This window comes from Saccostrea cucullata, unplaced genomic scaffold, assembly GCF_032062105.1.
Source record: "Saccostrea cucullata isolate Sc308-1 unplaced genomic scaffold, CSIRO_AGI_Scuc_v1 ctg57, whole genome shotgun sequence".
Classification (NCBI taxonomy): Eukaryota; Metazoa; Mollusca; class Bivalvia; order Ostreida; family Ostreidae; genus Saccostrea; species Saccostrea cuccullata.
This window is the reverse complement of record NW_026938498.1, coordinates 40,308-146,277: the sequence shown is the minus strand read 5'-3', so window position 1 is coordinate 146,277 and position 105,970 is coordinate 40,308. Positions and strand designations below refer to the sequence as shown.

The window sequence follows — 105,970 nt, the reverse complement described above, 5'->3', positions numbered from 1 at the left end:
AGTACTATGTCTGTTTTTTAGTACTTTCAGTTCATCGAAATTAGAACAATTTCATAAAAATTAGGTTGAACCTTTCTATAACATGTTTGTGAGAAATAACATTATTCTCTTTTAAAATCTTTTTATGCACTTTCAAGAAAATTTAAAGATTCACAGAAAAATGAAAAATTGACAGTTCAGAGTCAATAATTAAAAAAAAAATAATAATTTTTGTGAAACAAACATCATGAAGTAACGACCGGTAGATAATGGGTTTTTTTTATTTTAGGATACTTTCATTTTTTCTAAGTTTGGGTTATTTTTAGAAACAGGGTAAAGATCTTACTTACATTTTCTTTACTTTGGGGACATTCTCTCTCTCTCTCTCTCTCTCTCTCTCTCTCTCTCTCATACCGGTAGTTACTTTTTATACCCCCGCTTGAAAAGTGGGAGGGTAAATATAGTGATCGGGATGTACGTCTAACTGTTCGTCCGTATGTTACTCTTTGAGGTATACCAATCTCGCAACTCCTCTTACACGACTGAATTCATTTTAACCTAACTTTTCACAGATTCTTTATTACATAGTACCTTTGTGTCCTTCTATTTTAATTTTTGATCGGAGACATATTTTGGTTTCTCATTAGTCACAGCAAAACATGGACACTGCCATTCTTTCTATAATATTGAAGGGTACCCATCTCTTATCCGCAACTCCTCCTTTTTTCCACTGAATAAAATGTAATGATGCTTTCACATATTCTATTTTCCATAATGCATTATGCATCTTTAATTGTGATCATGTGATAATTGTGATAATTTTATTTTTGATCTGACACTTATTTTGGGTCTACCAGTCCAAAACATGAACCGTCCCAATCATATGGGAGGCGGAGAATAACATTTAGTGAGCTCAGTGCTCACAGTACCTCAAGTTTCGTACATGTACATGTACATGTGTATAGGTAATTACTTTATCTGGGTTTTTCTAATTTAACCAAAAAAAAAATCTTTTCCCGTTGTATTTCTCCTAATCCACGTACGACAATAATCATGTTGCAAATGCATGTATATAAATTACCATGTTGTAAGTTTTACATTTACTTCCCCTTTGTAAATTTACAACATGATACATGCATCACTATATTTGGTACCTTTCCTCAAATATAAACCTGATCACGTCTTGGAAGAAATTAACATTCAGTTTAAATAGACCAAGTTGACCTCTTTTAAAGGTTTAAACTGATTTTTTTAAAATTCAAAACCAACTTATGTAATACTGATGAAAGAATTCAAGGTTATACAAGTAAAATAATTATACAACTGTAACTGATTTCTCTATTTACGGACATAGCAACCGCTGACCTTTAACGTATATATGTATCTTTAACACGTATTATGGCTTTGTTTGTTTTTGTTTTCAAATTATTTGGGGTTTTTTTTCATTGACTTTCAGTTATGTGCTAGTGGATTTCAGAATTGAATACAATGAATATAGAATAGAAAACTTTGACACCTTAATGGATAATATTCATGACAAATTTAAGTTTTCAGCAAGATTTGAATGAAGCATCTGACAATCCGTGCTCCATTACTATCCTACTTCCACCACAATACATGAACTGTTCACACCCACTGCCATACGAAACTCTCAATACGTATTAAAAACGTTTTTGGAAGAAAGAAAAGTGCTATGAATTTATCGCAAATTCAACCTAGTTTACTCTCAAATATTTCTCACTTTATAACATTAAAAATCCTTAAGATGTGAGGCAACCCCTCGTAGCATCCCGACCCTCTGCGCATGCCTGCCTGCATGGCTTTTCAGATGGATTTAATCACAGTGGTGATTCGAAAAGGAAATGATTCTAACAAATATCATTCTGTTTTAAAAGTATATCATAGCAGATTGATATTGTACAGTGCATTAATTGTTAAAGTACTATTTAAAAAAATATTTTGCCAAGGCCATCTTTAAAAAAATGTTTGGTTGCCTTCTCCCGACCGACTGACTAAAAATGGCCCAACTCAAAACTTTTTTTTACATTCCAGGATACGATATTTTTTTCTTCTCATTCCTCTTATCCCGTCAACAAATATGCATGTTGAAATTTTCTGGAAAAAAAGATTTTCCCACCTTTTTAAACCGATCCAGTTGTTTTACCGCGTGTCGGGAGAGGGCACGCAAACATTATTTTAAAGATCGCCCAATATGATATACATTGTACAACAGTGAAATGAAAGATAAGTATTTTTTTTCCAACATACAAATAATTGCTGCATAAAGGGGATCCTGGCATATTGTTGTTCTTTTTTTAGGCTGTAGACGTAGGCGAAGATTCGTTTCTTTGAAAATCAACTTTTCGGGTGGCGTATATTTTAATTTTGAGTTAAAGAACTAGTTCGATATAAAAATAGCGAATGTTAATTTCGGGGGGGGGGGGGGGTAAAAATCTATGTCAAAATGGGGACGACTCTATTTTAACACTTATTTGTATTGCTCGAAAGAATTGACAATAGGTTTAACAAATATTTGTAGCCATACTAATTGGCAATTGTCCTAAAACTAGTGTTCTCTTTTCGTCTAGAGACCGTTATATTTAAGGAACGTCATTCCAAATAAGAAAACACAAAAGACAATTATTTGAATAAGATAAGAATTATAATTTTTTGGCCCTTTAACTTTTGGAGCGTCACCGGGTTAAGCCTTTAGCTTGTGGTTATCCTATTAAGGATTCATAATTCACATTTTTACCATATACCTGTCCAAAATAAAAAGTGTCTATCATGCCCCCGATTTACATGAAGGTTTATATTTTAACGATCAAAGGATTTCAACATTATGGTGCAATAATCTAAAGAAATAAGTTCTATGTAAGTGAGAATGCTAACTTAAAACGCAGTTGTTATGTTGATTATTTCTCCGGAAATTGAAATCACCAGCGTTGAAAATAAAAAAAAATATTTCATACATTCATTCTAATTTGATTCCTGTTTTATGGCAATTCATGTTTTTAAAATAGAATGGGAACAGATGTTAAAGATATTGTATCAATTTTTAGTATATGTATTTAAAATTTTAGTCCTCATTTAAAATTTTAGACCTTTGAATTTATTTTCTATCCGAAATAACCTGCTAAATCTCAAGGATTGATAACAAACATTTTTTCCAAAATTCAACTATATTATTTGCTTATGTAGGTGCTCTCTCTCTAAAGAAGTGGTATAGGTACAAAAATATTTAAAAGAAAGCTTTTTTTATATTCTTATGGTTCAGGGTTTTATTTTCATTCAAAACAAGACTAAAAAGATTTAGGTTATTGTTTTGTTTTTTTATTTTGTATTAAAGTTCTATCCGAAAGACAACTCTTTAATTTATAATTTAATTCAAGGATTGATAACAAATATTTTTTTCCAAAATTTCAAATATACCATTGTGTTTCAAGCTTATGTAGGGTGCTCTCTCTTTTAAAATTACATACATCAAGAAATTGATATGTTTATTTTAATCTAACCATAAATACCAATGTTTATTAACATGATATGAAATTAGAAGTGATTTATAGCTTTGCCAAACTTTGATTTGAATTGTAAAAGTAAGAAAGCTCATTATATATATTTTACTAATTGTGGAATTTCTTTTAAAAGCCTGGGTGTTTTTTTTTTTTTTCATTCAAAAGGAAAATGCATAAAAGATTTTACCCAAAAATATATTTGACCTGTTTTCTCTATATAATAATTCCAATGGTTTGATAATTATTTTATTTTGGTCAACAAAATAAATAATTTAAAAGTTAAATTCATTTTAGTGGACGAGAAGAGATGACCATAATGAACAGTGATCAATCTAGAAAAAAAAATTACGACGGTTGTCCCAGAAAAAAAAATGTTACATATAGATATGTTTTACTGAAATTTCTTTAACATAGATTATTTAAAGATGGTCTTTTTCATGCATGTCAAGTTTTAACCTTGTAATATTAGTGAAACAAAAAAAAATGAAAAAGTTCACGTTTTCTGGGACAACCCTAGCATAAAAATAGAAACTTGTGAAGAGAGCATAAAATACGGAAACTTTGAAAATACAGAGGAAGAATCAGGTGCCTAGGAGGAGTAAGCATTCCCCATTGTCTGCTCACACCCGCCGAGAGCCCTATGTATGGATCAGATAGACAGAACAATTTGTAGTCAAATTCAGTAATGAAACCAGAGACCTAACAAGACAACAAAACTACCATCCAATGATAGGCTTTATTTGTTAACAAGGTCATTATTAACGATAATAGAATTTACAAAATACCCGCTTTAAACGAGGTTGTAGAATTCCATGTTACATCGCTTTTTTGACACTAGCCTTGCTTGTTATCTAATTATCAGTTTAAAATTTGATCCCTGTTACATCACTGTCTTGTTTGACCGTAGCCTGCATCGGTTTAAAAATTGATTGTACCTAATAAGTTAAATAGGATGTGCCAATTTCTTCCAATAACTGACAGACGAGAATTCAACAAAAATGATTGCCCTCCATTTAAAAAAGAGCGGTGAATGCATTGACCTTGAATTCCATTTTTTTTTTAGAATATCTGAGGTAAATGATAACCAAGAGTGAAAGAAAGCTGCAAAAGTTTATTTTAAAAATTAACAAAATCAACGTAACATATCAAGGAGATACACAGTTCGAGATCTTGTGTCCTGTGTGCAAATTAAACTGTTACATTATGACATAAACATACGAAGTATTAGATAAAAAAACATTCTACTATTGCATAACGACATACATTGTAACGGTTTCATTATAAATTAAAACATTCCTAATTGTTACATTAAGACAAAGCAATCGCGTAACATTACATTGCGATATCCGAATCGTGTTTCATTATGACATCACAAGTCTAACTGTTATATTTTTATATAAAAATCCTGTCGCCTTATGGCATATATGTTTAGCACATGATAAAATATGTTCAAAGTATATCAAATACTCAAGAAATCAAATACCTCTTTTGATTGGTTGGCTAAAATTCAACAGTTTGATATCATTTCTGTGTAATAAATGATACTTGCTAAACAAATATGACACCGATTTCGAGTGGAATTTGATGATTTCATTAAGAATTCGTAAATCCATATCCCTTCCCCGGCCCGCCTTGTCAAGAAAATCCGAAAAAACAAGACGTGCTGAGCTCAAAATCAGACGTCATAAATGTATCACAATTTAGCCATTATAAAAAGTATTCAGGATTTTTAACAACAGTTTTTGCCTTTCCGTTGGAAATATTGTTTTCATGTTAACGCAGCACAAGTACAGCAGCGAGCGTCAGTAGTAGAACCCACCATGATATTTTCACATGATCTGTAATTAAATTCAAAAAGATACTGGCTTTAAAACCAATCTTCCATGGTTAAAGAATAATATGATTATTAAAATTAAATCTTTGATCGGCTACAACTAGATCGCTACACAAAGTGTAGCGACCTAGTTAGAGCAGATCAAAGATCTGATTTTAATTAGATTGATAAAAGAAACGATAACATTTTGTAATCAATTTTATCCGGTAAAAATCGCATCTTAACTCAGTTACATAAAAGAAGAAAAACCAGAATTACCCGTTCCACTTTGACAGCCCTGCATTTGTGAGATGGTACATGACGCATACGCTATTTCCTCATCGCTGCCGTCGTCGCAGTCGTTAGAACAGTCGCACTTAAAGGATTCGTCGATACAAGTGATGCCTCCACTCTTGCACGTGAACCAGCCCCGGGGACATTTCTATGAAAAAAAGCAAGTACAACTGAATATGTGCGCATTTCGTCATAGAACAGTGGTGACTACTTGAATTCGTCGTCTGAAACTGTTTATATATTTCTGTTATTATTTTATGAATTATTTCTTTACACTTACTTGCACATATTGACCCGATGAAGGCAAAGGACAAAGAATGGTATTGCAGTCGTCTAGCTGTGTAGAGTCCCCTGAGCAGTCGCTGCCACCGTGAGCGGGGGCGGGGTCGTCACACTTCCTCTCACGGTGTTGTTTCCCGCCACCACAGGTCTTAGAACACGGTGCCCAGGGTCCCCATACTCCCCATGTCCCGTCCACTGTGAAAATTCACAAATAATAAGTATAAACAATCCATTCTTTTTCACCTCTATTACTCAATCTTGTGTTTTTCAATTCCATGCTTTATTACATGTGTAACTTTCATTATGACTACCACAGGTTGAAGCTGTGCTTTTTCAATCAGTTGAATGGTCACTAAAAGGTCTGGTAATGTGACGTAATGACTGACTAATGCCATTCAGTCACCTTTCAGTAATCTCTCAGTCACCTTTCAGTAATCTCTCAGTCACCTTTCAGTAATCTTTCAGTCACCTTTCAGTAATCGCTCAGTCACCTTTCAGTAATCATTCAGTCACCGTTCAGTTAATTGAATGCCAGACTTTCACACTATGCACTTTCCTGGTATTAGTTTTGAGTTTCAAACTGAGCACTTCCCTGGTTTTAGCTTTATATTTACCTGCACATGGTTGTGTGCTACAAGTTTTGGATTCCGCATAACCTCCTGTGCAGTTTTTCCCGCCATTTTCTGGGACAGGTTGGGTACATGTTCTTGACCTCTCGGCAATTCCCGTTCCACAGGTTTTGGAACAGGATGTCCAACTTGACCAATCGGTGAACCCTCCGTCTACTGCAGGCTTTGTAGTGCCTTTAATAACAATACATTATAATGATATGATGACTAATAAATTAAAGAAATTTACACCTTATTTGACTTGTCAATTACTCTTTTATTAAATGATAAGAAAAATAATGCAAAGACAGATGCTTAACCGAAATACATGTTAATTAATAGTTTGATTACATCCTTGTTTTTCTCAAAATGAATTCAAAATATCCCTTGTTTTTTTTTTAAATTCTGTTTATGCATGTGTTGACCTTTTGTGATTTTGCTAAGAACATAATGTATCATGAATATTATTTTTGAGTAGAATTAACCATGGAAAAGTAACCTTAAAAATCACAATTGTAATATTTTATTACTTGTGCACATTGTTCCTGTGCATGGTTCTTTTTCTATGCCGTCTCCGGAACACTCTGTCGTAGCACAGTCACGTGTTCGCTGTCTGATATATACGTTGTTTTCTAGGACCACCTTCCAAGATGTCCAGAGCTGCCAGACGCCATAAACTGTAAGGAAAGTCAGACATATATTGCAAATCTGCCTGAGTACTCCAGCATTATTACAGATATACGTAAGTAATCAAAATCCGTACTAAGGTACTTAATTTAAGTTGAGGTCAAGTCGAAGTAAGTCAATTCAATGACAAAGACGTGACCGATTTCAAAAACACTTAAAAATATGGACAAAGCAATGTGTGTTCTATGTACATATCAGTGATAAATCTTGCTATCTTAGTAAGCTAAGTTTATCTTAAATCTACGTAAGTAATCTAAATGAAAAATAAATAGTCCATTCTCATTATTTCATTGTTAAACAATACAAATTCTGAAGAAATCTTTCAAGAAATCCACATTACAGTAAATGTCAAATCAAATATAAAGTAATGCAAACTAAAAATTTATCAAAGTCATAAGAATTAGGAAAATTTTGAATGTAAATGATATACTGTGTAGAACTCTAAAAAGTACTATATATAATAGCATAATAATTTTGTCCCCTTGCCAAGTATATGATACTAACCGTCATTACAGTAAGCGCCTTTACAACAGAAGGTGCACGATACGGCGTCACACCATGGAGTACATGCACCTTTAGCTTTACAGCCCTTGGACATGCGCTTTGTTGCTCGCTCAACCGTAGTTCCGCAGGTCTACAATATTAAAAAAGACATCTTAGATATGCATGTACAATAATTTGGACCATGTTTGATTGAAAATATATTCTCATTTGTAAATACTTGACCAGATATGATTATATGTCCTTTGATTTCATGAAAAAAAATGATTATTTAATATGGAAAATGGACAAAAGAGAGCTTACATCTTGATCTTGGGAACAGGTCTGGAAGCCTTGTTTATTGCATTCATCGTTTGAGTTGGCATTGTTGCAGGCTTGACATCTAAATTCTGTTAAAACAACACAAAACATAAGCCTCCAATAAGTAATATTTAACAAGTAACACCACAATGGTACTCTTTGTGCTTTACATGATGCTCATTGTTGAATATGCCATTTAAAAATTGTATGTTTGCTCTTTTCATCCGTCGACTGACTTGAATAATCCTTTCTCCAGGGAACGATTTTCTCATTCCGTTAGAAACTAGTTTTCTTAATCATCCTTAAATTTCATCATATTTTTAAAAATTAAGCATTGATGATGAATTTTTCAATCAACTGTACCTTACTTATCTAGCTATCCTTGTTTTTTTTAATATCGGATAGTGAGAGGGCAAGTACAGGTACTTATTTTTTCATTGATGGCTGATAATAGTATTTTCTTTGTGAATAAATCTCAAAGCTTGCATTAAGTATCAAATTTGTTATGTCAGTAAAAGTTATTGTAACTTACGTGAACAAATGGGTCCCTGGCATTTGACTGTCTCCTCGGTTTCTCCAGAACATTCTATAGATGTACAGGTGCGTTTTCGGGTCATCAGGCTTCCTTTGGGTCCAGTAACAGACCACGAACCCCACATTCCCCAGGATCCAAAGTCTGAGAAAGTAATTAAAGAAGTTGGTCACTTACATAATCAGGTCCTCATATCAACATTTCTTGCTAGCAGGATTTGAATTTTAGCCATATTGAAAAGAACTACGTACTTTCATTACACTGGGATCCGGAACAACAGAATGTACAGGTCTGACTTCCAGCTGTGCAGGAAGGCGTACAGGAGGACGGAGCTGCGCATCCCTTTGTTATCAGTCCAGATCCACGAACAACTTTGGTTTGGCATGTCTGAAAACACATGCATACATTTCATCGTGTTCACCTTTTTGCTCTCCGTCTATTTCAGCATTTACTTAACATTTGTTTAGATCCTGCATGAAGAGTTACATTTTAGGTAGCCACATTTTCTTTTTATGAACAACAATTTGAAATTATCTCTCACTTGCTCTACATTGTTCATTTAAAATATATTCGACAGAATCAAAACTTACTTGTTGATCAGCAGGGCACGTGACAAAGCTTCCGAAGTTACATTCTGCGTCGGATCTTGCGTTTGTACAACTTCTACACTGGAATTTTTGTACGCCTACAAAGACACAGCCATTTCAATCTTTATGATCGACGTGTGTTGATGTATATTTAATACATAAACGAAATTTCCTATATATAATAAAAGAAAAAAAAGACAGCCGACTTTGTGGACCTATCCATAGGTTACCACATATAAGTATCGTTCACAATGGGAGGAGTAAGGGTAAACATATATATTTGTGCATAAAATATACGTAAAACATAACTTTACATAAAATTTCATATTTTCCTTCATAGCATTAAATGGCTAAAGCAAATATGAGATATCCATTTTTGATATTGAGAGATCATTTTTTTTATTAAATAAAAGTATATTAATCGATATAAAGATGTAAAATCTAATGGTTATTGATGAATTAATTGAGCAAAGCCTTCTGGTATACCTGAGCATGCTGTACCAGTGCATGTTTGCTCCTCTGTACCGTCCCCTGAACACTCAATAGTGTTACAAGATCGAATTCTAGTTTTCTTTCCATTCTTTAGTGCCCAAGCACTCCAAGGTGCCCATTCACCATAAACTGTAAAGGTTTACAAATGTTATTTGCATCTTTATGTTTCTTGTAAATGCTTAATTATTACTTACCTTAACAATTTTTCATTTATTTCTTAAAAATGTCGCTTCTGGCGTCAACATTATTTTAAGAAATAAAAATGTTGGTTGAACTTATTGCATGACAACAATGTGTAGTCGCGTTGTCTAGAGCTTTAATGAAGACTGTGACCCAATTAATTAAAAATACAATATGTGAAAGTAAAAAAAAATTACGAGCATGTGATTTGAATTTTTAATGAAGTTATTAATGAGATTTTTTTTTTTTTACAAATACATAATTAATTTTTGAAAGTAAAAAATGGCGGACCTTCATTACAGTTGTCTCCTTGACAACAGAACGTGCAGACGGCTGAGTTGCCATGACAGAGGGTTCTACAAGAGGACGTCGGCGTACATTTCTTCGTCAAAGCTTTGGTACGACGATCAATCTTTGTCTCACAGGACTGAAAAATTCAAATGCAATATTGTATGAAAAAACAAGACTATGACTTGAATTCTTTCTATAATTCATCTCTCCTCAAAGGACATATTTTAGCTATTTGTGCTTAAAGTGCTTTCCTAAAATTCTCCTTTACGTCAATTACTGGAAGAATTTAACTGATCAATGCGCTTTAATACATGATGTTATTTTACACTGATAATGCCCTAAGGTAATAAATGGAAATTTAAAATACCCGGTACTATGTACTATAGATATCTTCTTTTTTCTATTTTTTTTTTATCATATTTCAATGTTAAATTTTCGAAAGATAACTTCAATTTCAAATACAGTTGTAAACGAAAACTAAAATAGACGTACCTGATATGCTGAACAAATTTCTTTGTTTTGTTTGTTACACTCAGCATTATTTTTCGCACCTGTACATTTCTGACATTCTGATGCTGGTGAAAAAAGCAAATTCCAGTTAATGACATCCAAACTTTGTAGCCCCATCCACACAGAAAACAGCCACATCAAAAAAGTGTCTATCTTGTCTATTTTATTTTTTTTTTATTCCTTTTTATTATTTTTTTTTTTTTTGGATAAAAATTTCAGTGATTTTTTTGTTTTGAAGGGGATTGGAGGGGGTGTCTTACATTGCACACAAGATGCAGTGTTGCAGTCCTGTTCCTCTGTAGATGGTCCTTCACAAGGCAGTTTTGTGGAGGAACACTTCCTGGTCCTGCTTCGTTTGCCACCACCACATCGCTTACTGCAGGCTGTCCAGACGCTCCAGAGACTGTATTTTCCATATGCTAAACGAAATGTGAACTGATACTTATGATGCCCCTTCACTACCATTATTTGAAAAACTTGGATGGCTGACTGTACTACTGTACAAAACACTTCACGGTATGGCACCTACTTATTTAAGAGACTCTTTTGAATTTATTTCTTCTAATAATTATGTTCTACGATCTGAAACAAACTATGACCTTCAACTTTCGAAACATCGAACAAATCAATTTAAAAATTCTTTTCATTATCCCGGTGTTCATTTATGGAACAAATTACCTTTGTATATACGTTTTTCAAAGAATTTACACACATTTCGGTTGAAACAATTATTATAACGAAATCATGTATTTTTATGTCATATATTATTTATGTATTATTGTAAAATGTTTTTAATATTATTATTGTGAACATTCACTTTTTAAATTAATTTTATTATTATTATTTATTTATTTATTTTCAAAATCATGGCTATAAGGAAGTAATATTCATTCACTTTTTAAATTAATTTAATTAATTTATTTATTTATTTTCAAAAAGAAAGAATATTTTTAGGAACAAAAATACAAGTTCCTAAAACATCATTATCTGATGATATTTACTTAGACTATCTATCCTTCTTTTAGATATTGCTGTTAAGGTATTTAAGAGCTGTACCCATACCTTCGTCCTTATTACACAGCGATCCCTTGCAGCAGGTAACACAATAACTATCTTTAGGATCACATTTTGGTTTGCAGTCCTTTTCCTTTCGACACCGTTTTGTTATTTCGGCCTTGTTCTTTTCTACACGAGTTTCGCAAGTCTGAAAGCAAAGGCATGCATACTTATATTTCTTTTTTGTTTTTTTATCTCTTAAAAATATAGACTTCTGTATAACAAAGGAAACATACATGATGTGTTATCTTTAGAAAATGCCCTAATTATTCTGACATTCTTTGAATCAACATTACTTTACTCAACTCAACCGCCTACATGTATGTTTTCTTGTGTTGTTTACGAGTATTGAACATTTAAGTAATAAACAGTCACATGTTTTCAAACTGATAGGGTAATTAATTTTGAATTCCATAGTAAAAGATAAGTAAATAAAGGTAAAAATACAATGATCTAGCGGATATATTTGCTTATACGCGTATATTTTGTGTAGGACTTGCGCAATAATAAAATCTTACATCTTCGTCCTTTTTGCACGTCTCTATTTTCGTACATTCGCTGTTTTTCTTTGCTTTGTTACAGACGTTGCATTGCTGTGTGTAGCCTTTTAGAAATAAAAGAATGCTTTCTTAAATATAATAATTATACTTATTATTACTATAGTATTTCATTCTAAAAATGTGTACATTTTCTTTGGAAAAGTACCTGGTATTTTCGACAAAATGAAACATATTTTTTACAAAAAGTTTAAATACTTTTATTGCCATACATTCAATTTGTTTCAAACAGACAAGACAGAACAAGCTATTGAAAAATACTTACTTAACCTTACATTTTCTGCTTTAAAGCTAGATACATGTAATCACAGAAAAGAATAAAATGCCCATAAGAACATTCCAAAACCCTACCAGAACACAAAGCCGGTGTGCAGGGTTTTGTCTCAACAGTGACACCAGAACATTCTGTCGTTGTACAGTCTCGTTTTCGCTCTAATACTTTGCCACCTTTGGTTTTCTTTTCTTTCCACGACGACCACTGTCCATATTTGCCAAATTCTATATAACAAACAATTTTGACAAACTTCATTCATAAAGAGGCAACAAATCGAATATTCGGTATTATTTGAAATGTATCTTTGGAAATCATGAACCATATGAATAACCAATAGCCAATCCAATATTTTTCTTACATCTTGAATGTTCTTTTATTACAACCAGTATATGACCTCGTACGTTTGATAATGATCTGATTTTAGACAAAAGATGTATATCGAAAGTAGATTATAAGTTGTACACCTAAATTACAACATTACAAATTACAACAAGTTCATAAACATCGAAAAAAAGGAATTATAAGTTGCACACTTGGGTTACAACCAGTTCATGAACATCGAAAACTGTTGACAACAGAGGTCGTTGATCATTATTACATGCCTTTATTACAGCCAGTAGATGAACAACAGAACGTGCATGCATTCTTGTTACAGCCTGGTTTGCAAACAGCCGTACATGCTTTCATTACATTCTTTGTCTTTCTGTCAACTCTTGTACCACAAATCTACAAGAGGAAGGATGGGTATTTTCATTTAGTAGTTGAAGAACGCATATGATCTACTAGTTTGAATTTTCACATTTGTTAAGGACATGGATTCTTCGGTCTTTTCATATCATGGACACGTCAAAAATCAAACTTTAAATAAGTACCGGGTATGCATTTTCAGTTTTAAAAAAAAATTGTATTGTCTTCTCACCTCTTTTCCCTTCGGGCATGCCTGAATTCCCTTCGCATTACATGCATCGCTTGATTTTTCGTGACTGCATATGTAACAGCCAGATTCTGTAAAACATACATTTTGTAAATGTTTTTGCTTGAAATAATTAATAAAAACCATCTAAATTTTTCTTTATTAACCCTTTTCTTCGTAAAATTTGGAGATTTAAAACTAAAGTACAACACCTACTCAACGAATTTGGAGGAATGGTTGCAGGCTGAATCACATTAGAACACCGTTGTGTGTTACATTTCTTGGAGTCTTCCTGGTCACCGGAACACGGCATGGAGGTAGTAGAGCACGCCCTCTTCCTCCTCTGAACTCCACCCCCGCACTGCTTATTGCAGGAGGTCCATGGTCCCCAAGTGCTCCATTTGGCATAACCTTTGTGTGCAGAAAAAAGATAAGGAATGCTTATTTTGATAACAGTAATATATGCTGGAAGATTTAATAAAAGTTTTGAAGATGTAAATCCACTGAAAAAAAAAACAAGATTAAATTTTCATCTTCTGACCAAATTGCCTTTTTATGTATTGAGTGATAATTAGTTATTCGTCTAAATCACAAAGCAAGTGAGTCATGTGCCATAATGTTCACTTGAGTCACAAGTAAGAATCCATGGTTAAAAAAAAATAACATTATTAAAGCTATATTGTAACCATTACAAATTATCTCAATTTACTTTGCTTAATAGGAATTTTTAAAAATCCAACTAAAGCTTTGATCCCCTATATTAACCCCAGAACTCTTTTGTAAAAAAAAAATAATAGATTTTTAAAAAGACAGAAATATAAATAATTTTATGTTAAACTTAAATCCGCTATTGCGGCTCCATCCTTGATCACACAAAAAATTTTTAGTACACTGTACAGTGTACAGGTATGTCTTTTCTCTATCTCTGAATTATATCTTGCCCTCTTGAAACATGATTCTAGTTGTGGTCCTTAATGTATTTTTAAAATTTACAAATTACTATTACAAAGTAAACAACATGTAGTAGAAAAGGTTTTAAAAACACCCAAATTCTTATCACCCAAGGATACACTGTGTTGTGTTTAACCGAAATCAGCCTGGTGCGAACTTTCATGTGCATCTATGTTGGTTATCATCAGATCACATGAATACTCCTAAAATACATGTTTTTGTTTTCTTTTGACACGTGATTTTGAAATCCTGTGAAGGAAAAGGTTCGTGCACTTGTTGTGACGTCACTACAGAGTTCAACCTTGACCTACCACTGTCCTTGTTGCACAATGACCCTGTACAACAAGTCACACAGGAATCGTCCTTGGGGTCACACTTTGAATTACAATCCTTTGTTTTCTTGCATTTCTTAGATATTTCAGTTTTGCTCCTATATACTTTGGTTTCGCATGACTGCAACATTTTATCAAAGAATTAATTAGTTAGATAATTAAATTTTGCTCGGTAAGAATATTAAAGCTTGAATTGGTTTCTTTAAGAAATTTATACATTTTTGAGAAAGATATATTTTGTTCAAGAATACCATGTAGGTAATTTTCTCGCTTTTTAAAAATTTTAATAAAGAAGTTTTTTCCTACCTCCTCATCCTTATTGCACTTTTCAACTTTTAGACATTCCACGTTACTTTTTGCCTTGTTGCACACATGACATCTATGGGCTGGGCCTAACAAAATTACATTGAATTTCATTTTTGTATGCTTTTTAACATATTAAACTATCATTTATTCATTTCATAATTAAATTCTTAAAAAGGATTGATTTTTTTAAAACTTTTACTTTCATGTATCCGTAACATATAAATACATATTTTCAATACCCCCTTACACTTGGATAAATGTTACACTTACTTGTACATAGTGTCGGTGAACAGGGCTTTGTTTCCTCTTTCTTCCCAGAACACATCTCACTTGAGCATTTCCGCCTCCGAACCAATACATCAACGTTCTTTATGGTTTCCTGTTTCCATGGTGACCATTGTCCATAAGTCCCATATTCTGTGTTAAGTATTTATGTGATATTTAAGTTCGAAATATTTCATGATAACATGAATTTATAAGAAGCCAATTCGTCAATGATTGATTATATTTAAATGTTAAAAATCAGAAAATATCAAAATATCAAGCCACGCAAAAAGGGAGGTCCCATGTCTTAGTAGGTACTAGCACGAAAAAGAATTAACCCTCACTACTCCATGGCCGTAAGTGCTGAGTATAGGACGAAATGTGTAGATCTCCACTGGCAAGTGGTGGTTTCTCCATATGAGTGAAAACTTCTCGAGAGGGACGTTATAAACAACATATAATCAATCAAGCCAGGCAAGAATCATGAAAAGCGTAGAACATATAATATAGAAACGAAAAGTGAAGAAAACGCATTCTGAACAAAACGAAACATGTACAGGGCAAATCAGAAGTTAGTATTATATATTATGATTAACATTGTTCTAATAAGACACGTACCACTGTTACAGCCAGGGGTATTGCAGCAGTAGGTACAGGCCCTGCCATCACAGACTGGTTTACATACATTTGTACAGGCCTTTATTATCTTTTTCGTCCTTTTGTCTATTCTTGTGAAGCATGTCTGTAATATATGGAAAACAAAATCAAATATCATGTACGAGAAAATGAATTCTGTTCAAGTTAGACCTTTTTCATTTTAAATAATGAAGATATCCTATCTAACAGTACGCAGATTTTAATCGATGAAACACTGCAGTAATTCGTTTTTTATCTGATAGTCCCGGATATTTATTACCAGTGATTTTTTTAGGCAAAAGGAAACAAAAATTTCTTGACCCCCAGAAATATCAATTTACATAAACGAAAGGGAGATTTACGAGACGTTTTATTAAAGATTAATTTATTTCTATCTCTCTGATCGGCTGAGATTAACATTACAGAAAAAAACTATGTTTTAAATGATTTATTTGTACCCGACTTCCACTAAAGTGCACATACTAGTAATATTCAGGTACATAGATGATTTTGGGACGGGGGTGGTGCTTGCAGAACACTGTTCATTTTCTACTATTAATTTTGCATTAAAATGTCCATTGAAAGGCTATTTAATTTCCCTAACGTACACCTAAACTAAAATGTGGAGTTAGAGTCTTCTCTTTCGGGGAAGGGAGGGGGGCTCAAAAATTGTCATTTTTTATGATAATGTTCCTTTACTTTAAATCGATCTCACAAACATGCCTGATATTAATTTATTTTAAAGTTGCACCTGATATACATGTAGATTTACAAATTCCAATTCTACACTGTTGGTTATGTTTCATTTCACTACCCAGTTCACCCCATGACGTTTGGCTGGGTTATTGATCACCATTTAAACGCAAAAATGATAATATGGATGTTTAAATGAGAGCTTCATTTATTCATTTTAACATACTACTTATTATGAAACTTATTTTACTTATATGTAACTTACATTTTGTCCAGAGTGACATTTCCTCTTTCCTCCTTTTTTATTACACTCCTCATTAGAATTTGCATTACTGCATGTGAAACATTCAGATCCTGAAATAAAGTAAGCAATTCCTTTTTTAGAAAATACTTTTTGATAAATAGTTAAATCAGTAAAAGTTTTTTTTTCCTGAGAATTTTTTGCAGATAGCCTATACCTTGGGCTATAAATACAAAGATGCATTCAGAAACATTGATAGGTTTCCGAATGCCATTTTACTTGTGTCGTCTGTTTTTAACGTTAAATTAAATTATCTTGCAATAAAATTCAAGAAGTTAATTTTATGAAAAAATAGCATAGATAATTACAGTATCACCAGAACATGGACGGTTGCCGGTATTGGAACATTCTCTGCGTCTGCTGCGCTTGCCTCCTCTGCTTCTGCTGCGCTTGCCTCCTCCACATTGTTTACTACATGAAGACCATTGTCCCCAAGTTTTGAACTCGGCATATCCTAATAAAAATAGTATATATATATTTGTATCTATATTTTTTATCTTTTGAACATTGTATACTTTCCACAATTTGTGCTGTAGACACAAACTATTTTTCAAAACTTCCCCCATTTTAGTTATATTTACCTTGACCTTTGTTACACAGATCACCGGTGCAACACATGGTACATTCCTTCTCATGTGCAACACACTTAGGTTTGCAGTCTTTGGTCTTTCTACATGTCATCTTAATTTCGGCTTTATCTCGTTTTACTTTTGTTTCACAGGACTGCAAAAGTAATATTTCAACAGCTTATTAATAAGGCCAAAAAAATAGTTAATAGTTTCTTAGGTTCAAAAAATTCAAAATTCAATGCGACAGGCAGTCTTTTTTAAGCAGGTTTTACACCTTTTTCAAGCCATTTATTCAATAAAATAATATCTGCTACATGTAAATCTTAATTTTTGTTCTCTGAAATTAGGTATAATGTGTATTCAACTTTAAATTATGTTATTCGAAATTTTTATTTAAATATTAATTAATAAAATATTGTAAATTTAGAACAAAAATATTGTTTTTCTAATAAAAACGTCTATCTTATCATTTATGAAAAGGAGAATAACTCAATTTTCTTTTTCAAAAAATAGAAAATTGAGTTTTTTCCCTTTTGAAGATGTCAATAACATTGATCAATGCAGCCGTTTCTGAATTGATGCGGCGGTGCCTGAGAAACTATTGATTAATTTTTTTGGCCTAAAATACATCGGCTCATCTACTAACTTTCTTCTATACTAAATATTTTATCACACTTATGTTTGCAAAACTTGGTTTTTAACACATGTTTTTCGAATGTCACTCTTATCTCTGTGTAATTATTGTTTCACAACTCAGCAAGATCAAAGCAACAAAATATCATGACTAAATATTACTTTTTTAATTTAAAATTTCAGTAGGGCAAGACCTCTTCCACTTCAAGCATGTTATTCTTAGAACTGGTAATAAAATATTCAACAGAAATAAAATCGAAAAAAGCTTTCTGTTGAATTTTGAAATAAATCATTTGAGCAACTTGAATACATCTTTCCACTTCCTAAGTAATTTTCTTGTTTTACCTCCTCATCCTGCTTGCACGTTTCTATCTTTGTACAGTCACTATTTTTCTTTCCATATGAGCATGTGTAACATCTCTGTACTGAAAAGAACAAAAGATGATAGTCAAGTTAATGTACATTTTCTTAATATTGATTGCTATTTTTATTATAGTAAAATATAAATCAAATTATTTTCGCTTCATGTCAGTTTACATAAAACTAAATTAAAATTGCAGGAAGAATACCATTTTAAAGGCAGTTATAGAAATTCTTTAAATGCACACTTAATTTTGTTTGCATGTTTAAATCTTAATTTGATACATGAAGTAGGAAAAATTCTACCATACATCATCCCTTAAACAAAATATTCATGATTTTCATTTTCGATATTTTTTTTTCAATACTAAAGACAGAATTATTTGAAATTAATCCTCTATGTAAAAGTTTATTGATAAATATTTTGAAAACTAACCTTTTGGTGCACAGGCTTGCTTGTTGCAATCTTGCTCCTCTTTGGTATCACCAGAACATGGAAGATTGCCGGTATTGGAACATTCTCTGCTTCTGCTGCGCTTGCCTCCTCCACATTGTTTACTACATGAAGACCATTGTCCCCAAGTTTTGAACTCGGCATATCCTAATATACAAAATCAAACGTCTTTTAACACATTTTTCTTCAAGATTTGTCACAATTTGTCTTTCGTTAACACACAGTTTAAAAACCTTTGAGATATTCTACGTTAAAATTGTATCTACCTTGATCTTTGTTACACAGATCTCCTTTGCAACACATGGTGCATTCCTTGTCTTTTGCATCGCATTTGGGCTTGCAATCCTTGGCCTTTTCGCACTTCTTACGAATTTCAGCCTTATCTCTGTGTATCTTCGTTTCACAAGTCTACAAAATCAAGCAATTCAAACCCTATTACAAAAACTTGCTCGTAAATGAACTTCTTCCATTTTTTAGCGGCACTGAATGTTCTTTTTATTCGGAATTTTAAAAGGATTCGACCTCAATCAATTACATGAGTGATTTCTTAAAACAATATGAACAACATCACCAAAATCCAAAGCCTAACATTTGAATGAATCTTGAAATAAATAATTGGTTACAACACGAATACATGTATGTCCATCTTAAGGACATCTCTCTTTTGTCAAAGTGATTTTTCTCTTACATCCTCGTCCTGCTTGCAAGTTTCTATCTTTGTACAGTCACTATTTTTCTTTCCATATGAGCATGTGTAACATCTCATTAAAGCTGCAAAATACAACAGAACCTCATCAATTTTCATTTCACACTAATAAAACTGCACAAAGGGTACAATTGTAATTCTTATTCCCCTTAAAGAACACATTTCATACTCCTGCTAAATAATAACTGGCAGAAACTGCAGTCTTTTAGGATGCGTAACACCACCACCTTCCCGTCCCAAAAGGAAATATTCAAAGAACTTGGTGTGCATTTAAACCACTGATGTTTTAATACGAAGCCAGACATTACATTCATACCTGGTTGAGAATTACAAGTAGTTGATTTCCATTCACATCGTTTAACTTTGTCATCCCAGACAGTAGATCCTGGGCATTTGAAATTATACAGTCTGTGGTTAGAACATTTGATGAAACCGTTACATGTGCTACAGGATTGGTAGTCTCCATTCTTCACACCTTTACAATCCTTGACACAAACTAAAATAAGGAGTTTCAGAAACATGAGCACTTTAGTAATAAGTTTGATTTCTGACTTACCTAAAATTTTATTTAGTCAGTCCAAATTGGGTCCTCTTGGTAAGGATATAAAAACAGTCACATATTTATGGAACCCTCTCTTTGTATGTTATTGTCACAATACCCATTTTAGCAAAAATATCAGATCAAAATCAATTCTTTGCCAAAGTCTTTTTATAGAACTAAAAGAAACAGAAAGTAAATTTTATGAACAATACCGTTTGTTTGACATGCATTCTTGTTGCAATCTTGCTCCTCTTTGGTATCACCAGAACATGGACGGTTGCCGGTATTGGAACATTCTCTGCTTCTGCTGCGCTTGCCTCCTCCACATTGTTTACTACATGAAGACCATTGTCCCCAAGTTTTGAACTCGGCATATCCTAATAGAAATATTACATATTTTTATCTATACTTTTTATCTTTTGAACATTGTATACTTTCCACAATATCTGCTGTAGACACAAACTATTTTTCAAAACTTCCCCTTTTAAGTTTTATTTACCTTGACCTTTGTTACACAGATCACCGGTGCAACACATGGTACATTCATTGTCATTTCCAACACACTTAGGTTTGCAGTCTTTGGTCTTTCTACATGTCATCTTAATTTCGGCTTTATCTCGTTTTACTTTTGTTTCACAGGACTGCAAAAGTAATATTTCAACAGCTTATTAATAAGGCCAAAAAAATAGTTAATAGTTTCTTAGGTCAAAAAATTCAAAATTCAATGCGACAGGCAGTCTTTTTTAAGCAGGTTTTACACCTTTTTCAAGCCATTTGTTCAATAAAATAATATCTGCTACATGTAATTCTTCATTTTTGTTCTCTGAAATTAGGTATAATGTGTATTCAACTTTAAATTATGTTATTCGAAATTTTTATTTAAATATTAATAAATAAAATATTGTAAATTTAGAACAAAAATATTGTTTTTCTAATAAAAACGTCTATCTTATTATTTATGAAAAGGAGAATAACTCAATTTTCTTTTTCAAAAAATAGAAAATTGAGTTTTTTCCCTTTTGAAAATGTCAATAACATTGATCAATGCAGCCGTTTCTGAATTGATGCGGCGGTGCCTGAGAAACTATTGATTAATTTTTTTGGCCTAAAATACATCGGCTCATCTACTAACTTTCTTCTATACTAAATATTTTATCACACTTATGTTTGTAATCCTTGGTTTTTAACACATCTTTTTCGAATGTCACTCTTATCTCTGTGTAATTATTGTTTCACAACTCAGCAAGATCAAAGCAACAAAATATCATGACTAAATTTTACTTTTTTAATTTGAAATTTCAGTAGGGCAAAACCTCTTCCACTTCAAGCATGTTATTCTTAGAACTGGTAATAAAATATTCATCAGAAATAAAATAAAAAAACTTTCTTTTAAATTTTGAAAAGAACCATTTGAGCAACTTAAATACATCTTTCCACTTTCTAAGTATTCTTCTCGTTTTACCTCCTCATCCTGCTTGCAAGTTTCTATCTTTGTACAGTCACTATTTTTCTTTCCATATGAGCATGTGTAACATCTCTGTACTGAAAAAAGCAAAAAATGATTGTTGTTAATGTATATTGTTTTTAGTATTTATTGTTATTTTTATTGTAGAAACATAAAAGCTGGAAATACGAATATCTTTACAACGTTTAAGCTTGTTTTACTATAATAAATATATTGAGTTAATTTGGTTTTATGTCAACCGCAATATAATTGCAAGAATGATGTAATATTTCAAAACCCCTTTAAAACTTCATAAAACGTAATTTTTGTTTTAATTAATATTTCACGTACGAAAAAAATGTTTCACACATCAAAACATCCGTTGTACTTGAGTGTACATGTAATAAAAACACTAACAATTAATATGAGGTCAATTTCATTTATACCTGGCTGAGCATTACAGGTAGTTGATTCCCCTGCCCCACCCCCTTTTCAGACTCAACGTTTTAGCTCCCCAGAGCCGAATGCTCAAACGAGCTTTTCTGATCGAAATTTGTCCGATGTCTGTCGTCGTCGTTATCGTTTTCCTTACTGATTTTACACAATTTTATCTTCTCTAGAATTACTGGGCTAATTGAACCTTACTTCGGACAGAGTATCCTTGGGTGAAAGGGATTCAAGTTTGTTCAAATGAAGGATAATGCCCTCATCCAAGGGAAAATAATTACGAAATAGCAAAAACTAATGGCATCATTGAAAACTCTTCTCAAGAACCAATATACCCATAGTCACAGAGCATGTGACCCCCAGGATCCCTACTTTTCATCCAATAGAATTTATTATTAATATATCAATTACTTTATGAAAAAATTGTTTTCTGTGTATCTTTTTAAAATGTTAATTCCAAGTCATCAAGAAAAAAATATGCTTTGAAATTATATCTTTTCACGAGACGGAGTTCGAAAACATGGTCTGTTTGATTATAATGGACTTATACCTTTGCATGGATTGGTTGCCGAGCAAGAGGAAGTTTGGGTCCCTGAACCAGCACACTGTTTTCCATCATATGCAGGGGCTGGATTGGAACAAGTTCGGGTTCGAGTTTTAGTTCCAGTTGCCGTGCGAGATGTTGGCTTACATGTCACCGAGCATGCGCCGTAGGAAGTCCAACTAGCCCAGTTACCATCAACTAAAATAGATACATATTATCAGTGAAGAAGTTGCTTTAGAGAACCAAATTAGGAATGCCTTGTTTGTTTACAATTTCAACGTCAGACTCACTTGGTAGAGGTTTAGCGCAGTCTTCATTAACCTTTCCATCGCCGTCATCATCTGTCAGCAAAAACAAATGACGTAGCTAATTAGATAAAAACATAAATGAAGTAGCAGTTATGATGGACATATCTAAATGACTAAATGCAGATCGATGATTTCTTGTTTTCACTCCCCGCCACCTACTCCTACCCCAGCCCACCCCCACACACTAACACACACACACAAGTAAAAACATGCATCAACTGCTCCACAAATCTATCCATTTTCGAAATTTTAAATGAACAATCGGAGACTTGAAAACTTGAATATATCTTGTCTACAATGTGTTATTCTGACCTTTATTTTTGTTTTCCGGAGTACACAGTTCCTCATCAATCTTGCCGTCACAATCGTTGTCAATACCGTCACCCGTCACAGTCGGCGTTGGAACACAAATCTTAAAGAGATAACATCCATGTGCCATAAATTAATAATGATAATAATTAACAATAATAATATAGTTCAATTGATGCAAAGCATCAAACCGGCCGCAAAAATAAGTTATTTTAAATTGCATTTTACAGAGTTTTCATCCTACAGAAATCCAAAGAAAAAAAATTGCATTGCGCGCGATAAAGGATAGCAATATCATAAAATGATCTAATTTAATGACAAATGCAAAATATAATCTCAAGTTAATAATTATGAAACTATGGGTTTTTGTCGCTTGATCTTAATGATAATGCCGATGCTGAATCAAAATACATCAGTGAAGTGGGAAAAATCTTTTATCATTTTCAACTGTAGCTGAACAAAATTCAATACTTTTATTAAAATTTAACATGTTACAATTTATTAGTCTAGATATTTTTGGCACAGTTCTTCATATCCGGAATCTTAATACCTTTCGTTTCAATAGCTTACACACGCCCATCTTTGAAAGCAGTTCTTGCAACACTTTTTAGAAAGGGGGTAGGAATTGAATGATTGGTAATTGAACATCCCCGACAGGTAGTTCGGACTTGCACATTAAAGCGTTTTATACAACAACACTAACTTATTTACAGCCAATTGCCCATCAAGTTTCGCAAAGGTTTTTGATGGCATGTCATAGGCAGCTTCTAAAATACAGTGTACTGTCTGTTTCTGTAACCTCTGAATCCTCTCAAGGCTAGAGGCTGATGCATTACCCTTTATTGTTAAACAGTATTCAATTGATGGCATTATATAACCATAATAGAAAATTTTGCTTGTATATAATGGAAGATATCTCTTAATTCTACGTAATACAAATATCTTTCTAGATACTAATTTACAAACTAATTTACAAACAGTGTTAGTCGCCCGGTTAGAGCGTCTGCTCTAGACTCGCGAAGTAAAGAGTAAATCCTTACGTCGCGGGTTCCAATCCCACTGTCAATGGGACGTTTGCAGACTGGCAAATGGTGGCATCTCGGTTCTTTAAAATGACAATCACAATCGTATAAACCGAGTACTTTTTTTCTTCTGTGCCTAAGAACATGCATTTTGTTTTTACCGGTGTACAAAATCCTCTGATTCTGATAACGCAAAGTTTCTGTATTGTTAAGTCAGAGGGTTATATATTTTTAATGGAAGAAACATAACTGGCAGAAACGTGTAGAGCAGCATCATTTGCAAATATTATTGTTTGCAGTTTACTGTAAAGTTTTACGTTATGTCACGATCTATTTGACAGCTGCGCTAAGGTAGATAGTACACGCCTCCTAACCGCAAGCTTCACGACTAGAACTTTCTTCTTATCCCTGATTGGTTGCTCGTGCAACAGACTTTTCCGTGTAAATGTTGATAATAAGTTGACCAATGACCAATCACGTGAATTGTTTACTCTGGATGCATCTGACGAAAAAGGTCGTGTCGTAACGTAAAACTTTACAGTTAACTGCAAACAATAATAAGTCAATGCTTGAATTTTCTAGGAAACGCATTAATAAAATACGTTGATACAATAGCATAGTTTAAGTTTAATTCAGGATTTTATCTCTCGCACATTATATTTCATTTTTAAAAGTTTTGGAAACATAAATTCACTTTTCAAAACTTTGAAACAAATAAAAAAAATTAAAGAAACATTTTTCTGTTTCATCTGATAAAGAAAAATAAAAACAAAACTTACAGCATTTACTTTGGCCATTCTCATACCAGTGGTAAACCCATACGTTTCATAACTAGCCCTTCCGTATAAAAACCCTCCAAAGATAGCAATAGGAGACGTGTGACGAACTGTGTGAGTCCCTTCAGGTATAGAGATGTATCCTCCTACAAGAGTGGTTCCCGAGATTGGATTAAATTTGGTATTGCTGGAGAACGCCTTGCCGTTAATTCTCAGACCGGACTTTTCCTTTTCCTCGACAATGAACATAAAGTAATTTTCATAGGACCCTTTGGAATATTTTGGCGTAGTAAACGTATAATCTGCAGCATACTGTTCACATGGAGGAATGATCATCATGGCCGGGTCAGATTCTTCGGAGGAGCTCTGCTGGGATTGGACAAATTGGACAAGCATGATGGGCTTGTCTGCAACTACCCTACAGTAGGCTTTGGAGGAGATAAGCTTCTGTACCACGCCTCCCGCCTTAGATATAGTAAATGATGACGAATAACCACCTGATATTTTTACTTTGGTGTTAGCCTCGCTGGCAATGAATTTAAAGTAATCCCCAACGGTTCTCTTCGGAATTGGGACAGTTGCAAAAGTTTTACCCCAAGTGTTGACAGGAGTCATGTGCTCTACCAAATGATCCCGAGAAGTGCCTTTGCCTATATTTGTTCTCTTGTTTCCAGAGAAAATGGATATCCTTTTATTAGACGTGACTTTACTTCCACTCATGTCGCCAGTACTGACGAGCTGCCACGTGTCGTATTTGTTCAGATTCTCTGATATAGAATTGCCTTTTTTATAATTCTTTTTATTATAAGTGACATATTTACTTCCCATGTACTGACCCAGAGTGACGGTGACTTTCGTTGAATCTTCCACCCCAACAACCATTAACTGACATTGCATGGACGGAGGGTACCACGAAACGACATAATATTCATCAGACAAAACATCAGTGGGAAGACCCACGAAACCATCATTGGAATAAGGTTCTTTGTTAATGCCATAAACCACGATTTCGTCGGAGGCGGTGACCAAGATACCTTTTAAATGAATAACATGTATAGTATGAAATTAATATCACATGTATAATTTAGCTTTTGACTTGAGGTAAAGATTCTAAAGTCGTTATCAAACTTGTATACATAATTTGAAATTCGGAAAGAAAGACAGAAAAAAGACAGAAAATAAAAATGGAGATATTTTAGTTACCTTTGTTGCCTTTCGCTGATCCGTACATTCTTATTTTGCTATGTAAGAAGAGTTGTTTAACTTGACCAGCTGTTATGGAGAAGGAAGCTGAGATTTTAGGGTTGGAACACTTTGGGGAGTCTACTTTTACACTAACTTTTGTCGTGCTGGCGGTGGTGATGAAGAGCTCACACTGGTAGCTAGATCGATAGATCTCGTTTTCCATAAAACCAATGACAAACTCCTTACCACGATTATCGGGCGCCCCTAAAGAGGACAGGAAAGATAAATACAGAGACCTAGAAAATTAGCTATTGTTAACAATAACAGTCATTTTCACACACATTTCGCCATTTACACGTACATGTACCTATCCGCCATATTTTTTGCTAAAGTCCCCCTTCAACTTCCCGTCTCAAAACCAATGGAAAGAGAGCATGAAGTTTTCGTTATAGTTGCCTAGAAATCGACAATTGAATACTGAATACAAGGAAACATTTTCGCGTCCGTTTTAATTTCACCCTCGTCGCAAGTGGTCGAATTTCAAGCAGGGCGAATTCAAATAAGACAGTATTATGGATCTGTAACACAGCTGTGTCTGAGCGAATTAAAGGAGTATGATCGGGTGAAAATAACACGGAGCGAAAATAGCCCAGTATACAGTAATTTTCCTGAAATGGTGTTCTTACCTAAAACTGCAGTGGTGCTAGCCAGAAAGGCAATCGCCAACAGAATCAGACCACCTGTAAATAAATAGACGTCCATAAAAATTAATTCTTTTTACATTAATTTTCCACTACACCTATATAGAGAGGTTCGCGCGTGGGGGACTGGAAAGAAAAAAGATTGCAATGTTGATTTTTGATTTAATAAGGAACTGATTGTTTCGGGGGTACAAGGTCTATGTTTGGAGTGAATAAATTTCCTAATTGAAAATATTTGGTGTAGATAAAGCTAAAATACTATAATTTACCAAAGATATATTGATCAAGTGGGTTCTACACTATATTAGTATTATCTGGTTTTTTGGTAAATTATCAAACGAACCTTCATCATTTAATAAATATTTTTTTTTCATATTTATGAGAATAGAAAATGGACTTCAATTCATCCAAATTCCATTATAATTCTTTTTCCCTATACAGATAATTATTCCAATTATTTTATGTTTACTGGCATTAAAAAGGGTAGAAATTATTATATAATATTTATTAACATATTTATACATTTATTAGATAACTTAACAGATCAAAGGGTTAGCAATAAATGACATTTTAACAAGCGGTTTTTAACTAAGTTAACTTAGAAAAGCCTCATTGTTCAATATCAATTTAAAATATTAAAAATTATGAGCTTTACGATAAACACAATGATTAGAAAACTAAACCACTGCACCGTTCTCTTAGGTCTGCAGTTACATTTAGCGCACTGCCAAGATACCTGCTATACGGTAAAATACAGGAGGGATGAGACTTCATGATATTGTAATCTTTTAATCATGAAGATTATAACGATCAATTTTCAGTAATTAAACCAGAAGAGGATAAGTGCACACCAGTTCTTTCACACTTGTTCTTTCAAAGTTGCAATATGTATTGCTCAAGGCTTTTATTCATATTTAAGATAAGTAGAGGCCTACTTCTGATAGATAAAAATTATTCATGTAGATCTACGAATACATGATGTGAAAACATACTCTGTGTTTCATCTATAAACTATATAATATTGGAATCTTTAACGAGATAATCAAAACAATTGCTACATGTAACCGGATGGGTCGAATTTGTTGCAAATGACAAACGAAATGGCTCAGAGAAGACGACGACCGGAAGCAGTATTCACGTTGCAATGTTTTAAAGATAGAAACAAAAGTTTCTGTTTATGCACCTTCTAAAAAAATTGATTTTTTACATAAAATATTTATGTTTTATTTATATACCCTAGTCGAGTCGTAAGGAAACTGATGTAATTCCAGGCGCTTACTTGTTCTGGACGCTTTCGTGCTTGGAGTAAATGTATTGGTACTCTATACCTTAATATAAATATTTCGTCTGCTCTGAACAAGGCGGAAAGTAGAAAAGACAGCGCATGCTCATCACTTGTGTATTATTAACAATAGAATCGTCATGATAAGACCACATAATTCCGGAAAATGGGCTGCACTTTGTAATGATTTGTGTGTAGAAAGTAATTTATAACCATCATCCTTAACAACTGAATTTATCTTCTAGGGATAAATCTGATTATTTCAGCAACTTACCGGATATGGACGATTTCGATTTCGAGCATTTCGTGACGAACACGGCGCCCACTAGTAGGAGGAGCAGCTCTAGGCCACCTGAGAAGCAACCTGAAATTGATATGATTGATTGATGGAAAAAATACATGTTTTTTTCAAGTATTTGTCATTTGAAATTGTAGACAAAGAAGAATAACATTATGCAAATTCAATGCAAATGGCGCTTGTTTCTCCCCATTATTATTATAATTATTAATAGACGTTGCTTTCGTAATTTTCAGGAAAAGTTATAAAAATTCTGTAATAATGCAGTTTATTTTTTCCGGTTACGAAAGTAGCGGGAAATGCTATTATCAAAATAGGAATTTAAATGTATGTATTGTACTTTCATTGACCTTTTTAAGAAAATCAGGCTAGGTATTTAAAGTTCATGGGTACTCGTTTTGGTAATAAGGTCAAAAAATGTGTGAATGAACATTAATTCAACTCTTGTATGATTTTATTTTCGCAATGAATGCTACACGTTAAAAGAAATGTTAAAATCTGAATTGTAATAAATATCTACCATCGATATCTTATTGAAGTGATAAGAAGATAAACGCGAAAATAATCTAGATAATATACTTAACATTTAGTTATAATTCCTGATTGCAATCAGTCGTGTATTAATTTAACGTAGAATAAAATTGCAGGAAAAATTCAAAAAAAAAAAAAAAAAATTAGAAATATTTCCAAAAGAAGTAAAAATACATTTTATAATTTTACAAAACAGGATAGCCAAGATAAAAAAAATTATTGAAAAAATGTTCATAAAAAATCTCATAAAGTGTGTTATTTAAACAAACAATTAAGGTACATTACCCATTTCGCAGCAGCACTGGGGCCCCCTGTAATTCTCTTCGGATGACAAGCCGCAAATGACCAGGGTGTGAAACCCATGTACGTCATAGATTTCTTAACCTCTCTGGCACAATTTCATGGAAAAGGTTAATTACTTAATGCGTTTTACTGCATGTTAAGTTCAGTTGTGTACGTTTACGGCAGGTTGAATGCGCAATAAAGAAAGTTTTGCAATTTATGACTGTATTTCCTTAAACTGTTGCAATTTCAAAACGAAAATCAAGTTTACTTTCATTTGTTTTAACTTTTTTATTCTTTTTCTCAAAACCAATATTACAAGCAAGTTTAGACTATTCACACTAATGACTGAGTCAAAACTAAAATTTAATAAATCCAATGAAGATCAAATGAAAATGCACAATTTCTCTTATTCTGAAACCGAGTGGTTTAGACAATTTCTAAAAGATGCATCTTTAAAATAGAATCATGTTTACGTTATTTCCCCTAAGTATAAAGATCTACTGCCCACGGATTTGAAAGGAGACGCAAAAAATACAAAACATTCCGCGTGTCCTCTCATTTTTTTTAATCACTGGCAATTAAAATTGATAATCAGTGAGAGACAGCAGTCTATTTTTAATCATCGCATTTCTTTAGATATTGTCAGTGGATACTAAATCGATCGACAAGTCAAGATGCACTTTTTCAAATAAAAAAAAATTACATGTTAATGTTTTATTTGTTTGTCTTGTATAATTACTTATTTATCATATAACCAATCCAGATAAACTTGCTAAATATTTGCAAGATTGTATTTTTTAAGTCCAAAAACAGACAGATGATCAAAGGATTTCGCCGGTATGGGTAAAATGATTCACCCTTTGAAAAATTATCATATCAAAATCTGCATTCAAGACAAAGAACCACAGTTAGACCATACTTAAGACAGTAAAATGTAACATTTACAATTTCAAAATGTTTTATGACATAAATTGAACACAGTATACATGTGAACCTAATTACAGACGAGTTCATTTAAGGGGATTTATATTTTAACCCTAGTTATAATAAGGTTGCATAAAGTAATGCTCCACATAAAATTTAAATTGATCTTTGAATTTTATAAATCTTCCAAGGGAAAGAGAATATATTAATATGGCGTTTTTACTCATATAAATTTCCATGGCTGGGGAATTTTCGGGAGGGGATTAATGGTTCCCGTTTATACATAATTTACCTAACATTTAGGGAATAATGGTCGAAGGCACCGGGGGTGGGTGCCCCCCCCCCCATAAAAAATTATTTTGCCAATATATAGAGTACTACTCAACAAAAGCGTCTTATGACCCCTTTTTTTGCTTGTCAAGAAATTTTTGGTATGCATGGCTGCGCCCCTCCCCCAAAAAAACTGAAATTACTTCCTAAGGGCCTGAGAATAGTGGATAGTCTTGTTCTTAATGTTCATCCACATTAAACTACTGCATTCAGCGGCAATTTTATAGATGACATAGCTTTTCAATTCCTGTATGGATCCGTGTTTGCTATTGTATCATTAAATTATTCATCAATATTTACACAATTTTTAAATTTCTTTGTCCGAGGTAAAACTTCATATTCGTGTAGTAAAAATGCTTGATTTCTGCATAAACCTTCTGTTCATGTATATGTATATGCCAATGACTTGTGTGATAATTCAATGCAAAAACACCTTCGGCAAATTATCATGCAATCTATTTGCTTGATCACATCACGACCAATAAAAAATTAAGACATGTATTCCTTAAATCAAATAACGATAGAATCACGTATTTATCGCGTGTGATAAAAACCTATTTGTATGCATTCGAAGACTTTTAAAAACAAAAAGAATAATTAAAAGTGCATCAAAGATCTTGGGCATTATTAGGCTAAATTAATGCATCCAAAAGATTACATTTAGTTTCATTCAATTAGCCAGAAAAAAAAACATAATCCCCTTTCACACTTTGCACACCCAGTAATCCATTTTCTAATCCTAGTATAAATTTGGACAGCGACAAAGAAATGAACCCATAAGCATTTATTTTTTTTAAACATCTGCGTCCAGAATTGAGTATATGATCGAGTAAATTATCCAATTTTTTTTTTCGTAAGCTTTTTGTATAACTGCATTACACAAACGATTAATATTTTTTTTTAAAAAATCATCCAATGTCTCTTACATACCGATCTGCAATTTATTTATAAAAAATGCAACCTTGAGGAGCATAACTTGTTTACCTTTGGGTAAGTCGAAGGGGCAGGGACCTGTATGACTTGAATGTAGGCGGAGTTGTTCTAATAATTTTGAGTGAACGACAACATTCATCAACTATCATACTCAAATATTTTTTAAGATTTTTTCCAGAGAGATAACAGGACTAATTTACCCCTTCATCCGGGTCCTGTAAAATGACCCTGTCGGAAAGAACTGAATTTTGAGAAATGCGAATTGTGGGTTCACCTTCAATCTAATTCTTTATTAAGCAGGCAAACTTTTTTATATCCTTTGTATAAATTCACGAAGTCGCAGAATAGAAAACGGTAAGGTTTGACAGTTACAAACTAAAGGGAAAGGTTTTTATTTGTTGTTCAAAAACAGACTACTTGTTTTGTGCTTTCTTATATCCAGTGCACTCACTTTCTTTGATTAACCCTATAAAGCTAAGTGACACCTTTTAACAACTTTTCAGCATAACAGTTACTTATATCTGTTGACGTTTTGTAAAAACGGCTTATAGAGAAATTTTTGCTCCCATTTATTTTCACCCCTTTCGCCCTACCCTCGGTTGGGCGAATTTAAAACGGAGCGAATTCAAAGAATACAGTATGATTTCTTCAAGGAACTGTGATTTTGGCGAATTTATGACGGGGCAAAATTGTTTGAAAGTGTGAGGGCAAAAATAAATCGGGCAAAAATAACCCGCTATACAGTACTTGCAATGTGAGAAAAATTTTTTTTTTCGAAATTAAAGAAAAAACTAAACTTTTGGGGTTTTCCAAGAACTGGGACCATTTCAAAATGTAAAATCGGAACACATTATTATTGGATACAGTGAACTGTTTAACTCAACAGTTATCAACAGTCCAGCGCGTCTATTTGAACATGGTATTTTTGCTTGGCGAATTTGCAGTCTTTCTCTCACACAGCGCTAGCTCCAGTAATGCAACGCATTGTTTCCAGCGTAAAAGCCAACATTAAACAAAAAAGAATATAGAAACTCTGATTCTTTCAAATTAATGATAATTTATTGTTTATTTACGCTTTGATTTCTACCTTTTAAACTTAAAATGATTATTATTATATCTAAGTGGATTTTGCGTTTTTTTGATTTTCAGCATATAGAGCCTCGGATCACTCTTAATTCATATAACTATAAATTATTGCACATTTTATTCACACCAAATGCAAGAGAGTATGGCTGAAAATGTTTGATTGATTTCGGGAACAAATCAAAAACACTTCATTCGCAGACCGGATGAATTAACATCGAAAGTCGGTAAGCATTATAAATTAAACATCATGTTGGCCATTTCAGAATGATCAATATACAGTTGTTGGTAGTATTTAGACCGAAAGCCTATATTATTTTTAAGGCCAGTTTAGACAAAAGTTGTGTCGCTAGAGGGAGAATCGTGTCGCTGTTGGTGACTGTGAAGGAGAGACTGCAGATAGTGCACGAGTCCTCCAATCTGGTAGTATTCCGCCTCCGTCAACAATTCTCTCCACAAGTTGGGATTTTCTGGAATAGTTCCATCTTTGACCTCACTGTCTCTTAGAAAGTTAAGAATGTATCGAAAGTGTGTGCCATCCCTGTCTATGAAGTAGCTTCCATTGCCATCTTCTTTTTTCAGTTCATGGCGACCGCTAAACATGGCCGCCAGCATCGAGTCTGGATCACGGTTAAGTGTGGTTAGTGATGTCGTAAACAGTTGACCTCCGATATCCAGTTTGATGCGGCTATCCTGGATTTTGTACATGTCTGACATACGCTATGGGAAAAAAATTGATATGAAATCCATATATTTTGGCGTAAAAATGTGTTATACATTGTACAATAATGAAATATTTTTTTTAAATGTATTTTTTCTCATTTCACGAATGATAGAATGAATTTTATATATTTGACAGTATTTTGAAACTAAACAATGAATTGTTGCAACAATTCAGAAGAAGTTTACCTGCAATTCCGAATGAAACTTGTCTCGTTCATTTTCAAATGATTCTTTCTGTGCATTAAAGTCGGTTCTCCTTCGTTCTTCGAGGCGATCCAAATCTTCCCTTTGCTTCTTGCATTCTACCTCAATGTCTTTTCTGCGTTTGTCACATTCGTTCAGTTGCCTCTCACATGACTCTAACTGAGCGTCTAGTACCTTTTCTTTATTTTCCAATTTTTCAGTGAGATCCTCAATAAATGACTCTCTGCGATAGATATCGCGTTCTCGTTGACGCAAATGATAGTCTCGTTCGTCAACAAATTCCCGCGCTTTTTGCACGAAAGCGTTAAAATTGACGTGGAGATTATCCACTAAGCTCTTCCCAATATGGTCGATCTGGTCATGGATATCGACCTCCCAGCTGCTCGTAAGGTCCGTGAAGATGTCATGTTCGTACAGAGGTCCTACTGGGCACTCTTGAATTTCTTCCGCGCATGCGTCTTGAGGAGCTTTTACCCATTTCCCTTCTTCGTCACAAATTTCAAGAGCGACAATTGGACGAATAAAGTCGGAATCGATATCAAGATATTTTCCCACAGTTTTGTCGCGATTCAGAAGAAGTCTCCAGTCGCTATCGGTGTCTGTCTTAGCCCATATTCTTGAATGTTTTTCTTTTGGTATACGGTACAAATGCCGAACTTTATACTCAACATGGCCGATTTTCTCCATCTTGCTGAACTTGACATGGTGAAAGTCTTCAACAGATGATACACTGAGCATCACTTTGAAAGAGTTCAAATTGTGCTCTATTTCAGGACCGCGTCTGTAGTTATACACAACAAGTTTGATTGGTTTATGGCCATCCGTTAGTCCGTACCATTGTACCATCATACGCCATGCATCTTCGTGTACTACGTCAACAGTATGTGCATAGTCCCGACGAGTGATAATCGGACCAGGGTTCGTCCTTTGGTGATAAAATTTCCGTGTTGTCTGTAAGCCTATGTATCGTTTTAGTTGCTCTATCCATTCAGCCACAATAACATACCAAAATTCGCCTTCTATAGGACGTTTAAGAAACAGATGCTCTAGGATTGTTCTCTGGGTCAAAAGGTCCGTCATTCCAGGACTGGCCGCTAATTCCATGTCTGCTTGGTGTACCCACGACGCCCTCTGTCGGTAGATGGGTATTCCCAGTGTATTCTCCGCTGTTTCTCTGCTGCAATGAAGCAGAGAGGAGAATTCCAACATAGACATACGGAAGCAAAAATCTGAGATAAGCACTTCAAAACACAAGATAACACGGGGCTCCCGAGGGTGATAATTACTTTGATGTTCAAGACATGATTTTAATTTCTTTCCGTCAGTGAATTTGGATACGAGAATTGAGTTGTTCCTTTTTCGTGAATAGAAATTAAATTTCCCAGTGTAGGAGTCTAGAGTAATTAAATTTTCACCTTTTATCAGCGTACCAATTCTCAAAACATTGAATTAAAAGTACTTTCAATGCATCTCATCTGCTTTAAAATTTATTTCCGTGTTTCATTTTCCTGCAGAACATATACATCCTCACGTCAAAGATTTCTTGCAGCAGAATAAGTAAACAATGTTTGTTTACATCTTTTATATAGCCACCTCCCCACATGCTAATTATTCTGTGATGGTGAACCGCCAAAATATTTGATAAATCCTTGAACAAATTGCGCAGTTACGTTTTTGCTGTTACGGTTGGCAGCAATGGGAGGTGAAATTTCTTGGAGAATATAATGACTGACGCAAAGGCCTACTTGTTTCCTGCAGTTTGATAATCATAATAAGTCAGATTTCTTTCATATTATGTGTTAGAACGAGAAAGTTTAAAGTTGTTGCATCTTTTTCACATTTGTGGGTAATTTTCATAACCCAAGAATTATGTTTTAAAATATTAATTTGAAAGATGAATCATGCGTTTTTTGTTTTTGTTTTTGTTTTTGTTTTTTTTTTTTTTTGTTTTTTGGTTTTTGTTTTTTTGTATACATATACATGTATACTGAAAGAAAGAAATTAGTGTATAGATCTTTCTAAGAATTTTTAGGATCTCAACTAATTATCCTTTCTTCTTATATAAAAAGGTGATCGTGCGACCATGCAAGGAATGTTCATTTGATATATAAAATATTCAATCTCTCTTTCGATCTTGATCTTAATTGTTTGATAATTCTTGTTTTAATAAAGGACTTGCGCAAGAAAGTTTTGAACTTAAATTTCTTATTCACTGTACAAAATAAAAGTACCAATCACTGAAGGACACTTCTGCGTGCGATTTTATGATTTCTGGCAACACTGTACATCTCCTACAAATCAAATTTAAGAGAATTACCAGCTAAAATTAAACTATATAATATGTTAATTTTTCTCCCAAATAGTAGGATTCCATCATTTTATTTCTGGTCAGAACTTCTCTGATCATCTTATGAAAGTATGATTTTAAGTTGAAAAAATATCTTAGAAGTTGTAGGGTGTGTATATACATGTACGACGTGTATGTCCTCTCTCTCTCTCTCTCTCTCAAAACACTACTAAAAATTTCTTGTTTTCTCAGGAATTCTGATAACCCACGGTGAAATGTTAGTGTAGGTAGAAAATGGTTCAATGCCTCGTAAACATGCTCTATAACACTACACTGTATATACCATCTCACATTTGAATCATATGCATGCTACTCATGCCGTGGATTCTAAGAACCAGTACGTATTTACGTATACACGATACTCATAATTTTTATGGTGGTTACTTGTACTTCGATTGGGAAATAAATTTAGTTTGTTGTGTTTTCTTCAATGAACTTTAAGGGAGTGATTTTCTTAATATTTATATGCATTTAACATTTTTTTTCCCTAAGATTCAAAAAGACATTGTCACTAAGCGTTGGCATCACTTAGATTAATATTGACCGTTTCATTGTAGGAGCAAGGTCAGGTCAAGGTCATTTTCGTTTTCTTTGACATCACGAATTAAAATGTCAGTTGCCTAATTAATTTCAATGGTCTTTGACCTTCACCAATGAAAAATAGCGCTCAATCAAGACTACAACCCACAATAAAAGATGCTGACCAACTAAGATTTATTGAGGTGCGGTCAGGAACGGTTTGTGATAGAGAGCATACTGAGATCAGATAGGCTGGTTCTGTAGTGACCTTGACAGTGATGATGTAGAACAGACAGACACATACAAAACTACCAGGTATATGACAAAATCAGAAGGGTTTTTTTCGGGGGAGAAGAGCAGTTAATTTCTCCCACAAATTACATAACACTCAAAAGAATTTATGGACAACAGAATCCCAAACTTGTGGATTTTAATGCATCATAATGTTATTTAACATCATAAGGTGAACATTATTGCAGCTCAGTGTGAAATGTACTTCAGGAAGAGCAGATATCAATATTTACATTCAGTGTAATTTTCTTTAAGGAATCCATTAGAAATCCATGACGTTCAAATCTCTGTAACACACACGAAACCTTGTCACCGCGCGTTAGAATACCCAGTAGGAACTATATGCATTTTCAATACTTTGTGATCACCAACATGTACAGTGTTTGACAAAATTTAATAAAAAAAAATTAACCCTGTTGAATTAACGAAAAAATACAACAAATGTGCATTTAAAATTAGTTTGTCACTTTTTTTTCCTCGCAATGTTCGTTTGCGTTATTTAACTTTACGACGTCACAAACGGCTCTTACGTCTATAAAGCACACCACTTTTGAAGGGCGCTAAATTCACATTAAAGATTACCGAAATTACAATTATGTAGAGGAAAATTTGAAGAATGTAAATATAAGTATTAAATTCATATTTTGGGATGTTTTGGTCCTACAACACACCTGGCCGTGCCGACAAATTATCATACCGCGCTAACGCAGGGTATTCAATTTGTCGGCACGGCCAGGTGTGTTATAGGACCGCAGACATCCCAAAATATGAATTCAATGCTTAAATATGTACTTTGAACTATATCTCCAAAGTTTATACTCTCTGACATAAAAAAAATACTAGTAATCTTTGATTTATTATGAACTGCACGTACATTGCTTTCCATGAGGCTGTACACATGAAAGTGACGATATTAATTGTTATGGGATAGTAAAAAGCATGATTACTGTCTTGTAACTATTAAATCGATGTTCAGTGAAGCAAAAATGGGTGCTAGATCTTTAAAAAGGGAAGGAAAATATTAATTGAATGTTAGATCTTTAAATTTGTTAAATGGCGGTCTCAATACCGAGTAAAAAAATTAAAGTCTGAATCATGTGGCAAAGTATCAATTGTGATATTTAATTATGGAAAATGTGGTTTTTCCTATTACGTAATGTTATTTTAAAATCTATACACATGTAAAAAACTATATTGTCATGTTGAAATATGGCCATTTAAAGGTTCATTCATTGAAAAAAGAATTCAATTAATCAACGATTTAACAACTCAGATGTCAAGTACAACAATAAAAGTTGCAGTTCAACGGATGTTTGAAAGTTTTTAAGTGAAGCTGATGGACAAAGATAAAGGAAGAGTACCGAATGGCCAATGATTCTCAGCAGGTCAACAAAACCGAAAGTACAGACCGATCAGGGGTGTTTTTTGTCTATAAAACGATAAACCCAGATAAAGACTGGGTGAAAAGTACAGTGGAGAAGTTGGAAAAAACTGGACAGAGATGTTTCTATCATGAGCGAGATTTCTTGCCAGGTCTCCAGATCATCGAGAACATAGTGAGATTTCTACAACGATCTTCCAAGGTTATCGTGGTGCTAACACCAGCGTTTCTACAGAGTCAATGGGTTGAATATGAAACCCAGCTTGCAAAAAAAATTAACATTGAAAATCCTGAACAACTTCAAGTAATTCCAGTGCTTCTAGAAGATTGTGCAATCCCTCCATTTCTCAGCACTACGACTTATTTAGATGTCCAACACAAAACGGAAGAACAATGGTTTGCAATTCTAAAAGAAAGCCTCAGGTTTGAATGTAAGTAAATTGCAACACATGAACACTTGCTCCATTTTTAATTTTTATATTAGTATTTTTTATTTACTGTACATGTATGTGTTTTGCTTTAGGTCAAAAGGAGCTTAGCTTCGTTAAATCAAGAGGCATTCACAGAAATCTATTTTGTAAATTAAAAAGTGTGCAAGGAAAACAAGAAAACGATCTCCAAGAATCCTGGCTTATAGATCTATGTTTTACAGAAGATGACCACGTTCTTGTTACAGATGCTAAAAACAAGAAACTCAAGAAATTCGTCTCCCGTGGAGCAAATATGGGAGCAACGGTTGACGTTTTGCAGTTTGATTCTCGTCCGATGTTCCTCACCCTGTTTAACGACATATCAGCTTACGTAACGTTTCCCGAAAACGAATTCATTCGAGTCATTAGTGCTGGAAATTCGCAACTGGCAATCAAAGACAAGTTCACTGTTCCTTTACAGTGTGGTGGAATATGTAAATTAGACGAAGAAAAGTTTGCTGTTTGCTGCCGTAGTCTGCAAAGTATTATTTTAATGAAGCGAAACGGAACCCAGCTTTCTGAAATAAGACCTTTGAAGGGTGACCCCTTTGAAATTTCCGAACTTGACTTGGAACAATTCTGTGAGAATGGCTTTGAGGGATTACAAATACAGGAATCAGATTTCTGTGCGACAAAGATTGATTGTAAAAAGATTTCTTCTGGAGGGACAGACGACGAACGAAATATAGGGGGACTAGAGGAAAGTGACTCGGGGTTACCCTCTCAAAACCATAGTACCATTCCTCCTGGTATAGAATCGGCAGTCCTGAATGAAGCTTACGATACCGACGAAGAAAACGATAATTTCCTAACGTTTAATGAACACAAAGGAGGCAAGAAAGATTTTCGATTTTTAAAGACAAACAGATTAAAAGCTAGAGAGGACAAGACTCATTTCATTATGCCAAATCACATTTCGGCCACGTCTGCTGGTGTAGGAAAATGGATGATCTACGTGGGTGATTACACAACAAATCGCATCACTGTTATTTACATGGCGGAAAATGGTTCCTTTCGATATCGACCCCTACCACCGGTTGCAGAACCCCGAGGAATTCTTGTTCACGGCGAAACCGTTCTCGTTGCTGCGGGGAGTGTCCGCATTTATACTGATAAACATTTAAGTAAAGCGTCGGAAGAAAATCTCTCTGTTGAGGCATCTCATCCAAGATCATTGGCATTGAATAAGAAAGGCGATCTTTTTGCGCTAACACATAAAGGGGATGGTGACGAATTCATTTCTATATACACACTATAAGATGATGACTTGTATTTACTCATGAGATGGGTGTTCTGTTGTTACCCTTGCATGATAACAATATTTTTACGTCCCGTAATTCTTCAAAGAAATCTTTCTTTTTTATACTCCCCGCTTGAAAAGTGATAGTGATCGGAATGTTCGTCCGTCCGTATGTTATGCTTTGGGGTACCTATCTCTTATCCACAACTCCTCTTTTACCACTGAATAAAATTTAATGAGACTTTCACAGAATCTTTGTTCTAGTTCCACTGTGCACCTCCTATATCACTTTTTGATCGGACACGTATTTTGGATTTCACAGAACAGAACATGAGCACGGTCATTTTTCTATATTATTGAAGGGTACTCATCTCTTATCAACTCCTCCTATACCACTAAATAAAATTTAATGATACTTTCACATATTCTTTATTACATAATATGCCAGTGACCTGTTATTTAACTTTTTGATCCGACACTTATTTCAGGTCTCCCAGTGCAAAACATGGACACTGCCATTATAACTATATTGGAGCGGGGTTATCATCTAGTGAGCTTATTGCTCACAGTACCTCTAGTTTTACAGTGTAATTTATTGCACTATGCAGCGGACTTTAAATTTCTTTATTTATTCTTCCTAACATTGTAGAAGCAAACAAAAGTCATATTTTTGCACCCAAGTTCTTTACATTGACAATGAAGGAGATATGTGCTCAGATAGAATCAGTGTAGCAAAATACACTGAACAATGCCAAGGCTTATATAGGGTTTGAAGATGTATGTTCTTGAGGAAACAAATATGGCAGTCAAAGATAATTCTGCATTTTACAAATCATGTTCAGCTTTGACTTCAGCATTTGAGCAAACTAATCAGGCATGGCTATAAATTGCAATAATGATATATAAACAAACACCAGTGTTTTACTCTTGAATTTATTAAAATAACATAGCCCTTTTCAGGAATATGTATATAAGTATGATAAAAGCCATCTGACATAAATAGTGCCAGACATGTATCGATACCACACTAGCTTCACTGGCCTGTAGCCTCTGATAGTCACTATGGTAAAATGGGGGAAGTTTGAACATCGAAACAGAATCAATGATATAAAATATTATCCAATTTTCAATTTGCTACCAAATATGTGGTATGGCAATATTATAACATGAATGAAGATATATTTATATACGCATGTATAAAACTTGAAAATTCTAACATCTGTCTAAATCTTTGACAAAAAATCTGAGGATTATAAATAAACATACATAGCATGAATGAACATACACATCAAACAATAATGCAGAGATAGAAACTAAACGTCTCGAAAAGAGCACTTGATCAGTCATTCATACTTTTCCAGGTTTCCACTTGTAGCACAAACATGTATTGCAGTATCAAAAAAAAATTATTCAAAGATTTCCCGAGATAACACTAATAGAATATTACAATATCTTAACAAGACAGAAACACAATACAGGGCATTTTAATATTATTTCAAGATGTCCACAAGATATTTTGGCGTAAGAAAAAAAAAGTCGCAACAAAACTTCAACCGTACTGTGGACATATTATATTGCTGTGTACTTTTCAGAGCAGTTTAATTGATAGCACAGAAAGTGCATCAGATATAAACAAAAAATTTCTTTAAGCATATACAGACTAGCTGTACCATGGCTAAACCTCTTACAGAAATAAGCCATGAGGAATGTTTGACAATAAAATTACATAATCCTCTCTCTGATACATTCATATAAAGATGAAACGAAAAAAAAATCTGATGAAAATTCATTTTCAAACATTTTTCAATATCTCTTGTTCAGAAAACGAGGCGCAACTGTTGTGACGAGAACTGAACACAGTCTTTTGACTCCAGATGTAACAGAGAATGAGAAAACGCAAAAAAACATGGAAAGGACTTCATACGCAGACAAGGTCAAAGGTCATCACAAATAGTGGCACCATGCTGGAAGGAAATAAAGTGGTCGTTAAATCACTGTCGAGTGTCGAGATTTGACCGATTCCTTGTTCCTCATGCTGCCGGATTCCGGCCTCGGGGCGGGCATTCCTTCGTTTCCCGTAATTATCACAGTTCCGTAAAACTTTTCTTGTTCATCTTTTTGTCTTTGAAATTCCTCTTCAAGTTTCTAAAATAATATTTTTGTTTTCAAGGATTAGCATTTAAATCAGTTTTCACAATCATAAAAATATCAGTCTTAAATAAAATGAAGTCGACAAGAAGAAATACAGTTTTAAAATGATGCAGTTATGGTTTCCATGCAATACAAACTGAATACAAGGTATACAGTGAACAGTATAATGAATGAAATGAACTACATGTAAATATTTTTTTTTCAATACATGACTTTTTTAAAGGAGCTAGTCCTTAATACATATTTACCAATAATATTTTTTTTCTCTTATTTGTTAATTAAGAGCAACTGAAATTCATAAAATACACACCACCAAGAAACAACTTTTTTAAAAACATAAAATGATTTCTCTTGATTATGACAGTTAGGCATCTCAGAAATCAAATTCTGTCTTTGATGAAGAATTAAATAGAAATGGAAAATTTTCAAAAATTACAAAAATTTTACAGAACTAAAACAGCTTTGATTTCTGAGAAGCCTTTATAAGATATGTTCCAATTTCCATAATATGAAAACAAAGGCAGCTTCCCAAAAAGATAAAAAGTCCAGACTTTTGTCAGAAGAGACAAACCTCTACTTTGCCTTAGCGTAGCTCTGAAATGAATCAACTGAATCTAAGAGATTCTGCCAGGGGAAAAAACAGAATGGTTCATATGAAATACAATTTGAGATGAAAATAACTTGGAGTTCATGTAATTGCCAGGAAAAATAAACAGCTGCAGCTCGTATTTTTAATAGAAAGGTTCATATGAAATATGATTTGAAATGACAGAATCTTAATCGAGATAAGGTAACTGTCCATTGGGTAAACGAACAGAAATATTTAATATATATAGAAAAAAAAATAAAAGTTTTATGAAATATATGTCTCCATGCTACACATATAACTGAATAGGTCATCTTTATATGTACATGGACCTGTGGGGCTTACTCAGAATGCAGCACTGACAACATTGATTTTATCAGAGCTGGAGACTTTATGAATTGTTCCTCTCCGTCCAGGAGAAGTCGTGCGCCTATGTATCTCGGATTTCACCTCTAACACGGCTAAATGCTCCTGCCAATAGGAATTTAAAACTGAACATTGCATCTTAATCCGTCAAAAGTTTTTCTGAGTACAAAGGAATTTTTACTCCTGATTTTTATGTGATGATACGAAATGTTTGGAAATGGTTAGTTTATATTCTATATGTATGTTCTGTTTTCATGAAACATGAATATTTTGAACAAGAACTACTTGTTTTTAAAAACACATTCCTACTTTGGTCATAGTACAATCAATACTGCACGATGAAAGACATGACAAGAAACTCCTTGTTTATGAAAACTCCCCACCCCTATTTTTATAAGAATCTAATCTGTAAATTCATCTAGGTTGTGAATTAACCTCATCTTCCCAATTTCAATATTATACAAAGCTAAAACCACATACCTCTAGCATGCAATGAGTGTGAATTAGGGATTTCTTCTAACTCTCCTCTGAATATTATATGAATATATATATACAATGTGCCAATCAATATTATTCAATCATTGACAACGACCAATCAACAACAACAAATCAAGTTGATTGCTCCAACCACAATTTAGCTACTACTGGGATATGTTCATGTACAATGCAAGATGGGTTAATCCAAATCTCAAAAAAAAGCTTCTAACTTTTACGACGTGATAATCAAGACTTCTTAATACAACATGAAACAATAATAGCCCATTTTAAAAACTAGAAGGGAAAAAAAAACTAGGGCATCATTTTTAATTTAAAATTTCAAGTGAATGTCATTACATGTAATACTGAAATGAACTATGAACAAACTTGAAAAATCTTGAATGATAAACAACATATGAAGCCAAACAAATGACAATATAATGACATGAAAACACAGGTCATTCCCTCAATACTCACACTGGTGGAGAACTGTGACAATTTGGCTAAAACATGACATATTATGCAAACTAATGTGAAGGGACTTGATGTAGTGTAGGCCACAGAACATTAACTGGGCCATGTAGAAATGTACCTGCCTATTTCATTATCAAATGTTTTAACAATTAAAAGATAAAATGTTGCAAGCTGCCAATCTTGCTAGTTAATGTTCAGCAGCCAAAGACAGTGATTTTGACCAAAAAATGAAAATCCATGATAAATGATGTTCAAAAAAAAAAATCATGAAAGCTTACTGTACAAACTAAGAAACAATCAAATTGTTAGGAGTGCTTATATTGGAATTATTAATCTAAGACAAGTTAAGTCCCCACTTAGCTTCTATTGTGAAAATGAAATTAAGTATTGTAAATCTACTAGGTCAGTAAGGATCTTTCACCCTAAAGAGTAATGTAACTACTTCTACCTCTCAGGGAAATTGTGGGTGTGAACTTTGACCTGTGACCTTACCTGTTTCCTTGGCACCAATTGTTGCTTCCATTCCCGTAGTTCGTTGGCATACTGATCATCTAGTTCTTTTATCTTCTGTGTTTCCTGCTCCATTAGCATCTTCCTCTTCTCTGCCTGTATTCACAAAACAGAAATTTATACTTATATTCAAATGTTGAAGTTCTTGTGTTTTTTCTCCCTTACTCATAACTGCTCTAGCTCCAAGAAAGAGTTCTCAGCAGAGACTTTCTCTCCCTTAATTGAAATTGCTCAAGTTCTCAGAGATAGATCTCAATATGGAATTCCTTCCCCTTAACTGTAACTGCTCAAACTCTCTAAGACTTTTTCTCCCTTACCTGTAGCTGCTCAAGCTCTCTTGCATTGGTCTTGTCCATTTTCTCCCTTACCTGTAACTGTTCAAGCTCATATACACTGGTCACATTGTCAATTTTCTCTTACCTGTTTCTCTTACATAGACTTGTCTCCTTGTCAATTTTCTAGCTTACCTGTAACTGCTCAATTAAGCTCTCTGAGACTTGTCTCATTGATTTTTTCTCCCTAATCTGTAACTGCTCGAGCTCTCTTAGACTGGTCTTGTTATCAGTTTTCTCCCTTACCTGTAACTGCTTGAGCTCACGGAGACTGTCTTGTTTTCTCCCTTACCTGTAACTGCTCCATCTCTCGTAGACTTGTCTTGTTGTTAATTACCTCCATTACGTGTAACTGCTCGAGCTCTCTGAGACTGGCCTCGTTGTTAATAATCTCCATTACCTGTAACTGCTCGAGCTCTCGTAGACTGGTCTCATTGTTAATTATCTCCCTTAGGCCAGGTAAAATTTCTCTTTAGATTCTCATCCTAATTTGCTAAAAAATTGTCTTGTTGTTAATTTAATTTATATATAGGCCTGTAACTGCAATCGAGCTCTCTACACATTTTTTTTTTCATTACCTTAATGCAAATATGAATAGATTTAATTCTTTTCATATTCTTTTAACTGCTTAAAGAAAATCTCAAATTAAATATTTATTGTTAATTAGTTATCAAGTACACGTTATACGGCACACCCTGAACAAAATGAGGTAACTGCTTGAACTTTCGCAAAATCTATATAAATGTTCTTAATCAGTTTTCTCCATTACCTGTAGATTTTGTTTATTTCAAAGCAAAGTCGCACAGCTCTCGTTATATATAACTTGACCAGGTGTCATTTTACTCGTTATTTTTACTCCCTTACCTGTAACTGCTCCTCTCAGTGATGGTACTTGTGTTGTTGTTCTCTAATTACCTCACATTTTAACTTCTTTTATTGCCTATTTTTCTGCTCTTCACATGCTCTTTGCTATTAATAGCGACACGGTTTTAATCGTTGTTAATAATTCTCCATTACCTGTAACTGCTCGGGCTCATTTAGAGGGGCGGGCGGGGATGAGAATCTAAAGATTAATTTTATATGGCCTTACCTGTAACTTTCCAGCTCTTGTAGACTGGTCTCATTGTTTTCTCCCTTACCTGTAACTGCTCGATCTCTCATAGACTTATTCTCCCTTACCTGTAACTGCTCGAGCTCTCGTAGACTGGTCTCGTTGCGGAAGACAAGCTCCTCCCACTGTTTCTTGTGTTTCTGCTCTTGTCGCTGCTGTTCAGCCTTCATCCTCTTCTTCTCATTTTCCTCAAACTGAAAAACATCAAGTACAGGCTTTATCTATATAATTCACTGGGATTTTTAAAACTATTCGAGAAATCACAAAAATCATCCATTTCCTTCATATTAAAATTTTTTTGCTGTCCCCACTCATAAATATATAAATACAGAGATGCAATATAGGCTTAATGTATATACATAATAAATTTTAAAATTCCTGAAAAATATATATTGAATGCAAAATTTGTAACATAGTATCCAGTGAGAATGTGTATGCATAAGTGAACATAATTTTTACTTATTTCATGCATATCAACATAACTTCATTTACATGTATTATGAAAAGAAATTAACCTATATCATAATATGAATTAATTATGACTGAAAAAAATAATAATCATTATTATTAATAAAACCAAATGCTTCCTCCTTGTTTTAATAAAACTGTTATCCAATCAAAACAAACATGAAAACAAAAACATTTTTATGATGTCTGGAGAGTTAGCCAATCCTATGAGAGAAAAAAATGAATTCCTTTGATCTCTTTATGGTTTCTACCACCAACAAAATTATCATCCACGATCCTATGGGATTGTCTATTTGTCTTAATTCTCTGTTTGGGAAAATGTGTGTCAATGACATTGTTATAAAGCGATCAGAAAGTGCATGCAGCTTAAGATTTTTTTTTTCTGGATATTGTACGCAGAATAACAAAGGAAAGTTAGTTGCTAGTCCATGTATTAAGGCAGGCAGAAGTTGGGTACGGATGGGTATGAAATGAGGTACGTAATTTTCACGTAATGTGCTCAAGACCTGATGATGTTTACCTGTCGTTTAAGTTCGAATGGCTTCTGCAAACAATTAAGGACACATGCAATGACAAGTGAGACACATGCTCAAAAAACATCAAACAAACAAAATAGCTCAAATTAAAAAGAACTTCAGCAAAATGCAACATCTGTAATAACAGAAAGCAGGGTGGGGAAAAATTTTATCCTTGATGTTCATCAAGATATAATTAAATATAAATCAAGATATTACTAAATATAAATAAAAGCATATCTTTGGTTAATCAAAATGTATCTATTCACTGCTTCAGCCAATTTAAAGCATGTCAGTATGTTATCTCTAATGTTCTGGCAAATACACAAATAATACTGTAACAGTCAATGGTGATTTTCTTAAGCATGATGAATACACATATATGTCACATTATTAGCTGTTAATTATTAAAATTATACACTAGCACAAGCCAATTTTTTTTAAAAATTCCTTTTATTTCTGTTCCATGTGAAATACATTAAAAAACTTAACCCCCCCCCCCTCAAAAATCAAACAAACAAACTGCACGTCATTACAATCTTTCCAAAATAAAAAAAGCTTGCCTACAAACAAGTGTACATAATAAGCACCAAACACTTCAGTGACCAAAAACAGAGGTCACAGACACCCACACAACATTTCCTTCTTGTCCCTCCTCACCTGTTTTATTTTGGCGCGATCGTCCTCGGGCGAGCCCACAGTGCTCAGCCTGAGACTCTGTTTGAACATCTGAGCCCGAGTTTTGGCCTCGCTCCTCTGTATTTTGGGGAGCCGTCGCTTTTCTAAGGCATGCCTCTTCTGCATCTCGTCTTCTTTGACAGAGTTGCTTCTCTTCATTTGTTCAACTTCCTGCATGGTGAAAAATTAATCAGTTATAAACATTACACCTAATAAATAATGTTGATCTTTTTTCATGCCTCTTATTTGAAATATCGTTTAATGTTCTCTTTATCTTTTTCTACCATAATTGTTCTGCATTTATTAAAATCATAAATAAATCATCATCATCATCATTACAACACAAAAAAATTTGTCTTTACACCAATTATTTTTTTAATGACATTTCTACTTATTTTCACTTATCACATGTGAAAAATCTATAGAACGAAAAAACATACACATAGAAAATCACAACCAACTATTCACATTTAGTACTATAACCACTTTACATTAATTTTCCACCAAAAAAAAATAAAAAGATAATGTCTCAGTCACAGTACAACACAGATTATACGAGTTACACTGTGACCCTGTCCTGTCTTGAACTCTGACCTTTTGGTGCCGGGTCAACATCTGATGTCGTTTTAGGAAGAAGAGGTCTTTAAGCTGACTCTTAGACAGCTGGTGTTTCTCATGTAACTGTTGTTTTTCTAACTCCCATATTGCAGCTTCCCTACCTACAAGACACAAACAGATTACTTCATAAAGAACAGGTTTATAGTACTCAATTTAAGGCACCTCATTTAGAATATCAAAGATGAACGGTCAACATTTTACTTCATGACTTCAATTTTTGGCCATGCACAGTTAACATTAATTCAATTCTGTTAATAAAACATAATTTCCTCTATATCTTCAATTATACCATTCTGTTAGTCTTATGGCTACACAATATTAATTGTGATATGAAATTACAGAAACAATTAAAGCTTACTCCACTTATATTGAAATCGCTTATTTTGAAATTCCGCTTATTTTGAAATAAAAATAAATCCCTAGTTTTAGCCTCTCATATTCTTTGCATTAAAATAACAGTTATATTGAAATAGGCTATATTGAAATATCGCTTATATTGAAGCCACTGAGGTGATAATGAGTTGTTTTCATACCGGTTATACTGAAGTACTCCCTGGCGGCAGTCTTTACCGTTGGTGACAGTAATTATGCCTGACTGGCCGAATGATATACAAAGGTGTGAATTAATATACTGTTAGGTTTCACCTTGCGTCTTTTTACATTGCTTTTACAAAATAAAATTATTCACTGTTTAAATTAATTCTTTGTTTTTACGCATACGGACATATTTAAATAAAAAATTTTAATAAAGGAACCCCACAGAAAAAAACCCGAACTATGAGACTTAATAGGAACTAGTTATGGCTATTGATAACTCTAAATTCATAAAGCTAAGAATATTCTGGATTAACTCGAGTAAACTTACGATAATATACAAGCAGTGTTCAGCAGTATATTGAATGATTTAAGTCTCTTTGATTTATTATAAAATGCAAAAGAATGTGATGTCATGTTTTTAAAATGATGTTGAAGATTGTCTTTTCAATGCAACAAAAAGAAATAATGTTATGTAAAAGACTAAAATTCCATGTAATCTTGTCATTGTTTTTGATAAACGATGACCGAATTAATTTGTACGGGTTCTTTATTTAATTAGGTTGAACTTTGAAAAAGGGTAGATTTCACATTTTATTTCAATTAAAAAATTTTAATTATATGCAGTAAACCGATATATTGAAATAATTTGCCATGGTCCCCTGAATTTCAATATATCCACTGGATTCTACTGAGAGCAAAGAAACACTTGGAAAATGCTAAAAATTGCATTGCTGTAGACCAGTACAATAATTTTAAAAAATTTTTTCAGCATATTTCTCTTCATAACACCGTCTACATGTGTGTTTTTGCATGGCTTTACAATTTTGTGGTCTTTACTGAATAGGATGCACTGCTTTCTTTGTTACTGATATTTAACCCTGCCCAGAGCTTTACCCCTCAGTAGTTGCTGCTTCTGCTGTAGGAACTGACTCTCCAGTAGAGCTACCTTCTGTCTGTGTACCTCTGCTAACTGTTTCATGTGCTTCTCCTGTCTCTCTGCTTGGTTCTCCAAAAACACACGCTCCTAAAAATCAAAATTCAATTCCATTAAAACTTTTTATATAGAAAAACATTAAAACTAAAAAACTTACTGACTTTAATGTGGGAAAAAATTGTTTAAAAGCTTGCATGGGATGCAGAATCTAGCATCTGCCATGTGAAATATACATTGAATCACACATAAAATCAGTTAAAACAACCTCAGTTTTTCTTTATTATTAAGTATCAAAAAAATTCATTCAATGCTAAAAAATTTTTCCCTTTTTTAATTTAACAATCATCATTTAAAGATGGAGTACACACAAAACAATTAAAAATTCTTCTCTTGTGTAATGTATAAATTAATTCTGCTGAATTTAGAGAATTCTTGTGTGATATATAAAAATATTATTGGGTACATAAACCACACAAATATAGATGTTTCATATAAATCCAGAGATTGTATAAACTCTGACAAGTCTTGCTGATTATGTATCTTATCTGCCAGCTGGCAAGGACAGAATAACAAATAATGGTATATGTTTGTTTGGCTGGTAAGTAATTTACACACTTGGCAGGGATGTGGTGCTAGAACCTTGGTGTGACATCACTCCCTTAAATCTGATCAATACTATAGGCCTCTTACAAAATACAGGAGTCGATGTATTAATTCTTTCTACTTAAGCCCTTTCTCCTCTCAAATAACAGGTCTCATCAATTTAGAAAATTAAAAATAAAGAAATTTTTTCTCTTGTTTAGCTGTATTTCATTCCTGTTCATTGTTTCATAAAAAGCTGAAAAATGGATCATCTTCACATTTCAAACTTCGCACATACTTAGGCAATATAGTTGACAGATTCAGCGTTCTAAGAAATCTGTAAATGACTAATCAATAAGATCAACTCTGCCAAATTAGACTTCTCACTGCCAACCACCAAGGCTAATAGCCTAATAAGTACTCGTACTCTACCATATAACTCAGACCTTATGATGCTTTAAAGCCGGACATTTTGAGCCATTCTAATGTCAGCATCCAAATATATTCTCCAATAATTACATTCCAAATTAAATAGGAACATCATCCCTCTTATTAATTAAGGGACAACTCTATTTCATGTTTGATTCATTGAACTTACTAGAAGCTGACCCATCAAAAATGAGAACTTCACACTTCTTCATATTCATTAATTGTTGAAGTTTAAAACATAAATATTTGTTGGGAATATAATAATTTATTTGAGATAACTTGATCTATGGGAATTGATTGTAACCTTTTCTTGAAGCTCTATTTCTTTTTGGTCCTTGCGTTTCTTCATGGCATCCTTCCTATTGTCTTTTGGCATGAGATCTAGTTCTTGTCTCAAAAGTTTTAGTTCTTGTTTCTGTTGCTCTTTGAACAATTTGTATTCTTTTTCCTACAAAAAAATCAGGTAAATATTTATATTAACATTTATAACAAAAGAATATAAATATAGATGTATACACAAACTGTTCCACATACAAAGGCAAATCTAGGCCGATAGAAAAATGGAATATACAGCTTATCTATGAAAATAAAGGATGTTATCTCTTTACAAGAATTGAAATGACCAGGAGCAAAAAGAAAGATCTTTTAAATTTTACATTTATCTATAAAAATTTAGAAAATATTTCAAAAAGAAATTGAATGACAGTAACTGCACATTTTTTGTGACCAAAAAAAACCTGCATGCAAAACATGAGTTTATAGTCAACCTTGCATGATCAAGTTATTCAACAATTTCCAATATCAATTTCAAGCACACTGTTCAACATCATATTAATGTACTGGTTAGTGCTTATCAAACATATATTTAGTTTTCTATGCCTTACGCCCTGCATAATGTTTGATGTGAAATGAAAATGAATCAATGTCAATATCTAAGAAATTCTAACAGCTAGCTAGCTGATATAACGTATACAAACCTGGTCCATTTTAAGGCGCTTGGCTGCATTCTTCATGTCAGCTGCTTGGTTCTGTTCGGCCTTTTCTACCTGTTGTTTCTGAGTTTTATTAAGGGTTTCCATATCCTGATCATAATTCTTCACCAAAGTCTGCAAAGGAAACAACCCTTCCCAGTCAATGCACAAAAATCCTCATGCAATGCTATCTCATGAATTCCAATGAGTGACAATGAAAATGAAGAATATTTCCTAGCAAAATGCATCTTCAACCCAATAATTTTTCAAAAGAACTAAAATGAAGACTTTAAAGTGATTTGCCATACCAGCAATGTATTTAATGCATAATTTTACCTAAAAACCCAATTTTTCGCAAGATCCCTCATCAAATCAACAGCTTACAAGAATAACCCAAATGATGCAGATGTCAATATACAGATTTCAAGGTGCTTATAACAATATATTTTAATTTCATCTAACATTAACGTTACCGTACCTGCATATCGAGTTCGAATTTCCGTTCCTGATCCTCGCGAGCACATTGGGACTTGTACATGAGATCCTGGTATTGCTTGTTCTCCTGTTTCTGAAGCACCTTAAGTTCCCGCAAATCATTCTTCCTATTCAACAAAACAAAATGGATCGGCATTAGTCAATACTGCAAATGCAATACTTCCATGATATATCCTTACATGCAAGCAGGTGCTCTTCATTTTCCATCAGGTGACATTTTCCCGAGAGATTTCATCTGTTGTTTACTTCTATAAGAACCATAAAATTACTCGATCTTTGGATATTCATTGTTCTAAATATAATCACTCATTATGCAATATCTTTAAGACTCTCAAAAGAGGTATATCTTCAAAAGTTCCAGCAAAACAATGGTCTTATCCTGTTATAAATTTTAGATTTACAAGGGGGAGGTAAATGCAAAATTGACAACATGATAACTATTATCATGTTGTAGATTTCGCATTTACCTCCCCCTAGTAAATTCAAAATTTACACATGGTGGTTATCAAAATCTGTAGAGGTTCCAATAAGCCAATCATTATACATGTATATAAATTATCATTTGTATAATCATACCTTCTATTACACCTGTTTTTCTGAGAAGTGATGCTTCCATGAATCTTAGATAGACACAACTTGCACAATAATTCATTTTTGGGTTTAAGAACAGACAACAAATCTTCATACATATTTCTCAAAAAATATCATTCACAACATAGACAAAGAAACAGCTGAGGGGGGAATAAATCTTTTATATCTGGACTTATTTCTATATATAACTGATCAGACTGCATGTCAACAAGTTAATTTATTCATCAATAAATGTCAACACTAGCAAAAATGTCTATAAAACCCCTTTACATCCGTCCTTGGGTGCCCTACATTTTTTATCAGATTATAGATCTGGGATTAATTATCAGGGGATTAACCACAAACTGGGCAGATAATGGGGAGCCACCAATCAGATACTAATCTAGCCCTGCAACTGTAAAACACTAACAGATAGAACCACAGGATGCACTCTCCAACAATTAATAGCTGGCTAATTAATGCATAACACCTCTACAAATCAACAAAGATCATCAACGACAAATCTGTCCTTCCAGGCAAATATCTCCACACTTCACTGGGAACATATGACACAACCTAAAGAGCCTACAGCATGGGCAACTGGAAAATACCACTGCATGTAGATAAAGTGTAAGAAAGAAAAGATAATATTTAAATACATTTTTTTTGGTCTTCTTCACAATTTAAATTTTGGAAATTCAATTACTATGCTTTAATGCTTTGAGACAATTAACAATATTTCATGCAAATCTGGAAATGTTGGAGTTTTGATTATATGCTCAGACTACTCATTTCTTTAACAATCACTCAATTAACTCTTTCAACACTGAGTAACTTTTATCAAGCAACCCCCAGTACACTGAGTAACTTAAGCCTTCATTAGAAAATTCATCTACCGTCAGAAAAAATACAATAACTTCTTTATTAATTAAAATATTTTAATAAAAGACATATCATTATGAAATTTGTATGGATTTAAGATTATTTAACAAGACAAAAGCGCCGATACAAAATAATATTTTGTATTTTAAATGATCTTATGTAATATTTTGATAAATTTGCTGCTATGAAGTTTCAAAAACTTTCTTTTTCTTTTACAATCACATATGTTCTTAATCGTTTAATAGAGAAATTATTCACCAAGATATGCAATATGTCATTATTCATTGAAAAAATAAAAAAAATAAATAAATAAAAACATGGTGTTCTTAATATTGAGAGATCCAAACATGGTCAATAAGTTTACTTTCACAACAATGTTTATTACGCATATCTTTAATGTATATGAACGTTTATAAAGATATTTTTCTTTTCAATGTTTACCGCCATTTTGCTAGTTTTCTTGTTTCTTTAAAAATTCGTCTATTTTTCGTTTTTTCCCCGTGATTTTTGCCATGTGGTCCGCCATTTTTGTTACAGGATGTTTATATCAATTTACCCATAATTCATAGCGAAGATTTTGCGCAGAGAATACTTTCTATTTCTAAGAATAAACATGTTACTTTCAGTTTTGTGTCTGAAACCTCCACAACGGTCTACCGTGTTGAAAGGAGAAATTTTATCAGACCGTTGTGGAGGTCTACAGTGTTGAAAGGGTTAAGGCATTATTTTCCTCCACAGCAGCACAAAGTGCCTTAAAAATATTAAATTGATCCAAGCAATAAGTTTATTTTCTTTAAGTAAAAGCATTTATTTTCTTTCTGGTGGAGGGATATCATAAAAAAAACATGGTTAATAGCAGAGAGGTCTTTGGCATCTAGCCTGAGCTTTGGTTCTTTCACACAGAATTTCAATAACGAAGCCTGGTTGATGAAGTAATTGACACCTTACGCTTTCGCCAAAAACTAATTAGCTGCACTTTATCAACTCCCTCCAATAAGTAATTAGCCAGCTCTATTTTTGAAAATTATTTTCAGGCTTTTTTTTTATTAAATGAGGAATTTGGGTGCTAAATTATTAACTTTATGGCACACAAAATTCTTCTATTTTTTTTTTTAAATAAAAATTTTCTTTGTAAATGCTGACTCATTTCAAGAAAATGTAAACAATACTCAATTTCTGTCAATTTCAATTCTCTTCAAAGACAGAGTTTATTAAACTGGGTACAAAAAGCATCATCAGTCTTAAATTCTTGCTTAATGAAAAGTGTCTGGCATATTTTTGATATAAGATACCCCATCAATCAACACAATCCTAGTACATTAATTACTCATATTTCAGTCCTCTTTGTCATCATTTATTAATTACAATGATGTTACAATTGTTAATTCACAAAAATGAATTAATTGCTACCTTTGAGAGGCAATTGCAGCACAAAAAAAAAATTTACAAGATACTGCATGCCAATACCAGTAAATACTGCATACCCAGTGAATACTTAATTTTAATTATCTCAAAATTACAACAACCATGAACATGATGAAAATTATAATCACACTATGACAATCACTTTATGACAAAACCTTGGCTTGCGAGAAACAATAACCTCATGAAATTGTCTTTGCAACAAAATAAGCTATCTCTTATATAGCATCCATAAAGTTTTTCTGTCTTAATTAAGGCTCATTTCAAGACAAAATGACCAATGTCTTCATTCATTTATTGTATCTTTGTCACATTTCCTTTCCAGGTTCTAGCCTGCTGTTCTAATGACAGGATTTTTGTACAGAATCAATTCAATTTACTGCTCAGCTGCATTTCTAATTGTCACATTGACAAGGAAAACAACACCACAAATTTTTTCTCGACTTTCAGTAATTAATTTTTAAAGATTTTTTTTGAATTTTCATTACATAAAATACCTTGATCAAGGTATTTTATACATATTACATCCTTTTCACTAGATAAAGCTATATAACTTTTTTTTCCATCAAGCTATATACCATAAAGTTCAATTTTGATAATGCAATAAACAAACTCCTACACTTCCCTTGTGGATACCAGCATATAAATTTCCTTGGGGTCATGAATCATTATGTCACAAATAAAAACACAGATTGTACATTTCTGGAATTTACAGATCCAGGATATGTGTTGTAGTTTTCAATGATGTCTGGGTAAACAACAAAAGACATCAAAACATGTTTGTTTCCTGACTGGAATACAGATTCCTCAACAACATTTGTTCATATTAAAAATAAAGGATGTTTGAAAATCCTATAAAGGAAAACAAAGCTTTTACTTTCCATCAACCTAATGTTTTTTTTATATTAATTGAGCTGAAAACACTCATTTACTGAGTCAAGGATGGACCTTTTTTCATAAAAACTAAATTCAACTTAATAACCTAAATGAATAGAGAAATATCTTATATCAGAATCCATCTGATGGACCTAGATGAACCACTAATTCATACAAAAGAATATGGTATTCATTTAGTTGATTTTAAGGATTAATTTCATCTATCGACGTCTTTCTATTCATTAGTCATCTTTTGTATGTCTCACTTGTAAGTCTCGAGTCTATATATTCCTGCATTGTAATCCAAGCTTTTCTGTTGATGAAGGGGAGGGGGGCAGTTTCTTGAGATAAACTAGAAAAGATCTAAGGGTTAAAAATGCTTTACACTCTGTGAGATAATATGTACCCATCCTTATACATTGTACATGTCACTTTACCCCTCAGCAAAATATGGTCAGAAAAAGCATGACTATCACAGTTCAACTGTCCTACGACGGGTATACACAAATAAAATAAGTAAAAGGAGACACTCATAGTGGTCTCAGAAACTTAAAGGGTGGAAAAAAATATAGTAATGCAATACAGTTTATTAACTGCATTTTGACTACCCCTAAAAAGTTATGCAGCTTTTCAAAAACAGTAAGTTTTTTTTTCTTCATCATAAGGGGTGCAAGAAATAATCCTGAGTGTTTAATGAACATTTAACCTACCTGGTCATGTACATGTGACAGTAAGCATCCAGAATAAAAGTCACTTTGGGTGACACATTTTTCTTTTCAGGTGAATCAGGATTCTCCTGAGAAGACTTGAATTTCTGCACTGCCAATGCATTTTCCAAGTATGAAATGACTTTTGTAACCTCATCCTCGGACACTGCAAACGTGTAAAACTGGTCATGGTCTGGATTGTCCTTCCAAAGCTCAGCGCCCACCAGGATGGGGATCTGGCGGAGGGTGTTATCCTTCACAATAGAGGAGGTGGTGCCAGAACTCAGCCCACTACAGCCCGAGTCTGAGGAAGTTGAGACAGAATTTCTTCGCAAAGCTTGAAGACTTCGGTGATGAAATACTAAGTTCCCACCATCTGAATTTTCACATGTACTCACACTTGCATTAGAACATGCTGACGAAGCACTTTCACCTAATTTTGGCCCCTCGTATAATGCCTCTAGATTCACTCTTGGAGTTTTGCCTCTTGAAACTTCTGACACTGTATTGTAGTGCATGAAAGAGGGTTTCTTTTTCTCTTGTCTTCTGGCCATTTTCTGCCATGGTAAGCTGTTTCCTCCCTGTAGACTCTCACAATCTGAGGGACAACTGTGCAAGTCCACATTGTAGTGGGGCCGGTTCAAAAACCTCTGCCATGTTAGTCCACTCCCGGAGTGCAGACTGGACACACACGACGGACTCTGTGATATTGTGTCCTCTTCCTGATACCTCCGCTGTATCAGCTGCTGCCAGGATAATCCGTGGAAATCCAGAGACGGCAGGGTAGCAGACTCCTCCTGACAATTGTCATAGAGTTCCAAGGAAGATCCGGAAAATCCAGATTCCATGACGCCAGAGTAACAAAAATCACAGGTCACTAGAATTATTATCCCGCAAGTGCTGGATGAATCACATTCTGCTTATAAATGATCGAACATTCTCTCTTGCTGCATCAAAGCCCAATATCATCATGATATTTTACACAATGAGGTAATTTTGGTGAGAGCAACAGCCAAAGATGCATTATGTCTGTGGCTATCACACTTGGCCAAAATGAAACAATGCATATGTTGTAGGGTTCCCAGCATGTGTTACCTTCCTAGCAGTCTTATGTTTTGTTACTGCTTCTAATACATATCTTCATTACATGGTGATAAATGTACTGATGCACTGGGTTCAAAAACTACAACTTGCCTACTGGCATTTGTCTTAAGATCTCCTTAGACAAAAGTCAATACCAATTAAGATTCACACGACTGTGCAGTCTCAACAAATCAACCTTCCAAATAAAATTAATTTGTTTTTAAAGCATTACACAAGAATTTACGAAAACTGATCTCCAATCCGTAGAAAGCGTTAAAAATCGACTGTAGTGCAGACATCATAACTAAACGCTTCCAATCCCATTTCTACTAAAAAAAAAATAATCAATGAACAGTAAGTACTGACTGGAGTTTGAGTGACAGGTAATACAGCTGTAGTCCAGCTAAAGGAATCGGCAGCCAATCACAGAGAGGCAGACTTCCATGGGTAGCCGGTCGTCAACACTCCCCATAGACTGAGGTCTCCCTCCTTTTGTTTACTGGCGCACTTGTCATATCTCTACATGCATATCAATGATCCTCGGTATGAATTATTCAGCTAATCTATCACTTGGTCAGCTAAATACTCCTAAGTCACTCAGTGTTTTCAAACGCCCGATCAAGTGTGACAGATATACGTTCTAGTCTATTCTCGTACCTAACATTAGTAATTTTTTCCAGTCCAAAAAAAAAAAGCCGCACCAACAAATTTTCTTTACCTTACAGGTAAATTATTGATGAATATACACTCGATCTTGTTGATACATCACTTAAGACGATCTGCCAAGCTTGCTGTGAAACAAAAGTTGAAATGACATAAACATTAGCTACAGATAGCACCCAATCCAAGTCATCAATAAACAATTTGCCTTCATAACCACCAAAGAGGCTGATAAAAAAGCTCCGTCTTCCCCTCTTGCTCCTACAGTGCTTTTCTGCGTTATACTCCTCTCCACAATAAACCACATTATATGCCATAATGAGTGCACTTTTCACACAGATAAACCTCCCCTCAAAACACTGGAACAGTACCCAGATAAAACAATTCCATCATACCATTTGCATTAACTTTTCTACATTCATGGGAATTAGGCTCATTAAATCATTTATCCTATCTCTCCACTACATCAGATATGCAACCGCTCTAATTACCATTTAATTAAGCTTAGCACTAACAAGTATTCAACCTAAAAACCGAAAATGATTATTTTCCCCCCACTTGACACAAAATGCAAGCCAAAGGATCAAAGTTTTTCCTCTCTTTTCTTTTTTCTTATTTTCATAAGGCTTCTGACTTTTTATGAATATATTTCTTCCTCCTACATCTTCATTAATGCAAACGTAGGATTGATTCAGTAATACAATCAGTTGTATATGTAAGATGAGCATCATCTAAAGTCAAACCAGTGACAAGAGAAAATAATCATACAGCAATGACAGACGAATGTTCCCGGTGGATTCTAAGGACATTGACCACAACATGGGGTCATTCTTCATTTCTCCAAGAAAAACCACAGATAATGATTTCTTCAGATTCCAAATTTTTGCAACAAAAAGTGAACAATTCTATTGAACATGTCAAGAATATGAAGAATTCTTTTTCTTTGCAGTCAACCTGCAAAATAGACAGTTTTACCCTTTGCATCTGCATATTGATTTAATGTCCTGATGAGTCACAAGCTAATCGAAGCTATAAACGCTACTGTCTCAGTGGGTATATTGGCTAAAAACACTTTTTTGTTTGTGTTTTTTTTTCAGCTTGATAAAAATCTTTCCCTAAACATTGATCATGATGTGGGACACATTTGCATATTGAAATTTTTTTTTTAAATTAGCTAATATTTAGCATGACCAAAATTTTATGCACAGTGTGAACATGCTAAAAAAACTCTTTTTTTTCCCTTGCCCATTACTGAATTTTTTCTCTTTCTCCAAAAAACACTATTAAATACTAGAAGCAGAAGTAAACATCTGATTCATTCATTCTGTAGATAACTGATGGCACCATATTGTTTTCCTCAATGTGTGGCTTTTTCCAATCTCTTCAGACTATTATACCAGGTAACTGTTGATAACAGCTTCCTCCAGATCAGCTGATCCCCCAGCCTTGATCTACCTGATGGTTATAAGACATAGGTATGCCAGGGATGCCTGGTCGGCCCAGGTGATGCTTACATTAACATGAACAATGACATGTACAGATGGGGGAGTCGATTTAACTGTACAAATGACAGATGTGTAGAGGGGATCAAAAACAACTTAGAAAATACCACAGGAGTCAAATGCATGCTTCCCTATTACACTATTATCATAGAGTATTCAACTCTAAATCAGTGTTGTTGCTATTTTTTCAATTACATTTGTGTATGAGCCTATGTAATATAAAAAAGTTATAAAATGTATTTAGTATATTGTAATTTTGCAATTTTAAAATGCCTTGAGTTGTAACATTTGTGAAAAAATACATTTTATGGAGGACATAAATTCATGGGTCCCTTCATACCATGAAAACCATGAAAATTAACCCCCCACGAAAATTAGTGATTTCACAGTATCTAAATTAACCTACATCACAAATTTTTGTCTTAATGGTTAAATTTTAAAAGTGGGTGACCTTTTAACTAAACCAGGTCATCATACACCCAGTCTGTCTGTAATGGGTGGGGGGAAAAAATAATGGATCGTCCACGACTTTATGATTTTTTTCTCATTTGCCAGGAAACAATTATCTTTCATAATATGAGGTGTTAACAACAAAAGTAGTCTACACAATAAACATTTCCCCTTTGTATGACGGAGCACAAAGGGACCAAAGGCAATGTGACCTATCGCGAAGCTTTGAGTATGATATATTTGACTTTCGTAGTCATCGAAATTGCAGTGTTTGCAAATATGCAGATTTTTGTGCAGAGGGCTCTGCAGATTCGTGCAGACAGATCAATAACAATATTTCTCTGAAAATACAAGACAGCAATGCAAAACGAGTATTTACAAAACGATTAGGGAAACGTTTCCAAGTGTTCTTCAAATGAAAGCTAAAAAGTTGGCAAATATTCTGCTCTCCAAAAGATGATCTTTTTCCATGGATACCCAAATTTCTGCCTAATATGTTAATTTATAAATCTTTGATGTCTAATATGATGAATTTGATTACTTCCACAGATTTCGTTCTCAGATTGCCTGAGAGAGAATTATTTTCAGGACAATGCCCTTAGCTAGTTTAGCTTATAATACTTCTATTTCCTACCATATGTAAAACCACGGACATAAGAAAGCGTCATTGTAGATTCAAATTCTGACAAAGGAACAGCTGTCATTTCCAAGAAACCAAAAGGAAGCTTTATATATCCTCAGTTAATATCATACTATGGCAAGATTTCCTAGAGACAATACTACTATTCATCTGTCTTTTTCAAACTTGTGTACCATTTGTATAAATCTTACTGGCATTATAGAGTCGGCCAGTAGAAACTGAGGATGTAATTACTAAGAATGAATCATAGTCTTTGTTTCTTTTAATCAAGACCATCCATCTTGTCCTTCACTCGGACTTCTGCGGTCTCGTTGTTTCACTCCGTTCTAGGCAATCACATCGATTGCAGTGAAGACTGTATAAACTAGTCTGTCAAAGTGAGCATAAATAAGTCAACAACTCACACCATGACCTCAAACATCAATTCAAGCCGCAAAACACAGCTAGAAGACCGATTTTTTTCTTGCCCTTGAGTTTCATGATTACCAATTTGTTACACAAGTGACAATGGGTTTTTTTGTCCTTGAGTCCTTAGGTTACCAAATATGATAAACAAGTGAAACAATCGAATCAATGATCTTTGAATAAACTGAGATAAAGAATCAGTTATACAGTTAGACTAAAAATAGCAATTTTCAATTTATAATATAAGTATCATGAGTAATTAGAAAACTATGAAATTACTAATTTTCGTGGGGGTTTAATTTTTTGTGGTTTTCAAGGTATGAAGAGACCCTTGAATTTTTGTCCACCACGAAATGTAATTTTTCAGATATATTACTACTCAGTAATACTTCAACCATGAAATCAAATCCCTGTGAACCAATATATTTTCCTCAAACCACGAAGATTTGACCCCTCAAAAATATGTGATTTAACAGTATATTGATTTAAAATTCATATATGATATCATCAAGTATGCCTCTATGTTTTTTTTCCTGTTTTACACAACCCACAAAATAAATAACCAAAAACAAGTGCCCTCTGTTCTCTCAAAGTGTAAAAACCAACAACACTTATAAAATAGCCATTCTTTAGTTCATAAACTGAACTTCAAAATAACCTTAAGTTGTAAACCATGTTCTTACAAAGAAAACCCCAAAACTCCAAGTTTGTACAATTAGCAGTTTTCTATTCTTGCTGGTACCATTAACTAGTTCCCAAATCACTCATTTGTTTCCTATTATAGTGATCTAGTTTACTACCTCTTTACAAAATGTAGCTGGTACCATTACCTAGTTCTCTATCCTCTTACCTGTTTCCTACTTTATTGACCTAGTTTACAAGAACCTCTTTAACTAGATAGCTGGTACAATTAAGTAATTCTCCATCCTCTCATGTTTTCCTACCACAGCCACCTAATTTACTGGAACCTCTTGAAAAGGAAGCTGGTTGAATTTGGTTCCCTTAACTAGTTCCCACTTCACTCGTTTGTTTTCTCTACAGTGACCTATTCTTTGGAACCTCTTGACTGGACACTTTTTCTACAGTGACCTATCTGTAGGAACCTCTTGACTAGACACTTTTTCTACAGTGACCTATCTGTAAGAACCTCTTGATTAGACACTTTTTCTACAGTGACCTACCTGTAGGAACCTCTTGACTAGACACTTTTTCTACAGTGACCTATTTGTAGGAACCTCTTGACTAGACACTTTTTCTACAGTGACCTATCTGTAGGAACCTCTTGACTAGACACTTTTTCTACAGTGACCTATTTGTAGGAACCTCTTGACTAGACACTTTTTCTAGTGACCTATTTGTTGGAACCTGGACCTATATCTTACCTGTTGTGATACTCGTCTCTCATTTTGTGTTCCTCCCCGGCGTGGACCACTCTCTGAGTCGTACTGGTCACTAGCTCCCCGTCCTTCATGTACTTTCTGGTCTTCGTCATCGTCCTGTACTGGCTCTTGCTCTCCTGTTTAAAAAAAATCATAACAGTTTGAAAATGGTTTTAACAGTCCTAATGCAAAAAATAACGAATTAAAAGCAAATTAAAATCATTTCTTAAATGATACTGCAAAATGTGAATTATGATGTTAAAATTAAAGTGAAAGAAGAGAGGAATTTGGCTGCAACATACTTTTGAATGCAAAGATATTGATAATTTAATAAGTCATCCTGCAAATTCTATTGTCAGGATCTTCTATAAATTATTATCAGTTTTTCAAAAGAGCTTAAGGATCAGAATTATGAAAAGAGCGAAAAAGGTGTCAAATACATACATACGTATTCAAAAAAGATAACAAATCATGCTTCAGAAATCCAAGAATCATGGTAACTATAGACACTATTCTTATTCCAGTCTATTGAATCTAGTTTCATTCTTACATTACACAAAAGAAAGTTAACAAGATAATAACAACAGAAAAATACTGCTAGACCAATGACCTGCACACACAGAAACATGGAACTCATTAATTGGACTTGTTTATCAATGGGCAAAATGCCCTTCCCCAACAGCTAAGAACAGAAAGGGCAATCTGCATCATTTATAAGTTAAGGTGCATAAACCCTCTGCTCATCCATTTAAATGTTTACTTTACTAAATTATAAACAATTATATAGAAAAAAAATAACAACAAAAAAGCCATTTCAACTTATAAATATAATACACATTTGTGTCATTAAGAGTTATCTCTCTTATCAGAGGGTCAATGAACCTTAACAGTTAATGAAGATGGCTAAAGCATGTACCAAAGTCAACTCTGAAGAAAAAAAAATCAACAGGCCTTCAGCTACAAAACTTTAGATTTGTGAAACTAAGCATATTTTTAAATATAGAAACACAATGCTATCTTGGGAGTTTACCATTAAAAATCTTAATTGCATAATTCAGGCAGAGGGAAATAAAATTCCACCTCAAAGAATGACTGAGCGTGCATGTTTCTCACTATCTCCCTCCTTTGAACTTTACTATCTTAAGAATGTTAGACCACATGTTTTATTTCAGTACTCTCAATTTGAAGAAAATGCAATCCTAAATCAATGCACTAGACATTTTTACAAATTTTAAATAGAAAGTGAGAAGTGCATGCTTCCATAATACTGGATAGTTACAGAAAAATCAGAAATTCCATAGCTAGGGGACCCAGAGGATTGAAGTGAGTAAAAACTGGGAATAACTTAACCATAGTGGTAGAAAAAAAGCATTTTAGCCCTGCACATGTAACATTTCGCACTCAATTAATTTTCAAACTCATTGAAAATTTACAGAAAAATACAGTTTTTGCAGTACATATATATAAAAACATTTTTTTTTTTGTTTCCTTTCTCTCATTTTTTGGGAACATAAATCTGATTTTTGCAATCTGTTTCTGCACTGAATATCTCAGTATGCTATGAAATGTTTTGGGTATACAGATTATGTTTACTATGAGCTGACTGGTTTTTCTGAATCTTAATGGAAGGTCTGAAAGTGAAGAAATACCTTGCAAAAACACTACACCAATAAATCTGCCAATCTGCTTTCTTGATAAAATTTTTAGAAATAAACATTTAATGATCATGCAGATAGATACAGAATTTTGTATGGATTTACACTGCAATCAGTAATCAGTTAATGTGGGTATGTAGTCAATGTAGATATGTTAAATATTATGGAAACATAATCAGTGATACTGATACACAAAAATATTTACAATATTAGCCTTAGGAAGAATGTTTACTGCTATTAAAGACAGATAACTCTGAATGTGTACTGCCATCAATGAGAGATTTCCTTTTACATTTCCTTTTTCTTTTGGTGACTTTCAAAGTTTTTCAATTTTATACATTGGGCCATGTAAGCATTTAATTTTAAGTATATTTTATACCTTATATTTCTATCATTAAGTTACTATGAAATAATTTAACACGTAGTAAGTGATTATAATTTTTACAAGTGCATATATTCAGGCAATAACAATATAATCAGAGAAAACACATGGTATTAGTAAGAATAGTTCTTATTGCCATATAATTATATATAAACTTAATATTTACAGATAATGCTTATATGGTCATAGACTTACTTCTCTGTAAAATTTTATGATACATTTTGTCAAGTTTTCTCTCTGTCAATAGTATTAGTGTGGTTAGTATGCATGACAATGGATAAATCATGTTAATTGGGAGCTTATATTAGAAAAAAAAAATTCAAAGCTATAGTATAAATTCGCTGCTGATGTCAACAACAACCAAAAAAAAAAAAAACATGCACACAAGACAATGTAAACCTGAATGAATGAAAAGGATGATTACTTTAATTTTTCCTCTTATAATCCATTTTTTAAATGAACAAAATTTAAAACTCTTGCTTCACATGTACTTACACTTCTGCCCCTGATGTGTTTAGCTCGCCTCTCCACGGGCCCGTCCGCCTTCTTCTCCCCCTCTCCCAGGCTATCCACCGTGGTCACACTCTCCGTATCTGACCGCTGGTCTTCGTCCACACTGGTTACTTGCGAGAGATCCTTTGATTTTCGTTTTGGCTCCTTGATCACTTTTGTTTCCATAGTGTCTAAGTCGGTCTGAGGCACAATCTCTGTACTGTCACTGCTATTAGACATACTCTTGTCTATACTGTTATCAACAGATGGGGAGGACTTGACCCCCACCACATCCCCATTGATGACCACTGTAGTCCCTGAAGACGGGACAGGCTGGCCATTTATTGTTATTCCCTTATCAGGCAGTACCTGTCCGTTAATTGTGATCACAGAGTCTTTTTTCTCCGATTCACTTGTCTTTTCACTCTTTTCACTAGTAGTGTCCTCATCAGTAATTGTCACATTAACCACCTGAATTTCCACCTCGGAACTCTTTTCAGCACTTTTTGTTTCTTCCCTTCCTTCAATTTTCTTGTCCATCTCTGCCACTTTTTCTTTTTCCTCCTCGATATTGCCTGGTACCCTTTCCTCTTTCTCAGGCCCCTCTGTGGGAACTTTGACTGGTTCCTCGGAGACAACTTCCTTTTTCTCCTCAGTCTTGACCTCCTCCTCTTTAGCTGGTTCCTCTGAGGGAGCCTTAACTGGTTCCTCGGACCCCTCTTTCTTTTCCTCGGTTTCCTCTTCTACGAGTTCGCCCTCGATGTCTGACATGTTATACTCCTCCTCTTCTTCTTCTTCATCAGACTGCTCTATCAGCTCCTGTACGGTGTCTAACACCACCCCTGGTACAGAGGGCGCAAGTTTGGTGGACTTGATGACATCATTGATTATTTCCTCCACCACAACATCCACCATAGGCTCCACGTCAACTTTGTCTTTCTCTGGGCTGGGTTCCTTTGTTTCTACAGCTGGACTCTCAATCTGCATTGCAAAGGAAGTAAAAAATTTTAAAATTCATACATTTAATTTGTTTTTCTTTATAAAATCTTTGTGGATTACATCATGTACACCTTCTTTATAAGTTTCAAAACGTTAATAAATTTGATTGGAATATTGTTGATGTCTTCTTAACAAAATGCTTTTTGATGAAAATTCAGCATCTTATTTTCTTAAGGAAGATTCATCAATTAAAGTAAATTTCTTTTATTTATTTAGGGTAGAAGTTTATGCATACAGTTTATCACTGCTTTAGCACAGAAAACAAATCCAGACACAAAGACACTAGACTTACCTCCTTTTTCTCTTCTGCTGCAGGAGGAGCCACCTCTTCCTTCTCTTCCTTCTTCACCTCCTCCTCGGCCTTGGCCTCGGGCTTTTCTTCCTCCTTCTTCTCCACCTCAGCTGCTGGCGGTGCTGGAGCCACCACCCGTTTAGGTGAAGGTGTCTTCTGTTTTTCTGGCTCTATCTTAGGCACCGGTTCAGGAGTGGAAGGTTTGGGTTCAGTTTTAACCGGTTCCTCTGGTACCTTCTGTAAGACATTGATCAGGTCAATCAAGATTCACAGAATTTCTGTGGGAAAGTAATTTTTTTTTCCTTTCTTTCTTTTTTCTTTAATTAAACAGACTTATTAAGAAGGAATTCTTACATACTTTTATCACATATATCTTAAGGGAAAACTTTTGTCTTGCATGGAGATACATGTACAATATACGAGGGTTGATCCAAAAGTAATGTCACTCTGTCAATATCTTTAATATTTGGCGTCATATTATCAAATATTATGTACCAAAAGATGCATAAGAATAAATCTAATCAAAATTGAAATTTTCATTGAATAATGTTTAATTAAATTAATTTTATGGACGTTTAAAATATCAAACATAAGGTTTGTCGCCGCATCACAAATAAACGTCGCGTTTTAAAGTGTAAATTGTTAGAATGAGAAAAGACAAACACATTAAAAAGCATCTAAAAAAAGTGTCTAATCGCCCAGTATTTTAAAAGACAAAATTTTTCGACATTTTCTAGTCTTAAGTTGAAAATAAAATGACGCCATTGCTTTTTGAACATAAACATTGTTGTTTTAATCTGCTGTATTGAACAAAGGAAATGTCGAGATGGAGAAAAACTGCTGGAACGAGCTGTGATGCATTTTTGCTACAAAATGGGGGAAATCTCTCGTAGAAACAGTTACGATGATTAATCAGACATACATAGGAGAGAATGTAAATAAGAGACTTGTTTATAGATAGCTTCAGGGATTTCTAGTGGGTCATGGGTCACTGAATAATCAGCAGAGGATAGAAAGACCGAAAAAAGGGGGGTCGGGCGGAAACGTTCAATGGTGTCTTACGTTGTCCAAAAAAAGAGACGGTTAGACAGTTACAGCAATAGAAAGTTTGACTTATGGTATTGTTCAAAGAATTTTAACAGAGGACTAAATTTATATATAGAGTGAGTGTACAATGGATGCCAATAATTCTTATGAGAAGAGAAATATATGTGAATGTGTTCGTGAATCTCAAATATTTTTTTAATGAAACGAAGGGGAAGCGCTGCCTAAGGTGTATGACGGCGCGTATCCATCATATGACGTTATTTAGGTGCGGTGACTATCGTAATTGCATTTTGTATATAATTCGATATTTTGAAAAGTATGAATGATTTCAACTTGATTTTCTCAGGACTGATTTGTAATAAATATATCTTCGATCATGTAAAATTTTGTTGATTTACGTCGACTAGTAGCAATTTTATCGAACTTGTGACATTACTTTTGGATCAACCCTCGTACAACTCTGATTTAGCTTCTTGTTTATAAGATTTTTTTATCAAAATCTATTAAAAGTCCATTTTAAATCTGGGATATACAGATTCTTTTAATATTGTTTTCATTACATATAACTCATTATACAAAATTTTGAATTTCCTAGTTCACATATGCTACAGAAAAAGTAAAAATAAAGCAGTGTACAATATCCAATTGCTCCAAACAACTATTTTACAAATTTTGCTTACTGTCTTCTCTGTGACTTTGGGTTCTTCCTTTTCTGGGGTGGTTGCTTTGCTATCTGACTCATTTTCCTCAAGGTCCAAAATCTTTGAAGATACATCACTCATATGTCTCTGCAAAATACAATTTGAATTATCTCTGTTTTTCTTCCTTTCAATGTATCTTTCAGCAAGCACACCATATTCATAAAAAGAAAAACATACTGTATTGCAATATTTTTTGAAGGTGAGTACTTCATAAATACATTTTTAAGGGACAAATGCTTTTAATCAATTCTCTGTTAGGGGACATAAAATGACATTGTTTCATATAGATTTTTTTCAGCTTGCATTGCCAATAAAAGTTTCCACACACCTTCATTTCTAGTATTTCCTGGTCCTCTGGAAGATCTTCCACGATTTCTTCCACTTCAGCCTTGGACTCCATGATCAAGTTCATCACATCCTTCTTATCATTACAGCCCGCTATAAATGGATGCTGCAACAAATCCATACAAATATCAGCACTTTATTTTCCTTAGACGGTTTACTAATTAAAGTTTCTTTATATTTCTAAAAGAGTTAAAACTTTGAGGATTTCACAAAAAAAACCTTCTTTGCAAAGTTAAAAACTTGAAATGTTGGTGATGAACTCATGAAAAAATGATTTTTAAATTGAATGAAATTCAAATAAAGTTGAATAAGTATATTTTAAGGACTCCATGTAAATTGTCTTCCAATAAAATAAAATTCTTTAAAAGAAACAGTGTTTGCAGTTTTCATTTTAAAAATTTGAAAATGGACATTTTTAAAAAATACATGAGGATATATCATAGTTAAAGGGAGATAACTCCTCACTCATGCTCACCTCTAATAGTTCTGATGTTGTTGGTCTTTGATCAGGATTTTTAACAAGACATTTTGCTATAAATTCTCGGAAGGTTTTTGACCTGAAAGAAAAATAAAATGGATAATTTTCGCAAAACAGATACGCAGCACAGTTAAGGTTACAAAAAGGAGGCGGAGCCTATTTTCTATTGTAAAACTTGACTATGACATCATACACAATATACGTCATACAACATTTCTTTAAAATACCACAAAATGAGTTTATCTGCTAGTTTAACCAAAAAGAAATTGTCAAATTACATAAAAACTTACTACAAAGCGTTTGTTTTGCGTTAGTTAAATCCCACATAACAAGTTATAAACAAGTCACTGATCGCAATACACTTGTCAATATGACGTCATTTCTTACGATGACATAGTTTGTATGCAGTGAGAGACGTATCAAGTAATATTTTCTCAACAAAATATGTATTTTATAATTAAATAAAATATTATTTACAGATATTCTATCGGCCAATAACTAGAATTTAATGTCTTCTTCACTATTTTATTAATATATTTTCTGTACATTACTTATTTAATTGACACTGCCGTATATTTGTATGCAAGTACATCGGAGGGTAATGTGGGGGGTTATATAAATCGATCTAGTGCAAGGGCATATACTCTATGGATCAAAGTAAGCTTTTACATTTCAACTTTTTAGAACTATTTAGGTATCTGAAAAGTGCTGCGATCCTGATGAAATCTTAAAAACAATTTAATTATATCAATATTTCATGCCGCTGACCAGCAAATAATATAGCATTCTGTCATTCAAGTATAATTTTAACAATGAAATTGCAGAAATTAGACAGGATCGCAGCACTCTTTAGAAACTACAATGCGTGTTGAAAATATATATATACTAAACTTGGAAATTTAACTTGGTTATGCCCTTGCACTAGTGATATTTACATGTAACATCAATACTTCAAGTCAACGTGCTAAAATCGCGTTACTGCCGCATCACATGACTAGTCTAAATATAAAATATAATCGTCCTCGATATGTACATGTAGTTATTAATCATAATAACAATTATCCGATATAAATAATGTACTAAAAATAATCGCCATCCCGATTACATTTTTAAATACAAAATTTAGTCGATATTTCCATTGCGCACCTTTATATAACTGTACTGTGTACTTACACTGAAAAAATTTAAAATGCATTTCTGGGTTCAGGAATAAAACAAAACATGCCTTTTATATACGTTTAAAAATGTGAAACTCTGTGTTCAGATATAATGTATATTTGGTTTGAACACAACAAATATTCATAGTAAAAACCATCTGCAACACTCAGGGCACATAAGCTACCATATATACTAGCCCATGTCATTTTTTGGGGGGGAAGGGGTTAAATTTTGTCCAAAATCCATGTCTGACTTACAAGAGAGCCGTTTTCTGGACGGCAAAATGTAGCATTTTATAAGCATTTCTGACGATTATCCTTGAACAAACTCTTGATATATATATTATCATTTTTACATAACATACAAGTGTTGACATATTTGAATAATTTTATTTTTATATTGTGTGCATTACTTATTTGTTTTCAGGATTAAAAATTAAATAGCGATATCATTTCCAAAAATATGAACTGAAACCAGATTGAGTCAGTAGAGCATTGATTTGAAATTGTCAACTGATTCTGGCAAAAAGTTATACCTACTTGTAAGTGGATCAATGGCAAATCCCCTCAAAATAACCTCAAAAATTACAACTGACTTATAGGCTGACAAACTTATAGGCGAGTATACACAATCATTTAGAATTGTTTCTTGTAAAATACAAGTATACTAACCATTTGGATGGCTTGGCAAGTGTTGGGGGGTCTGATTTCTGGATTTTAATTAACACTCTCATAGGATGCATGTCATGGTTCGGGGGCTCAATCTGAGCAAACTCAATTAGAGTGATTCCTGAAAATAGGTATATTAGATCACTGTAAATTTGTACAAATAGCCATTTTTTATTTATTCGTGTTTTAAATATATTTTGTACTGAAAACTATGCACATTTTATCATACATCTATCTTACTAAAAATATGCACTTCTTATCGATACATACATTCCAATTTTTTGACAAATTTTTGCGAATGGGTAAATTATACACTATCGATACTCACACTTTACTCTGGGGAGACAAATCGTTAAATGATGTTGAAAATGAATACCTATTTTCTATTGTACAAACTTTCATTAAAAAGTCAGGACGATTTGGTTGATACAATAATTATTTCTAATTGTAAATCTTATACAGCATGTTTATTACGTATGGAATGTATTCTGTTGAATGTGTTTTACTCTGATTATTATATATTATGTTTTTCTGTGTTATTTCATTTTAAGCTGAAACCCATGTGTGTAAATATGTTTGGTATAATGTATATGTAGAGAGAGAGCGTAATAAGTTTTTAGAACTTTTGTCCAATCCTTATTGTAAAGTATATACAATAAAATATGTTCAAATCATCATCTTTCAGGAGATATGTGAGAATAAAATAATAAAATAATTAACACTCTCAGTGTCTGTCTGCTAATTAATTATCCTACCCAATGACCATATATCTGCCTTGAAGTTGTAGGGACTGTCTTTTAGTGTCTCACACATTATCACCTCTGGGGCCATCCTAAAAAAAAATAAATTTGATTTAATCTTTTTTTTTCTTTTCATATACTTTAAAAAGAAGTCATCCATTTTCAATGTACATATTGAAGAAATGAGCATGTCTACATTAAGTTTTAGGCACTCAAAAGTAATTATATATGCACAAGTAAATGTTGCAATTCATAAATCATAGTTATTTTTCCAACTCCAATAATTTAGCTTTAAAAAACCTAAACTTGATAGTAAGTAGAAATACTGTACTTTAAACAAAATAAAGGTTTCGTGAGCTAAAACACTCAAACAAATTACATTTCCCTTCCCTTCTACAGGGTATGAGAAAGCAGATAATATGAAGAAAATTTAAAATATCTCAAAAACAGACATAAATATAGATGTTAAAAACATATTTATAAGAAATGCTCACTGGAAACTTGGACTCAGAAGATAGATTTTCCCATTTGAAATTTATACCAATATTTCCTTTTCAAGCTAGGAATAATGGTGAAAAGAAGATTTATTTTTACCAATATGGAGTTCCAATAAATGAATCTCGTCTCTGATTTGTTCTTGTATTCTTTGCAGAAACTCCAAAATCAGCTGAAATATAAAAGATTGAAGATTTATAACTCATTTATACATGCACACAATACTTCTTTTTACTTAATTATCATAACATTTTTAAAAATTAAATTGAAATAGTATGCTGTAATAAATTGTTTTTTATCAAGGATCAATAGATCTTTGATTTGGACTAAATTTAATTGAACTAGCTAATGAATATTCAAAATTCTAGCTGATTTTGCCAACCCTGGAGTCAAGTGAACTTCCAGTGACAACTTCATGTAATTTACGGCTTTGCTGATCATATTATTGGTGACAGCTGTGGACAGCTATTTTCCACTAAATTGTAAAGTTGCTTTGAAAGTTCATTGTGGATGGCAGTGTCTGGTATTTTAACAAGATATGCAGACATGCAGCAGGGGGAAAAAGGCAGTAAAAAGTGAATACAGTGATACATATTTTTATAATTGAAAATTTGAGATACAACCATTTAATTTTTCAAAATATAGTAGTCTGAGCATTATGTAACCAGCCTTACCCCCCCCCCCCCCAAATCCCCTCTCCTCTGGAGTAAAATTCAAGTCCCCAAGCTTACCTAACTTCACATCCCCCTCCTTACCTAACTTGACATCCCCCTCCAGACTTACCTAACTTGACCTCCCCCTCCTTACCTAACTTGACATCCCCCTCCAGACTTACCTAACTTGACCTCCCCCTCCTTACCTAACTTGACATCCCCCTCCAGACCCCCCATCCAGACTTACCTAACTTGACCTCCCCTCCTTACCTAACTTGACATCCCCCTCCAGGCTTACCTAACTTGACCGCCCCCTCCTTACCTAACTTGACCTCCCCTCCTTACCTAACTTGACCTCCCCTCCTTACCTAACTTGACCTCCCCTCCTTACCTAACTTGACATCCCCCTCCAGGCTTACCTAAATTGACTGCCCCCTCCTTACCTTACTTGACCTCCCCTCCTTACCTAACTTGACCTCCCCTGCTTACCTTACTTGACATCCTCCTCCAGGCTTACCTAACTTGACCGCCCCCTCCTTACCTAACTTTACCACCCCCTCCAGACTTACCTAACTTGACGTCCCCCTCGGATGTTAGCAGTACATTTCCGGCCTTGAGATCTCTATGGATGACCTTGTTGTTATGCAGGTACTCCAGCCCACTACACATGTTGTTACAGACGTATCGGATCTGGTTCTCTGTCAGGGGTCGCTCCAGCTCCACCATGATGCTGTCGATGGCCCCTCCCCCACAAAACTCTATATACATCTGAAATGACACAAGCATGAAGGAATAATTTTTTTAAAAAGAGAATATAATATTGAAGTATTATATAAATTAACATGCTCAATAATGAATTGTTTTAAAATAAATTGTGTATAAAGGCAAAAAAAAAATCGCTTTTTGGTGTTTCATATACTTTCACACTAATCATAAAAGGACAGTTTATCTATTTGGAGGAAATAATTTTTACCCATGATTTAAATAAACTTCTACTTTTTAATTTTTTTTTTTTTGGTATTTGTAAAAAATTGCAGTATCAAACATTTTTTATTTTTTTTTTAAATATATTTGAAAGTCATCAGAATCCATATGAACCATGACTCTGAGGCTATATTTGTATGCATGTTAAACTTTTAAACTTCACATGAATGTAAATATCAGGAATATCTGAAAAATGTTATACAATGCAGACACGCTGAATATAACCGGTTTGTTTGTAATGTTTCTATCTACCACCCACTAATCACAGTAAACATGCATGGACATATGACTCATGTCACAGTTCTGCATCAGGCAATATTTGTGGAAAATATTTATCGTAACTAGCTTCCTTCTAGTCCTATATGATAAATATAAACTTCCCTATTGACCATTTGAAATTTTAATATGATAAAAATTTCAAAATATTGTGATTAAACTTCTAAGGCTACACCATACTCGAACAAGGAAAATGACAATATTTTGTGTGACAAATATGTAAACAAAGTTCCTCTTGTGTGCCTGGCAAGCAGACCCTATTTGTCAGTTAACAAGTTAAACTCAATTTTCTGAATTTTTTATGTCAATTATGCCGTGTTCTGTGCAATGAAATACTTCTGCAAGAGTAACATAAGTAACGCCATATAAAAAAGCAGCATTCCATACAATGCCCCTGTCAAATGATAAAGACTCGTATCATTTTCTCACATATTTCTTAACAGTATTCATATAGTAACAATTCGTAATTATACATAAAAATACTTCCCACATTCTTTAATTCTAAACAATCAAACAAAACCCTATCCTTTCCTTTGGAGCCAATAGATAAGAGGCTAAATGACTTGTAACTATATAAACCCATACCAAAAGTTTCCCATCGAAGACAAAGGCTTCGTAGAGCCCCACTACGTTCTTGTGACGGCATTCTGTGAGGATGTCGATTTCTACGGAGAAGTCTTCTATATCCTCCTCGGACTTTATCTCCACCTGCTTCAGGGCTGCGAGGCTACCATTCTCCTTGTTCTGGGCCTACAAAACACCAAGGTTACATCTCAGTTTAATTTGAAAAAAACATGAATGCAGAGTTTTTGAAGTGACAGGAATTTTTTTCAATATTTTTTTTAATTGATCTTTAAATTCACTTTCACTGTAAACTTGGAACTTTCAAAGAATAGATAATGGAGCTGCATGTCCATAAAAATTGAAAGAAGAATTGAAATTGAAAGGGACATTTAAAAAGTAGAAGGGTGGTCTGGTGTTTCCTCACCTGATGAGGAGTTTAGGAGAAATACAAAATAACTGGGGGATCCTACTGAGATAATCACATAAATTGGGGGGAGGGGGGTTGGGGTTGATGGGAAAGGGGGGGGGGGGTTGGTGGGTTGATAGATTTACTTCCTCAACTTGTGGATTTCGTTTTGTGGAAGGGGGAGGGAGAGGCCATTACAAACTCCTTCAATTCCCTCTTCCCTAGTGTAAAGTTTCATGTTACAATTAAAATAATATTGATATTATACTTATTGTAAAAATCCATGCTAGATCATATCAATTTCAAGATAAAAAGAAAAAAAAATTAATTCCTTTATACCCGGTACTATAATAGTTGGGTGTTAACATTTTCAATGCAATTCCATGACTGCTAGGACTACATCATGTTTAATACGGTTAATTAAGTCCGTAACAAATTCAGCCCATACTTCCTAGAGGTTACATGTTAACAGTTATATATAGTATTAGGATTGAGGATCAAAATAAAGGTCTAAATATACATGATGTACATACATGCATTTCAGGGTGTATCTACATTATATTACCTTTTAATTATAAATTGTCTACTTTTCATTCTTGAACTACAGTTTAAATGTCAAATTTTAAAATATTTCATATTTTGAGACATTCCACCATTGCCTTCTGATTTTATCCCAATAAACAGAGATGTGTACTCCCCATCATAATGTCATCTCAGCTTCCTGTTTAAAAGGGGGTCACTTATAAAGAGTTACAAAGCCATTTCCTTCTACGATCTGTCATCACAACTTTTTGTTGCTCATATGCATATAATTTTTATACTTTAGTTTACAAAAAAATCTGTTTTCTCTTAGATAACAAATTAACACAGTATGCTAAGAGATTAACAGGACTGAATATACTTCATTAACTTCTGCATTTCTGTGTTACATAAATACCGTTATCACCCTGTTTTAATTTTCTCACACTTTCTTCCCCCAATTTTCATTTAGTAGATAAGACTTAGTGAAATTAACCTTCCACTGAAGAGAGAATGAGAGGGAGATTCTAATTGTACCATAGCCAACTAGGTTGAACTGGATAATATTCTCGTACATGCTACAATCTATTGATCTTTCTTAAAATTCATTGTCCCTCCTTGTTTCTTTATGTTGTTTCAATTTATTTTTAAAATCTGAGTTAAAAGTGAAAGTGCTTCTTGACTGAAAGTTTATCACACCCAACACTTCAAAGTTTCCATTCAAGTGTGCAAGATAGAGGTTGAGTCATGGATTTATAAAAATAAAACCTTGAATTCTTTCCTCTACACAAACAAAAAATACAGCACATCAGTTGAATAGGCGTTCATTATTTGAAAACTTGATTACACTTGAGGATGATTCCTTATAAAATCACTAATCATAGCTTTGAAGTGCTTGAAAAGAAGATTTTAAAAGGTTTCCCTGTATATCCCTATGTAAAACTTGGGTCGGCCATTTTGGCCCCACCCTTGCCCCGGGGGGCATGATCAAACTTGAATCTACACTACCTGAGGATGATTCCACATGAGTTTCACTTTCCTGGCCCAGTGGTGTTTTTAAAGATTTTTCCTATATATTCCTATGTAAAACCTGGGTCGGCCATTTTGGCCCTACCCTTGCCCTGGGGGGCATGATTTGAACAAACTTGAATCTACACTGCCTGACGATGATTCCACATGAGTTTCATCTTTCCTGGCCCAGTGGTTCTGGAGAAGAAGATTTTTAAAGATTTTTCCTATATATTCCTATGTAAAACTTGGGTCGGCCATTTTGGCCCTACCCTTGCTCCGGGGGGCATGATTTGAACAAACTTGAATCTACACTACCTGAGGATGCTTTCATATGAGTTTCATCTTTCCTGGCCCAGCGGTTCTGGAGAAGAAGATTTTTTAAAAATGCCATTAATTTTTAAGAAATTCATGATTATCTCCCCTTGGAAAAGGGCGTGGCCCTTCATTTGAACAAACTTGAATCCCCTTCACCCAAGAATACTTTGTAGCAAGTTTGGTTGAAATTGGTCCAGCGGTTCTTGAGAAGAAGTCAAAAATGTGAAAAGTTTACAACGACGACAACAACAACAACGACAACGCCAATGCCAACGACGACAGACGACGGACAAATTTTGATCAGAATAGCTCACTTGAGCCTTCGGCTCAGGTGAGCTAAAAATACAAAGTATAGGTCTTAACGTATTATTATGCAAAAAAATGTAAGGCCAAATTAATCATTTAACTTTTAGTGTGTAATCATTTTCTGAAAAGTTTCTTGACTTATCCATCACAGAGCTAGTATTGTACATTAACTCATGTTGAGATATGTGTGTTCTACTTTAGTGACCTATCCTCGTTAAAATTGAATTCACAAGGAACTACTTAACTTTTATATTTCACTGTTTCTATGACCAGATAAGTGGATGTAAAAAAAACCTGACAGCACATTTGAATTACACACAGATTTTCTTACTTAAAAAATACATCCTCTCTCTCAATTCACGGGAAGAGAAAAAGATTTTTGAATCCACTAAAAGCATAATTACACACATAGGTCTAAATCTCACTAAATGAAAAGCTATAGACCTAGTCTGAACATACTTTAATAAGTTGGCTATGATAAAATGAAGTTGTTGGTATATATTTACAAAATGATAAGGTAGATCTATGAAATATATAGCCACAGTCAGGTGTTGGGGGTCGTTACTGCCCACATGGCCAGGTAATTACCAATGTGTCGACCGTGTCGCCATGTGTCAGGCACCTGTAAGTCAAGCAGCTGACACAGAGAATGGTCAGTCGCAGCCTCAGCTGTTAGACCATTAGTTTAAGGTTCACCTTCCCTAAGTCTATTCACCTTTGTTTTTACACCAATGACTACTGAAAATAAATGAACTTTTTGATGAATCCTTAATTTGCACACAATTTAAGCATACCTTCATTTTGACCAAAATTCATTTCAATTAATGACTTTTTTCATTTTTAAACATCAGTTCTCTCATTAGGAGTTATCTCCCTTAATTATCAGAGGGTCAAGAACCATAAAAGCATCAAGTTCATCACCACATTGTCCCCTGGCTGTCCAATAGGCTATACACATATTATTCCTAATCAGATATTTACTGCAGTGAAAGGGTACCTGCAGATACTTTTGTTATTAATGGTGAAGGGTCATCAATCATTTCCTAGCTAGTCCTTACAAAAAAGATTGGTTATCAACTTTTTTTTTTAACTCGTTGTTGTCTTTCTTTACCAAGTGAAGTTAATTTCAAAGGAGTATGTGCATGGTTGAATATGATATGGATCTTCCAACATGTCCAATGATGTCAAATATTAAAATTTTAATAATCATAGGAAACTTCATTTCCAAATATTGACCAATCTTTTTACGACTCAAAATCCAAGAAATCCGTGTAAAAAATAGACATTCATGATCATGTTTTCATCTGGAAAGCAGCAAGATTTTCTTGGGTGGGTGTGTGTGTGTGTGGGGGGGGGTGTATGTATTTGTTTTCAAAAATATTTAAAATTATAATCCAATTTGGCAATAATTAGGAAAATGTGTCATAATTTTTCCTCAAATTTAATAAAATTCAGAAGTCAAGAACCTGGGATATAACTTAAAAAGTGTAAGCATCCAACATGTCAAATAATCCTTAAACTTGGCCAGACATCATCAAGTGAGAGAATTTCAAATCTATGCCTCAATATTTCTTCTTTTCATTTTGGATAGGGGGGTCAGGGTATTTTTCATTCTTACAAAACCTTTCAATCCCCAGTTATCTGTCTAAACAGCTTTTCATTCGATGATAAGAAAAGTATAGATAAGTATATGCAACACTTCTGAAGTACTTCAGTTTGACAAATCCCTGTAAACAGCGATTTTATCTAGGAAGTAATAAATCACCAAAGTTACATAATAGCATGCATTGACTAAAAATCTATAGCCAATATGAAAGTCAGGAACAGACATTTCCTCCATTTTCTGAAGTAGCAGCTAAGCACTTGGGACAAGGAATGTCCATTAATCCCTGTCAAAGTCTCCACAGAACAAGTCAGGCTTTCCATTCCTGTTCACATAAAATCCTTCTGCCATTGTTACCCAAATTAAATTAACAGGTAAACTAAGCTGTTGACAGTAGCAGAGTCTGGCTCTAAGGCACAAAGTACACTGTGTGTACATCCATGGTCTATGTGTAAATAATAGTGTATACTGCTGCGTGTATAAAACTCAAGGTCTACTGGAGTTCTACCTGTACACTAAGCATCATTTCAACTGTTTTATGCCTTTTCTCTCAAAGCATCACACAAAGGTGGGAGGAAACTATAACCTTAAATTTTATGGACAATAAAAGGTTCAGATTTAAACTTTTAAACCTGCCTTTCCAAAGAGCAAGTGTCTACTCATTTTTACATCAAAGTGTATTGCACACAATTCTGAATTAGTCACTGCAATGTAAAAAGTGGCACCCAGTTGATAATGCATGCCTGCCAAGTCAATTAGAGTTAAAATCAACATTAAAAAGGAACACTTTTTCAGTTCCTTGTAGATAATACACAAATGGGTTGTTTGTATAAATTATGCATCTTGCACTGAGAAACAAATATGTTCCTAAGCTAATATGCACAGTTCAACTGTCTACTGCAAGCTACTGTACTAATAGCACATGTTGACAGTGATATATAGAGCATGGCAAAGAAAACCCCCTTAACCACAATTATTTGTTTGCAGATCAAAGCTAGCAAGGAAAAACAAACAATGTTCATACCTACAGTCATCAATGTGTATATATACACAATGCTGGCATCAGCAATATAATCCCTTGTATATTTTTACAAATTGAAATATAGATGAAGCATTGCTATAAATATATTTATTTTACCCCTATATTAATTTAAATATAATATAAAATTTAAAATTCTTTCACCATATTCCAGAGAAGAGAAACTGCGATATAACTTTCATTTGCTTGACATTTACTTACATACATCGGTCATATATATATACAGGTATCATGACAGATTAAAACATCCAATGAATGTAACACCCTATGTAAGTCCTGGGTATTTAAATTTATTTGAATGTGCACTCTGAATAATTCCTTTGAGGTTTGGGGCTGCTAATATAAAGGAGGAGATAAGGTCTCTTGTCCAATCAAAGTATATGAAATAATCAAATTTTGCCTATATACCCAAACACATGCTATAATATAATACAAGCAATGGTATAACAGAAAAATTTACCTTGGCCATGATTTTTTTCATAAAATTAACTATATATAAATTTTTCTTAATTTCTAACCTCATTTAGTCTGATGACCTTGGATAATAAATGTTTCAATTTAACATCAAACATCAAAATATAAATATTTGTTTTGATGTCATTCTTCAACACAGCTGATAAAATCCATAATTTTTTTTTTATTTAACTATGCATAAAAAAATAACATTAAGCTAACTTAACTTAAATAGTCAAACACAATTGAAATATATCAAAATCATAAACTTATTTTTTAATCACACATTTTTCTTTGTAATCCATTAATCATATTCAAGTGTTTACAGTGGGTAGGTTACTAACTTTCCTGGAAAAAAAGTGCATTGACTAAGTGTTTCCAAGGCATAACATTAAATGTACTTTCCACTAAAAAAAATTAAGGCACACCAAGACAAAAAAAAATAAAATAGGGATGACATCACTTTAGAATTCCTGATATATATCTGACCACACCCCCTAATCCTTTTAGAACCATAAATAAAGCAGGTATGCCCCTCCCAAAAATACTATCCAACTAAAAAACAAGATCGAATCCCTTAAATCATAATATATCATAAATTTTCTATTATCAATGTCAAAACTAGTTAATGTCAAAGCGATCAGCACCTGGTGAAGTGAACCGTGACACAAAATGTCAAACATCTTCCTCCTAACTTTACCTACCTTGTAAACTTTCCCGAAAGCCCCGTCTCCGAGTTCTCCGATAATATCCCATTTATTGGTGGGATCTACATCTCTAGTAATGTTCTTGTACGCCGATTTCCTTCGAGCCGATTCTTCTCCTCCGAGTTTGAAGAATTTTCGGAAGCTGTTCAAGATTGACATACTGTTGTTGACACCTGTATTAGCACTCTGTCAGTCCCACAATGTTTACATGGAAATGTATAAAGTTTAAGAGCTAAACAAAATAGATGCATATTAAGGGGAATTACTGTCGTATAAAATCTGCATCCTGTCTGCTATAATTACGATAAACAGCACTTCTTTTTCCTTCGATTAGGAGACCTGTTCGATAGGAAAGTCGCCATGTTTTCATTTTTTTGAAGCATGCGCATAACGAATTCTCTCGGAAATACTTCCTGTTTCATTTTCCGTATTAAAGTTATTCCCCTTTGCAAAGAGTGTCATATGCTAAAATCATTTGAATAAAATTTTGGGATGGAGCCTGTGAAAAAATCATTTACTTTATTGATATATAATAAAATAACAAATTTTTAAATAGTAAATTATTGTTTCTTTTTCTAAAACGGTCATGTTTTTTTTGTTTTACTTTTACAATATTGTTACTTTTTGCACATTATCCTCGTTTCTTAGTGTCTTTAAAACATTTGGGTAAAAAAAAATCAGAAAATCATATTCTGTCGGTGTCTAGAGTAAAATTTATCTTTTGATAGGATTCAAAAACTTAAACTAACAAAAAACCAGCTAAGTTCTTAACCAGGCCCAAGAAAAAGGGCGAGAGCAGAGACATAAACTTAACATTTTATGTTATTTGTGTCTCTGGTTAGAGGGACGTACACAACCATACATGGATTTCTAGACAAGCAGGATAAAAAAAAACCCAGTTGTTCTTATTAAAGAGACTTTTCGTCTTGCTGCATATAGTATATCATAGAGCAAAAATTGTGGTGGTGGTGGTTGGGGGGTGGTTGGGCACGCCTCATGGTTCCAACACGACATGCATTATAGCTAATCGAATTTTAAAATCACTGCACTACACTGACTTATACATGTAGCATGGCCCTCTGGTCGAGTCACAAAGCTGTACATGTATCTTTTAATTTATCCCCCGCCTTCACGATTTTCAAGCGAGAGGACATTGAATCTCATTCGTCTGTTCGTCTGTAACAGAAAAATTTAACTTTGGTTATAACTTTTGCCGAATGAGGAAAGACAGAACTTTCATATTGCATTATCTGTGACAAGACCTTTTCAGATATATCATTTTTTGACCCCGTGACCTTGACCTTGAAGTTTGACCTATCTAAAAAAATTACATTACTTTAAATTGGTCGTAACCTTTGAAAGATAAAAGGTAGGACTTTCATATAACACAAGTGTATTATACTTGTGACAAGGACTTTCCAAATTTACAGTGATTTTTGATCCTGTGACTTTGACCTTGAATTTATTTGACACAATATGCCATACATAATGATATTTCTTCCACTAAGACACAAAAAGCGGGGAACCACAATTCTTTCAATTTGCTTGTAAGTATAGCTTTCATTGGAACCATCAAAACAATTGATCAGCCAATGAAATAAATCCCAGTTCCTTTTTTCGCCATCTTCTTTTTTCCGATCCCATACTCTACGAATCTTCTAGTGAGTTTAATATTTAGCGATGAGAGAGTATTGTATTCAAATTAAATCAAATTAAATTTTGAGAAAGGAGGTAGGATTGACTACCAAACTCAGAAATTTTCTGACAAGCAACGGAAAAAATACTAACTATACATTTAATTCTTGGTGTTTCTCTCATATCCTTTGCATATACTCTGTAAATGACTTTCTTTGCAAAAATATATGTCCATGCTTCCTAAGGGACCCAAGGTCAATTAAAAAACCTATCTTGCAAAAAATACTATATACAAAACTTTTTGTTCAAAATTTCGCACAAATGGTAATAACACCAAGTCGTGTAATCACCCAGTTTGCCAAATATCAAATCTGTAAGAATTTACAAATCAAACAAAATAAACAACAAAACATATGTACAAAATTATAAGATTTAATAATTAACTCTGAAAAAATATCACAGATAAGCCTTTGGCACATAAAACAATAAAAAGTTCTATTCATCAATTCCTGTGGAAAAATTTTCGGATTCTCTGAAACAGTCCCCGTTTCTCTGTACCCTTGCTCTTTCCTTTTTTCTGAAAAATTTTATTAACCAATTAATTTAAAAGGTAATTTTCGTTTAAAGATAGGTCATTCCAATACAAAAAAAGATTTATATTTTGGATTTTCAAGAACTTGTACTCACTGTGCAACTACATGCTCCACAGAGGAACAGCCGCATCAGAGGGTGTTTGGTAAAATACTCGTTTTCTGCGTCAGTTTCCTGATTCTTTGATTCCTGGATGTCGGGCCCAGCTATCTGTAACAAAGAATAACAAATTCTTAAATAACAAAATCACGATGTCAATGATATATCTTGGAAATAAATCCGTTTTTCTTGCTTTGCAAAACTTATAGGATAAGTATTTTTTTAATTGAGAAGACGAAGGAAAATCAAAACCTAATACACCTGTACAATTTTAAAAAAAATTTACAACACTTTCTTTTGTTTTCTGTCGAGATTTTTTTTTACATCAATGTATTTATAGCATTATTCAAAACATAGTGTTATTTAATTTAGTAAAAAAAAAAAAAAAAAAAAAAAAAAAAAAAAAAAAAACAATATATTTTTGAAAAAAAAAAAATAATTTCTTACCTCTGTTGACAAAATAGATATCTCTGTGTCAATGATTTCCAGTCCACGGATTTTCCTGTAGCAGAAATCAAATGTGTTCATATTAAATTTACGAGTTTCAGCTATTTAATAATATGAAGGGAAAATATGCCATTTCGTTAATTTTTGTCACTTTAAATTATATCCTTACTTTGTTCGATTTTCGATGCTGCTTGTAGTTGTTCCACTAATGATGTTGCATGCAACCGTTTTGCTACCATCAGTGCTGCATGAAGCAGTTTCCCCATCCGTCGTGGTGGTTTTAAGGTCTACGGTCTGTAAAATGAAACAGCAAAGTCAATAAATATATTTCATCCAGTTAAATCATTTCATGCATTGTACCAAAGAATCAAAAATAGTATAATCTAACCTTTGACACTTTCAGTACTGTGGAACCAAATTCTGCCCTGTTTAGCGGTCCATTCTGTTCAAGTTGAGGGTACTGCGCATGGATCTCTCCAACTACAATTCCAGTTTTAGCATCATAGATGTGTACCAGTCTCTTCATGCACTGTATCACAGAATTGTCAATTCGGGACGCCATTTTTGCACGGGACGCATCACTGTTAGCTTCTGCAGCATCTTGTTTGTCTTTTCCTCCCAGTTGCAATGGGTGAGAATCTTTTTGTTCTGGAAAGACGTTGGCGTCTGATGTGTCCTTATAGACATTGGCTTCATTTGAGTCACACAGGCCTTTGCTTTCTTCCACCAATGGAAATGCAGATAGCTTATAAAAAGTTATAAAAGCAATATAAGCATACTTTGATCATAACTTTTACGAAAAACTAATATAATTTTACCACAACTGTTTCTTGTGTAATGTATTTGTATTTTATCTACCTTAGTTTTGTCCAGTTCTGTTGTAGAAGATCCACCTGCTTCAGCAGTAGTGGTCATGAAGTTTGTCTGGTCTAGATACTCCTGAGGCCTAGGTATATCTCTGTTATTCTAAAATTTATGAATCATATTGTTATGATTTTTTTAAGCATGAAAGAAATTGAGAGACATTGAATTTTAAAATATTCTAGTATTTACATGATAGTAATATCATTTGTAACTTTTTTGCAAAAAAAAAAAAAAAAAAAAAAAAAAAAAAAAAAACTGTAACGAATTGTAAAATTGTGTGTACAAATTATAGACTATAAATATCAAATACAATACATGTATATAATTTTTTGTAAAATTGTGTGTACAAATTATAGACTATAAATATCAAATACAATACATGTATATAATTTTTTGAATGATGATGTAAAAATAAAATACCTTTGATTTCTCTTCCTGTTCTACCATATCTGCCCAGTTGTATCCGAATGATAATATTGCCAATTTGGCTTCCTGGAAATATAAGGTAAAATTCTTAAGACAATGGCTAGTATAGTGTGTGGAACCAAAATTACTAGCAACGAAATCGAAACTTAATTAATCACATAAAGTCAAAACACTTACCACAGTGGTCACGGGTTCCGCTCCGAAATCCAAAATCTCGTTCTAAAAAAATGAAGATTTGGAATGGAAACTACAATCACTAAATAAAACTTTTTTTAACAAAGTATGTTTATTATATTTCAAAAGCATTTTTGTTACACATATTTATGAATTAATTGAATCATTCCGATGTTGTTTTTTTTTGTTCCCTGATATTGTAGACAATAGAGACATCTTGAACATTTTCAAAAATAGAACATTTTCAACATCGTTGTAGAAATGGTACAGTGTGATTTGAAATACGTTAATTTGAGTGATAAACTCATTTATTATGTGTAGAATATAGAATAATTATTAAAGATTAGCTGAATTAATTGACTAGAGAAAAAGATTTTTAAAATATTTTTTAGCCAAATAAATTGTTTGTAAATTGTCTTATAAATTGTAAATCCCATGCACAAAATATTAACAATCATTATGAATTATGTTTGATTTGTAAATAAATGATGTAAAAATAGTTAAAATACCTCTAACTTTTCTTCTAGTTCAACCATTTCAGCCCAGCTGTAGGAAAATGCAAGAATGGCCAATTTGGCTTCCTGAAAATTTAACGTAAAATTTATAATTATGATATTGGCTAGTATGGTGTGTGGAATCAAATTTAACGAAATTGAAATTAAACTAAGTTAATATTAGTAGACTTACCACACTGGTCAATGGTTCTTCACCGAAATCCAAAATCTCGTTCTAAAAAAAAATGACATGAGTAGAAACTGGTTGGAACAACTACATAAAAACTTTTTATTTAAAAAAGTAGGTTTGCTATATTTCAAAAGCAAATTGAATACTAGTACATGTATTTGTGTATTAAGTCATTTTGATGTATTAATTATTTTTGTTCACTGATATTGTAGGCATTAGAGAGTTTTTTTTTAAATATAGCAACATTTTCGACATCATTGTAGAAAGTGTACAGAACAGAATTCGAAGTTTTGAAATACATGAATATGAGTGAAAAATCGTTTGTGGTTTGTAGAATGTAAATATTAAAAACAGTTGAATTCGTAAGAATTTTTTTTTTTTTGGATAATCCAATGCACATCTTATGAAATTTTAACACGAAATGCAACTTATATATTATAACAAATTCCCGATTCTCCCCCCAAAATTTCAAAAAGTTACATCTTATATATATATCCTTTAAAATTATTAGTGGTCTTTACTAATGCCATTACCATGGACAGAAAAAAATATTTGCTATAACTACTGCTGTATGCACATAAGTTTCTGGACTTTACTTAATTCAAAGCTGATACTCACCTGATTTGTGGTATTCATCGTTTTTCTAAGCACAGCGAATTGATGAGACGTCAACACTAATCCGACATTCGTTGCCATTGAAGTAAAGTTAACTGACGTCATAATTACTATTGTGACGTTGCAATTGTCGTGACGATTGTCTTGTAAGTTGAATCGCATTTGGTCAAGGTTTTGTCAAATTTGCATGAATTTCTTTCACTGACTCCTGTCCGATAGTTTAGAATTCAATATATTTATCTTTGGAATCTGTATTTGATTTTTTCTTTCTTACAGTACAGTAGAAAAATATTTACAATTTCTTTTGGTCCAAACACACGAGAAGAGCCTTTCCTAAAACAGAATTAAACGTAATTTTTTGGCCTTTTTTCATTCCTACGTTATGTCAGTAAATTCTGTCTATTTTTACCGATAAACTTTGTCAAATTAGGGGCATTTTAATCCTAACATCAGTGATGTAAAGAAAAGAAATTATATGATTTTTAAAAACAAGATTGGGGTATAAAAAACAAGAGGCCCAGGGACCACATCGCTCACCGGAGCAACAACTGGTTAGGTAATATCAAAAGTCAGTTCAGTATTGAAAAGTTTAAATACAAAAAAATATGAAAATTAATGGGTTCAGGGGAGGGGGTGTATTTGAACAAACTTAAATCTATACTTCTTAAGGATGCTTTTGAATTAAAATATGACTTATAATGGCTTTGTTCTTTATAAGATGAAAATTATTATTGATAAGGCCTCTATATTCTTTTGTAATGATCCACTCTAATGGCTTCTCTATTCTCCCAATTGTCACAATGTGAACAAGTTTAAATTTGCATTAACTTTTTTATGCTTTTATGTTGATGATCAATAATAGCTTTGTTGTTTTTGTGAAGAATTTCAACTATTTTTCCATGTATTCCTACGTAAAACCTTATTCACCCATTGTGGTCCCACTCTTTCCCCCAGGAGATCATGATTTGAACAAACTTGAATCTACACAACCTGAGGATGCTTCCTTATAAAAATGACCAATCATGTTCTTGAGAAGAAGAATTTTGAATATTTTCCCTATGCAATTCTACTTTGATCTTCCATTATGGCCCCACCCTTGCCCTGGGGTCATGATTTGACCAAACTTGAATCTACACTACCAGAGGATGCTTCAATATAACTATGATCAACCATGGCTTTGCTGTTCCTGAGAAGATTTTTTACGATTTTCCCTATGTAAAATTTTGATCCCCAATATGCCCCATCCTACCCCCGGGGGTTATGATTTGAACAAACATAAATCTACGTTAACAGAGGATGCTTCAATATGATTATGACCAATATTGGGTTTGCTGTTCTTGAGAAAAAGATTTTTCTCATGTATTCCTATGCTAAACTTTGATTCCCCATTGTGGCCCCACCCTACCCCGGGGCTCATGCCTTGAACAAACAAAATCTACACTACATGAGAATGCTTCCACATGAATTTCATCTTTCCAGGCCCAGTGGTTCTTGAGAAGAAGATTTTTAAATATTTTCCTATGTATTCCTATGTTTAACTTCGATAACATTGTGGCCCAACCCTACTCCCAGGGTAGACAAATTTTGACCAAAAAAGCTCAATTGAGCCTTCGGCTCAGGTGAGCTAAAAAGTAGTGATCTACTGAAGAACTTTTCATTTTCGTTGTTTAATATATTTTAAATGAAACTATTCAATCAATTAAGTAGTAGATGCTCTCAATGCATTGCGATATATATGGATGACTTGCTCGCATTATATTGTTTCGGGTAGTTGCGGGAAGGTCAAGTTACAATTTGTCGCTTGAACGGAAAGGCTACCTGAGGGAATTCCCTCAGGATCGAGAAGAGGTCGAGATAAATTGTTGATTTTAAAGATGATTATTTTCTGCTGTACCTCTAATTTTCTTCATGTTCTGAATGAGTGTAGAGAGTTAGTTCAGTGAACATGAGATACATAAGAAATACAGATGCGAGACTGTTTGTCAATATAGAAGAACCCAAAACCCAGCCGTGTGATTGGTCAACATCAAAATTAAACACGCGTACTCTGGCATCGTTAAACGGCTCCTAGAATTCCATATTGATATCATTTATTTAATCTTCATGCACTATTTCCTAATCTATCGAATGGTTGGAATTACAATGGGCACTAATCATGCTCCTGTATTAGCTGACCTGTTTTTATATTTCCTTGACGCAGAATTTATTCAAGAATTTCTATGTCATTATGAGCAATAAACACTTGCTTTGGCACTGTACACAACATGTAGATACATCGATGATGTACATGTACACTCTGTATTATCAATTAATAATACACTGTAGTTACTTTCATTCAAATGTTGATTCGATATATTCAAGTTAACTCCTTGAATTAAAAGACACAGCGGAGTCTGCCACATCTGTTTTTGATGTTTGGATGTTTTACCGAATATAGTCGATAAGGATAAATTAACACCTAAATTATATGACAAACGAGGTGACTTTAACATTTTCATGATAGTATTTCTTTATTTTTGTTGTAATATCCCGCTATCACCTGCATTTGGTGTTTATACTTCTCCCAAACTACTGTATTCGATTCTTGAGAGCATGTTCTGAGTACAATCAGTTTTTAAACCAAGGCAGGTTACTGACAATTAAGTGGATGTTACAAGGATTTCGTCTAGCTCGTTTGAAGTCGGTATTTCTTTTTAACGACTTTTTGAGCAAATATATGCCACTTATTTGAATTCTGTACATATGGTAATAAAATAAAAGTGGTGTAATCATTCCATGTGCCTTACACTATAGTCAGTTGAACAAAAAAGTAAACACAATTTTGAAGGTAAAAATAAATTAAAATTTAATTCAATCTAAAAATATCACAGATTAGCTTCTTAATTTCAGGAACATGAAACATTCATTTAATTTCTTTGGAATATCTTTCGAATTCTTCTGAACAGCCCAACTTTCTCAATGGTCTTCGGTTTTCCTTTTTTCTGAAGAAAAAAGACAAAATATTTTAAATGCAATATTTTCGTTTACTGACAAGTCATTCTAACTCAAATTGTTAAAATTAAATATAAGTATTTGGGAACTTGTACTCACTGAACAACAAGCTCCACAGAGAAACAGCCGCATCAGAGGGTGTTTGGTAAAATACTCGTTTTCTGCGTCAGTTTCCTGATTCTTTGATTCCTGGATGTCAGACGTATTCATCTGTTACAAAAAATAGAAACCGTATGAAAATCTTGTTTAATAAAATACTGCTCGTCTTTTTAAAAGACATATATGTTGCTTTCGTTGGTTTGTTTGTTTTCTTCAATTTTTTTTCCTGGGGGGGGGGGGTTAAAAATAAATAAACCCTACCCCCTGAAACAAAAATCTGCATTTATGTTGTGTTGGATCTCTCCAAGATTAAGAACATTTTTCATATCGATGGGTAACTGAAATTATTCTGAGGGAAAAACTTATTTCTTACCACTGTTGACAGAATAGATATTTCTTGGTCAATGATTTCCAGTCCACGGATTTTCCTGTAATAGAAATCGAATGTTTTCATTTCAAATTTACGATTGCAAGCTATTGAATTACATGAAGCGAAATATTGTACGTTTACATAACATCCTTACCTTGTTCGATTATCGCTGCTGCTTGTCGCTGCTGTATCGCTTTTGGTGCTGCATGTGGCTGTTGTGCCGCTATTGGTGCTGCATGTCACTGTTGTACCGCTATTGGTGCTGCATGTCACTGTTGTACCGCTATTGGTGCTGCATGTCACTGTTGTGCCGCTATTGGTGCTGCATGTCGCTGTTGTGCCGCTATTGGTGCTGCATCTAGCAGGAGTACCATCCAACAGGGTGGTTTGAGGATATGAGCTCTGTAATTAAACACAGTAAAGTTTATACATTTATGTATATTTCATCCAGTTAAATTTAAATTTTTACACATCTACCAAAGATAAAAAAAACAACACTATCTAACCTGTAACTCTTTGGATACTGTAGCGCCATGTTCTGTCCTCCTTTGCTGTCTATCCCGTTCGTTTGATTCTCGGTACTGCGCAGGAATTTCACCAGCTACAACTCCAGTTTTAGCATCAAAGATGTGTACTGGTCTCTTCATGTCCTGTATCACAGAATTGTCCATTCGGAACGCTTCGTACGTATTCTCAGCGCACTCATTACTGTTGGCTTCTGCAGTAGGTTGGTTGTCGTTTTTTCCCAGTTGCAATGGGTGAGAATTACACAGGCCTTTGCTTTTCTCCACCGAAGGAAATGCAGGTATCTATTAAAAAGTTAAAAATGCAATAAGCATACTTTGATTATAACTTTTATGAAAGAATAATATAATTTTACTTTTTTTCTAGAGCATTGTATTCATTTGCATATTTTCTACCTTTGAATTGGCAAATACTGCTGTAGATAAGCTTGCTGCTGCAACAGTTGACATGACGTTTGTCTGTTTTAGATGCTCCTGAGGCCCAGGGATATCTCCATTACCCTGAAACGAATTGATATCTCGTTTGTAACTTACACATTTTTAGCAACCTGTGAAATAAATTTCAAAATGCTTATAAAAAATACCAGTTTATGCAATAATTATTAAATATATTATTATAATTTGTTGATTGATGATGTAAAAATACCTTTAACTTTTCTTCCTTCTCAACCATTTCTCCCCAGTTGTAGGAGAATGCTAATATCGCTAATTTGTCTTCCTGAAAATTTAATGTAAAATTTAAATATTTGTTAGTATAGTGTGTGGAATGAAAATTAACGAAATCGACATTTAATTATACGAAGTTTAGTTCACTTACCACACTGGTGACGGGGTCCTCTCCGAAATCCAAGATCTCGGTCTAAAAAAAATGGAAGACAAGGATTAAATTAAATTGGGACTATTCCATAAAAACATTTTTTATAAACAAAGAAGGAGTTTTATATTTCAAAAGCACTTTGAATAAATGTATGTGTGAATTGAATCATTTTGCTGTATTAATATTTTTGTTTGCTGATATTGTATTCAATATAGATATTTTTGACATCGTTGTAGAAATTTGTACAGAATGATTTGAAAAACATGAATATGTGTGATAAACTTGGTTACTGTGCCTAGAATAAAATTGTTATCGGTAAAGAGTTGATGAATTTACTCGTGAAAAAAACATTCTTTATAAAATATTGTTTTAGCAAAGAAATTGTGTTATAATTGTCAATATAATTTGTTGATTGATGATGTAAAAAATACCTGTAACTTTTCTTCTCGCTCAACCATTTCAGCCCATTTGTAAGAGAATGCTAGAATGGCCAATTTGGCTTCCTGAAAATTTAAGGTCAAATTTATTTAGCCAGTATAGCGTGTGGAATCAAAATTAATTAAACTGAAATTTAAGCATATGTACACCTACCACACTGGCCATGGGTTCTTCTCCGAAATCCAAAAGCTCAATCTAAAAAAAAATTGAAAACACAGTTTAGAAACTAGTTGGAAACACTACATAGAGCATAGAGTATTTTTTAACAAAGAAGGTTTATTATATTTCAATTTGAATTTGTATTTGTATTTGTGAATTGAATATGACATTCCGATTTTTTTTTTTTTTGGTTCCCTGATATTGTAGGCAATAGAGAAATATGAAATATAAACAAGAACTTAGAAATACAACTTAAATATAACATCAGCATGTTCCCGATTCTCCAAAACTTCCCTAAAAAATTTACATTTATTTCGTCAATAAATTCTTAGTGGGTTTCACTATAATGTCATTATCAGAATTTTTTATTTATAAAAAAATAAATGGGGAGAAATGCTATTGGTATACATGTACTATGCATTACGCACTTAAGTTCCAGGACTTACTTTTTCAAAGTTGTTACTCACCTGATTTGTGGTATTCATCGTTCTTCTAAGCACAGCGATTTTCATTTGATGAGACGTCAACACTAATCCGACATTCGTTGCCAATAAACTAAAGTTAACTGACGTCATAATTACTATTGTGACGTTGCAATTGTCGTGACGTTGACAATCTCCCATGCAGAGTTGTCGTTCGTTCCTCTCTCAGATGGTAGATAGTGCTAAGTTGAATCGCATTTTCGTCAAGGTTCTGTCAAACTTTCATGAATTTAACTCACTCCGATACATAGAACTAAATATATTTTCTTTAGAATCTACATTTGGTTTCTTTCTTATAATACAGTAGAAAAATCTTTACATTTTCCCTTTTTTGTCAAAACACTCAAAAATAGTCTAGAACAGATTAAACGTAAATTTAGATTTTTTGCCTTTTTCATTCCAATTTTATGCTTGTGTATTCTGGCTATTTTCTCCGATTTGGATATAGCATAAATTTGGTTAAACGTGCATTTTAACCTAATTTTTGATATAGATCCTAGCTGCAGGTCTGTAGCCCACTTGTTTGAAAAACTGGGGTGGACGATCAGAGAGCTACAGGCCAACCATAGAAAAAAACTATATTTATTGCGCACAAAATGTTGCACTCGGTTCTGGATTAATTACTCCAAATTCTAATCTCAATCAGCTAACAAAAGTTTGATTAAAAAAAACTTATACCTCTATCAACGAGTTTTGTAAGTTTTTTCAGGTAGGGGGGTCCACCTCAATAAAAAATCCAGACCTGAAATTTCTTGACATTTCTTGACAAGCAAATAAAAAAAACAATTAAAAAACAATAAAAAGAAAATACGGAAACTCAGAACCTGAAAAACCCATTTCGTGGAGAGGGTGGGGATTGACTTCTAAAACTTCATAGCATTGAATTTTTTTTTCCAACTTCACATAGATCTGTGTTTTCGAGGAGGGGTCAGCGTTTTCTAGGAGGATCCAAGATCACCTTTACTTGGTTTAGTATATACATTTTATAACTCTGCAAATTCCGGGGGGGGGGGATTCCGGGTCCACAGCCCCCTCTAAATCCGCGCATGCGAAGTGCATTGGACTGCATTAACTTGTTACCCAAATTAGCAGTCTAATAAGTTGGCAAAAATTACGATGGTCTTAATTTCAAGCCCAGGAGGGCTTTTAACAACTGTTTTAAGGAATGTTTTGTTGTTGAAATAGTTAAAGGAAATATTAAAAACACAGAAATCTTGAAAAGGGGTGCGGCCCTCTAAATCCGCCATTGGAAATAAATCAAGAAAAACGGGGTTTTTTGTGTGCAAGAACACTTTTTGCAATGTGTGGCACTGTAGCTCTCTGGTCTGTCAATTTTTTTTTTTTCGAAGAGCTACAGTTCTGCAGCTCTGATATCTCTGTTTTAAGAATGGTGAACGGCAGCTAATGTCAGCAACTTTGGATGGAACGTTGTTATAAACCACAAGATGGGTTTAGGAAGGTTGACATTTGGGACACCATTTTGTTTGCATGTTGTTTAACGTCCCTCTCGATAATTTTTCACTCATATGGAGACGCCACCACTTGTCGGTGAAGAGCTGCAAATTTTATCCTATTCTCGGCACTTGCGACCATTGAGCAGTGAGGGATCTTTTTCGTGCTAGCGCCTACTGCTACACGGAACCTTAGTTTATACGGTCTCATCCAACCGGTCTCCATGTCCCACAGTGGGATTCGAACCCGCGACTTAAGGATCAACTCCTTGCTTCGCGACTCATAGTATACGCTATAACCACTGCACCACGCGGGCGACGATGTAACGTGTAAAGAAAAATAACTAGTTTTCTAGTGTCCCCCGCTGAAATTGGGGGATATTGGTTTGGGTCTGTCTGTCCGTCCGTCTGTCTGTAGCACTTTCGTTTCCACGCGATATCCCGAGAAGCCTTTGAGGTTTTGAAGTGAAAACTTTCACTGATCAATGGTCATTTGCAAATTTATTTTGTTAGAAAATATTTTGATTGTACACACAAGCACATGTACTCTGAAGTTGACATGCATCAAAAAGATGCGTGAGTTTCTGATTTACATTATCTATGTTGTTTTTGGAGACCAGGTCTTCCAACAATGTACTGATATTTGAATTCCCATGGGTACCAATTGCGCCGCGTTATTAGCAGATCTATACATCTTGTTCATACTAATAGTTAGGCCATTATTAACACACTGAATTGTCGACAGATTTTCCCGTTATTTCCCTGTCATGACAAGGAGCACACCGCTGGCGTGACCGGTCGGCAGGGAATGCTCACTTCGTGGCACCTGATCCTACCACTGATGCTTTTGAGGTCAGTGTTTGCTCTGCTCCTATTTTGTATTGTTTAATGGACTTTTGAGTTTGAATACGTTTCCTTATCTCTATATATTTACACAACAACTCCCTATGACCCAGGAGAGACCCCTATTGATTTTGAGGTCAAAGTTCAAGGTCATTAATCTAAAAATTCTGCCTGTTTTAATACTTTCGTGTCTCGACAAGCTTTTGAGCTTTTGCAATTTTATACCAAAAGTCCATGTGGCCTATAAGGAAGACTGCTATTGATTTTGAGGTCAAAAGATCAAAGATCAAGGTAGTTTATTTATATTTTTTTGTTTGTGTGTAAAATTGTCATTTCCTGCAGACGATATCTCAAGAAGCTTTTAAGTTTCTTTAAGTAATACATGTATCTAACCAAAAGTTGCGAATGCCAAGATCAGATAGATCCTAGCGTACAACTTTAAAGAAAAGGCAAAGAACAAGATTAGCTAAGATCACTTTCTGGCCCTTAATTTTGGATATCTTTCAGAATAATGCTACAGTTTATCCATAAAAACCTGTTGTCATCCCTGCCACAAAATGAGTACTTGTTCTACGTTTTGGAATACTAGAACAGAGAGGTAAGAAAGTTTTTATGCAAATTTTCATCAATTTTAAAGAACAATTTTGTTTCGGAAAACATAGAGCACAAGCTTGCCTATCTACCAGATTTATATATTTTATACACTAGTATCAGATGCATTATACTGTATACATGTATGTGTAAAAATCTCAAATAAGCAAGCTTGTGCTCTATGTTTTCCGAAGAGAAATGTATCTCAAATACTACTATATACGATAAATAAAATTCCACCAGAAGTGAGAAAATCAGGAAAATGTTCTACTTCTGCGCCCTCTAGTGGCTTCCATGTGAACTTTGAATCCAAATTAGTACTTGTTTTTAAGCAAGCATCATTTCAAGTTCTCAACTACAAACTATCACAATTTTACCAGTGTTCTGATTTCTACATCAAATAAGGAGCCAGATTAGGCCGCTACCCTATCATGTCTTTCTTGTAGAAAGAAGCATGCAACTGTTTGCGTTATATAAATTGTAACTATCATGAATTACATTCATGAATACAAGTAAGAATTAAAACAGGAAAAGGAAGAATGGAGTAACTTGTTAACGAAAATCAATGATTGTCTCTGTTCATTTGGTGTTTATACTTCTCCTAAACTATTCGATTCTTGAGAGCATGTTCTGAGTACAATCAGTTTTTAAACCAAGGCAGGCAACTGACAAGTGGATGTTACAGGGAATTCATTAAGCTCAGAAATTCTTTATAATGACCTTGTTTCCAATTATATGTTTTTTTAATTCTGTACACGTTTTAGGCATGCTTAGAAGGTACCTATCTGATTGTGTGCTAATATTGTGATTTTTGATATTCAAAGTGTGTCCATTATAATTAGATATAGGTATACCTATATTTGCTATCTATACTTGTACAAGTGGTTCCAAACTTTAATACTTTAAGCATATTTGTTGCACCTATTTTTACCCAAGATAGGCATGCCTAATCTGTACTTTATTATACCCCCGCTTGAAAAGTGGGAGAGTATATAGTAATGGGTATGTCCGTCCGTCCGTCTGTCTGTTACTTACGCTTTAGGGTACCAATCTCTTATCCGCAACTCCTCTCATACCACTGAATGAAATTTGATGAAACTTTCACAGAATCTTTATTACATATTGCCATTGTGCACCTCCTATTTTACTTTTTGATCCGACACATTTATTGTGTTTATCGTAGCAAAACATGAACACTGCCATTTTATACCTATGGGAGGCGGGGGGGGGGGGGGGTCATTTAGTGAGCTCATTGCTCACAGTACCTCTAGTTTTGGAATGGGTTTGGTAATAAAAAAGTGGTGTATTATTCCATATGCCTTACATATAGTCAGTTAATTAAAACAAAAAGTAAATACGATTTTAAAGGTAAAAATAAATTAGATTTAATTAACTTTAACAATATCACAGATTAGCTTCTTAATTTCAGGAACATGTATGTAACAGTCATTTAATTTCTGTGGAATATCTTTCGAATTCTTCTGAACAGTCCAACTTTCTCAGTGGTCTTCGTTTTTCTTTTTTTCTGAAAAAAATATGAATAAGATATTTTAATTTTCGTTTATATTAGTTAACTGATAAGTCATTCTAACACAATTTGTTTAAATTAAAGTGAAGTATATGGGAATTTGTACTCACTGAACAACAAGCTCCACAGAGAAACAGCCGCATCAGAGGGTGTTTGGTAAAATACTCGTTTTCTGCGTCATCTTCTGACTTTGAATCCTGGATGTCGGGCGCAATCAACTGTTACAGAGAAACAGAAATCTTACTAGGGATTTTGTTTTAAAATGAACAAACCCATAAACACAATATCATCCATACCCCACCCCTTCTCAATAAAATTCAGCATTTTTGCTGTGTTTGATCTTTCCAAGATTAAATACATTTTTATATCGATGAGTAATTGACATTTTTCTGACAAAAAAAGAACTCTTATTTTTTACCTCCGGCTCTGTTGACAGAAAAGATATTTCTGTGTCAATGATTTCCATTCCACGGATTTTCCTGTACCAGTAAAGAATAATGTGTTCATTTCAAATTTACAATTGCAAGCTACTTAATTACTAGTATTTGAATTGGAAATATTGCAAACGTTTAGTAAAATAAAATAACATCCTTACCTTGCTCGATTATCGGTGCTACATGTGGCTGTTGTACCGCTATCGGTGCTACATGTCACTGTTGTACCGCTATTGGTGCTGCATGTCGCTGTTGCACTGCTATTGGTGCTGCATCTAGCAGGAGTACCATCCAACAGGGTGGTTTGAAGATATGAGCTCTGTAATTAAACACAGTAAAGTTAATACATTTATGTATATTTCATCCAGTTAAATTTAAATATTTACACATCTTCTACCAAAGAAAAAAACAACATTATCTAACCTGTAACTCTTTGGATACTGTAGCACTACAGTCTGTCCTCCTTGCCTGTCTATCCCGTTGGCCAAATTCTCGAGGAATGTACTGCGCATGAATCTCTCCAGAACCAATTCCAGTTTTAGCATCATAGATGTGTACCAGTCTCTTCATGTCCTGTATCACAGAACTGTCAATTCGGTAAACGGCCTCCTCCATTTTATTCGGGGACGCATTGCTGGTAGCTTCTTTTTGTTCTGGACAGAAGCTGATCTCTGCTGTGTCCTTGTAGAAATTGGCTTCATTTAAGTCACACAGGCCTTTGCTTTCTTCCACCAATGGAAATGCAGGTATCTTTTAAAAAGTTTTTTAAAAAAGCAATAAGCATAATATGGCGATAACTTTTATGAAAAACTAATATGATTTTACTATGATTGTTTCTAATGTAAAATATATACTACAACTGTATATAGTACATGTATTTGCATTTTTCTACCTTAGAATTGGTCAGTTCCGCTGTAGAAGATTTGTTTGTATCTTGTATATTTTTTAGCAAAGAAACTTTGTAATAAATTGTTATGTGCGTGCACAAACATTTACAATAAAAAATATGTATAATTTGTTGACTAATGATATAATAATACCTTTAATTTTTCTTCTTGCTCTACCATGTCGGCCCAATTATAGGCGAACGCTAATATTTCCAATTTGTCTTCCTAAAAAAATTAACATAAAATTTATATAATATAGGCAGGTATATCGATGAATCAAAATTAATGAAGTTGACATTAATACGAAGTTAAGGACACCTACCACACTGGTCACAGGGTTTTCTCCGAAATCCAAGATCTCGTTCTAAAGAAGTGAAGACACGGATTAAAAAACTAGTTTGGACTATTCCATAATTTAAAAAAAAAAAATAAATAGAGTAGGTTGGCAGTAGAAACATCTTAAACATTTTTGACAACGTTGTAGAAATTATACAGAATGATTTGGAATACATGAATATAAGTGATAAACTAGTTTATTGTGTGTAGTATGTAGACATTAAAGAGTGTTGACTTTATTTACGTGAAAAAAATTTTTGTAAAGAAAATATTTTTTCATCCAAGAATTTGTGTTATAAATGGTAAATATTATATATGTAATTTGTTGACTGATGATGTACAAATACCTTGAACTTCTCTTCTTGCTCAACTATTTCTGCCCAGCTGTATGGGAATGATAAAATTGCCAATTTGGCATCCTGAAATTTCAACGTAAAATTTATTTGATATTAGCAAGTATAGTGTGTGGAATCAAAATTAACGAAATTGAAACTAAATCATGTAAATTAAGTTAAGTAAGATAAGTACACCTACCACACTGGTCACTGGGTCTTCTCCGAAATCCAAGGTCTCGCTCTAAAAAAACAAAGACTGATTAGGTGCTAGTTGAACCACTACATAATTTTTATTTTAACAAATAAGTAGGTTTATCATATTTCAAAATCCCTTTGAATGCCGTACATTTATTTATGAATTGAATCATTCCGATGTATCCCCCCTCCGATATTGTAGTCAATAGAGACTATGAAATATTAAAAAGAAATACAACATAGATATAACATCAATAAATTCGTTTCCCTTTTCTCCAACACTTCCTCAAAAATTTACTTTGCATATTTCGTTAATAATTGTTAATGGACTTTACAGCAATGGCATTACCAGAATAATTTTTTTTTCGAAAATAAATGGTAAGAAATGCACTTGATATACCATAACTCATGCATTATGCACGAACGTCCCTTAACTAACTTTGTTCGAAGTTTTTACTCACCTGATTTTGGGTATTCATCGTTCTTCTAAGCACAGCGATTTTCCTTCAAAGATATGTCAACACTAATCCGACATTCGTTGCCAATACACTAAAGTTTAATGACGTCATAATTACTATTGTGACGTTTCAATTGTCGTGACAAACGTCTTCAATCGGAACATCACTCGGCCTTTTCCGTCAAGTCGAGTGGTGTTCCGATTGGAATGTCTTGTAAGTTGAATCGCATTTTCGTCAAAGTATTTGTATTTGGTTTCTTTCTTATAATGCAGTGAAGAAAACACTGTATTTTTTTAATACAGTATTCACGATCAAAAATACATAAAACAATACAAAATAGGAGCAGAGCAAACACGGACATCCAAAACATAAGATAGATCGGTTTTTGATTTCGATGAACGGTGTTGCCATGGTAGGAATGATAGAATTTTCTGTGAAATTCCTTTCACACCCGCCATTGCGTATTGTCATGATCAGGAAATAACGGAAAAGTGCACACAATAATGGACTAACAATTAGATAATAAAAAGTGCATCGGTTTTTGATTCAATGATAATGTATTGCTGATACCGTAAAACATAGAGCTTTTCTCTTTCCTATATTAATGCTAGTGCTTTCTACAGTTATTTTCTCTGATTTCATGTATAACTTGGCACACAACTACTAGTAATATCAGCAGCATTTGAGATGGATCTTCAATTTCTTTCGATTGTCTTTCTGACATATTTTCTATTTAACTATAAAATATGCTAAAACCGTGCATGCAAAACATGGACTTTGCCATTATAATATATAAAAGTGGTGCATCGGTTTTTGATTTTGATGCTTATTACTCACAGTACTTCTAGTTTTTTAGTGAGCTAATTGCTTACAGTACTTCTAGTTTTTTAAGTCTCTGTTCATTTTTACAGAATCACAGCCATTATATTTGTCTTTTTGCCGATAAAGTACATAATTATATAGTTATTTAGAACAATGAAAATTTAATTTTCTAGTAAGTCTTTATAGAACCTTGACTACAGTACCCTGCAATTTCGTTTTGATAGGTTTTGTGGTTGTCAGTGTAGAGCAAATTCTACGTCCTTGTTGCGCTGACATGGTAAAAGGGTTTTCTCTTTGTTTGTTGTTTAACGTCATTCCAGAGAATTTTTCACTCATATGGAGACGCCACCACTTGCCGTTTGAGAGCTACAGATTTTGTCCTATACTCGGCACTTAGGGCAATTGAGCGGGGGGATCTTGTTTCGTGCCAGCACCTACTGCGACATGGTTCCTCAATTTATACTGTCTCATCCGACTGACCGATCTCCAAGTTCCACAGTGTGATTCGAACCCGCGACGTAAGTACCACTTCCTTTGAAACTCTATAGAGCAGACGCTCTAACCACTGCGCCACACAGACGTTATGTTGAAAGTAAGTCAGAAAAGATGTAAAATACCGGATATATCAAATGATCATTGGAAAATTATTCCACTAACTGCAAGATATTTTATTAAAAATGAGTGTTTCCGAGATTGACCTGTGTAAATTCGGGCCGATGAAGTTCATAATTATATAGTTATTTAGAACAATGAAAATTTAATTTTCTAGGAAGTCTTTATAGAACATTGAACAATACCCTGCAATTTCGTTTTGCATAACGGTTTTGTGAAGCCCGTTATATGCTTAAATTATACGTCATGTTTCCCTGACGTGGTAAAAGGGGTTTTTTCTTTGTCATACCCTCCTAACTAGACATTTTTATATATGGAGACGCCCCATTTCATTGTGAAATAAAATTGTAGATTTAGACATTAAAAATGTAGATAAATAGATTTAAATCACATGATGACTTCCATGCCAATTTCAATAGTCCTCGCCAACCGACGTCAAACACAAAGGCAGCCGCACGAGATTTACATGCATTTTGGCCTCCTTAGCGTCAGACACAGAGACAGATGCGCCACACAGAATTAATGTTGAAAGTCCTTAGCTCAGACCTAAAGCCCTGCCTAATTTTCATTCCGGATATATCAAATTATCATTAGAAATTAACTACCCTGCAAGATATTTAATTAAAAATACGGGGTTATCACAGAGAAAAAAATTAGAAATGGAAATATTATACATAAAGTGATGATGTAAAATCAAATGTACAAATGTAGTATGTTACTGGTAGATGGAATAATGTTGAAAGAAATGAAAGAGTGTGCATTTTACGTAATAATAACCAGAAAGAGAGGAATTTCATTTTTTACTGAAATTTAATGCATTATGTAGTATTCGAAAAGTTTTTTGTCGCAGAAATACTATGTACATCCCAATTGATATTATACAATTCTGTCATTTGATGACAAGAACTGATCCAGCTTTCTTAAGAAAATCGTGTATATTTATCTCCAAAATTTTTGACACCCTCTATCCTCCTATAATTTCTACTCGTCCATAATTATCATAAATATGTATATTTTTTATTTATTTATTCACCAATCAAGGGTCCTCAAGGGGCATATACAATTAAAAAACAATATAATCATGATTATAACAGTATTAACATGTAATGGTACTTTTGCATCAGGTGCAAAATTGGCTTGATCCTCACTTGCAAAAGTTCTCAGATATGAAGAACTGGTATAGTTCACGATGAAATATAAGCATCACATATGATATGATTAATACAATATAAAGAAAACACAAAGTTGCTTTACACTTTGAACAATGCATAGGCGTCGGAACTGGGGTGGGGTGGGGGTTTAGCCCACCTCACTTTTTTGCAAAGATAGACATTATATTTATATATACAGGCATTGAAAATTGGGGGTTACCTTTTTTGTTGGTTTAGCCCCCCCCCCATCCCCCCCCCCCACTTTCAATTAGCCACCTTTTCAAATTGCTTCCGATCGACGCCTATGCAATGAACAGACAGATGTCAAACAGGTAATCATAAAATCACGCGGTATCATAACAAAATGTAGATTTTGCTGGCCTGGTACCATGGGTTACCAGGGGACAATGCCTATTGCAGTTTGGAAAAAATGAAACTCTGAAAAACCTGCTTGCTCTTGTACTATACATAATATGGTTTTTGAGAGAAATAAATGAATGAATGTCTATTACTTTATCATGTTTTAATATCTGTAATTATTATATATGTTACAGTGTATATGATTATGTCCAATAGGCCCTGATTTGGTATAAATACCCAGTACTATTCCATATCAGTGGCGAATCCAGGAATCGTGTAAAAAGGGGGGTGAAGTCGGAGAAGGGGCGCACAGCCGCACCAAAATTTTTTTTGTAAAATTGGGGGGGGGTGTGTGTATTTTTGATTTGAGTTGAAACACAACTGTATGGAACGCCATCACTGCCTTATAGCATACAACTATGCATTTATTATGTCAATTTATCATTACATGATTTGAACATACACATTCCATTTTTTATGTATGTATATATCCCATCATGTCAATGCTGCATTACATGAAGTATTACATCTTTCAGTTGCTATATATATATATATAAGTGATAATGTGTTTACATTGTGTTAAAACTTTCTTGCATGAAATGAATTTTTCTTTACATCATTTCATTTCTTTAAAATGTGGTTTGAAACTGCATTACGTCAAGTAAATTGTGTTTTATAATTAAACTATCATTACACGAAGTCAAAAGCCCATTCCTTTTTGGTATATTTCCTTTATATCATCAAAATTACGTGATATGGATTTATCTTTATTTTACGGCGAGGGCATCATGATTAGTGTACAATGTTAAGCTTTATGTCATGCTTTATTATGTGGTGTAAAAATGCCATAATGTGAACATATCTTTATATTAATCCTTTAACATTATGTCAGATTATTCCGTATGTATATATAATGTATGTATATATCTTATGTATTTAAAAATATCTTTATATTGTGTTAACTCTTTATCGTGTTGATTCCAAAAGTTCATTACCAATAAAAAACAGATAAACACAAGCTGTATATCTAATATATAATGAATGTTGAAGTGATTTAATGGGTAAGAAGGGGGGGGGGTCCTGATTGATTAGGACAAATTACAGGCACACATATCCACATATTTATAAAAAATCTTGAAACTGTATATTTTTGTTGAGACACAAAGAGGGTATTGTAATATATCTGGGGGGATCGAGGGGATCTCCCCGACAGCATTTTCGGATAATCATGTTGTCAAGTTTTTTCGGATAATGTTTTTATCATATGTAAATGTAAGTGCAAAAAAAAAGATTGTACATTGAAATGTAAATATTATGTAATATTATATATGAAGAATATTAATTTTCAAAATTGAACTTTAATGCAATCGACGGATTGGAATAACTTGTAAATTTATTCAAAATGAAAGGATATAACAAGAGTTATAATATATTGTAATATGTACATTACCTTGTAAGTTTAAGACTTTTATTAAAAAAAAAAAGAATGAAAATAAAAAGAAAAAAAATTATTGCTGACGGTCATAATATTTGATTTATTTAATTATGAGATTAAAGTAAACACCACTGAATTTCGATCGTGACTTTAATTAATCTCTTTAGGGTACCCATCTCATTTTTAGTGCTTATACCACTGGGTGAAATTTAATAAAGAAACTTTAACATAATCGTAATATGCCATAATGTAGAAGAGTCCTATTTTACTTTTTGATCAGTTAATAAAAACTTATTCTCATGAAAAGTAAACATAGCAAAATGCATGGACTATAATGCCATTATAAATGTCATAAAGAGTTGACAGGATGTAGAGGAAAGTTAACACGATGCAATAATAGTGTGGGTTATTGCATAAAGAGTTGACATAATGTAATGGAAGGTTGACACAATGAAAAGTAGAGTGGATTAATGTCATAAAGAGTTGACATAATGTAATGGAAGGTTGACACAATGCTACTCTGTGGGTTAATGTCATAAAGAGTTGACATAATGTAATGGAAGGTTGACACAATGCAATAGTAGTGTTCTGCTATAAGGCAGTCCTCTCATGGACCATTCCTGTATATCCCCTTTATTGAAACTTTACACTATAATGCCTATGGCTATTTTACCTGTTTTGGCCAAATTCAGACATGTGTTACATGTCATGTGGTTTGAAGAACCAATAGGCTTACTTTATTTAGAATATTTTCCCCGCGATTGGTGAACTGCCTTTGTTCATCAAAAAGACAGAGTTCTTTGAGGAAAGCTCTAATTAGTGTAAATGTTAAGCTTACTGTATCTTTTATGAAATCTGCCATATTAGAACCATCCTGACAAACCTGAAACCTGACAGATTATTGGTATGTATATATGTGTATGTATGTATGTATGTATAGTATAGCAGACATATTCATGCAGCTTTATTGAGTTTGCCTCGCTCCATAAACAGATAAACACAGTGACCCCCCAAAAAATCTTGAAAAGGAGGAGGGTAGTTTGTAATCGGTATGTCCATCGGCCACAGATTTATAAAATCTTATGTATATTTTGGACACAAAGAAGGGGGGGGGGGGGCTGGTCCTTTGGGATGATTGGATAATCATGTGAAGTATAATGTTTTTATCATATGTAAATGTAAGTGCGAAACAATGTCATTGAAATGTAAATATTATGTAATATTATATATGAAGAATATTAATTTTCAAAATTGAACTTTAATGCAATCAACGGATTGGAATAGCTTCTAAATTAATTCAAAATGAAAGGAGATAACAAGATTTATCGTCCTTGTAATATGCATATTACCTTGTAAGTTTATTGTTAATTTTTATACCGCCTGTAATCAAGATCCAGTGGTACATGTATATAGTTTTTGTTCTGTCTGTCCATCTGTCTGTTTATCTGTTTGTCTTTGTGGACAAAAACTAACTCTATACCCATATTTTTTTTTTATTGGATGGGGCTATATGGCTTTCTTATTTCACAAATGTGACCTTTCCTTGGGTACCACCTAATTTGACCTTTTTTTTTAACTTTGACATAAGAGTTTGACCCTGAGTTTTGAAAACTTTAAGCTTGATCATTTTGAACAGTTTATAGCACATAGGGCTTTCATATTTCACAGGTGTGTTCTAAGTGACAAGATCTTCTTTTGGATATCAACAATTTTAATCTTTAGACCTTGACCCCTTGGAGTTTGACTTGCATCTGAGAAACATCAACCCTCACTATTGTCTACCATGTGGGAGCATCTCCTTTACGTTTAATATTGTTTATTCCTGTTGTAAGGCTATTGTGACCACGAAATCTGAATCCATCCATATCAACACTGCAATATTAAATGAATAATGGACCCATAATTGTGCATGTGTTATATTCTTCACATATGACCTCTACTACATTTGGCACTCTATTCGGTTGCTGATGATGGATGCTGCCTTAATTCAGGATAAAGCAGTTAGCTGATGAATGATGGTCAACCTCTACCTTCCTCCTTGTGAGAGCTACTAGATGTTTTAACTGTCAACAGTGAGAGTTTTGTGCTGGCTGCAGACGTTAGCTTAATTAAGTACAATAGTGATCAACACACTGATCAACACGGTGAACTGTGATTTTATTTTGTGACTTCTGTGTGCATTGACTCTGTGGTGATTCAGTCGGAATTATTCCACCAGCAATTGGTAAGAAAGTCTACCATACAGCACTTGTATACCTAACCAGTATATAAAAAGTTAATTATAAGAATTTTATAGCCCCTGCTTGAAAAGTGGGAGGTATATAA

The 105,970-nt window shown here is 33.7% G+C and overlaps 5 protein-coding genes across 6 annotated transcripts; 1 reads left to right on the top strand and 4 right to left on the bottom strand.

Moving 5' to 3' along the window:
- Positions 1 to 4,590: 4,590 nt before the first annotated feature.
- LOC134250492 (SCO-spondin-like) lies at positions 4,591 to 28,497 on the bottom strand. The gene is made up of 41 exons (XM_062732859.1): positions 28,410 to 28,497; positions 26,839 to 26,892; positions 26,171 to 26,416; positions 24,971 to 26,001; positions 23,173 to 23,272; positions 22,843 to 22,893; positions 22,559 to 22,750; positions 21,580 to 21,659; positions 20,617 to 20,758; positions 20,330 to 20,494; positions 19,893 to 20,072; positions 19,559 to 19,641; positions 19,137 to 19,278; positions 18,853 to 19,017; positions 18,402 to 18,481; positions 17,436 to 17,577; positions 17,171 to 17,308; positions 16,819 to 16,907; positions 15,843 to 15,966; positions 15,231 to 15,377; positions 14,961 to 15,046; positions 14,634 to 14,775; positions 13,588 to 13,782; positions 13,378 to 13,463; positions 12,536 to 12,707; positions 12,146 to 12,231; positions 11,634 to 11,775; positions 10,832 to 10,990; positions 10,554 to 10,636; positions 10,062 to 10,197; positions 9,585 to 9,719; positions 9,102 to 9,196; positions 8,763 to 8,898; positions 8,512 to 8,655; positions 7,983 to 8,068; positions 7,683 to 7,812; positions 7,022 to 7,168; positions 6,498 to 6,686; positions 5,882 to 6,078; positions 5,587 to 5,749; positions 4,591 to 5,332 (listed from the first exon to the last, which is right to left on the bottom strand). The coding sequence occupies exons 3-41, from the start codon at positions 26,373 to 26,375 to the stop codon at positions 5,268 to 5,270; spliced, it is 6,030 nt and encodes a 2,009-aa protein (XP_062588843.1). The 5' UTR covers positions 26,376 to 26,416; positions 26,839 to 26,892; positions 28,410 to 28,497; the 3' UTR covers positions 4,591 to 5,267.
- A 4,128-nt stretch (positions 28,498 to 32,625) lies between these two features.
- Positions 32,626 to 35,010, bottom strand: LOC134250464 (uncharacterized). The gene is made up of 2 exons (XM_062732826.1): positions 33,429 to 35,010; positions 32,626 to 33,239 (listed from the first exon to the last, which is right to left on the bottom strand). Exons 1-2 carry the CDS (start codon positions 34,659 to 34,661, stop codon positions 32,850 to 32,852), a joined length of 1,623 nt encoding a protein of 540 aa, XP_062588810.1. The 5' UTR covers positions 34,662 to 35,010; the 3' UTR covers positions 32,626 to 32,849.
- A 2,808-nt stretch (positions 35,011 to 37,818) lies between these two features.
- LOC134250457 (uncharacterized) lies at positions 37,819 to 40,030 on the top strand. The gene is made up of 2 exons (XM_062732817.1): positions 37,819 to 38,415; positions 38,508 to 40,030. Exons 1-2 carry the CDS (start codon positions 37,968 to 37,970, stop codon positions 39,710 to 39,712), a joined length of 1,653 nt encoding a protein of 550 aa, XP_062588801.1. The 5' UTR covers positions 37,819 to 37,967; the 3' UTR covers positions 39,713 to 40,030.
- A 583-nt stretch (positions 40,031 to 40,613) lies between these two features.
- On the bottom strand, positions 40,614 to 81,179 carry LOC134250463 (STE20-like serine/threonine-protein kinase). 2 transcript variants are annotated; one of them, XM_062732824.1, is made up of 21 exons: positions 80,790 to 81,179; positions 74,455 to 74,619; positions 73,179 to 73,377; positions 72,056 to 72,128; positions 71,477 to 71,553; positions 70,725 to 70,842; positions 68,893 to 68,974; positions 68,401 to 68,523; positions 68,052 to 68,159; positions 66,325 to 66,561; positions 65,037 to 66,014; positions 62,508 to 62,641; positions 51,912 to 52,035; positions 51,440 to 51,568; positions 50,767 to 50,910; positions 49,412 to 49,541; positions 47,957 to 48,081; positions 47,345 to 47,533; positions 45,770 to 45,895; positions 44,241 to 44,354; positions 40,614 to 41,839 (listed from the first exon to the last, which is right to left on the bottom strand). In XM_062732824.1, exons 1-21 carry the CDS (start codon positions 80,949 to 80,951, stop codon positions 41,681 to 41,683), a joined length of 3,696 nt encoding a protein of 1,231 aa, XP_062588808.1. In that variant the 5' UTR covers positions 80,952 to 81,179; the 3' UTR covers positions 40,614 to 41,680. The 2 variants fall into 2 exon arrangements, with proteins under 2 accessions (XP_062588808.1, XP_062588809.1); XM_062732825.1 differs by lacking the exons at positions 73,179 to 73,377; positions 74,455 to 74,619; positions 80,790 to 81,179 and adding an exon at positions 73,076 to 73,102.
- A 1,722-nt stretch (positions 81,180 to 82,901) lies between these two features.
- Positions 82,902 to 99,345, bottom strand: LOC134250491 (uncharacterized). The gene is made up of 13 exons (XM_062732858.1): positions 99,269 to 99,345; positions 98,812 to 98,853; positions 98,625 to 98,696; positions 98,264 to 98,305; positions 91,560 to 91,631; positions 91,129 to 91,170; positions 84,849 to 84,920; positions 84,423 to 84,530; positions 83,953 to 84,309; positions 83,734 to 83,858; positions 83,565 to 83,619; positions 83,115 to 83,228; positions 82,902 to 83,004 (listed from the first exon to the last, which is right to left on the bottom strand). Exons 1-13 carry the CDS (start codon positions 99,284 to 99,286, stop codon positions 82,930 to 82,932), a joined length of 1,194 nt encoding a protein of 397 aa, XP_062588842.1. The 5' UTR covers positions 99,287 to 99,345; the 3' UTR covers positions 82,902 to 82,929.
- Positions 99,346 to 105,970: the final 6,625 nt, after the last annotated feature.

What these genes read in the sequence shown, in the direction of transcription:
- LOC134250492 (XM_062732859.1), bottom strand. Translation starts at nt 26,375, where the DNA reads ATGGAAAACGAGATCTATCGATCTAGCTACCAGTGTGAGCTCTTCATC. An exon ending in AATGTCACTCTGGACAAAAT is followed by an intron (nt 15,967 to 16,818) that starts GTAAGTTACATA and finishes CATATATTACAG; the next exon opens with ACATGCTTCACAAGAATAGA. An exon ending in AGGCGCTTACTGTAATGACG is followed by an intron (nt 7,169 to 7,682) that starts GTTAGTATCATA and finishes CTTTCCTTACAG; the next exon opens with TTTATGGCGTCTGGCAGCTC.
- LOC134250464 (XM_062732826.1), bottom strand. Translation starts at nt 34,661, where the DNA reads ATGTCTATGTTGGAATTCTCCTCTCTGCTTCATTGCAGCAGAGAAACA. An exon ending in AGTTTCATTCGGAATTGCAG is followed by an intron (nt 33,240 to 33,428) that starts GTAAACTTCTTC and finishes TTTTTCCCATAG; the next exon opens with CGTATGTCAGACATGTACAA.
- LOC134250457 (XM_062732817.1), top strand. Translation starts at nt 37,968, where the DNA reads ATGGCCAATGATTCTCAGCAGGTCAACAAAACCGAAAGTACAGACCGA. An exon ending in AGAAAGCCTCAGGTTTGAAT is followed by an intron (nt 38,416 to 38,507) that starts GTAAGTAAATTG and finishes GTTTTGCTTTAG; the next exon opens with GTCAAAAGGAGCTTAGCTTC.
- LOC134250463 (XM_062732824.1), bottom strand. Translation starts at nt 80,951, where the DNA reads ATGTCAATCTTGAACAGCTTCCGAAAATTCTTCAAACTCGGAGGAGAA. An exon ending in TGTTGACCCGGCACCAAAAG is followed by an intron (nt 47,534 to 47,956) that starts GTCAGAGTTCAA and finishes TTCACCATGCAG; the next exon opens with GAAGTTGAACAAATGAAGAG. An exon ending in GAGAGCTCGAGCAGTTACAG is followed by an intron (nt 44,355 to 45,769) that starts GTAAGGGAGAAT and finishes TTGTGAATACAG; the next exon opens with GCAGAGAAGAGGAAGATGCT.
- LOC134250491 (XM_062732858.1), bottom strand. An exon ending in CAGTACTGAAAGTGTCAAAG is followed by an intron (nt 83,859 to 83,952) that starts GTTAGATTATAC and finishes TTCATTTTACAG; the next exon opens with ACCGTAGACCTTAAAACCAC. An exon ending in AGCATCGAAAATCGAACAAA is followed by an intron (nt 83,620 to 83,733) that starts GTAAGGATATAA and finishes TTTCTGCTACAG; the next exon opens with GAAAATCCGTGGACTGGAAA.